Below are 119732 nucleotides of genomic sequence, written 5' to 3'. Positions count from 1 at the left end.
GATCGTATAGAGAATAATAAAGGAAGTGATGTATTGTGATGACTCTTGTTGTTGTTGTTTCCAGGTTACATCCTCTAGTAGGGAAAAGTGAGGGGAAAGATAATCTGAAACGTAACCTACTAAACTGCTAATTACATAAGGTGCTTACGTAACTATACATATTATATAATCAATATTATAGTTATAAGTTGTAATAAATAGAGTATTTTTATTTAAGGTTTTATACCTTAAATGTTATTAGTTTATTTTATATAGAATATTAAAGTAAGTTAAGCGTTATTATTATTCTTATATTATTATTATTATAAAAGAATGTTATATGTTAACAGTTTCTTTTTACTTATTAACGCTAAGAAGAGGATAATTAGTAACCTATTAAGCATAGTATTAAACCTAATCTATTTAAGTAAGAGGGATTAAACTATAAAGACTAACTATGTAAGGAGAAGCAGATTAATATAGCAAAGAGGTACTAATATATTATAGAAAGCAATAGTAAGAGGAGTTATTATCGTAAGATATTATTAGCTCTTAGTATACTCTATAAGGCTAATAATCTATAAGAATATTATTTATAGATTATAAAAGTAAAATAATCTAAATATAAATAAATAGCTAAATATTTTTCAAGAAGAGGAATCTATTATAGAAAAGCTACTAAAAATAAATAAACATATACATAAAAAAAGTATATAGCTTTAATTTTTCTAATTAATTAATAACTAAGAAAGTAAAGTAGGGTAACTATCTCCTTAATAAACCTCTAATAAAAAGCTTAGGATTAGCTAATCTTAGTTCTAAACTAAGGATAGCTCCTCAGAGGGGGACCTAGTTATTATAGAGCCCTATAAGCCCTAGTACCTTAAGCCTTCGCTAGGTTATTATTAGCTATTTTAGGGAGAGAGGCCAATTTCTAGCTACTACTTAGCTGCTAAAAGGTAGGCTAAGATTTAATCCTTATTTAATATAGACCCTAACTGCGTTATTCTCTTAATCCTAACTACTATCCTATAATAGTTCTAACCTCTAATATAATAGTAGAAGTAAATTTACCTGCTTATAGCACCTAAATAATGCTTATAGTCTTATATAATAACTTTCCCTTCTCCTAAAATAGCATAATTATAATATAAAAGGTTTATATTTATACCCCTACTAAAGATAGTTTTTTTAAAGCTTAAAGTGCCTTTCGTAAATATTATTTAGAATAGAAGTGTACTATAGACTATATTTTTAAGATATACTTTCCCTATAAGGAGAAGTTTACTAGTTTTATTATTTAGTATTATTAGAACTATAGCTTTATAGTTACTTCTTATATAGAGGGGGCTTATACGCTCCTTAAATAGTAGCTATATTATATACTAATAAGCCTTAATATCCTCTATAATTAGGTTTAAAAGATAAAATAAAGAATAATGTATATATATACTAAAAAAGCTAAAGCTAAGTTAATATAAACTATACTTAAATATAATAAGTTTATAATACTACTATTAGTTAAAAAAGTAAGCTTTAAGATATTTAACTTAATATATAAGTAATACTTACTTATAGAGGATGCTTAGCATAAAGAGAAGGATGTATTAGCTTATAATAGCTTATTTACTTAGTAGTATAGCTTACCCTACTACTATATAGTATTTAGCTAGCTTTACTAAAGTAGAACCCTTACTCTAGATAATGTAAACCCCTATTAGTACTTTCTAAATTACTTTATAAGTTTCTCTAGGGAGTATATTTATATAGGAACTAATAGCGATAGCTACTTACGCTAAACGTTATAGCTTTACTAGCTAAATAAGACCTTAATATAATACTATATTAATTTAAATTAAAACCTTAAACTAAAACAGCTAAGGCTACACTAAGTTAGCTATAATATTATATTAGCTAAGCTATAAGAGAGACTAAGTTAATATAATATAACCCCTCCTACTTTAAAGCCTTAAAGCTACCTTAGAGTTAGCTATATAGTAGAAGTAGAGGTAGAAGTAGAGTAAGAGGTAGTATAAAGGCTAGAAGTAGAGGCTAATCTGCAGTATAAGCTAAGCTATATAAGATCTATACTATTAATAAGAGGCTTAATCGCTTTAAGGATGGCTTTTACATATATATATAGCTAGGTAGGCTTTACTAGTATTAGTAGTAAGCAGTATAAATACTATTAACTTACTACTACTACTACTACTACTACTACTACTAGTAAGAGGCATATTAATAAGAGGTAGAGCGAGAGGTAAGGCTATAAAAGGTGTAGCAGAAGGTATATAGTTTATATATTAGCAGCTGCTAGTATAACTAGCGCTAGAAGAACTGGATTAATAGTTAATGTAGTTCTTATTAACCTTTTTATTAAAAATCAAAAAAACACTAGATCTTATTAAGTTATATTAATTACTGCAATAAAAATTAAAAGCCTTAAAGTTATGTAACTTTTAGGATCCCTGGCCTCTGGTTAGTTAGATCAGGTTAGACGGGCCCTACTATGGCTAATTAATTTTATCACTATGGCTAATTAACAGACCCCCAGAGGAGGACGATAAGCTTATTATGGCAGAGGGATCAAACAGGCGAGAAGAATCAAGGTGTCAGCCTGTGGGAGGCGTCCGCACCAATGAAGGGCTCTGCAGAGCACGTCGCCAATCTCAGGCGCGTGCCCTTCCATTCCGACCTCGTCATGCAATAACGGCGTTGGCCCGTTGCCCGGCCCCCCACGCACACCACAACGTTGAACTGATCAACAGTATTCCATTCACGTTTTAACGGGAGCCTCATTGCCCAGAGGGCCGCTGTTCGGAGACCTAAGCCGAGCCATGACACCCTTTTCGCATCGATATCCACAATTCTTCGAGTTTCTCGGCCGTCTTTGGTTGCGTACATAGGTCAGCGAGAGTTCGGTTCCATTCTCGCAATCAAGGCCCGTTGAGGCTCAGCCTTGCAACTCAATGGTTCGCTTTCTTTGAGAAGAATCAAGATACCGGCGGGCAGTGCCATGGACCCCATCGTGGTCCGAGCAAGCCATTATGTCGCGGCTGCGGCGTCGTCCGCTTATTTTTTATGAGGGGTTAACGACGTAAACGAACGGGCCATGGAGAGCGTCTCTTTCGATTTCGCACCAAGGAACGAGGGTCATCCAAAGCAAACACACCCCAGAATACCCCCCCACTGGCGTTTAAGGACCGACCGAGACCTGGCCGAGGAGTGCGGAAATGGCAAATGCTGAAGAATTGGCGAAGAGAAAGTATTGGCCGACTGTCAAGACCCTGCAAACACGGATGTGGGCACGCCCTGGTCGCCTTTGCCAGAGACCGGCCCGGGCACGAGGGCGTGAGCCTATCGCCCGAAGAAAGCTCAGAAGCACGCCCTCTCACAACCCCTCCAACCTTTCTCCCCACCACCACCACCACTCTAGGTATAGCAGTTGGTGGAGTATTGAGGTTGGGGTGGTCGTTCACCCATAATGACGAGGTCTTACTTGTCGCTACTCCGCGAAAGATGGCAAGATGGTGCGTGGCTGTACGCAGCGACCTCGCACAGAAGCAAGGCTAGGTCTGAGCGTACATGCTGCAGGATTGCTTGCAGCAACACCACTAGGAGGTTGACAATGTGCCCACACTCGGACTTTGGCGTTGCTCAGACGAGAAGCTTGCCCGTGTTGAGATGGCCAGATTCAAAGGGGGGGGGGGGAACAACCAAGCAGCATGTGCCCGTGTCTTCATACCTGCTTGCGGACGGCATTCTTTGAAGCAAGTAGGAAATGTCACGAGCGTTGAAGAATGTTTCTCCATCAGGTTCTTCTTCTCTGCTTGTGGCGAGGAAGCGGGCCAATGGAAACAAGGCGCTACTTGGTGGCTCGTGGTTCATGGTCGCGCGTGCTAGCGTCACATGCTGAACGGTCCCATTATCAGATATGCCCATCGTGGGATGATCTTACAAAGAGGAAGAAATTCGCGAACGACATGCCGGCTAAAGATGGCCGAAAGAGATGGTGGATTGGAGGGGTACATCGAGCCACGAGATGCCTACGATCTAACCCGTCGCTGATGACGCTGCTACATCATGACAGACGGTTGACGGGACTGATGCCTGGTTTAAGTCCGCCCGGCTCTTCACGTCGGTGTTTCCTCTTCAGTATATGAGGCCGCTGGAATGGTGAAGCCTCGCCGCTGCTTCGCCCGCCGTGTCGAGCTAAGGCAAGGTAGTGCATGCATGTCTCCGATGTGACGGCCGCGCTTATCTAGGCCAAGCGACGAAGCGAAGCGGATGGATGTGGAAGGAAAGTAACACACAGACTTTTCCTCAACCCATCTCGAACACGGTTTTGCAAGCAGATCTTATCTTTGCATTTTCCAATCGCATGTGCTATCCAACATGAGATGGAGGTTGGCAGAGTTTCGTGCCATGGGCCACGGAGACCGTCTTCTTTGGGATGGGTTGCGTTGAGTGGCTTGTCGCGCTTGTCAAAACCCCGCGGGGAAGGGGGAAATTGGCGATGGGGGCTGGAACGTGGGGTAATGGCACTGACGCAACTTTTGAGCCGCTGTCGATCATTCTTCACATGCTTTCTTTTTCCTTGCCCTTTGGCGTGGGCAGGAGAGCAATAATTTCTTCTTTTACCTCCCCTATCTCCCGGTGGATGTACCGATCGACTGGGTGCGTTCGGACTTGTACATCACGACCCCAAGTGGGGACTAGTACACCACCACCACTGCCTGTCTTAGTCGAGACCCAGGCATCGGCGTCGAACTTGAGTTAGTGTTTGAGATGGGGTCGTCGGTTTCTCTGGCTCAGCTTTTACTGTGGCTTTGTGGCTGCATTGCTGCAACCTGGCTCCGTGTCGGCGCCGATGCTGGGCCGATTACATTGGGGTCAACTCCCGAGACGCGGAAAGCATTACGCAAAATGCCTCACGGAGCTAGACATGTGAAGCAGAGAATTATCCGGGCGATTGGGCTTTGGCTTGACTTTCTCTGCCTGATTATCGCGTTAGTTTGGATCTGTCTTTTTGTTTCTCCTGTTTCTGCCTGCGGATTGGGTCTGTGGGAGGGTTGGAGGGGTTTGATGTCGATATTGCATAACGGAGCTGGGAAGTGTCGGCGTCACCACATGTCAACGGCTTTTGCCTTTGCAGATTTTGTAAGTGCCTTCCCGCCCGGTTCATTCCCGTTGGAGGCGGGAACGGCAGGCCCCCGGGATCACGGTTTCCTTAAGCGCCGCAGGCGTGTTCTCGTAGGTCTAGACCATGCGTGGATTGAGAACGTGTCTGTCGCACGACATGACGGGCCGTGGCTTGGTTGGAGGCTTAAATTTTATGTGAGGGCAGCATCGGTAGGGAGTTTGGACAACGGTAGGTTTTGTTACATCGGCAGAGTTTGATGAGCATGTGGAATCTTGGGGTGATGAGTGTGTAGGGAGAGAGCACGAGGGGTGGGTTGGTAGGTGGGTAGGTTTGATGTAGACGCGAAGCTTTTTAAGGGGTGCTCAGCTGGGCTTGTTACTTTTGTGATGTGTTTACGTGTGTGTTGGTTTTGAAGGAATATCAGTCTTTTTGAAGGATCTCAGCTTTGTGAGGGATCGTGTGTGTTGCTGGAGTTGTGTCCATCTTCTTTGGGGGTTGACTTTGAGATGGCATGATGAAGGTTTTCGTGGCGGTGACTTGATGGTTTCCTGACTGATGAAAGTCGTAATTCGTCAAGGGTCTCTGTAAGACTTTGATGCTTCAAAGACATCTAGTATCGCCTCGTGATGAACCAAACCCTCCATGGCTTCCTCGCGCTTGTCATAGGTACCTGTTTTGTGTGCGTCTGCGCGTGTAGATCTATGTTATCAGCCAGCGATAAATCTCGATCATTACTCTGAGGTTATCGTGTGCAGGGCGATGTACCCTCTAGGTGTCTAGTGGAGGATTCATGTATCAGTGTCAATGATATCGGTAGCTTCGAGAAGACGGGGTAAGGGTCGGACAGACGTGTATGATTGCGTGATGAGGCTTTTGGAATGGAAAGGATCTTGCGGATGCCATGTCCACAGTCTCCGGGCAAGATTCAATGAGTGTTTACGTGACAAGGGATTCAAAATAATTGCGAGTGCCGTGGCCACGGTCTCTTAGGCTCGACGCGCGATGCGTGGCCATGTAAAGCCGTCCCAGGTTAACCTCCTCCACTATCTATAAAATGATAGCTTTTTGCTCTTCATGATGCAAGACAGCACCACAGCGAAACAAATGATAGGAGATATTGAGTCCTACGTGCAATCTTCTGAGAACTGAAGAGCCTGCTCGTGGAAAGTTTGCAACCTGCTGGTCGTTGGTAGAACTTAGCTAGAGTCTTTTTTGCCGTCGTTATTGTCTGGTGTCTGCTGTTTATACTAGAATAAGACTGATGTGTTTTGTTACGTTCGAGATTTCGCTTCCGGCAGTCTTGCACGCTTCTCACTCGGAAGTCATGAGAAGCTTTGAAAACGCAGACCGAGGGTTAGACCATCAGCACTTCCCATGCAGTCATTATGTCTTAAGAAGAAGAGAAGAAGATGAATCCTCTGTCTTATGCTTTATACTTCCCGAAAGGAATAGTATTCTCGTATTTGCTGGACATGCGGTGCGTTGTGAATCAGAAAAGTGAGAAATTAGGCCATGCGGATAATTCTATGGCACTTCCCAAAGGACATCGCGTGTTATTTAAGCGTGGAGGGCTGATAATTTTAGACGTTAAGACAATGAGTTGCTGGCTCAGCTGGTTCTTTGTGAAGTGGCAGACCGTCAAACACAGATCAGTAGGTGTATTAAACGCCAACGTGCAGTTTATTAAGTTGATCTCATACCAATGTTCCAGCCGCTATCTCTGTCGACCTTGGTTTATTCCGGCTTATCCTGTGCGACTTGATATTTGTAATCTGTTTTCTACTTGTGATATCTGAGTGAAGTCGGCGTGATCATGACGCACGCGTGAGTGATGTTCAAAGCACCTCTACCATGACTGAGGGGACGATTTCTCTATTCAATTCCCCCGTCATCGTGAGACATTCTTGATATTTCTTTGCATACAGACAAACGTCCTTTTATAATACGGGAAGACTGACAACTTGCTAGTAAGTGGTCATGTATTCCTTGTTTTCAGAGCTCAAAGTCAGTATTCTAGGGACGGTCTGCTCCTTCCCAACTGAGGCAGCTGTTTCCTAATCTGTGACTTCGAATGGCATTCATCAAATTCTTGTCATGCCTGTTTAGTGTCCAGTATGCAAGTATCCTACTCAGACATGCTTCGAATTCTTCATTAGTACAGTAAAGGCTAGTTACATGTATTACTCGAGACGAATACTTGAGGAGCTCCAAGGCTGCAGGACTACAGCCACATATTGCAGACAGATACTGTTTTCTCGATATCGAAAACGGCACTAATAATACAAAGCTATGTAATGAAGCTCTGTCTATTACTCATGATTTCAATGAAAGAACATTCTTAATGCGGTTCGTTGGTTTACTAGTCCAGATGCTTTGTTATATAGCTGTGGTGGTACCCATATCCACATTTCGTCTGATGTGAAATAGGCATCCGTACTTCTAGAAGAGCATCTCTCTGGTAGCCAAGCGTTCGATATTACGAGTATGACATCGCCAGCCGCGCCCTCAAGAGGCGTTCCTCAGCAGCTGGCCTCCTGAACGCACTAACACTTCCCACCTCGGCTTGCCACTTCGCCAGGCTGTACGTCAGTTTATCTCGATAAACACCTTTTGGAAAGACGATTCTGATATCAGCCTCAGCGTTGTCGAAAAGCCTCGTGTAGATATCCCAATAATGAATCGCATCAATTCCCAGTGCAAGCTGGTAGGGGGTCAGCCCATCCCGGTTGCGCACGTTCACCGCTTCCCTTCCCTTTTTGTGGTTCAACAGGGTTTCCAACGGCCTTTGGTTCTTCTGAAGGCTCGTGGGATCTTGCTTAGCGACTAGAGCATGAAGCAAGGTGTTGCCGTCGTTGTCGGGTATGTCCACGCGAGCGCCGTTGTCCAGCAACATGTACGTGAGCTGACGCTCAGTCCACAGAATAGTGCGACCTTGTGTATCGCGAGCGTTCAGGTAGAAGTCGTTGGATATGAAGTCCTCAAGCAGCATCTCTCTGACTTTCCGGGAGACCGGCATTTGAAGATCGCCACGGTTGAACCCATAATCTTTGAGAAACGACCTGCCGCCTTGCTTCAGGAACCGGGCCACGCACTTCAGACTTGGTGTCTTCTGGGGGCAAAGCCATAGTTTCAAGTCCACACCGCAGCGTAGCAGCCCGTCTGGTCCGATAGAGTCGGTCTCCATCAAGTCGAGGCATGTAGACGCTCTCGGACTGCAGCCGTGATTTTGTGCCCTGGAGCTATCCACGTTGTTCACCGACAGGCTAATGAGTTCCAGTAGCTGTGTTTGATGATAATCCTTCTCATTAAAGAAATCAGCCTTCAAAAGAAACGGAAGCAATGCCTCAAATTGATGTATGTTGGAAGATCGAGCCTTCTCGATTGCCAGTATTTTGGTCATTGACGACCGTGACTGCTTATCCGTCTTGTTCAAGGTGGAAATAATGAAATTGAACCAGAAAGGAGTCTGATCTCCCCAGCTCAGCCGTGTAACCGTTGTAGCTACTGTCTGGGGGCTTTCCTGTGACGGCGTTTGTGGACTATTGTACCCAGGAACGCACCGCAGTTGCTTGAGTAACTGGTAATTTGAGAGGGCGCGGGAAGAGATGATCTTGGGTGACTTCCCAAACGGGGATTCCATGGCGCCGGAGAAGATGACCTAGCCCGTATGTCGTTTGTCACACTGAAAGCAGGAGACCTTGGAGCCACTGCCCACGCAATCTGAACAGAAGATGTGTTTGCACGGCAAAAGTCTAGCAGCTTTGAGCTTAGTGGTGCGCAATTCCCAGAGATGGTTGAACTTACGCAACATTGCACATATCCGTCTCGCACTCAGGACAACTGATGATCCGACGCTTATATCTAACGTCGTCCGAAAGTGTTATGTCAAGGGCACTAATGGACTTCAAATCACATATAGTAGCAACTTGTGTCGTAGAATCGTATGTGCTCTCCGCTACCACTGGCACCTGCAACATGCGCCCCTTCTTGCGATAATCCAGCAGAGATATGGGTGTCCAAGCCGGGATGCCCGTGACGGATTTGAAAGCTGCCGCGTTCAGTAGCTGAATGTTCACCAAACAACTGTTGTTCCAGTCCCAAGTCTGCTCTTTGCCGCGGTGTATTTCCTGAAGAAGGCGTGCTCCGGCACCGAGCGAGATCTCCCAGCCAGCTGAACTGGGTGATTGCCCATATTGGAACCTGATTTGATCATGGCGACTGTCTATGAAAGGCGGGTGATGAATATAGGGAACGCCAGCTCTGTATCTGGTACAGTAAAAACATAAATCACCAGGCAAGGCGCCTGATTCGGCAACCACTGCTTCCACGGGATGATACTTGGGCGGCCAGTCGTACATGAAGGGTTCTTTTCCCAGCAATGCGAATTACCATACTGGGGGGCTCGAAAAAACCTCGGATGTTTCGCAGCTTTCACAACGGCCGCATTTGATTCCGTGATCATGAAGGCACTTTGATGCAATAAGCCCGAAGTCGAGAAAGGGTGAGCAACTGAAACTCTTGACGGACTTGAGTTCACCTGATTGGTGCCTTTCATCTCCGATGGTGAATTTCAGTTCAATAGCCACCGAAAGGACCGGCTGGAGGCGAATGGTCGAGATCGGACCTAGGTTTTGACCACCACGTCTCTGCAGCAAATCCTGGACCCAAGTGACACGATGCAGACCAGTCTCATCCATGGGGTACAGCAGAGGGTTGGACCAGCCATGAATCTGCCACCTGCTGCGGTCTGCGAATGAGTGCTCAAACTCATTAAGAAGCTTGATGTCGGAGTCGAAGTCGGACATGGCAACGACAGAACCAGCTACCAGCCCCAACTCTGAAGCTGTGGCGGAGCATGGGAACGACCACCCCAAGTTCCATAAGTGATCCAAGGCACGGAACTCCACACAATCTCTAAGACGTGGCGCGATTTGTAGCTGGATCCCGCCTACGTCTTCCTTGTCAGTCAATTGGTGTTCAGCCGAGTACTCCCAGCCCAGAGGCATCGCCACAAATTGTCGAGTTTCGTTGTCTGCGGACTTGAAGCCGTCTAGCCTCCTCTGTCTAGAACAGATTATGTAGTCCTGCTCATGTGGCACGGAATCGATGACCTGTTGGCCAGAGACGCAGTTGATGGAGCCCGAGTATACTTTGATGGCAAATTGCTGATCGTCTTCGTCTTCCCATGCCCGCCTTCACCCTTGCTGGTGTTCTCGAAGGAAACGGCAGGTGCCTCTCGTTGAAAGATTGGGAAGAACAGTCCTCCCTTTTGTTTCATTTCCTTCGGAAGCCTATCTCTGTATGCCTCAGTGTCGAAAAGAGGAAATGGACCCAAGAACTCTGAGATACCTTGAGCCTTTTCGTACATTAGATAGTGACTCGTCGAGTTTTGCCTTGGGGTTTGACAAGAACGCTCCGGAAGACGCAACGTTCTTTGGAACGTCACGCTGGCAGCACGTTCGGGAACCGAGGTATTCCGTATCACAAGTTGGATTGCAGCTTCTCAACTACCGGCTGTCCCGTTCCGGTGATTTTCAGTCATCTACGCACACAGCCATTGTAGAAGTGAACCAAACTCTCGTTGTGGTTGATCTTGAGCCCAGACTGAACGTCGTAGCAACTTGGGCCCTCCATGACCACCACGAACGAGGTGCTCCAAGGCATGAATGGTGCAACCTTGGTTCCGTTATCCACGATCGCGAAACCGCAGATTCGGTCAGGTCCTTGAAGATTGTCAGAGCGGTCACGTTTAGGTGGTTGTAGGTACTCCTTATCGAGTTGGAACATGATATCATACAATGGTGTGTTTGCGGGTGTGGTGATCTCACTTGTCGCATTTCCTTCCTGGGCTGCTTGCGGGAGACCTTCGATGATCAACTTCACGTTCTGCAGCGGCCGGCTAGATGCAGTGCCAGATTCCGAATTTAGATGTCCTTCCTTTGGTGATTGGTCAGTTAAGGATGTAGGCTGGCCATCTTGGTCGTCTGGTGTTGCCCATGTTGAGAGCCAGTCATCAAAAGAGGGATGCACATGCACCACAGATGGAGTGCTTGCGTAGCCGAAGTCTGCTCTCATTGAATTGGCGAGCACGTCATTGTCAATTTCCTGAGGAGACGTGTCCATGGGCTTCTCTCTTTCAATGATGGCTCTGAGTTCCTCAATGGCGTTGAATATCATGTGCAGCATCTTGCTCTGACTCTCTCCGGTGCAGTTCCTATTCGCCATGATCAACCTGTGCTCGCGATGTGATAAAATGAATGCAATGGCTCGAAGAAGCCTTGTCGAAAACGTTGGGTGATACCTACTGCATTGCGATCAATAGCGTTGTCTTCTGCCCCTCCAGCGTAATCTGTAGCGTTGAGATTTCCCTCAACACCTCTGGACGAGCAATCCTCCCTCTCATACTATGCCACGAGTAGCCCTTTATTTCAAGTTTCTGGAACTGCATCTCGATGTTTCTCAGTGTTCGCGCACAGCACTCGATAGGCTGCCTCAAAATCTCCTCTCCAGGATGATCGAATGCTTGGTGCTCGAGACTCCTGTTGATTCGGATCAGCGCCGAATCAAGAGTCTCGACGTTTCCCCTCACTGAAGCAGCGGCTTTCTCGTTGTATCGATCCGACAATGTCTTGGCCAGTTTCGTAGTGGAGGCGGCAAGAGTAATGAGGCCCGCCACGCTAGCGGCGATGGAGAGAGGATCTTCCATGGCTTGTCGTCTGCGATGTCCGCTCTATGCCTGCCCATTCCCGACGATCCAGATTACAAGAGAAGTGAGGGATTCATGAGCAGTCAGGCAGACCGTAAAGCTCATGGCTGATCTGCACAGCCGGTTTGAGTGGCATGGTGTGGCACCCCTAGGCACACTTTTCGCAGAGGTCACCAGATACTGGTGCGGTGCACCAATCGTAATGGTCGCCAAATTACTGAGCTGAACTGCACTGCAGTAGTGTCAGGCTTCTTTCAGATCGGCCTATCGTAGGCGACCTGTGCCTCATGCAGCCATACACGGGGAACACTTGGGATAGACATTTCGCTGGCTAGTCTTTGTGTCTTGAGGGCCTAGCTAGAATTATGAGCAGGAGGCAGACCGTCATCATTGAAGCATACGCCTTTAACATCATCTCCATCGTGCGTTGGGTTCAAGTAAGGATTCGACAAAAACACCACTGACGCAAAATTATGTCTTGAAACAAGCAACGGCTCCACGCGTCACATACACGAGGACATTCAAGAGCCATGCGTGAGTAAGCGTTGGTATATTCCCTATGATAGCTCAGTCGTCGATGCCACCCCATTCGCCGTCATCGCTATCATCGCCCCTCCTAGACTGCTTCGCCTCCTTCTTCCTCTGCTTGCTCGCCGCAGCGGCACCCTTCTTATTATGCTCCTTCTTCCTCTCCCACTTGCTCTCTGTCGAGATCATAGCAGCACCATGGCTTCGTCTAGCCTCAACACCCTTCTCCCTCAACTTCTTCTTATCCGCCTGGCTGACATTTGGCAGAGCATCGAGGAGCCACTTCTGCACGTTGGCCTCCTCGCCCGTCTTGCCAGCCTGCTTCTCGCTCGCGGCAATGACGTTGGCGACGGTCTTGACAAAGGGGATATCGTCCGTCGTGTAGAAGGTGACGGCGACGCCGCCCTCACGACCAGCTCTGCCGGTACGGCCCGCGCGATGGACGTACGCGGCGCTGGAGCCAGGGACGTCGTAGTTCACTACGCCATTGACGCCGGCGAAATCGACGCCGCGGGCGAGGACGTCTGTAGTGATGAGGATCCATACCTCACCGGCGCGGAAGCGGCGCATGATTCCTGCGCGGGCTTTGTCGGTGAGACCGCTGTGCAGAGCGGCGATTCTGGTGGAACCGCCAGCGGCAAGGGGGATGTCGTATTTCAGCTCCTCTGCGAGGGCGGTAGCACGCTCGATGGTTTGAGTAAAGACGAGGAATGGGGGCCGGAGAGGCGGACCGGAGTCGTCGCCTGCTGTTGGGTGAAGTAGCTGGCGAAGGCCGAGGAGCTTTCCCTTCTCTGTTGCGGTGTAGACCAGCTTGTGCGTTACGTTGGGAACCGCAGTGTCCTTCAATCCGACCACAAGACGAAGCAAGGGTCTGTTTGATGCTCTCTCGGCCTGCATCTCCTTGACGAGAGTCTCGATGTTGGATCCGAAGGTTGCCGACCAGAAGGTAATCTTCAAGTCGGGGTTCGAGCAAGCAGTCCATATGGTCATGGTCTGCTTACGGAAGAGTGGGTCCAGGAGGACATCCGCCTCGTCGAGGATCAGCGACTTGACTGTTGGTAGCACAAGCTGGGTCTTTGACGATCCCGACGAGAGGAAGTTGACCAGCAGTGTGGGAGTGGTGACAAGAATGTCTGCCTTTGTGACATGCTTGGAGCTGGCAGGCTCCGTCTCACTGTCCTCGTCGTCGTCTCCGGAGCCCTCATCCTGCGATTCATCGTCCTCGCTCTCAGAGATCTCGTCCTCCTCGGAAGCTATCCGCATGCCCTTCTTCATACCCACGACCTTAATGCCAGAGCCTTGGGCAAGCTTGCGCCCCTCGTTGACGATCTGGAAAACAAGCTCTCGCGTCGGCGCAACGACGATCGCAGAGAGTTCGTGGTCATCCTGTTCTCCGCCGGCAGACGCCCTCTTCTGCATGATCGAGTTGATCGCGGGGATCAAGAAGCTGATCGTCTTTCCGCTACCCGTCGGCGCGACAGCCAAGAAGTCGACTCCGTGCGACACATCGCCCAACTCCTCCTTATTCGGGACCTTCTTCAGCGCCAGCTCAGGCTGCAGAAGTAGTGGCAGACTACCCAGCTGCACCTCCGTGGGAACCTTGTAGCCCTGGTGCGCCAGGTTGTCCGCCAGCAGAGACGAGATGTTGAAGTTCGTCCTCAGCTCGCGGAACGAGGTCAGCGGTTGCGGGTGCAGCTGGTTCGTCTCCTTCTCGACCTCAACGGCAACCTTTTTCTTTTTCTTCGTGCTCTTGGTGACCTTGGACTGGTTCTTGTGGCGCTCGGAGAGGAGGGTGAGCTTCAATCGGTGGGAGCGGAGGATCTGTCGGCACTCGTCTTCGGGGAGAAGCTTCGGCTTGACCTTAGGCGCTTCCGCCTTGTCCGTCTCCTGAGAAGAGGTCTCCTTTGCCTCGGCGGCCTGCTTCGAAGGGTCGGGCTTGGGGGCAAAGAAGTCGACCTCGGGCAGCTGCTCCTCTTCCTTCTCCTCGACCTCGTCCTTAGTGCGCTTCCTCTTGTGGCCCCGCCCGGAGGGGACTTCGTCGTGGAAAAGCTGAGGGTTCGGTCGGTTGCCAGCAGACGGCAGGTTCGCCGTCGCATTGCTCACCGGTTTGGCGCCCTTGGAAGGCTGCTTGATGCCGCGCGACAGCACTTTGAGGATATCCATGGTTGAGGGTGCAGATTAGAGACGATGGCCTGCGTCTTTGTCGCAGCTGCAATTGACTTGGAAATTTTAAAGTGGGGGCACGGACTGTGCCCGCATAGTGCATTGACTGTGCGGCGCATCGGAGCCGACTTACCTAATCCCACCTCTGCTCATGACCTTTGAGAGGACGGTTCACCTCTCAATTCTCAAGTTAAATCTAAAAGATAATGTTGATGTTGGTTTAAATCTTCGCCGCCCATACGATCTTGCAATTTCTATGGGAAACTGGTGGCTGAAACTATGAGAAAGCGATCATGTGCTTAGTCCTGCCCCTGACAAGGTAGCGGCGCAGCTTCATTGTTGTCTACTTCAACCACCAAATCCTCAATATCGCTCATTCTGCAAATCCTAATGCGAATTCAATTGCGATCGAAATGAGAGTAATTGACACGGAAACGCTCAAACTTGTTGAATTCCATGATCTACCACCAGACCCATATGTGACACTTTCACACACATGGGGCGAGGATGAAGTCACATTCCAGGAGATGACGGCGCTGAGCAATGACGAAACCAGCTTACGAAACAAAAGTACCATCGAAACTAAACATGGTTTTGAGAAGATCAAGTCAACTTGCGCGAAGGCGAAGAATGACGGATTCTCTTGGGCATGGGCCGACACGTGCTGGTAAAACTCCAATTCCTCACCAACAACTCATCGCGCTGACATAACGAGTACAGCATCGACAAAACTAGTAGCGCAGAGCTTTCCGAGTCCATCAACTCAATGTTCCGCTGGTACAGGGGGTCTGCAATATGTTATGCGTATCTGGCCGATATACCCAGAGCTGACGAAGTTGTTGACATCTGGAACGAAGACGAGTTCGACCCCTCAGGACTCTTCAGGAATTGCCGGTGGTTCACTCGAGGCTGGACGCTCCAGGAACTTCTGGCTCCTGACGTGGTCGAATTCTACGCCGCAGACTGGAGCGAGATTGGCACCAAATCGTCGCTTGCGGCGCGCATCGCGGATATCACAAAAATCGACATTGACGTGCTGGAAGGACACAAGTCTATCCACAGGCGTTGCGCAGCAGAGCGCTTATCCTGGGCCGCCTCAAGACAAACGACTCGCACGGAAGATGTGGCGTATTCCTTGCTCGGTATCATGGATGTTAACATGCCGTTGCTGTACGGAGAGGGTAAGCGCGCTTTTATTCGACTGCAAGAAACCATGTTAAAGGAGAGAGAGGACTACTCTCTCCTACTTCCAAACCTTGCGATTCAACTTACCTCGAGGCTCAAGGAATATGGTCCGCTTCGTAGCGATACTGTCGTTTCACTCGGACCAGACTCGGAACGGGCACCGCCACTGGCAGAGGACCCAAGCGATTTCTTCGTGGAGGACCCGAATATCTGGTCTTACGCGATGATCAGTAACTGGTCGGCTGCAGAATCCGCCATGGGCATCGAGAATCATCACGCGCCGTATCTCACCCCAAGAGGCCTGCAAATCTGTCTACCGCCAGCTGTGGATGGTTCTACCCGGGTCATGTCCAAGCGTTTCGATACCTACTGCAGAACGATGAACTTCTGCATCGTGATAGGACTTAGCGGCAGTCCAGTCGGGAGGAACTACGTCCGCACGCGCGCGTTTGACCTGGTTCCACGCGACGGAGTAACGAGACGGGAAAAGTTCGTCCACAGGTTTCAGAGCATTTGCATTATCCATCTGTCTAAAAGAAGTCTTACACATCGGAGCACTCGTAGCACAATCACTAGACCACAAGACGCCTCGCTCTGGTGGACGATCGACACTGCCTCTCTCTCAATGATTATGGACGTGGAGTGGTTGGAGAAGCCATACGACGCCTTGGCCATTGGACCCGAACTCTGGCACAGGGTTCTTGCTCTGGGATGGTGCACGCGGGCCCCGGGCGAGACAGAACCTTTTCTGCTCGCTGTGGGAGACCATTGGGCGGCCGTGTTGTATGAGAGCGAGTGTAGAAGAAGAGGCATCAAGATACACGCGCTTCAAAGCTCTGGCGGGTCTAGTCTGGAGGCTATGCTGGTTGCTCTGCGTGAGAAGGTGTCCCGGAAAGGTCCTGACAGAGTCTATGTTCGTCTGCGGGAAATGGCAGTTGGTGTTTCGTACAGGAAGATAGGAACAGACGAAGACTACAATACTCTCACACTGACTGCACATCCAAGAGCGGGCATGAATGAGAACAGAACGTAGAAAACATACTATACACAAAAGAAGGACGTCACACTCAGACCTTTTAAGTCGGTTTCCAGCTGGCACGTAGGCACTGCACTGCCATTCCGTATCGGAAAAGATGTTCATGCTGTGAAATCCGGCTGTCGAGATGATGACTTGGTTTGTATCAAGAAGAAAAGGGTATCTTTTTTCTTAGATTCTTGGGAGGCGACTATTTATACACATCTATATCCTTTTTAATATTCTTACAAAGTCGCCGTGACATCTTCGCAGCGACCACAAAGATCGTCCTCCTTGGGCGCAATGTACCGCCAGCAGCGGGGACACTTGTGGTCCTTGGGCGGCAGTACGGTAGCATGTACCAACGCCTGAGGCTTACCCGGCATGGCGGACTCCACGGCGTATTTCCACTCGCTGGCCTCGGGAACGGGCGTACCAACATCGACGGAGGACACGACGAACATGGCCTCGAGCTCGTGCTTGTACTTCTCCAGGACGCCGAGGATGGCGGGGTCCTCGCTGTTGAGGATAACGGAGGACTGCAGCGCCGAGCCAAGGACCTTTGCGGAGCGGCCGAGTTCCTGAGCAGCTTTGATGGCGGAGTTGGCGGTGAGGAGAGCGGGAATGTCTTTGCGGAGGGAGGTTTCGTTGATAACGGAAGAGGGAATAGTATGGACCAGGGCGTCATAGGGGGTCTGCAGGGGGTGGGCGAGGGGGAGCATCCATTCCGGGCGATGGTCCCAAGCTTCTTCGACGAGGAGGGGGGTCATGGGGGAGAGCATGCGGAGGAAGCCGTGGAAGATGGGCTCCAGGACGCCGCCGCCGTCGCCGCAGTAGAGACGGTCCTTCATGGCCTCAAGGTAGAATGCGGACAGGTCGTTGGAGACCCAGCGGTTGATGGCGCTGAAAGCTCTGTAAAATTCGTGGGATGCATAAGCCTTTTGGACTTCTTCCATCACGTCCTTCAGTTGGACGAGGGCGATATGGTCCAGGGTCGTCGTGGGGGCGGTGCGAGCGGACTCGTGCATCGAGCCGAGTAGCATTTTGATGATGGTGCGGTACTTGACCAGTTGGATGTGAACTGATTTGAGAACATTCTGGCCGATGGCGACGTCCTTGGTGTACTCGGAGCTGGCGGCCCAGAGGCGGATGCCATCAGGGCCGAGGGCCTCGTAGGTCGGACCAGCGCCGGCGACCTTGGCTTTGCCTCGGAGCTTGAGAGGCGGCAGCAGTGTGCCGTCCATGATCTCGCCAGGGGTGATGGTGTTGCCCAGGGACTTGGACATCTTCTTGCCCTTTGCATCCAGAGTGAAACCGTGAGTAATGAGAGTCTTGAAAGGCGACTTGGGCTGCGTTTCACCCTCAGCTCTTTGGGCCGCAACGTAGGACAAGAGGCTTGACTGGAACCAACCGCGATGCTGGTCAGAGCCTTCGAGGTAGACGTCAGCCTGGCCGCCACTTTCGGTCCAGCTGCTGCCGCTGTCGAACCACACGTCCATGGTGTCAGTACCGCGACGGTAACGACCTTGCAGAGAGGGGGCAACCCAGGCGGGCTCATCAGGGGCGTCGGAGAACCAGGCGTCAATGCCGCGCTTCTGGATGACTGAGATGATGTGGTCGACAGACTCCTCCGTAACCACAGCATCGCCGTTGGCATCATACAGGGCGGGGATGGGAACTCCCCAGGCACGCTGGCGAGAGATGCACCACTCGCTACGGCCCACGACGAAGCTCTCGAGTCGGTTTCTTCCAGAGGCGGGGACAAACTTGACATCCTTCAGCGCGGTGATGGCGTCGTCCTTGATACTGTCCACATCGGCGAACCATTGTGCGGTCGACCTCATGACTACGGGCTGCTTCGTCCGCCAGTCATAGGGGTACTTGTGCTTGTACTTGGCAGCTTGCAAGACGTCGTCCTCGATGAGGGCGAGAACAGCCTTGCTGCCACCCTTGAGGATCGAGGAGGATTGGGTCAACTTTTCGGGTGCATCAGGGAAGGCTTCGCTGGTGAAGTTTCCTTCGTCGTCAATGGGTGCAAAAGCGTCGATCCCGAGCGCGGCGCAAGCTTCGTAATCCTCGAAACCATGACCAGGAGCAATATGAACAAGACCGGTACCAGAATCGGCAGAGACAAAGTCTGCGTGGATGATGGGCTGGGGAGTCGACTGAACGCCCTGAAGCCTGTTGTGGTATTTCAATCCTCTCAGCTCGGAGCCCTTAATGGAAGGCACGATGACCTCTGGTTCGGCGTCTCTGAAGAGGGCCTTAACGGCCTCAAGACGAGTGACAGCAGTGAGGTATGCGCTTCCGTTGACAGCGATGACGGCATATTCCAGATCGTCGTGGATGGCGATGGCCTTGTTTGCGGGAAGTGTCCAGGGGGTGGTAGTCCAGATGATGGCGTAGAGCTGACCAGAGAAACCGGGGAGGGCAGGGCCGTCGATGATGGGGTATCTGACGTACGCAGCCGTCGAGACATGGTTCTCGTTGTACTCCAGCTCGGCCTCAGCGAGCGCGGTTCTCGAGGACGGAGACCAGTATACGGGCTTGTTCTTGCGGTAGATGAGGCCTCGGCGGACCATCTGCTGGAACAGACGCAACTGCCTAATCTCAAAGTCGGGGTCCATGGTCGTCCAGCGTGCGTCCCAGTCGCCCATGACAGCATATGATCGGAAACCCTCCATCTGTTCCAGAACTGTCTTGGAAGCGAGCTGCCTCGCAGCCTTTCGAATCTCAACGGCGGTCATGTCCTTGCCGCCAGAGGTGCCTACGGCTTTCAATTCGATCGGAAGACCATGACAATCCCAGCCTGGTCTGTATCGCACTCGGTAACCTGGGTATACAGAGTCAGCTACCGAAGCATTGGTGCTGTAGGGTCAGTGGTTCCAACCTTGCTGGACCTTGACTCTGGAGATCATGTCCTTGAGGACTTTGTTCAAGGCATGGCCAACGTGAAGGCTACCATTCGCGTACGGGGGCCCATCGTGAAGCGTAAAGCCCGGTCGAGAGTCATTGGCCGACTGCCATTTGTAGAAATCATCGGCGCATCGGCGCAGGTAGTCGGCGCGGAACTGCGGGAGCGGGCGAGGTCTAGAACGGGCCGGGTCAGCTGAGGCCGGAGCGGAGGGCGGGGGTCAGGTCCTTACGGGAAGGTGGACTTGGGCAACCTCAGCGTCGATGCCCATGACTTTGACATGGTCTGCTCGTGGGCATCACCGCGGGACGGGTGTGTGGGAGGTGGACTAGCCGCAACGACGATGCGCTCTATGGGATGCTGTCGATGTTGACCTTCATCGCCGACGAATTGACGCGATCCAATGCATCCGTCGACTGAGAAAAGATTAAGTGGGGCACACCGCCTGCATCGCACCGAGGTCGCAGCAGCTGCCAGCAATAGCGCAGGTAGCACCGCTGCAAGGCTGACAGTCCACTGTAAAGTTCCATGCTTGAGAGCCGCCAACGCTGAGTTACGTGAGGTACCTGCCGGAGCTGGGCAAGTACCACCCCCATCCACCACTGCAACTGCATGCAGGCAAACCCGGGGAAGGAACCTCCCTCGGCACGGTGGGGGCCTTTCACATCACATCAACAGCGTCACTCTCCCATTGACTTCCTTCCCTCCAAACCACGTCGCATTCAACGCTGGACCTTCCTTTCCTGCTCATCTCAAGTACCTCCTTTTGCGGTCATCTAGGTTTTCATCACCTTCTCGCTTGACACACTTTTGCATACGACGTTGCCAGCCTCATCCATCTTCTCAGCGAAGCACGTCTTCGTCCTGGACACACGCAGCTGAACCTTTGAAGATTCCCTGCGACCGCAACACCATCCAGCACGACCTACTTCGAACCTGAATAATGGCACCCCTCCGCCGATATCTCCGGATCACAAAGTACTCGGTGCTTGAATGCCGCATCTATCTCGACAACCCGGCCCTGGCACAGAGCTGGCTGCTCAACCCACGGAATCCCATCCTGCCCAAAGTAATTGAGAGTGTCCGCCCCCTGGTATTACCAAAACTCCGCGAGGAAAAGGAACGCGAAAGATCCAAAAAGAAGAGCTCCAAGAAGAAGACCATCAAAGATGTCGTCGTTCAAGGTTTGCCACCCTGTTTCGCAGCCTTGCACGCTGCCACTTCCCATCCAAGCACTTCTCCAACGTCGTTATCAGCCTGGTCTGGACCACCATATACGGTATGAAAGCATGGTTTGTCTGAACATTAGACTGACCGCTGCATTGACCAGACGAGTTTGAGGTCTCCATGTTCTTGACTGAGACCACCACCCGTCATTCGCTGCTCACTAAGCACAAGCATTTCCGCGACAAGGCACAGAGCAAGTTGAAGTCCAACTCTAATAAGCTCATAAACGAAACCAATGACACACCCATTGACCTGGACGCCGAATCCGCCGATACTACGGTGCACATTCGGCACGAAAGTGAGTCCGAAGAAGAGCCCGCCGGTCTTTCCCGTATCCCCGCGGTTGATGAAACAACACGGCCTCGGCGCTCCAAAAGACAGCGCGGGGCAGCTCGTGATCAAGACGATGATCACGACCTTGCTTCGGACGACGATATTGGCGGGGAGGCCTCGGCAATCGAGATAGACTCGGACGACGACGCTCCCCGCCCGTCCAAGCGCCTGAAGAAACAGACTACCGGGTCTGGCGACGACCAGGAAGACGACGACAAGAAGAAGATGGCCATGGATGTCTCGTATGAGGGGTTTGCCATCTACGGTCGTGTCCTGTGCCTCGTCGTCAAGAAACGCCAAGGTCTGAGGCTGGCGTCGTCGGGCACTTCTGGGAACGCCAAGCAGCCGGCTGGCCAAGCCAGCATGGAGAACTGGATCACCTCAACTCAGATGCCTAACCCTGGTGCCGAGGAAGACGCCTTGTGAGGCGTGGGTCGAAGAAGCAAACAAGGCATGTCTGCTACACACCCAACCCAACACGAGAAGCATGACGAGATGATGCCGCTTTTCCAGCCTAAGTTAGGGTCTCTGGTGGCATGAATACGCGATGGTACGATGACAGCCCGCTTCGGATCGAATTTGACACTTCTGTCATTTGTTGGGATGCAATATGGCTATAGGATGATGGTATTACTGATGGACTGTCATCCTACTGTTTCGTGTGTATGGGTACCGCCGAGCGCCCTCTCGTGATAGGACACGCGACAATCATAAGATGCACCCTCACAGTCAGATCGAGATCTCCAGTTTTTCGCAGGCCTTGCAGCAGGAATAGGCGAATATCCCAGGAACGGTTGTTTCGAGGGAGCCCCACTACATGACCATGGCGAGAGCGAGATGGTTCAAGAATCATGTCGGGGACACGTGTGCCCAGGGTTGATGTTGGCCAAGCCTTGGGGTAACGCTGGGGAAATACATGGACATCCTGGGCTCGATCACCGGACTCTGGCCAAATGGCCGCCCGTGCCGTATGAAAGAATATTCCGGCCTCCAGACGGCGCTTGGCCACGCGGACGGGCTCCGTCTTGCTCGCCAGGAAAGTCCCCGGGTTTCCAGTGCTCTGCCACGGCATGGTGCCGAGTCGTCGATCCTCGAGAGCCATGGGCAACAGTTGTTGAAAAACGAGCGCACGGTCGACGATGTTTAGCTAGACGGGCGACAAGTGAAACGAGCTCAATGACACGCCAATTGATTGGCAGACGACAGCCCAGCCTCATGGTCTGTGGCTGATGGAGCTTACGACGTTACGTCTTAGTTTGGGGCACTTATGCCAAGCCAACGCTAGATCTACGAAGTTCCCTCTCCACCGGAATCATTGAACATCAACCGGCGCCTGCGCCAACTTTAGAATTTCGTTTCTAACCCCTCTTCTTGACTGTCGCGGTGTCTTCTTGGCGTGAACTACTGAGCAGGAAACTGACTCACCTGAACTGCATCGACGATGACATCTCGATGAGCAAACGGCACATTCTGACAGCGCAAACTCGGTCCGAAGCAGGCGGCTGTACAAGTGATTACCAACAGCGTCACATTTCTGAAGTTCGCTTTCAAGCGGTCGCCGAAGCTGCCGGACCCGAAAACGACCAGGGGACACGGTGGTTCACCGCTGAATGACATAAGTCGTTAAACGCACGTCGGCTGTCTCAAGAGTCGTTGTGTCAGGTCCTTGCTGACGGGTCTACTCGCTCTCTGGAAGGTCCATCGCGAGTATGGACATCACGGACACCCGAATCGGGGACCTCCAACAAGGATGTCACACACAGCCAGGTCCAAGATGGGACGCTGACGCCAACCTTGCTGAACACGCAACAGAAGGCTAATCCCACGCACCAACTCTGTTCAAGAAAAAGATACATCCCATCAAAGTACCGGCCAACGTGTTGCCTGCGAAGCTGAACTACACCGTGGGCGTTGAGCAATGGTGTCGTGGGATCCTTGGCTGCACAGCTGCACACCACCCTTTCCAGCGATGGTGGCTTAGGATCCCGATAACGACAGCTTGACTACAGCTGCTTCGGCCGATCACATCCAGGCTATGGCTCATCGACAGGCAGAAGCGCGGCAGTCTCCCGTTAGGCCGTCCGGCAAAGGCACGGACGGAGCAGTCGGACGACTTGACGAGGGCCTCTGACGCCATGCCAGCGGGTGCGGACGGCAATGCGGCCTCAAGCATCTTGAATCCAGGCAGACCGTCCAGTCGATTACACACCGTGGTCAACCCCACCGGTACCGAGGTTTGCATAGCAACGCACGCTGACGGCCGCAGGTAATCTGATAAGGATTGCAGCCTCAACACCGCCTTTGGAAAGCCTTGCAGGTTTGCAGGGGATTTCGATAAGATGGTGATCGTTACCCGTTACCCCGCTAAGCTGACGGTTTAGAATTGATTGCAGCAATGGTGTCAGCGCGGCACAGCAGATCCTCCGTCGAACCGCAACCCAGTTTGCTGGCCGCATGACCTCCATCTGCGAGGTAGCGGAGGGTGTGGGTGATCGTCGAACAGGAATAGCATGGCAACCAACTATCGAGCCATTGACGTACTTGATAACGAAGCTGCGGAAACATGCACGTACGACTTGGCCTCGTCCCATGGGGAAGACGCCATGTTGTACGGCCGAAAGACCGTTTCCTCCCCCCACCGATCCGGTCGGCCGGTGGGTGGGTGTTCACGAAAGTCGGCCGATGTTGACCGTTTCTACACTCCGTCACCGTTCAGACGGGACGTGCGTGCAGCATCTGTTGCAGACAGACCTTCGTCTCAGAAATCCCCCACGCAAGGATACAGCAGGCGGAGTTAGGAGCACGGGGGGACATTTCTCTTCGTTTTGCCTAAAATGGCAGCGTTTTGGCTTCTCCGGATTACCTATTTTCGACAGATCGCGTACGACATCAAGCAAAGTGGGTCATGAACACCGCGATTGCGGCAAGATGGTATGGGGTAGAAGGGGTCAATTTTGTCCTCACTTACGAGATGAGCTTGTTCGTCCGCAGGTTGAGGCTGCTTCAATACGTCTAGCCCGACGTCCGCCGTGGTGTCCCTTGCTTGCTTCAAAATTGCTGCAAGAAATTGTAATCAACTTCAAGGGGCCGAGGGAAGCGTCTCGGAAGCCGAGAGGAGCGGAATACAAATTGGACAAAAACTGGAATGCGGGATATCGAATCATTGCCGTTTGCCACCGTACCTGCAGTAGTGGTTGTCTGTAGCTTGGTGTTGGCCAAGCAGTCTATTGGGCGACTAAACCACACCAGCTGATCAGCAAACGCGGCATCGCGATGCAGAAACGCAGCAAACCACAGCGCTGAGCCTGAATTACCAACCACTGAGCTGCGTGAAGGACGATACGTGATTCGAGCCCGGACGTCGCAGTCGCCCGTTGAGCCCCTGTTCAAGGTATGATCGTCAGGGGTGGTTGTTCTTGCTCGTCAGCCCGCCCCTTGTCCACCACGTGGGAATACGGTGAGTGGCCGAGCTGCTGCGGACGTGGGGCGGACTTTACTGAACGTTGTTCGCCCTCTCACACTTTGTCATTTGGGGGCTTGCGTCGCACTCGTGTCACTGCGGAGCGAGGACGAGAGAGCATTGTTTCAGATGCCTCTTTACGGCTCTGTGTCTGGGCTCTCTGATTGGCTATGCAACGAGAGTCGACCGTATTGCCTCTGTTCAGACTGGCCATGCCGAGGCTGCCGACGCCTCCCTTGGCGAACGGCCAATGGCCTGCATTCTGTCGGACTGCGGAAACCAGAGACAGCGCGCGGAAATGACAGAACACTTGGCTTGTCAGTATCGTGACGAAAAAGGCCAGTGAAACGATCATGAGGTTGCGCGGGATGAGATGGGGCTCTGAGAGCCCGTCGAACAAACGCGAATTGTTTGAGACTCTTGAGATGAGTACGACAGATGCTCAACCGATGAAGCAGCTTTCCGAGACTCTTCTGTGCGGTGAATTTTTTCCGTGAATAGTAGCATCGACTCATTCCCAGCTCATCCGACAATGTCACGATCGAAGTGCTGCGAGAGGCTGTGCAACGCGCCGCAGCCGCGGACAATCTATGACGGCATGCCTGCACTTTGTGGCACCTTTTCTGACTTGTCGCTTTACTCAATATTGCAAACACGATGCCCTTTACGGTAGCTAGCTCTCACCGAAGCTACTATTTTGCGTTCCCGAGGTCACTAAGACTCCCGCCGATGGGACACTACATACACCTAAAAACGCCATCCGTCGCACAGCCTTGCTGGAGCTGCTGGAGCTGCTGGGACCTGCAGGAATGGCGCGAAGAGGCGCTTCCATCTTCTGATCGATGCATCGATATCAAAGGTACTGTAACGTGAGCTGAGCTCAGCCAGGCAGGCAAGGCAATAGCGAGATTGGTTCCCCAGCCTTTTGGGGGCTATCGTAGGGCTGCAAGTCAGGCAAGGATGCCATCGAGGACTCCAGAGACACGGCTGGCTCCTCGCATCATGCAATTCAGCCACTCGGACCACCTGTGCTTCCGCTCTTGATACTCGTCGCCCGGGCAGCCAATGTCACGAACGAGTTCGCCTCACAATGGTTCGAGAATTGTCTTTCACGCCAGATGCACGGAGCCAAGTCGTTGAGCTGTCAGTGCTGTTAGTCTCGGCGGACGTCGCCGTCGGCAGAGACATGTTCGACAAATCTTCAGCTCAACTTGCAGCAACAGACGTTAAATCAGAGGCATTCCACTAGCGTTGAGACATGCCAATGTTTTGCCCACGCAGCAGTCAAATTCTTGTTTACGTGGTGAAGGTCTCTGACAAACCCCGTCGCTCGCTCATCAACATCGATCAACGAACGCCTGGCTCGACCGGGGGACTTCCAAAATAATCAATCGACATCAGCCTGATGTCTTGGCCACGTCTCAGCCGACCAACTTGCACGATTCCTTCAAGCGGTGAGTGCAGGCTTGGTTCTGGGGTTGGTTGGGGGCCCAGCGTAACTGGAGAAATTGCGATCTCTGACATGGTTTGACATGCCCGTCATGAGGGGGATTCCAGTCCTGGCTCATATCCCAAAACATTGGCGAAATCGCATCCCCCGGCTCACCTGCAGCTAAATGGTTGGCACGGCTGGGGATTGGGGGCCAGTGGATGGTGATCCTGTTCCGTGTCACCTTGATCACCGCAGCGGCGGTCGCTTTCTGACGGCGCATTCTCGACAAAGTGAGCGGCGTCAAGCCCAACAAAGTCAACCGAACTGCCGAGCCTCCGAAAAGAACCGCGCGAAAACAGGGTTCGTGATGGGGTTATCGATCAGATGATGGCTTTCCCAGGGCCTTGTGCGACCCTTTCGGAATCAAAGCTGCAGCCTTTTGTGTGTTGGACTTTTTCCGGGTTGATCACCAATATTTGCAAGGGTTCGTCCAAGGCAGCCGGATGTCGCAGGATTGCCGAAAGCAGCAGCCCGCGTGGAGGAGCGTCGCGGTGGGTGGTTGGTTCGTCTGAGACTCTGAGAGAGAAATGACAACAAGCTGTCGTGTTAGTGACAGCTCGTCAACGTCAATAGCCCCATCGCTATGGGCACAGAAAAGCAACCAAGTTTCTAATGTCACGATACGGAGATTTCGATTTCGGCCGAAGAAGAGGAGCTCCTTCCTCTGACTCAGGCACCGTTTGTGATGGGTTGCCGGCCAGCCGGCTAATTGAAGCAATCGAGCTACCGCGACGCTAGACATGCGAGACAGGACACACACAAGACACCAAGCGCATTTGTCTCTGTGATCGTGGAATGTAGCTTGAATCGATGGCACGGACTCTTTGTTCCTGAGCAACATGGGTAATATTCGAACGACTAGCGAATGCATGCACTTTAGCCCTTTTCTTGCTCTTCCGTCTGTGGGGGAGATGCCATTCCCGTGGGCTCTGGAAAAAGAAGCAAGCGGCGGCGGCAAGCAGACATCCCAAGGCTTGAGCGCACACCCCCCCTTCCCGCGTCGGCATCGTGAGAACGGACGGCAGAATACGGTCTGCAAATGGAACTTCACCGAGATGGGATGGAGAAAAAAAGAAGTTGGTCGGAGACATGCCGCCTGTTGTGATTCCAACTTTTTGGCTTGGTACCGGCTCATTGGAACCGTCACGGGACTCGCTGGATGCGACGCTGCATCTGCAGGACGGGGCGTGGCACACGGCTGGGACGGCTAACCCCAATGTGTTCGCTGTGCCTCTCGGTTTCCTGTGATTGCTGATGACTGGATTTTACGAGACAATGGTACCCTGACCGGGATGGCAGGGCGGTCGGTGTGCGTGCGGTGTAGCCAAAAATTGCAGAGTTGGCGGCTGACTGACAGGACGGGGGGCGGCCCACGGAGAGCCGATCACACACCTGCATCGTGGAGCATCATGACGAAGCTATTCCCAGTGTCCCACCGCTCACGCGTGGAGTAGCAGTTGGGCCTTTGGCGCGAACGGACGGGAGAGGTGGTGACCGCAAGTCCCACACCTGCAGCCTCAACAAGCGGTGCCGAACCGGCGAACCTGCTGGCTGGTAACGGAGGGGCTGGTTCTGGAGTCTCTGGAGAAGTTCACGAACCATCCAATTTCGATGGAACAGGGAAAGGCATTGTGAATTTGCTTCCCAATTTCCAAGGAGCCATATTTTCCTTCGAATGCGAGATCCATCATCCCGGCATGGAAGAAAGCGGTGGATTTGTGGTTCCTGACTAAAATTCTAGAGAATGCCCACAGCTTCTCTTTGACGATGGAGAACGTACAGGGACAGGGAAGACGGAGGTTGGGGAAAAGGAGAACCGTTACGGAAGAGCAGACGATTCGAAACGGAGGACTTTGAAGACGTGGCCTGAGGCGCAGCGCACTCTTGTCTTCATCTGCCTGCTGCAACACTGCACAGAAGGGCAGAGGCGACGCATAGCGCTCATGAAGCAAGCGAAATGGCCATTGCTCGTGTCGGAGATTTCTCACAGGCAGTCCGAGCACACACATACGGTTGCTATTCTTGAGTCTAAGTGGTGTGTGTACTCCACACGGCGCATGGTGCGTGTCGTTACCGAGGACGCGTCTCGTTCGTCAGTCGTCAGTGCATGAACACCACCCACCCCCCTTCCCTTCCCTTCCATATGCCGGCTCCCTTGACCGAGCCTATCAGACGAAGAAGCGGCGGCGTTGAACGGACGAAACGAAACAAACGCCGCCATCGTCACCGACGAGAAGCTGCCGACGACTACAAAGGGTGGTGAATCGGGGACCAAAAAAAAACTTGCAACTTGGAATCACGGCATTAACGGACCACGCTTGCTCGATCGGAGCTGCGTTGCCTTTACCCTTTCACTGCCACAATTTCAGCGGGGAGCTTTTCCCATTGTCGACGGCGTGTCTTCCCGGCATCGCGGTACGCTCGGGAAGGACGCCTCGTGGGATGGAGGCTTGCTGAAGGAAGTCAAGAGACATCAATCGCGATCCCGGGGATCCGCATTCTTGGGGCCGATACGTGCGTGTGGTTTGTTTATTGGCTCCGGCGGGCATGTGTTTGTTCCCACGCAGCGGCGGCCATGCTTCTCCCTCGTGAAAGGTGCTGCAAGTGTCTGCTTCGATCGACCTTGTCCCGTTCCGGCGAGGAGCGGATTTGTGGTTTTTACGATGCGGCCAGTAGGCAACGTCCACCGGGCATTCAATTGTCGTGAAGCAAGCCGCTAGAGAAATGCCGAGCGGGAAAATATGCTGCGTCCCACATAATCTCGAGAATTTTCTCTCTTCGTCTCTCTAGTAAATGGGCAAATATGAGACAGGAATTGGTTCCCCGGGAGCTAGCACACCAGCCCGCCTCCTAATGCCCAGCGACGCGGTTACGCGGACCGTCTGACAGAGTTCTGACAGCTCTCAGGAGCAAATTGCGCAGCGAGTCTAGTGAAGCTTATTTGGCGTTACGGCGATATGAGGTGCTGTTATTTTGAGACTTGGGCTAGAGGTCTCAAACGGAGGACACACCCCTTTTTGGTAGGTACGAGCCATCAATACGCTCATCGTCAATACGTCCATGAAACCGTCTGTTCACACGGGCCGCCAAGACACTGAGGGATTCTGCCGCCGTTTGCTGTTCGGTAGAACGTAGAAACGTTCCATGGGCGTGGGACAAAATGAACGGCGCCGCCGAAATGAGATCAGGAACGGCGCAACACGGTCCAGCGAGGCCATCCGTACGAAGCGGTATTGCAATGGTCAGATCATATTGTTCTTCGGAATGGAACAGATCGCAACACGGGCAATGCATCACAATCACAGGCTTCAGGCTTCTTTCCCCAACAATTCTGAGGCTCTAGAAGGACTGGAGAACTTCCATTTGTGGGAACCCACCGGGTTCTCGAGGGGATGACCGGCATGGCTCGAGCCCTCTCTCCCTTTCTTTTTTGGGCTGAGGGAGGCAAAATAAAATTGTCGCGCCGAGCAGACGGGTTTCGGTCTGATGTTCGTCTCAAGTATTCGCGGTGACCGAGGCAGGGGGGAGGTTCAAACGCATGGTCCATACCCTTATGACGTCCGACAGCGATATCCCGGCCGGCGTTCTGTGCTTCATAATAGAGTGTTCTCTCTAACAAGCGAAAGGGGGAGGCGAAAAGGCAAGAGAATCGGGTCATTACCGAACACCGCTGGAACTGATCCACTCCTTCTGGAAGAATTCTTGGAATCCTTCTAGACGATGGTGGAGATGGGGGGTTCAGAATTCCATGGAGCCCTTCCTCATCCACTTTTGTGGCCATCTCCACAACACAGTTTCATTCTGGGGTTTTGAGCAAAAACTCCAAGGTTTTTGTCCAAAATGACGGTGTTGGGGGAATGCGGTCTGGCAGCAGCACGAGAGCAAGACCCACGTTACACTTGAAATGGGCACACCATTTTCTCCCATCTCGCTTTGGGAGAGAAGAGAAGGGGAGGGGCGTGTTGCTTGTTCTTCGTTCTCGTGGTCAGAGAGTTTTCACCACGTTCACGTGAAGAATTTACCTGACCCTCTGGGCATTGGCATTGGCATCGGCATCGCTACGCGCTCTCTGCTCTGCCCGCTCTCTGTCTGCGTAGGAGCTAATGATGTAGGGGTACCTGACGACCAGGCGCCGTTGGACGGGGCCCATGATATCCATGTGTATGTATGCGCGCGCGCGCGTGCCCGTGCAAAAGAGCGCACATCTTTTCACGGGTCTCAGCCTTGAATTTTGTCGCAAACCGTTAAACGAAGCAGAAGAAAAATGTCCGACTGACGGGGTCATCTCCGGCGGGCCATTGGCGGTTAGGCTAGGAATGCGCCAGCTCAGTGTGAGTCACACACGATGTTCATCAACAACACCAACGGGATGGGACCCATGAACAGCTGCGTGTGTGTGTTTGCTTCCAGGTTCAGCCAGAGAGAAAACTTGACCGCCTCTGTGCTGCGATACCTGGTAATTCCTGGCTTGGCGGTGGAGGGGGGGGCACTTCTTTTTTTCGCTTGCCCTCCTTCTTTTCGGTCTTCTCGGCACGAAGCATCTGACAGGGATTGGCCTCTCCACCGTTGCGGTTCGTCAGCGTCAACAGAGCCAAGTCCCCTTTTTTCTCCATATCAAATGCAAGAGAACCCTTTTTCGATGGAGCCCTTCTTTTTTGACGTTTTCTCGGTGGGGAAGACAGAGACAGAGACGGCGAAAGTGGGAAGGGGGGGCGTTTGTTCATCAAACGGGGACGGGGCTGCGTTCACGGTGAACAACGTGGCCTTGGAATTCGCGAACCAGCATCAGCCCGATTTTCTTTGATGATTATTTGTTCTCCGAGGACTGTGACTCGTTCGTGGGTGTTGGCGTTTTCCGGGAGAAGGGAGGCAGGGAATTGGCGCGGTATGACTGGATCGGCGTGACGGCGAAAGGCCCAAGGGGCCCAGCGCAAACGCCGAAGTGACTGTTTCTGCGTCCACTCAGGCAACAGCCCAACCGCAAAAAAGCCCATATTTCAAGGGCTTCTGAGTTGGAGGATAAGGCTGCATGGGAGAGGATCAACATGCAGCTTGCCCATGTGTCATCACAGACACTCACACTTCGATGGGCGGTCAGTTGGTTGGTTTCCCCTGCCCGCCCCATCCCCATATCACTCCGTCGTCATTGATGGGAAATCAAAACGGAGGGAAGGGGTCGGGGAAGGAATGGGGACTTCCAGAACATGTAGCCTCCCGTCGGCCGTGCTCGTGCTCGTTGCCTTGGCGCCGGCCGGCCGTTATCCTGGAGGCTCCGTCTTGCTTGGTCGGAAGATACGGTGCGCGTCGCGGACGGATTTACACTACACCACCAGGCACACCATCCCATGCGGAATCCGGTGCTGCGTGCCTGGGGCCTGAGGCGTCTCCCGCTCCGCACCTCCCATCCAAGTCAGCAGAGTGCTGCGCTGTTGCTGACGGAGGGGCATGGGCTGTGTTACACAAGAGAGAGAGAGAGTGTGTGTGTGTTACACAGCATCCAAGGCAGCAATCAATCAATCAATCAGCAACGGCACAGCTGGTGAATTGAATTGGGTTTTGCTGGGGCGGGAGGTTCCAGTCAGCCCGGGCTACTACGCACACATGGATTGGTGGATGGTTTGACGGCGCGGACATGTCTTTGTTCGGGAGGTCGTTAAGCTTCTGACTGGAACATGTCCCCCCTCGCGAGGCACCCGTGGCCTCCATTACCACGACCGCGCCGGCGACGAACGGGGAGGGCTCCCGAGGGAGGTTGGCTTGATGGGGTGGGTGGGTTGTTTGAGAGCCTCGTTTTCGCACCGGTGGGATTTTACACTTTGTGTGACTTTGTGCGAGATGAGGCCAACTCTAAGCCGTCTGGACTCGGATCACCATGGCGTTTTGTTCGTGTGCCTCGTCGAAGAAGGGCGGGCATGGTCTAAAGCGATGCGAAAACTGGGAGATGGGAAATTCCGGTATGCCTGCCTGGAGAGGTGTGGGAGGATATGATGTGGCCGACTAACACGCTCGTCATTGATGACATGTCGTCGTGCGAGAAGACGACGCTCATCTCACGTTACTGTTATGCATGCATGCAAGGCCCTATCACCCAAAACCTGACGACGTGGAACGTTGCCAATGGGTCTATCTTCGATCCGCGCAATGCAATGCGTAGGGCAAGACGATCCCAAGGCATAGGACAGGAACCAACCACGGCAAGACTGGCGCTTGTTGTAGCGTCCAAGTCGGGCATCTCCAAGCTCGTGCTCCGCGTCAACGACCGCGCCGGTATCCAAGTTGCCGGGACTGAAACGACACCAGATGTGGAAATGACCCGGCAATATCAGCTACAATAACAGCGCTGCTGGCACGGCAGAAGGATTCACCACACTACCATCGCGATTGCAATTTTGGCGTCCAGTGCAGCCACCAGCGGGGACCATCTAGTGAGGGGAAACTCATTGCTATATGCCTCTCTCCCTTTGTCTGCGCGGGTTGATTTGGGTGTGGCTTGCACCTGCGCGCCTCTTCTCACTCGGAGCTTGCACGCAAGAAGAAGTTGTCGCGAGGGCGCTGTTCAACGTAACAAACTCAGTCTCCTCTGCCGCCGCGATGGCGTTGCGTTTTCCCCTCTCATAGATGCGATCTTTATGAGGAGGAATTGCACCACTGCGTGCCTCCCTTTCCCAGTACCGTTGCCTCGCCCGGCGCGGGGCTTGGAGCGGCGCCATTTCCACGGGCAGTCCCAAACAGCTGGGACACAGGCAAACACACAAGTCACGTCGCGACAAGCCATGATCCTCGCGCGAGTGACAGCCGGTGGGGATGATCCGGAGATCTGGGACCGCCGCGGGGGCGCTTTCGCTTCGCTCGGCGCTGGCACACGCCGCCGCCGCCGCCGTCGCGCCGAAGCACTGTGACTGAATGACTGTCCAAACGTGAACTGTCCAGGTGCTGCGGGTCGTCCTATGGTTAGACCGTTTTGTTTCATGATTCCGTTTGTACGGTTGGTCTTTTGTTTGTGTTATTTTACCTGCCCTTTGCTTGGAGGGGGCTATATTCAGGACCAAGCAGGGCTTATCGGGCGTCGTGGTAGCGGCTCAGCCACCACTGCCATCATCACCGTCAATCAAACAACACGATGTTGCAGTGAAGCTGCTGACTGCAGTGCTGCACTGCATGTTTCTTACACGACGGCATTTTAGACGGTGTTACGGTACCCGGCCACCGGCTTCGCGACCGGTGGTATGGTTCTTCTTCTGGCGAGGCACAGCAGCAGGAGTAACACTAACACTAACACCGCCGCCGCAGCCGGGAGTTGTTTGGTTCCGTTTCGCCCAAAAGGTCGAGATGCAGCCGTATCGGCCGGTCGTGACCGTCAGCAATAGGTAGTCAGTCAGCATCGGTACCGGATTTCTTCATCCCTCCCCTACCCTCCACCCAGCCCGGCGGCAGGCTCTGTGTGTGTGTGCGTGGTGAGCAAGAAAGAATCCGGGCAGATGGGATAACGCGGGAACGGTGCTGTGCGATTTGCTCGTCGCTTGCGGCTTCGCCCCTCACATGCAGCGACAACGTGGTCATGAGCAATTAAAGAGGGCTGGCTAGGCTGCTGCAACTCTACAGATACCTTGCTCTGCTGCGGCGCAATGCGGGATTACGGACATGGAAGGGAACTTTTTCCCCTCTCTTGATGTGTGGTTTAGTGGTCTAGTGTACTCTATTGTGCGTAATTTTTCTTCTTTTGCCTGGTTGATGTAGGGCCAGCTGACCACGACGTGCAGGCTGGGCAAAAGCCGGGGGGTGTGTGCGATTGTCGATTACGACGCTGTGGTGTTGCTGCAGGACGCGATGCGGTATGCATGGCATGGGAAAAGGTGAGTCGTCGATTTGGTGGTGGTGTTGGTGTTGGTGGTTATGATGAAAACATTACGGTGAGGCCTTACGGTGGGGGGCAGGCAACACGAAGGAGGAGGGGGAGGGGCAGTTGAGTGGATGTCAGCCCGCCAACACTCGAGACGGTGTGTCAAGTTCAAACGGTGGGCCGAATGCGGATCTAACCAATCATCTTTGTCACATCACAGGGGCTGAGAGAGATGATGTTCAAGATCAGCGTCAGTTGCTGATTATCTGCAGCCTGCCAATCTGTTGGTTTCAGCTGAGACTTGGACCGGTGAGGAGGGCAATTGACTGATCTCCCAAAGAATGACGGGAAGAAGAAAGAATGACGGGAAGAAGAAAGAATGGCGGGCAGACAGGAATAGCTCCTCGGGATGGGGGGTTCCCGATTCAGTTGCCTCCCTTCACCGAGAGAAGCTACGCATCAACAACGACCAAAAGGGACACGAAGGGAAAAAGCAATGATTACGCACGAGAGAAAGCTGAGCGACGTCGCAATCAATGCTTGTTGTTCCCTCGGTGAAGGACGAGAAAGAGAGAGACAGACAACTGCCTGCAGGCTGAGTGAGACACTGACACGGGCTGTGGCTCGCTTGTCTTCATTGGCAATAGACCCAGGAACAAGAAGTACAACATGTGAGACAGGAAACAAGGCTATTGTTCGCCCATCACATTTCTGTGTCTTGCCCCACGATCTCTCCCCCAGGGCTTACGTCGATGCGACACTCTTTGACCCGAGCCATTGGTATCTTGTGTCGTCAATGTTCCTCTTTTTTTCTTCTGCTGCTGTGTTTGCCAGCAGGGGTAGGGTAGGGCGGCTGATCAATTGCGTCCTCGATCAACAACAAGGCCCCCTTCTTTCTTTTGTTACTCATCTGCGGTGTGACTCGTGATGTGTTGTTCGGTCTCGGTGTGCCGGGCTATTGGAATTCCTTGCTGGACCCCTTGCATTCCCGAGCCTCTTTTCTTGCTTTGCTCTCTCTCCCGCCCAATTAGCCTTTTTTTAGGCTTCGCCTTTTTTTTCCTGTTCGCCGCTCAGGGTTCAGGGCTGGATGTCAGTGATGGTGATAATTTCCGTTCGGGGGCCCGTCAGGCCACGGGTTCATTGGGAATGGAGTCAGGGAGAAAGCCAGATTGACTGGTTCACGGGTCATGAGTTCAAGGTTTTCTCTGAGTCCCCCTCCCTCCCGCAGCGGTGTAGTGTAGCAGGCGGGCGGTTGAGCGGTAAGGCAGACAAGACAAGACGGGCGGGCTTTAGGCTTAAAACGCCGAGGGCATGAGATGAGCTGCAGCTTGCAGCTCTCTTGCGAAGCGCGGTGAAGAGGAGCGACGCAGGGATGTTCCCTCTGCCATGTGAATTTGTCTGAAGATGGGGCCCCCCCCCCGAGGAACCGTATTGCAACCTCCGTACGGCAGTCCGGAAAATCAAAATAACATTTTTTTTTTTCGTGCGAGGGTGACACACACACACAAGGGACAAAATTAAACATTGAGGTGGACTTTATGAGCAAGTTTTAGGGGTCCTGCGCGTTCCTGTCTCGGAGCTTCCTGTAACGGTGACAACACACACACGGGTTTTGCGACAAGGCTGAAGGAGGAGGAATCTAGACTTTTGGATGGGCTTGATTAAGCATACCAGTACACGTTAGTCATGGCAACGAAGATTTGCAACTGTAAAATTGCGATGGAGATTTGTGAAAACAGATTGGGATAGTGTACGGAAGAGGAAGAAGAAAAAAGTTTGCACAAATTTTTTCCCATGCTTAGCTCGGCTTGGAAAGTGTGAATGAAAATCCGGAAAATGAGGCATCGTGACCAGCCAGCCCAGTCAGCCCAGCACTGACACCGCTTCTTCTCGGAATCCACTGGAGCAAATGGAAAAGCAGCCACCAGATTCTCACATAGACACTTCATACAGACCCCTGGGGGGCCCTGAATTTGGGGGCTGGCTGGGGGGGGGGGGGGGGGGAGCACGATCAACCCAACAAATCCTGGGCTGGCTGGCTGGCTGGCTTCTTTTTTGGGGCTGGAGACCGCTTGAGATGTGGGAAATTAACAATGATGGAGGCCGCGCAAAAATGGAGATGGGAGGCGGTCGACGAGCTCCACGTATTCTTTTTCCATGAGAGCTTCCAAACGTTCTATGCAGGGGATTGAGGGAAGCAAAGCGGAACCACTCGCATTTGCACGCCCCCTTGCCCCCCTTGCTCCCCTTCTTCAAGGACTCCAGCCTTTTTTGTCCTCTAGCGAGATCCCAATTTCCCCTTCTCCATGTCGAGGGAGCTGCTCTTTCACGGTACTGCGGGTCCGCGCCGCGATGTTATCAATTTGCTGGTGGTTGATAATCCGAACCCTGGGCGATTTCTTCGGTTCGTTCGCTTCATTATTCCCGATTTCGATGCTGGCGATGAGAGAGTCCCCTTGTTGGCCCCCCATGAGCCCTGCCCTTTCAGCCTGGTCTGATGCAAGATACGATTTGCTCCCACTCCCAACCCCTGGACGGCGCTTGATGACAGGCAGATTTTCTAATTTGATGATGATGCTCTGCCCGCTATGCGAAGGCCCCCGGCCAGCCTGGAGTCCTGGAGTCCTGGAGCATTTCGAAGCTAGCCTGGAGAAAATCGTACGTTGCGACCCCCAGGCCTCAGCTTACTGTGTTTGCGACCCTGGGTAGGCTACCTCAACAACAGCAGCAGCCAGGGGGACAGAGGACAGGGCCGCGCAGGCTGCAGGCTACAGCAGCTATCTCGCACCCTGAGGTGAGGTAAGGTCAGCACCAGGCTGGGGGCGCAGCGGTGCAGTAGCGGCAATACGCGGGCGCTGTTGAGGTGAGAGTGAGGCCCCTGGAGAGCATATCAAATTTAGCAGCGTCGATGGTTAGGTAGCCTTCCATTCGAAGGCAACGTCGACGGCCGGTACATTGGCCTTGTGAGACGCGAAGATGCGCGGGCGCGGGCGCGCGGCCGGAAGACTGCGGCATCTCGGAGGTCAGAGGCCCGCAATGATGGGAGCCCGGGGGATCTTCTGTACAGACGGCCGTTTGCAGATATCTCTGGTGTTTTAGTTGTCGTCAAATATCATAAAGTTTCCGTAGAGCTTTGGTGAAAGGGCTACGGACGTAACGGACGGCTCGAACGGGGGGCTATGCTATGGACTATCGGCCGGGAGGACGGGATTGCGCGGGAGTGGCACACATCAACGTCGTCACAGATCGTCTGGTGTATTTCTATTTTCCTTTGACGATGAGAATTCCCAATTGGTGATTTCAGTTTGGACAGGACAATTTTTAGGTACGCTCCGGCAGCGGCAGGCGGCTCTCAGACAGAAGTTTGAATGTCAAATGGCGTACGCGTTTGGTTTGGGGGGGCCTTTTGTCTGAAGTTGCAAAGGTTGAACAGAGTCTATTCAACCTTTTGACAACTAGCCAGGCACCGCTTTGAAGTTTACGGCCGCCCTCTCCCTTTCCCTCGGGGACCTGAAAGGGAAAGAGAGCAGCGGGATGATTAAGCGGAGAGGGAGTGGAGGTTGGTTGTGGTGGTGGTTGTCAGCGCGCATACGTACGCTGTTGGCTCTTACTCTGACACGCACGGCGAGTATTCGTTGTCGTCAACTCAAAAAGTGCGGCCGTGTTGCCGGTTGATTGATGAATCGTCTGAAGATGGTCGCAGAGAAAGGGGAGCTCTGATCGGACTGTGGGCTGCGTGCTCACTGCTGCTGCTCTGCCCGCAGTGTTTGGGGGTGGTGGGTTTGAGCGGTGAAAGGCAACTAAGGTAGGAGGTACTTTACTTTACGGGTAAGGTGAGCGTCGCAATCTCCCAGACGGTTTGAGATTGAACCGTACGGAGGTGCCGAATCGGTTCTCCTTTCTGTGCCCTACGGATACGTAGGTATGCACGTCGTCGATCTGAACGGTACGGGCGGTACGGAGTACGGCGGCAGCAGCAGGGCAGCAGCAGGAGCATGACCATCTGCCGTTTTCTGGAAATATGCTGGAGATGACCGCGAGATTCTGGTGGATACGGTGGTGCCAAGGCCTGGGTTGGTGTGACAGGGGCAACACATGCTCTGGACAAGGGGGGCCCCCCTGTGCGCGTGCTTGTTTCATTTCCTTGCGTTGCTGCGGTCAAGCCCCACGGTGACTCTGCCGCTGCGTCACCGCCAGAGGGCAGACGGAGCGTACAAAATGGGACGAAACGGTGCGGCGGAGAAAAACGGTTGAGTGACAAGGCCGTGTTCGGGTTAGCGTCTGGGTTTCAGCGTTTTGGCGGAGGACAAGCCCAGCTGAGGTGGCCCCCACCGTCCCGGCGACAGTACCGTAAGGTATGGTAGGTACTCAGTCCTTCGTACAAGCAAAGATGGGAAAGTGCGGATTACGGGAGGGGCTGACGGAGGCGCCCACCCCCTCCCAAGGCTCAGACTCAGGCACAGGCACAGGCACACACTCATCACAACACCACCTGCACCTCCCTACCGTAATGCCAGGCACCGCAAACCGTAAGTTACCGGACACACCCACCGCGTCCCCGTCCCAGTCCACGTCCGCACCACACCACCCACCACCACAGCGACCACACACCAGACGGACGCTCGCCCCAGGGCAAGCTTTAAATTTGGCAGTGTCAGTGTCAGGTACAAGGGGCCAAAGTACTGACGTATTTCGTCCCCGACGGTATTTTGCACCAAGAAGCAGAATTCCTTTCTTCACCTTCACTTTAACCACACACCACACAACACCCCCCCTTTCCGACCCCTGGACACCCACCGCCCTCGCACCCCCCCTCCCCCCCGGTCCGCTCCAAGAGAGACACCAGTGCCCGATCCAAGGTCAAGCTGGGCTAACCCTTGCAAGGTTTCTGGCTGTTCCAAAATTGCAGAGTCTCGGACAGCTCGCTCTGCAAACAGGCACCGCCAGCCAAAATGTCCTCCCCATGGCCGCATCCGTAGATACATAAGGCACCCGACTCCCCCCCTAGCATCGTCTGTCGCAGAATCTCAACCAGATCACCATCGACCATCACCAATCCAGACGACTCTTCTCGCAAGCCAAACCAAACCGTTTACTTTACATATAACCTCTCAAGACCTTCCATCTACCAAACAAGACTCTTTGTCTCTCCTCAACGGCTTCTTCGCAACCACCACCACAACAACACCAAGGCTTCACTTAGACAGCCTTACCAACCACAGCCACCAACAACCATCACCACCAGCTTTATGGCTTCCTCCGCTCTCGACTTCAACATGCCTGCTCAGCGCCCCTCGCAACTTCCTCCCTGCCCCGGCCCCCCGCCTCAGCGCCCTCTTCCCCCTCTGCCCACCAGAGGTTAAAGAGTTGCCTGGGCGGCGACAGCCTCGCAACCAACCCGACAATGACGACTTCTCTTGTCTTTCGGAACACTCAACTAGCTTACTAGAGCAATGAGTACAACAAACCACCGGTGTCTTCGCAGTCGAACAGTCGGGACTTCCACCCGCACGTCAGGACATCGATTGCGAACGAACATAACCACCACCTCTTCAACAAGCCGGCCCATTCTGGCAGCCCGCATGGAAAATCAGGATTACCAAACATCTCTTCGGATATGCACGCCATCTCCATGTGCTGGCCATGCATGGTCGACCACCACCTACAACCACAAACCCACACCACCCACACCCACTCGGACGGAGGAATTCCAACTTCTCTCTCAGCGGCCTTCGATTTGAACCGCGCCGGACTAATGCAGCCGACCCCTCCCTCTCGAGGGCTGACAACCACCACTTCTGCATCACGATAACGTCCGCCGCGATCACGAGGTCGCAGCTCGTCTCCTGAGTGGGCAACGCCCTTCTCTACCTCTTCTTCCTACCCTCTTTTCGTGCCGGTCACAGAATCGCTTCTCTTCTACCTTGGCTTCGTCATTGATTGCCTCTGAGCAATATTCCAACCAACTCTCTACTACAACCATTGTACCACCACAACCACAACCAATCTTTTAATCAATGACCTACCAACGGAACGAGCGAAGCATCATCACGGGACCAGGATACAACTTGAAACGTCATCCCTCATCATCATCATCATCATCATCATCATCAACCATCATGTATTAATAGACATCAGCATTGTAACGGGGCAACTCGGGAGGGAAGGATTTCACAGAAGCCCCTTTCAGTTTTTATTTCTTTTCCACTTTGTCGTCGCCGATACCCCCCTTCCCTTTCTCAGAGAGACGGATGGATTCGACGGAAAGTAACGAGCGAAAGTTCTCTTTTTGGGTTTTGCATCAAAAAAATCTGGGGGAAAGATTCGGAGTTCTTTCACATTTCTACTACATCAAAGACCACAATCTAGATGAGAGAAAGTTTTCATAATACCACACATAATTCATCCAAACCAACATGACTACTCCGCTCCTCGTCGCCTTGTGAAGAAAAATGAGCTCTGACCTCGACAAGCAACTAGGAAACCTGTCAGCGTCTGATATGCCCATGGGGTAAACACGTGCGGCTCGCTCCTCTTGGGCGACTTGCCAGACGGGAAGCGAGCCCCCCTCGCTGTTGTGAGACAACAGATGGCGCGAGCGAACCATTCGACTCTCATGCCAGATTCCAGACAAGCAGCGTCCCCCAGCCTCCCAGCCTCCGTGCCTGCCGCAACGAACACCGGGCCCAGACGCGGGGTTCCTGAATCTCCCAGGGCCGATCAATCAAATCTCGTGTGTTTCCCCCTCTTCAATCCCTCAGCCTGCCTGAGCTAACACACACCTGCAGCATCTTTTTGGGGGTGGTGGTGCGCCTGCGGGCTACGGCTACGGCTACAGAGAGCTACATGGGGGCCATGCGCATGGTTGTTGGCAACGTCGCAGCGGCCCAATTGGCCGACCGCCATTTTTCTTTTTGCTTTGCTTTGCGGTGTTATTGTTTGATTTTCCTCTCTCCCTCGTTCTGTGAGAGCCCTATCTGCAGGTTTCTGTTGCTGACTTTTCCTTTGGGTCCCGGGGTTTGAGGGGGGGAGGGATGGAGGGCGACTGGGTTAGGTAGGCCACGCATAACCGACCCGAACCGCACGATCCAAGGTTATCACCCATCGCCCATCACGCAAGCACGACAGCACGACCGTAACCACGGACAATGACCGTTGCTGTTTATCGAACATCGGCTCTGGGGGGGGGGGGGGGCCGGCAGGCCGGGGTAGGACGCTGGCAAACTCCACACGACGGCTTGATTTCCGCGACTTACTCGTCGCAGACGCCCAACTTTCGGCATCACAATCACATTGCGGGCTGGTCATGGTTCATACATGACGATTATCACGGTGTGGTGCTGCTGCTGCTGCTGCTCCACGGACAATCTGGCGTGTTTACGGCAAAAGAAGAGCAGACTGGCAGAGTGGCAGACCGGGTAGCGTCATGCGTCATCGTCAACTTGATACCGCCGGTCTGGCGAATCGATACCGAAGGGGGGGTGCAAGTGCGTGCGTGTGCGTGTGCGGTGTGCAGTGTGTGTGGGTAAAAGGGAAGATCATCTGAGATCTTTACCCGTCCTCGGTCTTCCTCCCTCGCGACGTTGACAGAAAAAAACCTCGGGCAGGAGATGGAGACGGAGACACGAGAGTGGTTGCGCCAACGGCGTGAAAGCGCAAGCAAGCAGGCAAGCAAGGGTGGGTTGGACGGTTGGGAGAGCGGGTAGGGCGCATGACGGGCAGAGCCGTAGCGACGAGCAAAGCGGGTAGTATTGGGATGGATTTGGCATTTGCCGCGGGCCCTTTTTCCCTTTTTTTTTTTTTCCCCCTTTGGCGTACTCACTCGAATTCTCTCACAGGTTTCTTCGGCGAGGCGGCGAGGGCACATTGGCATCGTGCTCATCTCGCGTAAGCAAGGGTTTTGGCAGGGCACGCCAGACAAACACCACACATGTTCGTACACATTGGGAGAGGGGGGCCGGGCCGGGAGGGACAGGAAAAGCTTGGCGATTTACCGGGGGGTGGATGTTGTTGCTGGTGTTGTTCCCTCGGCTTTGGTCAGCATGCGGGCGGCGGCGACAAGGCCCGCGATGCGCGGCTGTTGGATTTAATGGTTTTTTCTCGGTGGGTGTATGATGTAGGTAAGGTAGGTATCGTCGGGGGCTTGATGAGTTTCCGTCGCCTCCGAGATTCCGTTTGCGATTTTTTTTCTCTTCCGGTGTTGGAACTTGGTGTGTGCCCACACTCGCTGCCCAGGCCGAGCTGAAGAGCAACACACACCGCAACCGCTCATTGTGTAGCAATTACAACATTCTCCGTTATCGTTACCTTGCCTTGCCTTGGCCGTGGCCTTGCCCACACCCCCAGCTGAAGAAAGCCCCCAAGAGACCCAAAAGGGAACAGAAAGAAGAAAAATAAGGACCCCACGATGCGCATGTAACCAGCATCACTCTCGCCAAATATTTCGGCGGCGGTTCTTCTTGCTCCCCCCTCCTCCACCTTAGCTCTCCGTTTCGATGGGTGTAGGCTTAACAACCTACTGAAGAAAAGGACCCCAATGACCCCTTGTTTCTTTTTGTTTTGCTGCACTTTACCATTTCGGTGTCCGTCGGTAAGAATTGAGGCTCAGAGGGAGCCGAAACGGACAGACGAAACGCATCTAGAGGGTAAATGGCAAAAAAGGGGAATAATCCAAGGGATGAGAGAAAGTCAAGTCTCACACACGCCCCCATCAAATTTGGACCCCTAAATTGCTAGTGTTGCTAAAGTAGTCGGTTCGTGGTACACAGACGTGTCTTGTTGACGCCGTCGTCTGTCGTTTACAGAAAGGGTCTCTCTCCCTCTTTTCCCCCGTAACGGCGCATAGGAGCTAAGACCGTAGCGAAGGCAAAGACGAATCGCATGACGGTGAAATTAAATTGCGGCTTCAGCAGAGGGAGAGTGCAGTGCAGTAGCATGCATACACGCAGCAATAGCTGCATTGGTGGGCTCCGTTTTTTTATTCTTCAACTCGCTGCGCCGCGCCGTCGCCGCCGCCCGGTACGGAGCCGCCATGGGCGGAACCCGTCAACGTGGTGCGGCAACGCGCGAGGAGTCGTGGACGTGGATTGATGGGATGGGATGGGATGGGAGGGATCCACCCGCCACGATGCGAAGGTGCAAGTAGTGTATCTGTAGTGCATTCGTAGCTGTTTAGTAGAGCTCAGCTGCTGTCGTCGTCGTCGTCCAAAACGTTATTTACCCCCTTTCTTGATTTATCCCCCTTTTTACTGCCGCACGTTGCTAGCAGTATGGCGTGTACGTCGTAATCTAAATCGGGGGGCCGCCACGAACGGCTGTGCGAGCGAGGCTTCAAAGTGCCGTCTACTCGGTTACCTATACTACGGGACGAGTTAAAGAACCATCTCTCCCTTTCGTGAGGTGGGCGCGAGAGAGAGGAGATGGGGGCAGTGGCTTGGTTAGCACAGCTAAGGACTGTCGTTTATCTGTATCCACGCCCAGAGACGGGTGAGACGAGTCCAATTGAACCTGTCCGATTGAGGTTCATCCCTCTCTCTCTCCCTTGTCCCCGAGCCATCAAAGTGACACCTTTGATCGGTGCTTCCCCAGAAAGGGTAACCAGATTGATTAAGCCGCTACCCGTGGAGAAAATTCCGCGACCAACAGCTGCTGTATCGAAGACCCCCCCCCACTTGACGAGCCGTGTGTTTGAATCTGTGTGAAACAGGGGCGGTGTTCTTCAACGTTGCCTCTGCGCGGGTGGCGTCACGTCGTCAAATCTGTTTTCCCACCCCGTTTGTTCGTTTCTAGTGCGTCTGAAATTCAGACGGAATTAGATTGCATGCCGCTGTCGTTGGTTCCTGGCGCCAGTGGCGAAAAGATGCTGGGCGTGTGCAATGCGTGTACGACCACGCATCAACAAAGTCTTTAATCTCGTGGAGACTTTCTGGGTTCTTTGAATTGGAAGCAGAGCGTTTAGGTCAAACTTCCTAAAGAGGCCGCCGTTTATGCAGGAACGGAAAATGTTGTCGGTTCGTGGAGGACGGGATGCGCGCCCGTCAGTTGCCTCAACGTGGCCCGATGATCTTGCCGTTCTGAAAGCGTCGCCACGGCCGGCGTGTTTTGGACTTCATTAGAGAGGAAGGCCTCTTTTTCCGCCCCTTCCCTTGACGTTTGAACCGGATCGTCAGGGGTGTGGTGCGGTTGCTTTAGTGTACCGAAGGTAATGTATGTTGCGTTGCAGATGGCAGCAGGTCTGTCCAAATATGGAAAGCCGTTCTTTTTTCCCCACTCTCCAGTGTCTCTTGCTGGGTTCCACCAACACCACGACCCCCGTCTGATCAACCCGACGAACCGAGAAAGCAAAGCAAGATCTACCTGTCGGCGGCAACCTTATCGCCTTATCGTCACGTGCCTCATTCCTCGTGGATCGCAACTTCACGTTTCGTTCAGAGCTCGGACAGGGGTGATCATCGGCGCCTGCTGCGTCAGCGGATGGACGAAGAAGGACCCTGTTTTTCTGTCGCGCCCATTGTAAACGTCACGATCATCACTGAAGGAAGTCCGTGTTCTGTCGACGGCGTGCCGAAACGCTGGATTCTTCGAAACAAGCGCTGATCTGCCATTCGTCTCGTCAGAGTGAGTGCCTGACTGTTGACTCATCGGGCAAGCTTTGACGCCTCCATCGTCAATTCACCGTCATTCTCGAGCCCAATCATTTCCTCCCTGGCGCTTAGGACGCTACCCATCTTGGTGATCAGGGTCTTGAGGGAGCCCCAGTCAGCGTGAATTGGATACCTGGGATTAAGCGCTCGGCCGGTGCATTCCCCTGGTAGTGGCCCCCGTCACTCATTCATTCTCACGGCTCACTCACGCACACGCGCCTCACGTCACTCACACACACCATCACGATGGAGCCTCTAGAACTCCACGTTTGGGGCCCGGCTTTCGGTCTCCCCTCCGTCGACGCCGAGTGCCTCGCCGCCATCGCATACCTTCACACCGCTCTCCCAAGCTCCGAATGGCGTCTTGTCCCGAGCAACGACCCTGCCGTCGACACATCAAGTAAGTGACAAGTGACGCTTGTATCTCACTTACACCAACACCCTCCTACCCTGACTCACATCAACATCCGCGTCACTCTTCCCTTCCACGCCCCGTTCATCCCACGCTTTTCACACTCACCCCTCTACCCTCACGAGGCCAAGTCCCCTTACCAGCGGAGCCTCACGAGGCTTACACCGTTGAACCCACGCGACCTCGTGTCCACAACAGCCCTGCAGACAAAGAACCCCAAACAACTGCCCATATCCAGACAAAGAAACCCAGGCACCACGCAAACAATGCAGAAAGGAAACAGCACGAAACGAAACGGCCAGAAGCTAACGGCCACCCTGTAGACCGCCTGCCGGCCCTCCACGCAAACGGCGTCTGGGTGACGGGCTACGCCTCCATCGTATCCCACCTGCGCACCACTCACTCCCTCAACCTCGACTCCCGCCTGACGCCGTCCGAGCGCGCTGACGCCCTCGCCCTCGCTGCGCACGTCGACGCACACCTCGCGCCCCTGCTCGACGCCTACCTCTACGCCGACCACGACAACTGGGCCGCCGTCACGCGCCCCGCCCTCAGCCAGATCCTCGGGTTCCCCCTGAGCTGGACCGTCCCGGTCTTGCTTCGTCAAGGGGCCGAGGCTCGTAGCGCTCACCTCGGGTTCGGCAGCCTCGGGGAGGACGACGATGACGCTGACGAAGACGGCGGTATCAAGGCCGGCTCATCGGGGCAGGGCACGCTGGACCGCGCAATGAAGCACCTCCCCGTGAGCGGACAGAAGAGCGTCATGGAGGAGATGAGGGCGCGCACGGCGAGGGGGATCAGGCTGCACGCCGTCACCGTCGACGCGCTCGCCCCGCTGGAGGAGCAGCGGGCAAAGGGGGAGCGCACCAAAGGCGAGAAGATGCGCTTCTTCGGCGGCGACGCCCCGACATCTCTCGACTGCCTCGTCTTCGGGCACCTCGTGCTCGTGCAAGCCGTCGCCGCCCCCGAGGCCTGGCTCCTCTCCATCTTCGCAAAGAAGTTCCCCCACATGAACGAGATGGTCCGCTGCCTGCGCGAGGAATGCCTCGCCCGCCCCGGCGCCCTCCCATGGGCTTCCGCCCCGCCCTCGGCCCTCCGCACCGCCGCGCGGCTGCTTGACACCGTCGTCCAGCACACGCCGAACCTGGGCGAGTTCTACCTCGGCGATTGGCGCCGCCGCGCGGAGACGAAGGCCGCGGGCGTCGCGGACCGGAGGACGGTTGCGCTTGCGGGCGGCGTGCTGGTCGCGGGGACGGCGATCGCGTACGGGGTGTGGACGTACCGCAGTCTGCCGCCGTGGGGCGCGCGGACGATGGTGTGGGATGCGGAGAAGGGCGGCCTGCGGCGGTTTGGGGAGCTGGGCGCTATGTTGGATTTCTCGTTTGGACTTGCGGATGCGCCGAGGGCGAGTCCGGCTACGGGATGGGGAGGCGGGGATGAGCACAGGGTGGTTGAGCAGGAGCTGAGTGTCGATTAAGGCATGGGTGGTGTGGCTATGGATGGGTTTCGGTTCGGTTAGGCCATAAGGCCCGGTAAAAGGGCATAAAACGCAACTCAAAAGTATGATAGAGGATACGATAGAGGCATCAATGAGTCTCATGACATAAAACTGTATAATGCTGTCCCGATTACGTAGACAGGTCGTCGTTTTCCGTCCGTAAACCGGCCTTTTAATGCTACCAATGCAGTCCCAGAAAACAATCGTACACATACATGTATCTCATACATGTATCTCTAACAGGAGGACATCAAAGGAAGTCCACTCTTACAGCCTAGATCTGTCGGATCTCCTTGCCCACCATGTCGGGCCGCTCCACCTCCCACTCGTCGCGCAGCACCGCAAACGTCAGGTCGCTGACGAGCAGACTCTGGCCCAGACTCCAAACAAGCGTGATGGCGTAGAAGAAATTCGCGTTGCCGCTGCCGGCGTAGATCCACAGGTGGTAGAACGCCGGGCCGAGGAAGGAGGCGTACATGATTGTCGCGGCACCGACGAAGGTGTAGCGCATGAGGGGGAAGATGTGGCGGAAGAGCGGCAGCATCGCGAGGAAGAGGCTCGTGTCGGCGATGGAGGGGTAGGGCTTGAAGATGGCGAAGATGCCCAGCAGGAGGGTGAGGACGACGAGGGGCTGGGAGCGGATGCGGATGGTCAGGGGCAGGACGTAGCTCGAGAGGTGGAGCCAGAAGACGGCGAGGAAGAAGGAGCGGAAGGAGTCGAACATCTCGATGAAGAAGTACCACCACAGGCCGACGTTGGGGGTCAGGTCGTTGAGGGTGAGCTGGGCGCCGTAGGTGCTGGAGAGTAACTCCCAGGAGGCGCCGGTGAGGAGGAAGGACATGAGGAAGAGGGCGCCGAGGACGGCGGCGACGACGCCTGTGTTTGCGAGGGCGAAGTGCGAGGTCGAGGCGATCCGGCGAGCGGGGTCCTGGCGGTCGTAGGCGAGGAGGAGCAGCGGCGGGAGGAGGAGGAGGGGGTACATTGAGAGGTAGGTCGCGAAGGAGAGGGCGACCATTGCGCCGAGGGGGGCGCCGGAGATGGCTTTCGCGATGGCGTGGAGGATTGCGCAGGTTGAGAAGATGGAGGTGGAGCGGCCGATGCAGGTTGCTATCGTGAAGGGGTTGAAGAGGTAGCTGGAGGGAGAATGGTCAGCGGGGAGGGCTGGTGAGAGGGGATAGGGGGGGAGGTTGGCTTACAGTGATGCGACGACGAGGCCGCTCCAACGCTTGCCGCGGCGCGGGGAGGTGAAGAGACGCGAGGTCCCGGCCTCGCCTGAGTCTGCGATCTTGGAGAGAGCATCGGCGCTCAGGATGTCGAAGAGGATGTAGAGGATGTAGGTGAAGATGGGGAAGGACTTCGGGTCCGGGAGGAGGGAGAAGACGGGGAGGAAGAGGGGCGCTTGGTGGTAGACGCCGCCGTCGTACGGGGAGACGTTGTGGTTGTAGAGGAAGAGGCCTTCTTGAACTGTACACGGGGCAGGGTCAGCAAGTGAAGTATAGACGCAAATAGAGGGGGACCTACGTCTCTTGAAGCTCGTGACGGGAGTCGAGATCTCGACACGGCCGGTAAGCAGGTCAGGCAGACCGGGGAACGCAACGAAGAGCAGCAGACGCAGCGCAGCTGCTGCGGCGTAGACGCCCGTCTTGTTGCCTCCCTGATTCATTGTGCCGGCAGTCATTGTTCAGTCCATGACCCGGAGGGAGGCGGAAGGGCGGTGGAAGAGAGGGGCCGAGGGGGTGTTGCGCGTGGTGACGATGCGGCGGCGCGCGGAGCTTGAGGTTCGCGGATGACAAGCCGAACGGGAGCTGTGAGTCGGGATGGACAATTGGATGGGACGGGGATGACACCTGGCTGGTCCGGGGCGCTGGTCCGCTGCGCGCTCAGCGAATGACGGCCTCGGTTTCAGCGCGGTCGCCCTGGTATTAGTGGGTTGAACCCCTGGAGCTGGGGCCGTTCCACCGATTAGATAGCAGCGCCCAATGAGCATCCTTCTGGATCTGCGCTAGTCCCTCCCTAGATCTTATCAAGGCGGTGAACTCCCGGCAGAAAAAAATCAATGGAAAAAAAGTTCAGAGAGTCGAGAACTGGTGCCCCGCTGCGACAGGAAGTTTTGATAGCTTCTGAACCGTCCAACCACCACCACCACCCTTTTTCTTTTCCCACCCAACTTTGACGACCACCAACCGCCAAGATGCCCAGGATCAAGAAGAAGGGACAGGCCGGAGCGGCCAAGAACTACGTTACCAGAAACCAGGCCATCCGCAAGCTGCAGATCAGCCTGCCTGATTTCCGCAAGCTCTGCATCTGGAAGGGAATCTACCCTCGCGAGCCGCGCAGCAAGAAGAAGGTCTCCAAGTCCTCCACCGCCTCCACCACCTTCTACTACGCCAAGGACATCCAGTACCTCCTGCACGAGCCGCTGCTCCAGAAGTTCCGCGACCAGAAGGCCCTCGAGAAGAAGATCTCGCGCGCCCTCGGCCGTGGCGATGTCGGCGATGCGAAGAGGCTCGAGAAGAACGCCGCCCGCCCCGAGGAGACGGGCAAGCCGAGATACACCCTCGACCACGTCATCCGCGAGCGCTACCCTACCTTTGTCGACGCCATTCGCGATCTCGACGACTGCCTTTCCATGCTCTTTCTGTTCGCCAACCTGCCTTCGTCCTCGTCTGTCCCGGCCAAGATGATTGCGCGCTGCGAGCGCCTGACGCTCGAGTTCCAGCACTACCTGATCGTTTCGCAGGCCGTCACCAAGTCTTTCCTGTCGATCAAGGGCATCTACTACCAGGCGAACATTCAGGGCGAGGATGTCTTGTGGCTGGTCCCTTACAAGTTTAACCAGAGGGTTGTTGGCGATGTCGATTTCCGCATCATGGGCACCTTCGTCGAGTTCTACATGACCCTCCTGGGGTTCATCAACTTCCGCCTGTACACCTCAATCGGCCTCAAGTACCCTCCCAAGTTCGACAAAAACATGGACGACAAGTCTGCGGAGCTCGGCGCCTTCACTATCGAGGGCCAGAATCGCGCTGTCGCCGAGCAGAAGCAGATCGCCAACGGAGAGGAGCACCACGTCGACCCCAAGACGCAGGCTGCCGTGAACAAGGTTATCAAGAAGCTCAAGGACACCGACGTCGACGACGAGAAGACGGAGGAGAAGGCCGAGTCTACCGAGGAGTCCACCGACGCCATCGACAAGTTCGAGCCCGCTGCCCCCGGTGGCGACGTCCTCCCCCAGCCCGAGTACTCCAGCTCCGACCGTGGCAAGCTCTTCGCCAACTGCACCTTCTTCCTCTCCCGTGAGACCCCGAGACAACCTCTCGAGTTCCTCCTGCGCTCCTTCGGCTGCAAGCGCATCGGCTGGGACGCCGTCCTCGGCGAGGGCGCCTTCACGACCAACGAGCGCGACCCCACCATCACCCACCAGATTGTCGACCGTCCCCAGATCTACGCTGCGCAAAACGAGGGAGGCGATGGAGAAGACAACCAGACAGCCCAGAAGCTCGCGCCCAACCAGCGCATCCCCGGCAGGATATACGTCCAGCCTCAATGGGTCTGGGACAGCGTCAACGACGAGGAGCTGAAGCCCGCGGACCAGTATGCCCCCGGCGCGCAGCTGCCTCCCCATCTCAGCCCTTTTGTCAGACAGGTCCAGGGCGCCTACGACCCCACCATCCCTCTCGAAGAGCAGGAGCCCGAAGGCGAGGCCCTTGCCGAGAGCGAGGACGACGGCGAGATGGACGTCGACGAGGAGGATGCCGACAACGACATGGACGTTGCCGGATCCGAGGACGAGGAAGAGGAGAGTGACGATGACGACGAGGCCGCCTCTGCGGACGAGGACGAGGAGCTGTCCGACGACGAGGAGGTGCAGCGCCAGATCGAGCTCGAGGCCGAGCTCGCCGGCGGCAGCGTCAAGCGCAGGGAGACGAAGCCCAAGACCAAGAAGGAGGCGGCGCGCAAGGCGCACGCCAAGAAGGTGGCCGAGGAGGCCGAGGACATTGAGCGCGCCAAGGGCATGCTCAGCAAGAAGAAGAGGAAGCTGTTTGAGCAGATGCAGTACACTAATAACAAGAAGAGCGCCGAGGACGAGAAGCTGAGGTCCAAGAGGAGAAAGCTGGAGAAGCAGCTCAACAAGAAGGCGAAGGCGTAAAAAAAAGAATCAGTTTCTTGTTTTTTTCCTGATGTAGACTGTATGTAGTTGGCGTTCGTTATACCATAATTGTGGTGTTGGGAAAAGAATTGAAATTGCTTGATATACATTTGACTGCTCTTGCATTTGTGACTCTGACATGAAATAAAGCGCTTCTGATGATGCCTAGTTGTATGGTGCGAGTTGTTGCCTTGCTGTGAGAGAACTTTGCTTGATTTTCGGTGAGCTTCGGTGTGATGTGGGCGGGCCCAACTTTTTCCCTTCTTCACCTCACTTTTATACACTTGCGATTAACGGTCCTGCCTGCAAAACACACTTTCCTGTCATCGCCAAAGATAAAACCTATACCTAAATGGCATCTGATTAAAAGTTCTTGCTTTGTCCTATGACATGCCATCATGACGGCCAACGAGGAACAGTGGGACCTCGACACCGATGAGATCCGCTCAATCGATTCGGAAGAACTGTACGAGACCAGACCCAACCGCTGGAAGGGCAGCAAAGCGACTTGGCACGTCTACACGCAGGAGGAGCGCCTCACTTACAAATCGCTCGAAGAAGTCCGCAACCGCGACCTGTCGGTTCACTTGTACAATGCGTTTGCGCTGAAAAACCGTGAGACCCGGGGGGGTGCAGCAGAGCCTGACGCAGAGGTGAGTGGCAGTACACCGACGGCGCCTTCCAAGCTACCAACCAGCTGCTGATTCAAATTTCACAGGACGCGGATAGACCGCTTGAGGAGATTGTGGATGCTAGCGACTGGCGCCCGCCAAACCCGTGGACTGCCTGGCCTATGAACACGCAGACGGTACCCGGCGACGACTTCCTGAAGCAGACGCATGACGAGGACGATGAGTTCACGATCCGGTCCAATGCGCCTCAGATGCCCAGCACCGCCCTGGAGGACGAGCTCACGGCCACGATTCTAAGGCAGGCCAAAGAACGCTTCTACCAACGGCAGGAAAAGTACAAGCGGAAAGAGGCCGCTGCACAGCATGCCGCCGCCGCAACGTCGCAATCGGCGGCAACGATGTCCGGCGTCACCTCAGACGACGAGGACGACTTCAAACCACCCGCGGAAGATGAGCCACAACCTGAACCTGCTGAGAAACAGCCGCAGAATCAACGAACAAAGACGTACGAAGCAGTCGTCTCCGCCAACGACGACCTCTCGGCAAACCTCCTCCGCCCGTCCGTCAGACACATCCTGACCGTGATGGACAACACCCTGACGACCCTGCACAACGCCCGTCTGGCGGGCCTGAGCTACATGACCGACTCCTCCGCCTCGGCGACAGATCTCTCCGACGCGGAGGGCTCCGACAGCGCCGTCTCCCGGCGGTCTCGATCGCGCACGCCGTCGAGGAAGGGTGGGAAGCGAAGCCGGTCGCGGAGTCAGGCGCCGCGCACACCGGAACCGCGCACGCCGGAGCCGGAGCGCAGCGCCTCTGGCAAGAGGGGAAAGGGACGCCCGAGGAAGGTCCAGACGCCGTTGCCGGGGGAGACGGAGAGGGAGATGGTGATTCGGATTGCGAGGGCGCAGAAGAAGAAGATTCCAGCCGCGTCTGATGCGGAGGATAATAACGCCAACATGGATAATATTGCGGCCATACATGAAAACGACGCCGACGACGAAGACATGAGCCCTGAAAAGCGCCGTCCAACACCGAAATCCCCCGCCAGATCTCCCCGCAAAAAGCGCGACCTGCCCCCCGAAGCACGCATGGAAGCTCGCACTAAAGCGCGCGAGGCGATGCTCGGCAACTGGGGCCTGCGCGACTGGAGCGACGTCCTCGGCGCGGCGTCCATCTCGGGCTTCAAACCGGAGGTCGTCGCGCGCGCGGCGCAGCGGTGCGCGGATCTGTTCGGGCAGGGGATGGACATGCAGACTCTCGTCGAAGGGCCGGCGTCTAAGAGATCGAAGCCGCAGAGGACGCGCTATCTCCCCGGGATGCGGCGCCACCGCGCGGTTTCGTTGTCGAGCTCGGAAGACGAGGGGGATCGTGTGGATGCCCGGGGCCGAAAGAGGCGGGCGCGCAGCCGTGGGAGGGAGAGTATTGCGCCTAGCGATTCCGAGGCGAGGGCGGGGAGTAGGAGGCGGAGTGCGTCGCGGTCGTCGTCGGTGGGACTGTTCTTTTGTCCTGTTGCGGGGTGTGAGAGGGCGGCGGAGGGGTTCGGGAGGAAGGCGAACTTGCAGAGGCATGTGGCGAGGGTACATCCTGGCCAGGCGGTTGATGTGGATGATGTCGAGAGTGAGAATGAGATGTTTGGGGCGGTGCATGTTGATGGGTTCTTGAAGCCTATCCGGGCTAGGAAGGGATGGAGGGCGGAAGACACGGGGATGAGGAAGCGTAAGAGGCATTATCGGGGCAGGAGGCTGCAGAGCGGTGACGAGGGTAGTGCTGGAGGTGAGGAGTCGTTTTGGGATTCTTCCTGAGGGGGTGCGTGAGAGACATGAGAGACATGGTATACCCAAAGTAATGAAGGCAACTGATTATTACTGACACGCTCTTGGGAAATGCTTCGTTGAACTACGCCTGTTCTACATGGCGGGATCATAAGATCACCCAGACTTCTCCCGAAACTGCCTGTCCACTTCTTTGGCAAAGTCACCGATCGTGTCAAACCGCCACTCAAACCCAACATCCCCCTTCAACCTCTCATAATCCCCGCCAACACCCTCTCCCTCCTTCGTTTCCCCGCCTCTCGAGATCCACACGCTCCTCAAGCCCAGCTCCTTCGACGGCACATGATCAGCCGTCAGACTCCTCGCGACATGAAGCAGGTCCCCCTTCTCCCGATCAACGCCCAACTCCTCCTTGGCGTGCTTGAACAGATACTCAAAGTTGCGGTGCGACGGCTTGTAACTCCCAATCTCCTGCGCGATGTACACGCCATCGAACTCCACCGGGCTGAACTGCTTCACGGACCCAGCGATGTTGTCCGCGTCAATGTTGGAGAGGATGATGAGCTTGTAGTGCTTCTTCAGTATCTCCAGCCCCGCGTTGGTGTCGGGGAAGGGCGGCCACGTCCCCGGCAAGGTTCCGAATTTCTCGACCTCTTCGTCGGAGACGGAGACTTTGAGCTCGGAGGCAAGGGTGACGAAGGAGCGGGAGAGGTTGATGTTGTAACGCAGCTCTGGTTCGGCAACTTGGAGCTTTGCGGAGAGGGTGTCAAAGCGCTGCAGGAGGAGGACTGGGTTCTCAGCCTCGGGGGTGTTGAAGGGAAGGCGAGAGGAGATTGGGGTGAGGGCTGAGTGGAGGCCTTGCTCCCATTGTATGAGGGTGCCGTAGCAGTCGAAGGAGAGAGCTTTGAAGGATGTCAGGTCGGGATATGTCATTTTGAGAGGCAGCAATGATGGGTATAGTTGTGGTATTTTTTCAAAATGAAACCTGACGTGGTTGTAAAAACGAAAATGATCTCAAGAGGAAAGTGGGTAAGAGATATAGTACTGGATGCTTTTATACGATTAACGTCGACGGACTGACGTAGACTTGGAGGCGACTCCTCAAGGGCGTGGATGACGAGCGGGGAGGCGATGGCCCGTCAGATGTCACCACCCTCTGGTGACAGCGGATCTCTACGAGGACATGTTTCCTTCTGCATCCGGTTTACCTCAAATTCGGTCTCTGTGAAGTCTATGGCTACGTTGGCACTGTTCTTGACCAGGTCGGGATTCAATCCGCTCATTTTGGCATTTGTCTTTTAAGTGCGGACGGGACGTATGACAACACCACATCGCGGAGCTTCGTTGAATCACACAACGCTGCTGTTGTTAATGGAGCTCATCGGATTAGGTTCTTTTTTACCACGCCAGTCACTTGGATCCTTTCTCAGGTGCTAAGGATAGTTCTTCATCAACGAGGCTGTCGAGTATCACAACTTTTCTAGTTCTGTCTATATTGCGTTCAACTACGGCAGCCATTCTTGTAATCGCCGTCGTTTGCAGCAGACTACTCAAGATTGCTGCGAAACGACTGAGCTGCTACTCTGTTTTGAGTGAACACTGTTCTATAAATTGATCGCATTTGCCGCAAAAAAAATCAGTTTGTCAACAATATATTAGCTGCCCATCCCCTCTCAACATGTTTGTGTTTTCTGAGACGTATAAGCGCCGCTACCAATGATCTTGTTCCACAATCTAGATCAACGCTTCTTTTTTCCATGTCATTGCTGGCTACTTATCCATGAAAATACACAGAAGACAGAGAAGATAAAGAATGAAACGTAGATGTCATCGACTTCGATAGACTCAGTGACCACACTGGTCCATGAGCGACACAGATGTGAGGACACATGTGAGATCAGTGCGAAAAGAGGACAGAAACGACACTGATTCTGGCCTCAAATAAGGTGCTGAAGCCCTTCCCTTTTAAACAACCGAAGCCATCCGCAGCCTGATCATCATTCAAGATACTCAGCCACCGTTCGAGTCATCCTAGGTCAACGCAGCATCAACCACATAGTATTCAAATACACAATAAATCACAGACGACGACCAGGAATCAAATGAACGTCTTCCCCATCGCTGTTAATGAATCATGCTTCACTAAAATCAGGTTGTCTCCGTGTTCAACGCTCATCATCAGATGAGACCGTCAGTTACGAACCATTACCATCGAATCTCAGAACTTGGGTAAATGATCAGAACAGACTTCAATTGTCAACAAGCATAGACGTTCATGGAGAGGCAAACAATCCATTGCAGTAACAGAAACGTTGTTTTCAAATGTAACATCCTCAAAAGAAGTCAAGGGTATCAAGAATACCAATAAGCCTACACCCAAAAACACAAAAAGCCCAATCCGCCATCCAAACACCCGCGATTGTTATCTGTACAGTTCAACCAGTGACAAACCCTGCCATACCAAAAACACCAATTTCCCCAAAACAGCCAGTTGCCTTATCCATAGTATCATCCGCTCAGTTCAAACGGGGGCTCTTCCTGCGAGGTCCCAGGCTCTGAGAGAACGATGACGGAGGCACGTTCTCCCGTCCTTCGATGGGGAGCAAGCTAGTCTGCTTGCGCGGGCCCTTGCCCTGGAACCTGGTCGAGGTACGCTTGTTGAAGAGGAGCGGGGCCGTGTTCTCGTTGATGGACATTATGCTCGCCGAGGGGTCGAAGGTAAGGTTGCTAGTCGTGTTAGGGTTGACTTCCCGCAGACTCATTGTAAAAGGGGGCATCTCCGAAATCATGCTGAGGGTCGACATACGGGTCGACTGGCGCGCCGGCGGCGAGCGGTGGGGGTCCGGGTTGTCAATGTCCGAAAAGACCATCGACTCGCTGACTGGCTTGGTCGGGGTGGATTCGTCCTTCATGTTGGCCAGGAGGGCTTCGTGCGCTTCGGTCCGGGGGAGGTTGGTTGGGTACTGGTACTGCATCTTCATGGGGGTCGCGCCGGTGGGCTGGTACTCCTTGATGTTGGTCGACTCGATGTCCTTGCGGAGGTTGCTCAACGGCTTGCACAGCTCCTGAGTGAGCGGCTCCAGGCCGTCTTGCATCTCATCAGTCTCGGTCTCCATCTCCTCACCGAGGTCCTTGACGCGGTCGAAGGTGACCTTGAAGTGGTTGGAGATGTTGCCAAAGGACTGCTCGACGGTTGATGACAAGCCCTCCATAGACTCGCCGTGCTTCTCGTGGTGCGACGCGTTCTCGGAGCGGGCGCGGGTGACGAACGCATCCAAAGACTCCATCTGGACGTCCAGGTCCTTGAGCTGTTCGTCGACAACACGGACGGTCTCGGCGTGGACCGACTTCGTGGTCTCCTGGATAGCGGTGCTGTGATCGTTTGCGGTCTACGTTTGTCAGTTTGTGATGTGCTGTTGAGGGGACAAGGCTACTCACATTCCAGTCATCCTTCAACTTGTTCTTCATCGTGTCACGGGACTTGGCAACATCCTCCAGAAGTTGGCCCTCCTTGGAGTCCCAGATGTCCATGTCCTCAGAGTACTGGGTGACGCTATCCAGTAGAACCACATTCGAGTCCAGGACACTACGCTGCAGCTGAGAAGTCCTCTCAGCCAGGCGAGTCTCCTGAGTCTCGGCCTGTGCGTTGATGAGAGTAGTGATCTGAGCGAGCAGGTTCTGGCGGTCTTGCGCAGCTTGCTTCCTCTCGTCTTCCAACACCTGTTGCATCTGATCAGAGATGTTGGCATTCTGCTCAACAACGGTGTTGGTGGCGGCTTGGAGCTGCTGTCTGAGTCTATCAGATTCACTTCGCTGCTCGGTAATGTGCTTCATGAGGTCCTCAAAAATGCCCTTGAACTCCTTGCCCAGAGAGCTGTATGAAGAGTGGAGCTGCAAAGATGTTAGCAAATTGTTCCGAATGGTGACTGCATGTTTTATTTACCTGGCTGTGGAAGGTGTCCAGCTCACTGAGAACGTCCGCAGCGATGCGCTCGGCAGCACCGGCAATCGCCTGCAGGCTGTCGCCTACTCGCTCCTTGACGTGGTCACGAACAACCTTGATCTCCTCAAGGACGTCGTCCATCTCATCCTTGGACTTCTCCTTCTGCTCCAGGAGCTCCCTCCTTGACTCGGTGAACGACTCCAGCTGCTCATCCAAGAACTTCTGAGTATCGGACAGCTTCTTCAACTCCTCGCTGACGAAGGCGTTCATGCGCTCAGAAACCCCCGAGATGTTCTCCCGCTGCTTCTTCTGGAAGCTCTGGACTCTCTGCTCAACAATGCTGGTCACCTCAGAGACCTCGGCTTGCGCAGTGCCCCAGGCGCTGCGGTTGATGAACTGAAGGTCAGACTTGCGCTTGTTCTTGGCTCGGAGTCCGTCAACGTCGCTGACAGTCTTTTGCAGAGTGGCAATCAACTCGCCACCGACCTCGGCCAGCTTCTCTTCGGTCTCTTGGTGGGCCTTGCGAATGTGCGTCTCCTCAGAGAGGCTCTTGCGCGTAGCCGCCAGAACAAGCTCCGTCTGGTCGAGAACGCCCTGTGTCTCATCAAGCTCGGCCTTGGTGCCCTCATGATCCTTTTTCAGGCCCATGAAGCTCGACGTAAGAGCAAAGAGTTCTTGGACCTTGTTCTTCAAGTTGTTTTCGAGAGTCTCCATCTTGGCCGCCTGCTCCTCCACAACAATGCGTCGCGACTCGCTTTGCGCAGTCATCTCCTCGTAGGACTCGTTGGAGAGGTAGACACCGTTGCGCTGCCGAGTAGTAATCAGCTCGCTCTTCAGCCTCTCGATCTCCGTTGCGAAGTCCCTAAGCAGCATCTTCTTGTTGATCATGGCGTTAAGCTGCGGCTTGTTGCGAATGTTTTTGGCGCGGAAAGCATAGTCGAGTGTGGAAATCGTTTCTTCGAGGTTGCTCTTTGCAGGCGAAATCGTTGCAATGATGCACGTCTTTGTGCGTCCACCAAGAGAGTCTTGAAGAAGTCGAGTGAGCTTGGACTCTCTGTAGGGGATGTGCTGGCTTCGGTCGACGAGAGCGTTGATGACTCGGCCGAGGGTCAAAAGACTCTTGTTAATCAAGCCTGCCTCAGCGGCGCGCTTGTTCTCGGCACCAGATCGCTGAATGTTTTCGCTACCGGCCAGATCGACCAAGTTCAGCTTGCCGGCACTGACGTAGTCCTCCTCTCCATCTTCGCCCTTCTTGCGGACGTAGGCGGTAATGGTGAATACAGTGTGACTTCGACTACTGAGATCGTTGCAGTTGGTGGCTGCGACCTCACGCCTCAAGCTTCCACCCTGAAGAACCTTGATACCCTCGGACGCGGTCTTGATGTGCCTCTCCTCCATGCCCTGGACGACTGTGGTTGCATGACCCCTCCTTGATGTGTCGTCGTAGATCTTAAGCTTGTGGCGGTCCTCTTCGACGGAGATCAGATCGCGGAGCTCTTCATTGTACAGCTCAATGAAAGAGCACTTGACGCAGCTCTCTGTATCGTCGACCTCGAGTTTGTTGAAGAGGGCGTGAAGGACTCTTGGGATAATGCCGGCGTTGTCGTTCAAGAGGCCCAGAGTCTCGGTCATGTCACCTGACATGGTATAGGTCTTGCCAGTGCCCGTCTGGCCGTAGGCGAAAATAGTGCAGTTGAAGCCGGCAAGCATCTCCAATGATGTCAGTATGGTAATGAAAGCATGGAACTTCACTACGTACCTCCTCTAGGATAGGCTTGACGACATCATCGAAGACCATAGTCTGGTCCGCCGCGGCGGAGAAGACGCGGTCAAAGTTGTATGTCTTGTTGCTGAGGGCGTTGGCGCCGAGGGACAATTCAATGTTCTCGCCCTTCGCGCCGTCTGCGCGGACGACCTGGGCGCTGTTCTCGCGAACCTCGCGCTCATTGCGGCCTCTGCATCTCACGACGACGCTGATGTTGGTCCCACCGCCGGGTGCCTCGTACTCGTAGTCGCGCTCCTTGCGCTTCGTCGCGGTCGTGGCTGTGGACGCGACAGACTCTGCAGGCGAGGTCGCGCGGCTCCTGTCGATTTTTGAAGGGCCACTCTGGTAGCGCAGGTTGGAGGTTCTGGTCGTCGTCGGGCGCACGCTCGTGCGACTGGCGGCGGCGGTGCGGAGGTTCGACGAGGCCGTCCTCGTCAGCTCCCGTCTGGAGCTCATGGTGTGATGAGTTGTGTGGTGAAGTTAATGTTGGCTGTTGGTAGAAAACGAAGAAATCAACGCGGCATGTGTGTGTACTGAAACTTGCAAGACTTCTGGGAACTTGCTGGAAGAGAGAAGGATTGCGGCGTGTGGATGATGTATTGAATGTCGGAGGTTGTGTGTGGGTGGTGTTGACAGGTGCCAGGGTAAAGTAAATACAACATGCGCGCTAAGTGTGGGGAAGCTCTGCAATTGGTCGCCGGAAGGTCCCGTCACCCGGGCAACACCTCGACCCGCTCCCGCCTGTCTTGTTATTCTCCTCTTTTTCCTCTTTGGACGGCTCACCGAGGCCGGGGGCGTTCACCGAGGAAGGCCATGACCACCAGTTCGTGCTGACTTGCGCGCCTGATCAATGTTGTCCCTCCATGTCTCCATGTCTCGGTTGTACGAACACCACTGTCTGCCCACAGAGTCACAATCGCACTATTTTGAGCGAGGCGGATTCCTCTTGATTGCACGTATCTTAGTACATGTGCCCTAGCACGTCGCGTGAAGATGGAGCCAATCGCCGGTTTCCTCATCGTCGCAAATGCGCCTCATGTGGTACAGATGCAAGGCGCAGCTCCCAAAGTGATGCCCGGTAATCATATCAAAGTGGTTGCCAAGCACAAATGCTCCCATATCCTTAACGCCCGAGACATGCTCCTTTTAGCGTCTCCATATACCTTCACTCGCCAGACTTTTGCAGACGAAAGCAGCCATTTGAGTAGAATAGAATACTTCTAACCTCATACTTTGACTGGCTGGTTTCGAGCGGGAACTACAAAGAGCATGTCTCGGACGTTAAGGGGATAGAAATTTGCCTCATATACTCGATCACGTTTCCGTCCAGTTTGCTGGCTGCAGTTGACGCCCAGCAAGGGATGAATGGGCTGTCCGACAGCATCTCCCCTGCTTACCTAGATTAAATCAGGCTGTCGCGCTCTTCATTTATTCCACGTTCCCATATCAATCGTTGTCTCTATCATCTTTTGTCTGAAGGCCTTTAAACATTTGTGAGTCATCATTGATGGCATCACACCGAGTATCACGATGGCCCGATACCAGTACAAGCCTCTGGGCCATAGCCAATTTCGAATACTCAAGCTCCTCCCTGGAAAGTTCGACGACCCATTATGGGGGCGGCTCGAGCATTGCGAGTTCGATCCGCCGCACGCTCTGCCGACATACGAGGCGATTTCATATGCATGGGGAAACCAAGATGATCCAGAAACGCTGACATTGGTTGGCAGCTCTCTTCTTGCGCAAGCAAACCTTGGGCTGAGATCCAGATCATGGAGGCGCACCATAGGTACCACGAGGAAACATTTGCTACACATCGGACAAAACTTGGCCTCAGCTCTCCGTGACCTTCGCAGCACGTCTGAATCTCGAATCATCTGGTGCGATGCCGTCTGCATCAACCAGCATGACCTGGCCGAACGAGCTGCTCAAGTCCAGCGCATGGCGGATATATATCGCCACGCGGATAGGGTTGTTGTCTGGCTTGCTCCAGATAACGGACAAGTTGCACGTGCATTGCATATACTTGACGAGTTCGGGTCCCACGTTGGCTACGATGTCGACAGGGCTATTTGTTATATCCACGAGGGAATGGACAAAACCTACTTGCAACCAGACTTTCTTGTGCCATTGGATAGGCACGATTGGCAATGTGTCGGTAATCTACTGAGCCTGCCATGGTTCACGAGACTCTGGGTCAGACAGGAAATAACCCTGGCGAATGATTCGGCTTTGCTTACGAGCGGAAGGCACCGGTTGCTTTGGTCAAGATTCTGCTCTGCCATTGCATATCTCAAACTCAAGTTGGAGTGGGACGCGACTGTCGTAAAGGCAACTCAAAAGCCTGGAATGACTACGACTTTCTTAAACACGATGAACTTAATATATTGCAAAGGTTGGGCGAGAAAGTCTTTGGATAATCTTGTTTTATCAGCTGTGGATAATTGCCAGTGCGCAGATCCACGCGATAAAATCTATGGTGTTCTTGGTCTTCAGACTGGCTTTGATATACCCATCGACTATACGAAAACTGCGAAAGAAGTGTACACCGACTGGGCATTGGGATATTACAGACGTCACCCAAGGCTGGACTTTCTCCTTCGGTGTGAGATGGCTGACACCCCAAGCTGGGTCCCGGACTTGTCTAAGCCGATGAGCCTGGAACTAAGACACGTAATTGCACGCAGTGGTTCAAAGACGAAGGTGGTCTTGGATTTCTTGCCAAACCAGATGGTCAAGATGATGGCGACTCATTGTGGGACCGTTACTGAGTTGACCACGTCAATGCCAAACAAGCCCGACCAGGAAGTGATCCGAGAAAGGTTCAAGTCCTGGACATGTCAGCTTTTCCCTCGGGACATTCAATCGCATGACATCCCGAAGTTGGACGAGCTAGCGACTTCAGTAAGTGGCGGGCGCGCGGTGGAGAATTACGACAACGGCAGGTTTACCACGATGGACGTGAAAGAGTTGCTGCGAGACAGCGAGCAGTCTTTTCCATCAAGCCCCATGCGTGGCCCAATAGATCCGAAATTGTTCACGCAAATCAGCAATTTGCTTTCCAGTGCAGCGGTGTTGGCTACCAAAGATGGTCATTTTGGTCTAGGAACTGGTGCAGCCAATATCGGCGATGAGATCTTTGTGGTGTTGGGCTGCCAGTATTCCATTATCATGAGGTCTGTCGAGGACTCGAAGTATAGGGTTATCGCAGCTTGCTACTTTTCTCACCTGTCTCATGGTGAAGCAATTCTCGGGCACCTCCCAGATGGATGGAAAGGGATGTTCGACAAATACGGTGATCTCTATTTTGTTGCACCAGATGGCAGCCGCACCTTGGAGGATCCTCGTCTAGAGGAAGAACTACCTCCTGGTTGGGAGCAAAAAGAAAGTCGCGACCGTCGCCGTTTACTTTGGAAAAGGACGGAGACGAAACATGGCGGGAGTTCGACCCTCGTCAGACACTGGAGAAGCTTGAAGCTCGAGGAGTCAAGTTAGAGATGATTACGGTTGTATGAAGCTGTAGCAGACTCCTAGTTTTCGCAGAGAACCAGCCTACTTCGCTACCATTACACGATGGATTCATCCCTATCAACGCAACTCATCTTCATAAGCGCCCCAGGCCAAATTGAGTCATCACATCTCTTCATCTCAAACTCTGCAACAAATCTGAATTCATTCTTCTCGTAGAATCTGTCTGCTATTAGCAACGAATCTCGCCATGACATCCAACTCCAAACTCACCTCACCAATCCTCCACCATTACCAGCCCACGCATCAAGATACACCTCCTTCAACCCTTTCTCAACAGCATGCTTCCCAGTCCACCCAAGCAGCGCCTCGCCAGCACCCTTCCTCAACCCCCCCGTCCTGAAATCAGAGATCAAAACATCAACATAAACAAAATCCTTCCGCCCCTCCAACTCCTCCCGGATCTTCTCCACATGAAACTGATTCTTCATATGACCGGGAACCCATCCCTCCCTCACCATCGCCATCCCGACAGGAAGATACCGCCTCCCGTCCCCAGCCTCCCGGCACCGGAGCCCCGCCCCCGCCTCCGTCCCATCCTCAAGCTCAGCCTCCGCCACGAAAATCCTCAGCGCCTCCTCGCCCTCCCCCGTGGCCTGATACCTCTCCGACGTCCGCACATCCTTGATTGTTTCTTCCACGAAGCCGTCCTTCTGCGAGAAGGGCGTGGTGCCCCACATCGCGCCGCTGCCGAGCGCCGTGAGGGGCGCGAGGGTCGAGTCGAAGGCTGCGACGATGAAGGCGACGTCATCTTCGGCGGTGGACGCGTCGCGGATGGTTATTTTGGTCATGTTTTGGCGGGGTGACTTGTTACTTGATGATTTGGAGGACAGAGTGAGGTTGGTGAGGAGGGGAAGGTGTGACGTTGGTTTGAGGCGCGGGTGATCCTTTTGGGAGGATGGGAGATAAGCGAGCCGGTTGGTTGCATGGATTCGTAGCTATCAACGTTTGTCAACTATGTTTGCACTGTCAACCAGAAAAGGAAGGTATATTGATGAAATCAAGATGGGAAAAGCTGTTGGTATATGCCATATCATCTGAATCTTTGGAAAATGTGAGTTGTTATGGGGTCCAGCTTCCGTTGATGAACCGAAGTGAGCCATTACCTTCACGAGGCATTTCCCTCCGTCGCGTGAAAGCTTCCCAAATTCAGCTAGAAAGTCATTCAGGATTAATGAATTCGAGTTGACATTGAAAAATAAGAGGTCCGCGATATCTAGCGCGAAGCTCTCAACGTCGTATTTGTCCTATATCATACATCAGATGAGTCTCTCCATCGCAACCCAAGAACAAGTCCCCGAATGCTACTTCATGAGTCGCGCTGTACTTCGGGTAGTAACAGTCTCAGTAGTATTCATGCGGCACAGTCCCGATTGTCATCCGCCATCCATCTCATCGGGCCCCAATGAGACAGAAGCATGTTTCGACGTCGGCTGCGACGCTGTGAGTTGCCTCACGTTCACGACTCACGTTCGACGCACCAGCTCACTCACTGAGCGAAGACGGGGAAAGCCCGTGGGAGATGGTTACTAGGCTGCAAAGTGAAGTTTGAAAAGCAAGAACCAAGAGTCATCGGGGTAAGGTTTGACAGTGGTTGAGTGAGAGAAGCTCAGTCATCGTGCAGTAGAACCAAGACGAGAACAATATCGCGGCTTACATAACTCATTAATCCTCAATTAACAGTCCAACACGTCGTAATACAAGATCGGGAATAAGGGAGGCACTGGCTGATCATGTGGGATGAAGATGACCGTTACCACATCAGGGAGAGCGTTGCAAGAGAGGAACGAGCGACCCATCCTGCTAGGGCTAGCTCAAAAGCTCTCAGTTGGCAATCCGTCTTACCGTAACACTCGGATGGTATTGTCCACCGAAGTTCATCAGTGCTGCCTTGTGTCCGTATTACGACTCGTTACCCTGGACGAGCTGATTCGGTGAGACGGGCGGAACCGATATTAACAATATCGACTACCCGCGTGTCAATCTCGATGATTTGGTGGGTAGTTCACCAGCGACTCGCCGAATCCGAGCCTTGCCTTTCATGAGAGAGTGAATTATTCGGACTTGACAACGGTCTTCATGAGCATGAATGTGGAGCCTCAAGGTCAAAGCCTCCCATGCTTAGATTATCAGGGGCTCACCCTCATCGCACTCATAGGTAACGGCTTATGCCAAGGAGGCAGTTCTCCGTAGAAATAGAGCGGCCTGATATTGTACCAGTCGCTCGACAGGTCAATCCTGTCAGCAGAGCGGCCGAAATACCATGCCATTCCTCAGTACGTGGGCGATTCCCTAGCGCTGTAACAACGTGGGTCTGCCGTTGTCTCGAGCATGCTCCTACAGAGTCAGGGCATATCGTGACACGGGACAGCCTGATGTCCATCACGTGTCGGTGCCGTATGTACGGCAGTCATACATGAACTGCGATGGTCCGGGCATTGGAGCCCAATCGGACTGCTACCAGGTCTAGGTCTGCCTTTGTCCGCCGCCCCGGATATGTCTGCGATCTCCCTTAGTGCCGGGCTCTGCGAGACAGATCACCATGACTGATGCTGTCGTTCATGCATGAAATGCTGCCACATCCAAGCAACCCAGGAGCCCAGCAGCGTTGTACTTGAGGCTGGGATTGGGCTGCGTCGCGAAGGCGGTCGTTCAAGCCGTCACATTAGCTGACCCACGCAGCCAAGGCTTGCCGTCGTTGGGCTCAACTCGCAGCCCAATCAAGTTCTTTAGAAATAAGAGTTGAGTTCGCCGGGCAGAGTCGGATTCCAGCAAAGTGGGTTGAAGCCATCTCTGTGCGCTGCCGCACGGCCTAGATCCTGAGGCCATGAAACCGCTCATCGATGCCGGCACTAGCCACCGTCGTTTTCGAGCCGAACAGGGTGAATGTTCATTTTGGGGCCGAATATGCTCATTGACGTCAAAAAGTGTAGCGGAAACGATGCCAGTGGGGTTGGCAAAGAATCATTTGACATGAGCGTTCTGGAAGTTCTTGCTGTAATATCCAGCTATAGAGATCAGCATCGAAAGACCATCTCTTCGAAACAGGATGAAGCTCGAGCGCGCGGAAGGAGGAGCTTCCAATTCATGTTGCACAAGAAGAACGGGCCCTCATATGGATGCAGCGTCTTTCGAGTCGCCTCTGATTGACGAAGATGCCTCGACGTTGGCAATGCGCCAGGTACCGAGTGAGATCGCCTGATCCAGCAGCTGCAAGGGAAGACTCAAAATCGCCCTATCTTTGACCAAAGAGAGGCGCCGGAGACATGCGGCTCGTTTCTCGATAGTGGTATGCTTCGGCGAAGGCACTGTCTCCCGTCCGCCAACGTCGCAAGGGCTGAATACAATCCCACAGCTGCGAGTACTTTCCGTTAGCCGCGATGTCTGTGAGATGAGCCAAGATGAGATTCAGGGTCAACGCGATTGTAGTGGTGGCCGTTGGGAAAACGTGGTTGAGAAACATCAGAAGAATCCTTCCTAATTGTAATCTCGGTGTAATCGAGCCAGCACCATCTCTCGCAGTTACCAGGAAACCCGCAGCTCAAGTGACTCGGATTACATGTTCCAAATCCACGCCCAGTTGAAATCGACGAGGCAGGAGATCCGGCGATGGAGCGGTATGGTATCGCTGAGAAGTAAATCGATCCGTATGTACGCAAGCTGCCGGGGCTTTGTTTAGTCTCGGCAACGAGGTTGCTCCGAATTCACGAGGCTCGCAGTTCGTAGGATCGGAAAAGTCAATTGAGGACGTAGTGGTATTTTCCTGAGTTCACTTGCAGAAAGCGAAGACGAGATACGAATCGTAGGGGAAAAACGAAGTGCGCCATGTCCGGGCTACTCGGCCAAGCTTAACAAACAGGGCGCTGGTACCTTGGAGCGCCTTGATGCTGGGTTAACATAATGCCCGCATTCGCGGGTCATTGACGAGAAGGCGATTGTAGTGGCCAAGACCTGGTGGAGACGGCAACAGCAACGGCAGGACAAGGAAGACGACGTTGATGGCTTCACCATGATGATAGGCTGAAGTTTTCCGTCGTGGTGTGGTCCGGGCCAAAGGTCGCATACTTGAAGGAAATGCGGGACTTTGAATTGAAATTCGATGTTCCTCCGGGCAAGCCGTAAAGGAGGGCGGGCAGAATAAATGGCGTGAGAATGCTTTTGGTGTTGAAGAGATATCCCTGAAGATGGAGCAATCGAACCTACAGGAATAGGTGAAACGGAGCGAGAGTTCATCGAATGAAGGTCCGTGTGCCTCAAGCGTTGGATTTCCTCTGTGCTTTTCTTCAGGCGAGAGGACGAAAGTGGCAGTTGGAGCATGCCGTTGGCCAGTTGAAGCAGACATGATGCAGATAGCAGTGGAAGTTTCCATGCGGAGACGGGAGAGAAGTCAATGGTGGATGTAATGGTCTGGAAGCTGTGTGTGCCAAGAGGGGGGCGGCTGGAGATATTGCTCCATGTGCTGGGATGCTTTGAGATGTCTTTTTTCGATGTTCTTGCGTGTGGTGGGTGAGCTTGAACGTGGCAGTGTGTCGCTGCGTTGGAGAGCATGCGGGGAGAGATGGTGTCGAGGGAAGTCTGTTGGGTATTCCAGATGCGCCTACGATGCTGTACCTTCCGTCGATAACATGGCCCGATGTTCCAGGCCAGCGTTGATCTGAAGACTGAGGCATCTGAGGGTTTGGTGTGGTGCAAGATGAGGTGCCTGCCCTTGCAGATCGTCTTTCATCAGAGGCAGGTACATGTGGTGGGTGATGCGTGTGGCAGGAACTGGGAGGCAGTACGTATCGAACCTGCCCAAGCGGAAGAAAGTGTCTGGGGAGAAACCGTTGGAGGCAGCTGCCACACTACACAGCGAGGCTCCTTCACATTTCGATGCCCCTTCAGCCAGTGTCAGTCGGAGTTTGCGATGGGAATCTGGGAAGGCGTGAGTTTCCCCCCGCTGTCCCGGCGCAGGCCCACCTTCCTCAGTGACACACACCTCCAGAGGGTGACTGATAAGATAAGAGCCACACCCCTGCTGGCAATCTGCGCAAGTGGGGCGGCTGCACCTCAAGCGATGGCGCTAATTCGCCGGTGCTGTCAGCTTCTCCTCCTGACTGGTTCAATGCTGGGAAAGTACCCGCCATATGTACCTCCGCTAACCGAATGACGTCCCCTTTCGACCCCACGCCCCGCTAAGTCGTTGTCACTGCTGAAGCATCACATGAACCCCTTCTCCAAGACCCGTGGCCATCCGTCTCTGTCTGACTGCGCTGTTCGTCGTTATCGCGGAACTGCCTCCTACACACTTCCATGGCCCCTTTTACGCCTTACACAAGCACCTGATAGACACATCTTGCGGCCTCTATTCTACCCTAAACAACATCAGTCCCACGAACTTCAACACCATCCGCCCTGAGCACCCCGCGGACCCCACGCTGAGCTCCGATCGCCTTCGCTGATCATGTCGCTCTTCACCGCGCAGCTCCATCCAGGGCGGGCTCTGGGCTTTCTCGGTTTGCATGAACTCTGCCCTTGAGAGAGGCACTCTCAGACACTAACTCTATCGTTGTCGCCTAGTTCTCGGAGCATCCTTGCATGATGTCTTGACGCGACTGAAAGCCGAACCCCAGCGTTTTCCACAGCTCGACCTCGCCTATTCTCGCGACCAACCCGTCCAGGAACCCATTACCCTGACGCTTCCTGCCAACGGCATCCGCCTACGCTTCGATGGCCCCGAACAGCGCTTGCGCTTGATAGAGATTATCGACTTTACAAAGAATCATGTAACCTTCAAGGATCGTGATCTGGTCAAGCCTGCAAACTCGCAAGGGCCGCCATCGTCTCCCGTCCCCGGAGAATCCAGCTCCGGCCCAACCTTCCGACACATCTACCACAGGCTGCTCGGGCCAACCTACGGCGGAGAGTATATTCCACCTACACCAGACGCCCCCGACAACCTGGGTAACTACATACTTTCTTATCCCGGCGTCGCCTTTACCTTCCGACTCGCCGAATCTGCATATTCTCCCACCAAGGACGTTGTGTCCTTGCTGTCTTCCGCTACCAGCCAAGTGGCCACATCCATGGCCGTGTTCAGTGGAGATTCATGGGCGCAAGCGCGAGAGGCACTCTGGACGGAGATCCTGCCCAGTGTCAAGACAGTTCCCGTGCTCCCGAGGGGCAAGGACGTTGTCCCCGACGAGATCTCTCTGGTCAAGATTCATGGGGGCGGCAAGCTCCAGCTGTTCCGCAAGTGGTCCAACTCGTCAATCTGGATCATCCTGGGAGAGACTAGTCCTCAGGAACTGATCGCAGAGCTTGGCCCACCCAACGCCACATATCGGAAGAACGACCAGAGAATGACAATACACAAGCTTCGGACGGCAAGCCATAGCCGCGCTCGGTCGAACGGTGCTGACCTGAGCCGTCCAGACGACTTGACGGATACCGACCAGTCGTCTGCGAACACAGGCTCAGATGATGATAACGACGAGGCTGTCGAGGAAGACATTGCTGGCAATGTTTCTGGAGAATGTTTCTACAATTACTTTTATTTGGGCTTTGACGTTCTGGTCTCAACGCCGTCTCCGCCGTCACGACCACCGCCTGCCCAAAATGAGTCTCAGGTGCCGCCTAGCAAGCCCATCAAGTCAGAGTCTCCTGATCGGCTGGTTGCGACCAAGTTGGTTCTTCACGGCAATGTACCTGGCTCATACGAGTTCAACCGACACCGTAGATGCCGCTGGGAAGTTAGCTACCTAGATGATGGTTCGCCGGGTGCATCGGCAAACTCAGAGACCAAGTTCATCGAGATCAAAAACAGACTGAACGAACGGTGGAGCAGCGCATATCCTGACGGAGACTCAAAGGCTCCCCAAAGAGGTATGGTTCTCAATAGGGGATGGGGGGATAGTCCCGGCAGCAGTTGCGAGTTTCTTGGGGGATGGGAGGACAGCGGCGCCAAGAGACTGGATGATACAGACGATTCAACCACTACTCTATTTGGATTCCCAGGCCTCGTGTTTGAGGTGCTGAAGAACGATCATGTTAATACGGTCACAGTGTTTTAGGGTTTGAATTGGGCATTAAACCTGGGGTCAGGTGTTATGGTGGTTGTGTGGTTGTACTGCTGCTTCCATTGAGTCAAGCTGTTGGCCAGGGAGACGAGGCTTTGTATTGGCTACGATATCCCTACATGCAAGATGGGGTTATGCTCAAATCCAGATGCCTCTTTAGACACCACCTCCGTTTAGCCTCGTTCTTTGGAGTGCCCGCCAACTCAACATGGAACAGCCATGACGTGGCGGCCAACAGATATCCCATTGGCAAGGCTTCTTCCCCATCCACTTGCAATATTCCATCTGATTTTGCATTTCATGCAAGACAGACATGGGATATTTCAGCTTTGTCCTCGCTTTACTTGTTGGTCTGACTCGGCCTACGTTTCGGGAGTCAAGGGCATTGCCACAAGCACCTACCATGTTGTAAAGCTCCAGCAGCTCCGAACAGGCCGTCCATATTCAACAGCTAACAGCTTCCAGACCCGGCGCCAAAAACAATAAATAATACAGGTCGAAGCCTGTCAATCACAATCGTTTCTCATCACAGCAGCATAGAACAGTACATCCTTTCGAAAAATACCCAGAGATACCCCCAAGAGATACCCATCCGTACCCCCCAAAACCACAGACAAAATGAAGGCACCTCCAGCAGCTCAGAACGCCAAGCAGAACGCGCTGGCGCTTAAGAGATACCTGCCCCGCAAGCTCCGAGAGGCGGCCGAGGACGAAGCCGAGGTGGAGAAGGGCATCGGGCATGACCTGATCATCTACAGCTTCGACCGCCCCAACGGGCAGTACGGCTACACGCCCTTCACGATCCAGCTGCGCATGCGCCTGCGCCACGGCGGTGTCCAGCACAAGGACCGCGCCGCCAACTTCTTCCAGGCCCCAAAGCAGCGCGTCCCGTACGTCAAGCTCGCTGACTCCGACGAGCTCGTCGGCGAGGCCCAGTTCGTCATCCAGCGCCTGGTGCAGACTGGCAGGCTTCCGGACCTCAACAAGGACCTCTCCGCGGCTGATAAGGCTAAGGATGTTTGCATCCGCGCCATGTTGGAGGATCGCGCCTACTTCCTTGTTGTAAGTGGCTTCGTGGACGAGAGACTATACATGTGAAGAGTGAATGCTCATGAGGACTGCAGCTCTACGAGAGATGGCGCGGCCAGTATGAGCAGATGTGGCACGACGGCCCCTTTGCCCACTTCGTCTGGGGCGCGAGACACATCTCGCACCAGATGGCGCGCGGCTACGTCAACTCCCAGCTGTACCTGCAGGGCGTCGGCCGCTACACCGACGACGAGGTCAAGACCTTCGCCACGGACGTCGTCACCTCTCTCAACGGCTTCTGCGAGACGGCGCTCTCCAAGCTGTCGCTCGACTCCCGCGAGTCCCGCGAGCCCTTCTGGATCCTGGGCGGTCAGAGACCTACCGAGGCTGACTTTGTTGCTTACGGCAACCTGGCGACGGTTCTGGGAACCTCTGTGTAAGTTTTCAAATGCGTCTGCACAGGGACATCAGATGGCATAAGAATCAGAAGTAGCTAACACGCCTGGCGCAGCAACCCGGTCCACGCGGCTCTGATCCGCGAGAAGCCCGCCTTGGTCGAGTACATTGGACGGATCCACGAGCGTTACTTCTCCGAGTACAAGTCCCCTGTTCACTCTTGAAGTAAAGGTAGTTTGGTTAGGGTGAGATACCCCGATACCCCCCCAGGACACCCCTAGGACAAGAGGAAAGGTCCGCCGTGTCGCGCGCGCGCCTGCTATTTGGTCGAATTTTCCATATCATATCAAAGTCCTTCGTTGAGAGAGAGAGAGAAGTAGGGGGTCCCGAGGAACACGGTTATGGGCTCTTGGATGGTTTTCTTTGTGTATTTGGTGTGCTTTCAAACCGTGCTCTCACACAGGAAAAAGAAAAGGGAAGACGGGATTGTGCTTTGTATTCCGGGAAACCGATATTTGGAAAATGTGGAAACGGTTTTCCCCGGCCGTTAGGAGCAGGATACTGATGCCTAACTGTAGTCTTTCTGGTCTTCCTAGAGCTTAATTACCCGGTTCGCCAATACTATTGCTGTTTTTTTTCATAATTTGCGTGTCTGAGATGAAATGTGCACTATGCAAAGCTGTTCGGTGGAACATTGGTGGTGGTATATTCGATGACTTGCATGAACGAGGCTGCTAGCTCTTCGCAGCAATAGCGGGGGAGCAGCAATGTCTGAACGAACACCCAATGAGGGGTTCGCCAGGCGGTCATGGCAGATGTCGCAACAAACCGGGGAGACCCTTCGAGATGGGATGCGATGGGCGGTCTGATCCGTCCTCCTCCGTTTAGCGCGGATCGGGTGCCCCGCCATTTTTATTCTTGCTGCGTTAGCGCGGTCGAGTAAAACCGGTTAGAAGTTGGTTGGAACTGGACCCCTCAAAGGAAGAGCACGAGGATGCAGTTGTGATGGGGAACAAAGGAGCAGGGAAAATGGGCTGCTGCTGCACAACATGCTTTTCCGCAGCTCGCTTGCGCTTGATGGTCGGGGTGCCAGTGGCTCCAGCTGGCAGCTGCCGTCTGTAGTTTGGCGCCCCTGTATGTAGGTAAGGTACCTACCTACCTTGGGTCGATGTCTGGAACAATGATATTCCTTTCCGGTAGAATACCGAAAACCTGGAAACACAGCGGAGAACACGCGGTGTACCTAAGCATCGTGACCTTCCTCGTCGAAGTTAGAGCTGCATCTGAAGCGAGGCGCGGGCATAGACATGCTCTCCCCATAATTTCATAGTAAATTCTTTGGCAATCGCTTGGATCGACATGACCTTCGACAAGGGTTTCTAGACGCACAGGAGCGAAAGGGGGCATCAAATGTCTGGCCCTGGCATTACTTCTCATAGCCTGTCTCAGCCACCATCATGAGTGACAATGCTGTATCACTGGAAGGGTGCAGACATGTGTGATGTGTTCTATAATCTCGGATCAATTTCACCGCGTGAAAAGGACATTCATGCTGATGAGAGGCCTGTGAACAGCTGAGGTGCCATAGGTCGGGTCTGTCCAGTGTTTCCTCCGGAGTATGAGGATGATCCGCGCCGGCGATTGCCGACAAAACGGTGGACACGCAGTTGCAGCGGGTGGGGAAGAAGCGGCAGGCGAGAAGGCAATTTTAGCGCGACCTGGGTGGGTGGGTGCTCTGTTGCTTGGTGCTTGGTTCTCTGGTGCTACGCCACGGCAGAGCTAGCTGCCAAGTAGCAACTGGAGAAGGACAAGAGGGAGCTTCTCTGGAGTCTGGTTTGCGGCTTGCCTGTCACTATCCCTGCCCTTGCTGTTCCGGTCGCGCTGCATGGCTTGTGTACCTACCTCACTGGCCAGGTCTTTTCCCGTTGCGCTGCTACTCCAACAACCTAAAGTCTTCTTGGTCACTGGTCTGGCGCTGCTGCCGTTGCCCAACGATTTCTAGTCAACGATTCCTAGTCAACCGATTCCCCAAGATCGACACCAACCTATGCTCAGCTGGCACATGTCAATGCCCTGTTTCGGCTCGGACGAATCAGCGCCTCTCTTTGCCAAAAACTTCGTCACCTTCGTCCCTTCACATGGGATACCTGCCTTTCTAGACTCGTCTTTGCACCTGCGCACCGTCGCCTGTGCCCCCCCTTGCGTCGACGTCAACCGGACTGCAATGGCCGCTGCGGCCTGTTAACGTCCTCTTTTTCGTAACCACCGACGCTCGTTGGCGACACGACACCGACACCAGAAACACCACACGAGCAGCGCACCGACGACGACGATATCAAAAACCACGAGACCGATTTGAGAAACTCCACCAATAACACCCTTTTCCCCAACGACGGCGGCCATGCGAGCAACCTCGCCGCAATGACGGAGAAGGATGCCGCCCAGCAGCGTGCCGTCTTCACGAGGAAGCTGAGCCCGCACTCGATGCCTGGGGATAGGGGAAGCAGCAGGGGTAGCTACGAGACGGGCGAGTCGAGCGCGACGGGGAGCCTCCTCAACGACACCACGCTCCTGCCTTCACCCGACGAGTCGAGCGGTCGCCGCCCAACATCCAACTCGTCGGCACCGAGAGACGCTGAATTTACGACCGGATATGCTGCGAGGGACGTGAAGAAGCAGAGGGCGCCTAGGCATCGCTCCAACGGCGGGTTCCTGCTGCAGGATGCCATTCGCAACGATGACGACTCCGATGGGGACCAAGGGGTCCGCCGGCGACATTCACGCAACCCACCGACCAGCCGCAGAGCAAAAGAGTCTGGGAGAGCGTCCGACAGATCAGGTTCTGGCGCTGGCCGCGACGCCGGCCTGACGTTTACCGAGATGGACACCTCGCCGCGACGGAACGGCGATATTTCACCCACGCAACCGACACATAACTTGACCGTCAGGAAACGGGATGCGGTGAACGGCAGACCGCTCAGCGGATCGAGCTACACCCCGCCCTCGACCAGCCACTCGCTCGATATCGACTCCACGCAGATCGTGAACATGGCTCTTAACTTGAGCGAGTCGCGGCGGCAGGCGTCGCGAAGGATCGCATCCCAGGCGGTGCCCACTCTGGCGCAGCTCCCGGACGCTACCGGTCCGAACCTGAAGAACCACTACCAACAACAACGAAGAATATCGCGGACGAGGTCGCCGGGCCCGGATAAGGCTTTAACGCCCAGGTTGCCGTCGGCCGGCGTGCTTCACAGCCCTCTCCAGGCCTCTTTTGACATGAGCCGCGAGGGCACTTTCCGAAACCACTTTACTCCGTCGACTCTTGCTAGGGCGCAGAAGGCGAAGGAACATCTCGAACTTATGGCGCAGTATAGGCGCTTGTTGGAGCTGGTACCGCCGATCCAGCCACAAACCTCGAGCCGTCCGACGACGGCTAGCCCGCCAACATCTTCAGGGGGTATCGCCAAGACTCCGACATATGGTAGCTCCGATGGGAGCGTACGGCTAGGCCGACAATATAACCCCTTACAATACATTCGAAATAGAAAGGTTCGGGCGCGGGAACGCAAGGCCATTGACGGAGAGGTCCAGGGATTTGGGGATACCATCAAAGTCGACAACTGGATCGATGACGTGGCCAAGTGGGCTGCCACGGGCCAGACGAACGCGGACGGTTGCACGCTGCCCCCTTTCCCCGATGCTGATGCGCGAGAGAATGCCTTGCAACTTGCTGCAAATGCCAACAAACCGAGGCGACCAAGGCTGGACTGGTTCGTTGACCCGGCAGATCTCCTTGCTGACGCATACTGGCTGGAGCAAGATCACCACAAGCAACTGATTGAAGACCGGCAATGGCGCAAGATCTTTCCCCAGATGCCCGATCTCCACAGACCATTGCCAAGGCAGAATGCAGAGTATGGCAGTGAGTCGGGTCACACGTCGGGTCGGAAGGAGCACGAGGATGCGGACCCTGCGATAGACCCCAAGACCGGTCATCCAAGGCTGGCCAAATCTGATACCGACCATTCACACGCCAGCAGCACCCGAGACCGTGCTCGCCAGAAGCTTCACGATCTCACAGGCCATCACCATCACCGCCACAGCCAGTCGACGCATAGCCATCATGACTACTTGCGTCTCGGCAAGTCATCCTTCTCGGACGGATCTGACAGCGAGAGCGAAAAGATCAAGAAGATTGAGAGGAGAAACCGGACCGGCACATTGACGAGTAGTCACCAAGATATCCTTGAGAAACAGATGCTGGAGATGATTGCTAGGGAAGCCCGAGAGAACGATCCTAAGAGGACGGACGGTTCTGGGTGGATGACCCCGGAGCGGGATGCGGGAGCGCTGTCTCAGCCGCAGTCACGCCAACACAGCCGAAAGCCTTCCATTGTGGAGGTTAGCGAGTCCGACGAGAGGAAGAGCAAGGATAAGCCTCGAAAGACACCGAGCTACCTTCAGCAACCTGGAAGACCCAGTCTGGAGATTCCTCACCCGGCACGCAGGAGCTCTTTCGATGTCGATTCTTCCCAACCCAACTCTCCTGATGGTGCAGTCCGCGGGGATCCTTTCATTCCCGCACTTGGAGGCGATTTATCCCCGGGATCCAGTCGCGCCAACTCACCGACTAGGAACCCCTTTTCAAAGGTCAAGCAAGCAATCTTCCGCGATCGAAGTAAAGAGAGAGGAAGCGAACGGATTTCAGAAGAGCGTTCTAGCGCTGAGTATCTGGCAAGCGCACCGAAGACGCCATTTGAAGCGTCGCCAGAGTCATCCGGAGAGCGGAGGTCAATTGATAGGCGGGGATCGTCAAGGAGTCCTTCCCGTAAGATCGCCCAACGAACGACCGGCGACAGCCACAAGTCGCACCGCAGCGTTACTAGCATCAAGCTGCGCAGCGATGACCCGGGCGTCAGAGGAATCTTCAAAGCAGCCCGCATCGACAAGGTTATTAGCGGTGGAGTATCGAAGCTGGGCGACCTCATCTGGCGTAAGGAGTCGGATACGGGCGATGGCCCATCGGAGGCAGAGGGCACGACGACGGACGAATCGGATACAGAGCCCAGAGGCAGGCGAAGAGGCGAGACGCCGTTGTCAAGGACTGCATCCATTCGCCAACAGAACAACAAGAACTTCCTAGACGTGATGCCGACGTTCCAATCGGACAAGTTGAGAGCCACCGAAAGCGAACCTGCTATTCCCCTGGACCCGACGTCTCGCCCGCCGAGCCGTAGGTCACCTCGGTTTGATAGACTTAAGCCGCCACGCATCGACATTTTGAGCGCCTCGCCCAGCTCATCACCCAGCTCGGCCAAGCGACTATCTGATCTGTCCGAGGGTGAGCCGAGATCAGGTGCCAGTGAAGGAGTCAAGGAGGCAGACAAGCGGCTCAATTCCATTCTCACGATGCCCCAGGCCCTATCGCCTGACGCTCAGCCGCCTTCGCAGCGTAGTCGCCACTGGTCAATTTCCGATCACAGCCCGGCGCCAGATCGCGCCCCCATGTCGAAGCGAGAGATCGCCCGCCTACGCGCTCTGGTCCTCAGTTCCGGCATCAAGGCGATGGAAATCACTCGCCGCGCGAATGAACCGCGCCCTATATTTGCTAATGAAAGGCGCCCGTCACAGCATGATCTGCAGGTCGCCAACGTCTTCTGGCCGGAAGTCGCCAAACTCAGCACCGACCCCTCCATCCGGAATAAAGCCGTTCCCCAGACAGAACTGTACCAGTTCGCGGCCAAGACTCTGGGCACATCGATCCAATGCTCTGGCCAGGAATGGCAAAAGTCAGCAGATACCTTTGTCTCGGAGACAGTCCCCGCGCTGCATCGTCGTGTGGAGGACGTCCGCCGCCGTGTGGCCACCGACCTGTCAGCCATGACGCGCGCAGCGGCCGACGAAGCCGACGAGACCAGCCGTGATCTGACGCTCGGCCAGCGGCTGAAGATCAAGCACACCCTCGACGTAATCGAGAAGATGCTCCGCCGGCGCAGACGTAGGTTCCGCTGGGTCCGTCGGGCCATGTGGCTCGCTGTCGAGTGGGTGCTGGTCGGGTTCATGTGGTACGTGTGGTTCGTCGTGATGATCCTGAGGGTCTTTTGGGGCATTGGGCAGGGCGCTGTCGGGGCTGTGAGGTGGCTGTTGTGGTTGTGAGGTCCCCCTGGCGTGGCGGACCTTTGCATTTCCTATTACTACACTTTACCTACTGTCATTACATGCATAGCGAGACTGCATCATCATCATCAGCAAGCTACGGAGTCGAGATTTCTACTTTTTTTTTTTTTTTTTTGGATGTTTGCTGGATACAGACGAACGGCGGGAGGAAGGGGGAGAGCTACACAAAAAAAAAAAGAGAAGAGGCGAGAGAGTGAGAAAGATAAGGGGAGGGAGAGTGATGATACCCGATGGGAATGGGGGATTACCGGAAGACACTCCCTGTTGCGTTTTTGTTTCTGTAATCGCTCGGGCTTTGTGCGTAAACACATTATCTTCTTTTTTGGTAGGTTTGGGAAAACGGCTCTCCGTCGGGCTCCTTTGGATAGCCGGATGTAACTACGGCTGAGCCGGGACGGATAGGTTGGGGATATATAATAATGATACATAACTTATCTTCTTCAAAGTGGTGTTGATGTGCTTGAGTGATTGGACTGATGGGTTTCTGTTTCGTGTGTTGCTGGCGTGGAACCTCGTCAAGGCATACGATGCTGGGTTATGGTGGTTCGGATGGAGATACCTCGTCTGCCATCATGTACTTACTATATATTGTCGAGCCGGGAGTGGTCTTCTGCAAAAGCTCAGACGCGCAATCAACGGCCTTTGGGTGATTGTTTGCAGTTGACGCACCACTTCACGTTTCGAGGTATATTCGCTGGACGCATGATGTGTTGCTGCAGACGGGTGATGCCAGCTTCGTGTGGCCGACCGAAGGTGTGTATGGGACACCGAATACTTCACTGAAGGAGAGAATGACGGAGAACGGTGTCTAAAAAGCTAGCCTGATGGCGTGAGCGGCAGTAACTGGGTGGTGCTTTAGACGCCTATATCAGCGCGCCGGCGGAACGTAGTGATCAATCAGGACTGGCCAGGAAGCAGCCATTGTCCTTGTAGACTCTCAGAATCCAGACCGGAGGAAGCCCCCTTTTATCTTGCTCGCTGCCGCCAGCGGACTTGCGTTGATGACTTGGGTCGATTTGCGTGCCTTAGCTAGAGCTCTTAAAGCAGGCATTAGGTGGCGTTCATGTATATAAAAGCGTGATGGGAGCATGAACTTTGGAACGTAGACAGATTTTCTTTTGTGCGATGTCGAGGTGACTGGTCTAATGCTTACGCTACTGCTAGGCTGGGGAAATCAGATGCGAGAGATGGGGAGGAATAGAGTAGTTAAGCAGTGTGCAGATCTCATTTCTATATGTGGTCTGGCGTTATTAGGAGCTGTCGTCTAGAGGTGATTTGATCCGGCTGGCAGGGTATTCGGGTTGTCCTCAGAATTGTGGTCGTTAGAGGTAGTGTGGTGGATAGGAAGGAGCAGGGAGCAACGCCCTGGTCCGTCTTGTCTTACCAGAGGCGAAAAGCATTCGAAAAGCCATAGTATCAGCAGACTATTACGTCTCTCTGTGGGTATCTTGATTTCCGAGCATCGTAGTGGGTTTTATACTGGACGTCTTCGAGTTCAAGCCTGCGGCAGCTTTTATATGGGATGAAAGGTGGGTATAAAACTAGAAACATCGACGCAGGAATGTCGAAAGCAGGCAACACAATATCGAAATGGTTTCTGACATGTCGAGTTTCCCGCAATGAAGCTGCGGTCCCAGGACATCCGAGTTAAAGAGGACTTGATGGGAAGGTCAATGAGTTGGTCTGGACTCTGACGAGTGGCCTTTGCCGGAGCCGTCGTCTGTCGCATATCGATGAGAGAAGATTGGTGTATTTGGTGTGTGCATGACTACCTCACTAGTCACGAAGAGTAGTTGAGTTGCTGGACTTCGGCGACTGCAGCGATTGCCGGGTCGTTCTCTCCGACCACGTTGAAGACTACGCCCGGCTTAACACATATGACGGTTGACGATCTCATTCGTCGTTAAGAACTTTATCTCGATTGGGCAGGACGCATTTATTGACATAAGAGAGCATGCCTGTGGTGATTATCGATGAACAACTGTAGGGATTCCAGAGGTGGATGTCCGTAGGGGAGATGAAAGAGCTAGAGTAAAACTAGTAGTCGTATTTAAGCATAAATTATCTCTAAAGGTTATCTGGGACAATATGCCTTGCTTACACATGGGTGCCATTCGAGAGATGCGGCGAGGGTGTTTTGCTTATAGTCTATGTATTATGAGCACCGTGTGCAGCATCTCCTGCATGCACGTGATTCAACGATCTCGACATTCAAAGCGCTTTCCTTGTATGTTCCTCGCGTATTAGGTAGTTTTGGGGAATATAGTCCGCTGAACATTTCAGTGGGAGGTTTGGTGAGAACACGCGCCGACGGGGTGATCTGTGGGCACAGATACCGAATTGTTCCGAGCTGACCACTGCTGGTGTTGTTATTACGATTTGGCCATGGACAAGACGCTCGCTTCGCATTGCTGGGGCTCTAGAGATGCAACACGTTTGGGGAACTTAATTGTGTCTAACATGTGACAGCAACCCTTCCTTTGAACCTAGACATCAGTCATAGCGAAAGCTCTATAGCTGGCGTAGTATTTAAAGTCTGAGCTAGTGGAATATCGTGGACCTCAACCAAATGAATTGCCGTTCACAATCTTCAGGTCTGATTGAACAACCGTCGCGGAAGTGGCATCCCGGCAAATAAGACAGCAACCTGACTTTGAGATGCTAATGCTGCATCACTATCACCACGTCTTCTAGGCTTCATCTTCTACATTGTATTCAGTAATTATTCCCGGAGGTATTCTGCAGATCACGTTAAAGCGACCTTTCATCGACGGATCTATGGCTCCTTCAAGAATTGTTAGTTACACACAACCTCCTGTCTGCATTGCGACCCTGTGTCCATGAAGATCTTATTGATACAGATCTAACGGCCGGAACATTCTATGCGTAACTCTCTCTGTGCTGAGAAAGGGCTCACCGATTTATAGATCTCGGAGCCTCAGGTCTGTCGGCCACACCCCCGGGCAGGCGACTTCCCAACTGCCTTTAGATGGTGCTTACTACCTGCTTATAAAAGCACGCGCCTGGTCTATCTGACCTGCGGGACCAGACGGGCCATTAAGGCTCTCGTGGCTTGGAAACGCCACCACACCAGAGATGACTCCTCAACCAAAATGGCCTTCCCAAGAGGTTCTCACGGCCACAAGCACGAAAAGTTCTGCTGCTACCCTGTGCCCATCCCTCTTCCTCTTCCTACAACCCAAAAAAATTCAGAAAATATTTAATACGTCTAGGCCAACAGGTATCGCTACCTCTTGTCAATTTCAGCACCCATAATTCGACGATCCAGTCTCACTTTGGACGACCCTGCTGAAAAATGGAGCTCCGTTCAAGAATCATATACGCGCCCAAGGACATCAATCATCTGCGATGGGCGGCCTTGCCTGCGGAGATTCGACTGATGATTCTGGAGCAAGTTGAGATCGGAAATATTAAAGCGCATGATTTGTCGAACTGGGCAAGGGTCTCAAGGGAATGGCAAACATTCTTCGAACCACAGATTTTCCAACACCTGAAGCTTCAATTTCCTGGTTCCGATATCGACGAGCTGAATTCTTCTGTTCACGGCTATCGAAGAGATCTCGTCAAGAAGATCTCACTTCACGTAAGAACTGAAGAGTACGATAATGTGGACAGGTTCGACGAAGAAGAGAGCCAAGACACGATCAAGGCGAACAATAAGCTGTTCAGTCAGGCCCTGAAAAAGTTATTTGTCTCTCTTTCGGCATGGTCTAGTGGCTCGCCTACAGGTGGTATCAAATTAAGCTTGAGCGCCGACTCTCCGAGCGATTTAGGCCACCCTTGGAAGCATCGCACAGACACTGAGAGGAGTCAACATGATAGGAGACGTATTTACTCCTTGAAGTCCAGGCAGCCTCTTCTTGGCAACTTACTAGACGCCAGCTCTGGCGCTCTCAAGCTTCCTCAGGTCTCCGTCGTCAACAGGTTTGCCGTAAATCAATATCGCTACAGAAGCCTGTCGAGGGCATTACTTGCGAAAGTTCTTCATAGCCTTCCCCGTCTCAGAATTATCAGATACGAGCCATGGCACGCGATTACTCGAGACGAACAGTTCCCCCGCGATGAGGCAATGATTATACTGCTTGAATGCGCGAGCGAACTTGCCACGATGAAATCAGTGCACATTTGGGAAGCGCAGTCTTCACTACATGAAAACCCACGTTTTTTTAGGCTTTGCAACGACTACCTCGTCTCTACAGCGGTGAATGCAAGCTATCGTCTCCGATATTTTTCTCTATGTCACGGTGTTGATGCCAGAGACTTTTTCCAGCATGCGTCGAGAGATATGCCGGCGAATTCTTCTGAGTCATCAGATGGTCTTCGAATCTGGCCAATCCTCGAATACCTGGCCCTGACGACACATATTGGAGACCTGGTATCCAGCCGATCAGCGCTGGAACGCCTGCTTCTTCAAGCAAGCCGGGCTGCTGTGCGCATGCCTTTACTGAGGGTGATGGAAATCTGGGCCCCAGGCGCCGGTAAAGGATTTATCTTCAGATATCACGTTCGAAAAGGCTCGCCGTTGCTTACCGTGATAGCGACATGGCAGATCGCATTGAGCAAGGAGGCTTTAATGTCATGGAAACAGGTGGCAGCTGGCTGCACAAAACGCGAATTCACCTGTGACATGAAGCTGGTGGGGTCGGGAACTACGATGTCGGACTCACCCTATGCGCTTTATCATCTGTTAGAATTAGGTCCACAACTGAGGGAGTAGGCACGATTTTCGAATTTGTAGAGGTAGGTTCACATAAATATCGCTAGCTTATGTATATGGATCAACTCCAGGGACGCACATCGAACTTCTCTCATTTTGGATGACTATGTGCATTGTAGAAGATGATCATGAGAATAACGACGACGACGACGACGATGACGATGGACGATGATGACGAACGGCGCCGAAGATTAGGGCAATAATGACAATAATAACGGCAATGACGCTTGTGAGTAACGTTTAATATAGCTTATAGTTAGGTACCCGCCCGGATAGCCAGAAGTATCTGCCCGGATAGCAAAACTATATGTATTTCCTGGAGAAGATGGCTAAGTAATTGAGTATGATATCTTTCAAGAACTTATCACCGCTGTATGCTTTTCTTGATCTTGTTTTCAATGCATTCGTCATTTAATGACCAACACCTTGAGCAAGCAGAGTTATCGTGGAGGCACACTAGATCATCGATGAACATGCCGTATCGTTCAACGCGAGATGCATCCTTAAAACCAACTGATGACTCTTTTGACATAGCTAATTTGGTAAGGGCTCCTTTTCACTTTCAATTGAAAATGCTGCTCCCAGCTGAGCAGCTTTAGACTCGAGCTTGTCAATCATAGGGCACTTCACGTGTCAATGTGGGTGTCCTCGAACGTTTTCAGTCTACGTCCCAAGATGGTGTGTTCTCCGACGAAGAATCGCGAAATCAAATGCTCAGCTTTGTAAACTCACATGCATTTCTTCGGGCTCGATCACATTCCATATCGTGTTTTTTCATTGCCGGTCAGGACTCAGCTACTCGGCGAGCTGTGTCTTACCACAGCTCCGCCTTTACCGTTTGCAACGGATTGCAAAGAAGCCTTGGCAACCCACTATAAAACATTTTGTCTTGAATGTCAAGACATTATCCGAACTCTATTTACGAGTTGTCATTCAAAGTTCAGCTCGCCTTCTTGACGCCTCACATTTTCCATCACGTTCAGGGATGCCTGAACAGAATTTTGATGGAGATGGAAAAAAGCATGGTGAGGGGATCTGCCAGCACTGAAAGCTGGATAACAACTCTTTGAAGATGTTTAGGCTTCTATATTCACCCTGTCGTGAGGATGTAGTTTGAGAGGTGTCAAGTGCTGAATGCTGACATGGTCCAGAAGCTTCTGTTAGCTAACCCGCTGCCGTTAGTATGCGGCCTGATAGCGTAGACTGCGAGCTGTTTTGCGTCTTAGATATGGCATGGAAGCTGCAAAATCTTCTCTGCTATCTTCAGGTTCACATGTTAGGTGATAAGGCCGACAACGTCGATCTCATGAGTTCCTTCAATTTTGCCCATGAAAAGTTGCTTTCAGAGTCCCTACCCTAGCGTTATGACAGACATTTGAATAGCTTCCTAACATGTCTCAGCCTAAACCTGTCGTTCCTCGCGCTGTCCGAGCCTCCGAGACTTCACATGCTGACATGGCAAACAGACATGCAATAGCAGCTTCCATCTTATCACGACACAGAAATTTCTCATTCCTTCATTGCCAAAGTATCAGAGGCTGGCGCATTCACATGCTTTAAGACAGCTTTGCGACCCATCTCAGCCGCACCTGAATTGAGAATTTGTTCTGTAGCAGACTGGAACTTAGCAATGAGACAACAACAAACCCCCGCAGCGGAGACTCCCGACGGCCCGTCCCCGAAGAGGATATCGAGGAGTGAACTTCTATATAAAACCTATTGAGGTTTCTCGGTCAGGATTGGGGACTATTGGCACACAGCATCATTTCTGAATTCAAGGATTTCCTGGTTACTCTCACATTTGTTTGAACATGAGTCCTACGCTTCTCACGTCGGTTGTGGGACATCTCAGTCGGAGATTCCTGCCATCGGATCTCACATTTGGCCAGCCTCCGCAACATTTGGACGAGAAGCAGGTCGAAAAGGACCCTGCTGACGCCGCACAGCGTGAGGGGCTTCGTCGCAAGCGAATCATCATCTGCTGCGACGGCACCTGGCAGTCTTCTGCCACGGGTCGGAAGAATGTCCCCTCCAACGTCACACGCCTCGCACGATCCATTGCCCGAACCGGGAAGATGAAGGCCAAAGATGGTAACGAGGTTGACTGCGAGCAGGTGGTGTACTACAGCCCAGGTATCGGCACCGGCGACGGTGTCAACATTGTCGAGAGGGCCCGCCAGGCCACCTTTGGCGACGGGCTTGTATCCGATGTCATCAAGGCTTACTCATTTGTCGTCATGAACTATTCCAAGTACGATGAGATCTCTTGCTTCGGCTTCTCTCGAGGAGCCTATACCGCCCGCGCGGTGGCTGGCCTCATCACGGATATCGGCATCATCGAGCCCCGGGAATTGGACGACTTCCCTGAGCTCTATGCTTTGTACCGCAAGTGCGGCAGCAATGATAGCTTCGGTTTTCGCCAGTCTCCGGAGTACCGAGAGTGGATCATGGGCGTCAGGAAGAAGGGATACAAGTATAAAGACACGGACGGCAAGAAACTAGACAACCACTGGGAGCAGGTACCTCACACCTTGCCTGCCGAGTTCACCAGAGTTGTTCACGTGGTCGGCGTTTTCGATACAGTGGGTGCTTTGGGAATTCCGTACATGGCCTGGACTCGAGAGATAAGCAACTTCTTTGCCAGGACCATCCCATTCTTTGGCGTTGATGAATATGGATTTCACAATCCTTCGTTGAGCAGGTGTAAGTCAGGCGTACCGCTTCTATCTCGGTTATTTCACTGAGGCTGATTTTGAAATACGCAGACATCAACCACGCATTCCATGCTCTGGCACTGGACGATAAGAAGACAGCCTTTACTCCGACTCTATGGCGTCTTCCTAAGGATCACCAACAAGCCCCTGAATTTCATCATGAGACGAGGGTAGAGCTCGTAGAGAAACTCAGGAGACTTCTCAATGTCAAGCATCCCAATGAAAAGACAAAGGAGGCTATCAACAAAGCGTGGGCTGCCATGGTAGAACGCGAGATGTGGGATCAGTTGAAGGATGAGACGTCGACAGATAACAGGCCGAAGTTTCACAAGCCGAAGCTTCAGCAAGTTTGGTTCCCCGGTAGCCACCAGAACATCGGAGGTGGCAATCCTGGCATTCTACTGGGAGCGCCATACGACTGTGAACGTAAGTACCTCTTCTCTCTGAACGCTGATAGTTCGCTGACCACATCAGAACTCGCGCTTGTCTCCTTCACCTGGATGTGCGATCAAGTGCGCCCCTTCCTCCATTTCGATGACGAGAAGAGAGACGAAGCAAATGACGACGGCCCGGAAACCTTGTCAACCCTTGCAGACCGTGAGATTGAGTCACGCAAGAAACTCATCGAGTTTTCGCAGCAGTCTCAAGACATCCAAAGCAAAGTCGTCAAATTCGGCCGCTACTTCCTGGGCCTTTTCAACTTGGTGAAGACTGGCGAGGACAACCAGGACTGGGCCTTGGGACCCATTATTGGGGATACGACCTTCATCGAGGGCAGGTTGCTCTTGGTTTCGATCTTCCGCTTGGTCCTGCGCTTCCTCTTTGACTTGTTCTTTGGCAGGGTCTTTCACTTCCTCTTCAACGACAGGACACCTGGCGAGTACACACTTGACGATCATCAGAACGAAGCTGGAATCACCAACGAGAAAGTCCATCCTGCTGTTAGATATCGCATGGAAAAGGATTCCCGGTATCGACCAGGTGCTCTGAAGTCCTTCGAGTCGGAGAAGAAATTCGCCAAAGTTTCTGGAGGAAATGAGTATGTGTACAAGTGGGCGAAGGGGAATCTGACCCTTCCGGAATATGTCATCAAGCCTGATGATCATATCTCGCGCCAGCTGATCAGTCAATCTAAGAAGGGAAACCAATGGATAAAAAACCTTTGAGAGGTTGCTACGTTGGGAAATTGAACTCACGGAACAATTCTCGCTGTCGAGAAGCAATGTCCTAAAGGACATGGCATAATCTCTTTTGTACTAGGATGTCCTTCGGTTGCAGTTTCAATAGCTTGTTTTCAATCAGAATGAACCTAGACTGAGTTATCCAAGAACAGGCCTCCGTCGTCCTACCCTTTGCCGCTCTCATTATCTTTACTTACTTCCCAGAGTTTATTGGATTGCCTCTTTAGCACTTGCCCTAACCTTACTGTAAGTGCGTGGCTATATTTCCCCGTGTAGTCAGTTGTGCCTATTAAAGACGACAGTAGAAATAATAATAATAATAATAACGACAGTAACGACGACAGCGACGATAAGGGCGACGACGACAGTAAGGTAGAGTATATTGCCTCAAGAAAAGTAGTCATGGGCACAGGAAAAATAGGCGGTCTCTTGCAACTGCAGAGGCTATATAGAGATGACAGCGACGAGTTCTGTCTTCAAGAGATTATATTTCTATATCAAAATTCAGGGATATCTATCGCGGCGCTGAGAAATGCGTTTCTACATCTAATTCTATTATGCTAATCCCTATCACGACTTCGGCGCCTCGGCCTTCTCCTCGCTCGCAACCTTCCCAGCCTTCCGGTGCCTCCATTCCCTCGCCAAGAAGGTCAACGAAACACACAGTCCGAGGCCAGCCAGGCCGATGCCCATGTACATCGCGCCCCTGAAGCCGACAAACTTGTCCTCTGTCGTCTGCGCCCCGCGGTTGACGTGGACCTCCACGGTGCCCGCGAAGCCCACTCCCAACGCGATACCGTAGTTGACGACGGTGTTGACCAAACTGGCACCAATACCCTGGTGCTCCCGCTTCACAGCGTTGGACAAGATGAGCGTCGCAGCGGGAAAACTCATGTCCATGCCGAACGGCATGATGAGCATGGACACGAAGATCTGCGCCCAGTAGATCTGGTTCTCGGGCGCCGTGGCCGTTAGGATGACACCGGTGGTGAACGCAACCAGGGCCATCGTCATGACTACCGCAGGACGGACCTTGAGAGGGCCGAGGAGCTTGCCGGTGATCACAGCCGCGATACCACCGGTGACCACAACGGGCGAGAACCACGCGCACGTCAACAGCGGCGACAGAGTCCGGATCTCCTGCAGGATCTGCACCAGGTACAGCGTCCACACGCCAAAGGTCGCCCATCCACACACGACAGCCGCCAGCACGAACGCGACGTCGGCGTTGACCGCGTCGAACGGCAGCAGCGGCTTTTCGGCGTACTTGAACTCGATCGCCGCGAAGACGCCGAACAGGATGAGGCCGAGGATCAGCGGGACCAGGACCTCGGGCGTCTTCCAACCGACGATGGGCGCCTGGTTCCACGCAAAGTTGAAGAGCACCAGCGCGACGATGCCGGTGACGGCGCCGGGGATGTCGAGCTCGACCATCATCTCCTGCAGGCCCCGCGGCGGGCCCATCTTGCGCTGCGGCTCGGGGATGATGAAGAAACCGGCGACGGCCAGGATGGCGAGCCAGATGGAGAGCGCCCACAGCGCCCACGGCCACCATTCGAGCTCGAGCACGGAGGCGATGGCGGCGCCGCAGACGCCGCCCATGGGGGCGACGGCGCCGAAGAAGGAGAAGACCATGGCCTTGCGGTGGCCAGGCGGGTAGGCGGCGCCGAAGAGGGCGAGGGCGTTGGGCAGGCAGATGGCCGGGCCGATGCCCTGCAGCACGCGGGAGAAGACGGCGAGGGTGAAGTTGGAGTAGACGCTGAGGCCGGCGATGAGGGACCAGACGGAGAACCAGGAGAAGCCGATGATGAGCATGCGCTTGTAGCCGAAGGCGTCGCCGAGGCGGCCGGAGAAGAGGATGAAGGTGCCGACGGTGAGGGAGTAGCCGGCGACGAGCCACGCGAGACGGGCCGGGTTGTCGACGTGGAAGGAGCCGCCGATTACGTGCAGGAGGACGAGAGTCTCCATGTATGCGGCCTCTGGATGTTTGTCTCAGTCAATCATATTCATCTTACATGATGTAGAAGAGCCATTGATAGCTAGCTATGAGAGATACTCACGGGTGCAGAACTGCGCCATGCAGCAGATAGCTACAAAGAGCGCTTCACGGGGGAACGACATCGTCGTCACGGGCCAAACCTCGGAGGCATTGGTCTGCGTCGGCGCGAGGCCGTCGCCGTTGTCGTCGGATTCATCGCGGTTCGATTGGTCTGGCGAAGCGCTTGAGTCGTCCGGGATCGGCTTGTCTTCTTTCGTCATGTTGACATCAGGGGTCGCTGTTGCGGTCCTGTCTCCGGAGAACGAGTCGGCGCTCCTGCGCGGTTGCTGGTGCTTCTCAGACGCCGAAGGAGAAGACATCTTGTCGTTGTTGTCTGGTTCAAAGCTTCCGAGTCCTCAGAGAGAGGAAACCAGGCGGCACCAGCTCCGAAGGGGGGTGGGAAGAGGGTGAGTTGAAGTAAAGAATGATCTACCCGTAGTGAAGGCGGCGACGGCAGATACGAGCGGGACCTTTCAAATTCGCCATACCGAAGCAGAGACGCTAACTCGTTCAAGAGCTAGGCAAAGATGGGGACTCAAAGAGAAAGAAGAGCAAAAAGGGAATCGCCCCTAAAACCGGCGAGACCCAGAGTCACCCGGGGCCTGGTCTCCCTCGTCCGGAATTACACGTGGGATTGGTCCGTTTTTTCTCGAAAATTTGTAAGGGTCGAATCGATTTTGCATGGCGCAGGGGGTCCCGGGATGGATCCGTTTTGATGTGAGGGTGGGGGGTTCGTCCAGGAAGACCTTGATGAAAAACTGCCTCCATCTTCAATGTCTCTCTGCTGTTTGAACATTCAAAGCTGCCAACGCCGATGGGCCAAGACTAAGAACGACTAAACTCCTAAACGCCGTCCGTCCAAACGGTGTGCGACCCGCGAGTTGGACGGCACATCATTTGGGACCACGGAAGACTCACGTTCTGCATTCCAGCCCGTGCTTGCTTACTGAGTGACAGCGTCTTCACTTTTTTATGGATCCCCCTGTCTGGATATTTTTTCTCCTTTGGGAATACCGCCTGCAAGATCTAATCTGATGTGGCTCTTCCATTGACTCGGTGTCGAACGAGATCGAACACGATGATGCCAATGGCTCCAGATTTCAAGGCCTCGCCGATGCCATGAGACTCGCCGACTTTTCACCTCTTCCAGAACACCCGAGAACCCTGATGATTCACATTGAGCATGGAGGAATCAGGGCTTCTCGGATGTCTACGAGGGGGAGACATCAAGAAACAGAGCGACAGAGAGCCTGAGAACCAGCCCCTCCGCCGACAGCCCGGAAGCAGCCATGGATCAACTTGACACCTGCAAAGAACACCCTTTCCTCAGAAACATGGAGACCATCAACTTCCTATTACAGAGCAAGGTCACGCGGATGTTCGAGACCACTCAGCTGCAGCCGGCTCTATCTCAGCTTCCCCTCTTCAAGCATGCGCAGGGCTGAATTGCTACAAGTCCCAGCGGTAGGGAACGCCAAACAGACGGGCTGGGCTGTTCTAGTTCCGAGCACTAAGAGGCTCTGGAAAAGCCACCAAAGAGCTGCGCAGTAAGAACCCCGCGCGCGCTTGGGGGGGAAAGGCTAAGAAGACGCCATCCCATCTAGGTCGGAAGCGGCCAAGCTGGGACCTGAGTCAAGACAAGACACTGACAAGCTGACACTGGCTCCACGTTGATGGCACCTGGTGTCGGTGATTGTGGTCTGCTCAGCACTGAACGTGCCAGTGGCTTGCTTATCGCCTATCGCCCATCCTCTGCTGTTCGGGTCCGAGGTCGGTGGGTGGGGGGATGAAAGATTGCCTCCGGATTACGAACCGGGACGGGTTCGGATGCTGAAAGAGCTCAGTGGCGATCGGCCCGGAGGGTTTGGCTTGCAACGGCGCGCGCGGCTACCGTCATCATCCAGACTTAAGAAACCCGCGGCTTTAGGTGGTCTGTCAGGGTAAGCTTGAGCTGATTTATGATGATTGGCGTTTCCGAGCTCTTCGGCCTACGTTCCGGTGGGTGTAATTGACCCCGGTCGCTCGCTGGGCTCTGATTGCTCGGAACTACGGAACGGGAATACGGAAATACGGAACGCTCATTGATCGCGAATCCTCAACCAACAGGATTTGTTGGCCGGGGATTTTGGCCATTCTCGAATCTCACGGTGACGTTTCTACTTGAGGCACAGGGATAACGATCGCTATCAGAAGTAAAGTGTTGTTCAAAGAAAGGAACTCAGTCGAGTTGGATAGGTACCCAATTGAGTTTAAGATGTTGCTTGGCCAGTTCGTCTGATTTCAGCAGCCAAGCATCAAGAGACGTTGAAAGGTAAAGTATGTACAAAACTCTCTTCAACCACATCAGTCACCCTTCACAAGCGCTATGGCCATACATCTACCTCACAAGCATTGAGAATACCAATCATTGGCCTTAGTGCAAGTGTACGGGGAAGCGCAGACAGTGCACCCGCTGAACCCGCTCCCGCCGCACTGATCCCACCGGTTCGCCGTGCAGCCTCCGCCCCCGCTCGGCGGTGCCGCCGTTGTTGTGGCCGCAGGTGGCGCCGCTGCGGTCGTCGTCGTCCCGGAGCCGCCCTGTCAAGACGGTCAGTACATCAACAAGCACAACCCGAGAGAACACTCACAGTAATCCCAAACCACTTGAGATCCTCCGCGCCCATGACAGGCACACTGTGCCCGACCCCAGCCCCGTAGATGCCCTGCAAATTCGGCCCGTAGATGTACTTGGTGTACTGCCCGCTCGGCGTCCCGGGCAGCGTCTGCTGCGGCGTCAGGCTGTACCCGAACACCCCGGTCCACTGCTTGATCGTCTCGTTCCAGTTCTGCGGGTACAGCGTGGTGTCGGCGCTGCCGTGGTAGATCTGCATGCGGGGCCGCGCGCCCGAGTAGCCCGGGTACATGTTGAGCGCCGTCTGCGCCCACACGGCCTGCGTAGAGATGGACTGGCCCTGGCTGCAGGTCGAGTTCCAGCCGTTGACGGTGCCGGTGTAGAAGCACCCGGCGGGCACGCCCGAGTAGGCGATGCCTGCGGCGAAGAGCTCGGGGTAGGTTGCTGCCATGACGTTCTTCGTTATTGTTAGCGAGGCTTCTTCCGGGCAAAAGACGGGTGTGTGAGAGAGCGATTCTTTTCGTCTTCTAGGAGGGTCTCGTACCGTCATCATAGCTCCAGAGGAGGTGCCCGTCACAAACACCTTGCTCTTGTCGCCGTTGTATTGGTTCAGAGTATACGTCACCATATTAGCGATCGCATTGCTGTTTCCACCACCGTTGTGTGTCAACGAAGCCGTCGAGCTCACGTCCCAGCAGGTGCCGCTGTACGGCGACTCAGGGTAAATAACTATCAAACCGTACTGATCCGCGTATGACTTGTACGGCGTGTTGGAGTAGTATGCGCTCGCAGTCCCGGAACAGTAATGGATCGCGACGATGATGGGCGGGCTCGCAGCCACCTTATCGGGCACGTAGATGTACATCTTTGCCCCCGACGGGTTGGCGCCGAAGCTGATCACCTGTTGGAGGGATGCAGCGGCGGCGATGCTGCCGCTAAGGGCGGCGGTCAGGAGGCTGAGGAGACGCATTTTGGTTATGTTTAGTCTGGCCTGGTGTTGGGTTGAGCTGCCTGCAAACACCGGTTTTCCATCATGTTGGGTTTGAGAAGAAGGCGTCCGTCTTATACCATGTTGCCTCCGTCAAGATCGCGAATGAGGCAGCGGATGTGATGGCTCCGGTGGATGTCCAGCTAGTGACTGCGACCCCTCCTCCATGCGAGGTTCCGGGGCCTCTCCGGGTCACGATGCGACCTTCTGCTCGGAGCTACGGGCGTGGCTTTGGGTCATCCCTCTCAGGTCTGAGAGGTGGGTGACGGCCTTTCAACCCCAATGATGCGTTTTGATAAATTGACATTAGGAGTTCAATAAGAACATCAGTTTTAGACCAATTTATGTCACTGTGAGAACTGTTTCTCATCAAAAGGAGAGATCACGGACGGTATGCTTAGACATCCGTCCCTGAACCGGAAGTATTCTCCGTGAGTGGGGCCGTGCGATTCCGCCAATAAAGGCTTCGGTCGGTCGCAATACCATCGCTGCTGTCTCTCATGTTGAACGAGCGCAAATATAAGATGAAATTGTTCCCGAAGGACTCGCTGTGCAAACCTTCTTTGCATGCCAAACAGGCTTTCGACAACCCAGAAGGGCCTCAGTACCAAAGAACTGGCCTAGTCTAGGCCATATTGGTTCCCATCTCGGACGTCACGACCGGCCTACTACCGGATTCTGCTACACTCTCACTTCTCAATGCGACCTTCCCCGTCTTCCGGGTGAGCGGATAGCAGTTGAGAATCAATAGTATCTTTCCTCATTGTGCGTCTAAACATAATGTTACCCATTGAATATGTCCCACGTGGAGGAGACATCAACCGCCATTTAGCCTGAATCCCGCGCGGTTGAGCCTCTCTGAATATCTCATATACCCGGTCAGGTCACATGTGCAACATACGAAAAGCGCCACTGTCTGAGAGAGCTCAAGTTGAATTGAGAAAGAGATAATGAATCCAAAGTTTTGGTATCCGCTCCATGCCCGTTGAACGCCTTGCCATGATGCACCATGCATGTATGTATGTACACCACCCTACTTCCCCGTCCGGCTCCTCAGCGTCTTCAAGCCCGTCCGGTGCTCCGTGTGCTTCTTGCTCAGCTGCTTCTGCCGTATGAACAGACTCATCACCAGCCCCAGCCCCGCGAACGCGACATAGACAATATACATCGTCCGCAAACTATTCAAATACGCGCCCCGCGCAATCTGCCCCTGCTCGCCCTGCAACCCCGCCACCACCCCCACGCTCGACGCCGCGCTCGAACCAGACAGTAAGCCGGCCAGCTCCGGGCCCAGCTCCGCCAGCAGCCGCGGGTGCTGCTTCTGCATCTCGTTGTTGAACACCACGCCGCCGATGACGACGGAGATGGACGTCGCCATCTGCCGGATGAACCCGAACGTCGACGTCGCGGCGGCGATGTCGCGCGGCTCAACGGACGTCTGCACTGCGATCAGCGGCGACTGGAAGTTCGGCCCGATGCCGAGCCCCGCGACGATCTGGTACAGCACGATCTTGGTGAAGTCGCGCTGCAGCGGGAGGTCGTGGAAGAGCCCGAACCCGAGCGTCGCGACGGCCATGCCCGCGATGATGAGGTAGAGGTAGTTCCCCGTCTTGCGGATGACGTAGCCCGCGAGCGCGGACATGAGGGACAGCGAGAGGACGTAGGGGAGCAGGTAGACACCAGAGAGCAGGGACGAGACGCCCTGGACGCCCTGGAAGTAGAGCGGCAGCCAGTAGGAGCCGGAGATGAAGGCGAAGGCGTGGCAGAAGGCGGTGGCGAAGGCGGCGAGGTTGGACCAGTCGCTGAAGAGGTGCATGGGGATGACGGGGTAGCGGGCGTACTTCCACTCGTTGACGGTGAAGAGGCCGATGGTGAGGATGCCGAAGACGATGAGGCAGATGACGGTGGGGGAGCTCCAGGGGTAGGTGACGCCGCCGAACTCGAGGCCGAAGAGGAACATGATGGTGCCGCCGATGATTGTGACCGTGCCGATCCAGTCGATTGCCTTGAGCCCCTTGACGACGGGCGTGCGCGGGTTGTGCAGCTTGAGCACGAAGAAGAGGATGATAATGCCGACGCCGGAGATGGGGAGGTTGATGTAGAAGCCTGTGTTCATAGTCAGCATCACGTCTCATTACAACAAGTGAGAAAGAAAGATAGAACTTACACCACCGCCATGTAACCTGGCTCGTGAACACACCCCCAATAACAGGTCCCACGGCCGACGCAACAGCCCAAACCATGCCCATGACGCCAAAATACACCCCACGCTGCCTCATGGAGAACAAGTCGCTAATGCAGATGTTTACCAGCACAATAATCCCCCCGCCCCCAATCCCCTGGATCGCGCGCGCGGCAATCAGCATCGCCATGTCCACCGCCAGCCCGCAGAGCAGCGAGCCGACCCAGAACACGCCGACGGCGGACAGCAGCACGGGCTTGCGGCCCCAGATGTCCGAGATCTTGCCCCAGGTCGGCACGAAGGCGGCGTTGGCGAGGAGGTACGCCGAGCCGATCCAGATGTAGCCGATGTTGCTGTTGAACTCCTGCGCGATGGTCGGCACGGCCGTGGTGATGATGGTCACGTCCAGCGCGGCAAGGAAGAGCGCCGCGCACAGAGACAGCACGATGAGCGTCGTCTCGAGCTTGGTGCGTCCGGCTTCCGGGGCGTCGGCGTCGGCGTCAGCTGCGGTGGTGGCGGCGGCTTCCGGAGCGTCTTGCTTTGTCTCGCCGGCGGTGGGACCCGCCTCCGGTGTTGAGGCCTCGGCCTTGGCGGCGGAGGCGGGTGGGTTTGCGGTCACCTCATTGTTGCTGCTGATGGAGTCGGAGCTGCTTGTCGTTGTGCCTGCAGCGCGCTCGACGTCGTCGACTTTCTCGTCGTCGTGGAGGTGGTTCGCTGTCATCTGTGGGTTGTGTGGTGATGGCTCGGGTTACGATTTCCGGCGTTGTTTGCGCTTTGGGTGTCAAGCGTTGTTAATTTGATGTGCGAGCGAAGACGTTCTCAGTCTGGTGAATCATCAAGTCGCTTTCCAGATCCTGAGCGGTAACAGTAGATGAGACCCCGTAGATCTTGCCGCGAGACCCTTTTCCCTGCTTTAAAGAGCGAACTGCGATGAATAAGTCACGGCAGCGAGTGTGATAAAAATCAATGAACGCAAGCGCGTAGGTATGAAAAGGAATAGTCACGAGTTCGACCCGTCACCGTCGCGAAGAGAAAGAAGAAAAAAAACCGAAGGCGAAACCGGCAAATTTCATTACCTAGTCGATGACCAGCACCTCCACATCCGCTCCAACGTGAACCACTCCAACCCCCCGGTCACCCATATGGCCGCGAAGCGAGAAGCGAGGAAATCGGGGAAAGTGGGATGGAGCAACATCTTCCTCGAACCGGCTAAGACCACCGGGGAGTCTGGGCCGGTGGTGGACGTTGAGATTGGCGTCGCTTGCCGCACTGCCGCGCTGCCGAATCGGCGAAAATTAAACAGAGAATGCTTGACTGGGAGTTTGCTTATGTTTCCGACGAATTTTGCAGCACAGCAGCTGTTGAATGACACATACGCAGGACTCAAGCTAATCGGAACGAATGTTCATCGGAGTTAGCAGGACATCTTCGGGCGTGCAAAGCCGCACCTCCTTGAGCTTGCTTGTCAGCAGCCGCCTGTTCTTCTACATTAGTCTCGACCGGACGGAACTTCATATGACCTGCCTAATTCGTTCGATGCAGTAATTAGCACGGCGACTAGAAAGCTCGCTGTCCGATTTGACAAGTCGGTGAAGCTCTCGCTCTTGTCACTTCAGGGCGCGTTAACCAGGCACTAGCCAGACTCCGGCGACGGCTTGGTAATCACAGCAGCATTCCCTCAGAAGGCGTGCTCATTGCCGTCGTATTTACGACACTGATGCGACGGGACTAATACATGATACATGCACAGGAGAGAAGCAGCATACCATACATCGGACGGCTGACGCAGCGAGCCAGGGAGGCACCGGACGCTTTGCAGCGGGAAGCAAGGGGCTTCCCCGCGCGTCCACGTTGCCCCCCGCATTCGATGCCTCATCCTTGACGCCGTGATTGTCCAGTCGGGATCGGATCGGATCTGCCGCTTTGCCATTTACAGCTCGCGGCTCTCCGTTGTCGCTGCTGCCACTTCATCGAAGCTCAAGGATAACAGAACGTTGTTTGGTTGGTCGGTTGAATAGTTGAATGGTTGAATGGTAGGGTATTAACTCATAATTCATTACTCTTTAATTATAAGTCTAAATTCTAAATGGCATCGTACTGCTTTTGCTGTGCTCAACTGATTATTACGCGGTCGTTCTTGATATTCTTTGCAACGTCGAACGGCTTCGGCTTCTGCCCCAGCTGCGTCAGGCTCTTGTGCAACGTGTGTCCGCCGCCACCGGGACCTCCGGGACCAGCACCGGGGCCGCCCGTCCCGTCCTGCCTCTCCTGGTCCCACCCCGCCGGCGCCGGCTGCATCCCCCGGACGGCGCACACCGCCGCAAAGTCGAGCGTCGGGTACCCGCACCGCTCCGGCCTCTTCTCGCACACTCTTGACGTCGCCACGATAATCGCCGCCGACAGGCACAGAATCGTGCTGCTGACGAGCACAAACAGCACCCTGCTGACCTTTCCCGCGACGACCTGGTGGCTGAGCACGGAGATGGACAGGTCGGTGTACATGTCCGCCGGCAGGCCCTCGCGCGGGCCGGTCAGCTCCCAGATGGACGGGCCATTGGAGAAGTAGTTTGCGTGGAAGTAGTGGAAGGGCACAGACATGGCCTTGCGGATGGCCTTGAGGGACTGCTTCTTGGCAACCTCGGAGTCGTTGATAGGCAGCGCGGTGACGGCGTAGATGGCGAGGGCCGAGTTGTCGCCCTTGGTGGCGTCCTGGCTGCTCGTCGTGTTGAAGCCGGGCACAACGGCGGAGAGGGAGAGCATGTAGTCGTCGAGGGTGATGATGTCCTGCTTCGCGGGCGTCATGTCGGTCACGGCGAGGATGGAGAAGTTGCCGCGGTCGTAGGTGATGGTGGCGAGGCGCGAGTAGACGAAGAGGGAGGAGGAGATTTCGAGCTTGCTGGTCCAAGTTGTGTCGTTGATGCAGGAGCTCGTGGCCTGCATGGAGATTGGGCAGTATGCGGAGCCTGGTATGAGATGTTAGCATCCCCGCGATGTGCAAGTGGGATGGCAGTCTTACCGAAAAGGAGTGCGTTGTTGTCGCCGGTCTTGGCACACCAGTAAGACGCGGCGCTGGCGGCTCCGAGAAGGAAGCACTTTCCGGTCTTGCGCAGGTTCTCGAGATCCGGCACCTTTCCGTACTCGAGCTGAACGACTCTTGTCTTGGGGACCACGTAGGAGGCCGACCCCGGGAGCTGCTTCAGGTCGTCTGTTTGCGGAGCAATGGCGACGACACCGCCAGTGAGGAGATGCGACTCATCACACGGAGCCCAGTTGCCGTCCGGCCCTGTGCACTTTCCGACGCCCTTGGTCAGGGGGTCCAGGGAGAAGGAGTCTCGGTCGGACCACGCGGGACTGCCCATCTGCACCAGCAAAGCGGTCGCCGTGGAGTTTCGGACATGATAGACATTAGAAGCATTAAAGGGACCGATGCCGGCAGATACTGGATACGTCTTCTCGGGGAAGGTGACCATTTCGATGGAGATGGCGCCTGGACACAATATCAGCACGAGCTCATGGTATTAGCCTGAGGATCTGACTTACCCATGAGAATGATACCAGGCAGGGGAATCGAACAAATAACCAACAACCTGTCCGATATCAGCACACCATCTCTTCAGTCAAGCACCATCACCACTCACCGAAATAAACTCGAATACTTTTCCTTCCAATCCGCCGTAGCCAAGAGCCTCAACAGCCCCCACACCCCTGTCCCGGAGTCCAATCCGACAAAGTGCAACAAGCTCACACCCCCAGGCCTCGAGGCCAGAGCCCACTGCAGATCCTCCACCACGACAACCACCAGCGCCGCCAACACAACGGCGCAGAGTTCCGTCAACACGCGCAGCAGTAGAATCGAGTTCTGCGGCGACGCAACGAAAAAGCTCTGCTTCATCAGCGCCTTGGCCGACCCCGTCGAGTACAGCCCCGTCAGCGTCACCATCAGCGCGCCCAGCAGCCACAGCGCCCACGTCCACCACAGGAAGCTGCTGCCGCCCGCCTTGCCCCCCTCGGCCCCCGGCGGCGCGTTCGACGTCAGGTGTATCGTGTCGTTGAACTCGTCGCGCTTGCGGTCGAACGAGGCCGCGCTGGCGCTGCTGTCCATGGCGTCCGGCGTTGGCGGGTGTAGGAAGTTCGTCTGCGAGACGCTCGTCCCCAGCGGCGACGGGAACGCGGACCCGGCCTTCTCCATCTTGGCGTACCGCGGCCAGTCCCTGATGTCGTCCGTCCTCGCGCTGTCGATGCTATGCCGTGCGCCGTAGAAATCCGTCGTCCCGTCCGTCCTCCGCGACCACGGCCGTGTCGGAGCGGCGGCACCCCCGTGCGAGGCCCGGATGTGTGCGCTTATATCCTCGAGGTCGATCGTCTCCCGCCGCGCTGCCTCTGTCGAGTTCCTCCCCATCGCGGTTGGCGAGTCCCCATACGGTGAGGACGTGGCGCTGTGTCGCCAGATCGTTCGAGCCATTTGGTGGGTGGTTCGGTCCCGAGTTGTGTTAGTGTACGGCGCCTTAATGCAAGACGCTCTGCGCCTGCCCTTGTCGAAGAGAAGTTGAATGAATGGTCCGTGATAGGCGTGAGTGGTAGAAACGAGCGTGGGCAGTTGATAATATGTCTATGTTATGGCGTTGAAAACAAAAGAGAGCATTTCTTGGTTTGACAGAGAGAGTCAAGAGAAGAGACAGCACGCCATTGAGTTTCCCATTTTCCATGCAGTCTGCCCCCAACAGAAACAGCGCCGTCGCATTCTTGACTGTTTGGTCTTGGCGAGACCGAGCCCATTTGGCGGGTTTCCAGATCACCAGAAAAAAACAGGCCGGCGAGTCAGTCGCCCAGGCAAGCGAGTCGTGACACCCCGGACAGGCTCTCTGCTGCCAGATGAACCGCCATCTATGTGAGACTGGAGAATGCGCGACGACTGGTCGAGATGATCAAACCCGTGGAGGGTCCTCCCATGTTCCGGAAAGCAAATTGGGGGTCGCGCAGCGGTGACGAATTCGACGGCGAGGCCGCCGCCGCCGCTGCTGCTGCCAACGTGGAGAGCTTTGTTTACAACGCTTGTTGTTCGTCTGTCCGTCTCCCCGCGAGTTCCGCCCGCCGGCAGCCCGGGCGGTTTGATTGATTAACGGGGGAATTGTCGCTAGGATAATCTTCTCTGGCAATTGCCAATTGACGAGGGAAACGGTCCACAGTTGATTTGTGCCAGTTTCTGGGGATTTCCGTGCGTCTGGGGCAAGCTTTGAGGAGACGCCGAGAGCTTGGGTCCACGGCATCGTGAACTTTCACATATGGTGTTTTCATGCCGTGGGATTGACGGCTGCTGTTATTCGTTGCATTATTTCTGCCCATAAAAGTTGAGATGAAAGAAGGAAAAAGAGAGATGTGTGGAAACGTGCCTTACAGGGCTTAGGTCCGTTCACCGTCCCAGATCCTTGGACGGCGTGTGCGTGGGATGAGGGATCAGCCTTGGACGCCTCAAACCAGGGGTGACAGCGCTTGCTGTAAATAGCAGCAAGGGAAAGGCGGCATTGAAGGAAATCCCGTCTTAAGGGGGACGGCAGCCCTACCCGACCTCTTGCTAATGATGATCTCTCTCCCTTTCGTCTTCACCGGATCTGAAGCCGATACCGCCTAGATGTTGGGCGAGAATGCCTATCGCTCGATATGAAGAGGTGGATTCGACAAACTTCGCCGGGGGAAAGGAGAAGGTGATTTGCCACGTATATACTCCAAACAGGGCAAGATTGACTCCCTTGCCGACGGGCCTTGCAGAGGCCGCGCGGAAGAGCCTGGATCCGGACTCTGAATAGCCTCAACGACAGGGCGGCGGAGGCGCCGTTGCTCGCACAACGCTGCTTCCTGTCGGTGGTCATTCCGTGAGATGTGCAGACTGCAGGACACAGAACACGGGGTCATTAGGGATTGGGGTCTTCTTCATAATGTTGCATTGGGCTACCACCCCTGCATCACGGAGTTGCGGGGTCCCTTGGTCCTTGGTCCTTGGTTCTGGAAGTGAACTCCTCCCGATGCAACGGCGGTGGTGCGCCGCCCTGGCCGGAGATTTCGAGATGTTCCGACCGACTTTACCGGTCGGCGGTCGGGTTGAATCGTGATCAAAAGGATCCGGTTGCCACCTCCAGACGGCAGAGGCCCAGACGCAACATGTGGAGGGCTTCAATGGAGAAAATCTGCCAAAGTTGTTAGTAACTTTCCGATGCCATTCTCCACGGATTTTCGTCAATGTCAGGGAGATGCTCCAGTGAATATACTATGTTCATGAGTCGTCGCTCAACCACGAGGATAGTTGAATCAATCCATGAGGCCGTTCAGCAAGTCTGCGAGATTGATGTCTTGAAGTTGGATGTTGCAAGTGATCAAAGGGAGACAGACGCAGGAGCGCGTGGGGAAACGCGCCAAAGGGCGCTAAAATGCCGTAACGTCGTCCCAAATGTTATACACCATTTTACCCCTCCAAAGCTTCACTTCACCCCTCCAACCTAATTTGAGCCTCAATCGTCCCAACTCAACCACTAATCCAACTCACACCCCATGCAACCCTGGGACCGGTGACATCTTCTAGTGAACACCCGATGAGCCGTCTCATACGCCTACTCACATCGCCGCTCATCTCCTCCTCACCCGTCAAACCCCTCACCCGCCGCTCGCTCACCACCATGGCGGCCTCACGAACGTATCAAGACGCCCTCGACCGCCTCAACACCCTCATCCCGAACCTCAAAGTCCACGCCCTCTTCAACGCCCCCAAAGACAAAGATGCCTCCTCGCCCTCAAAACCGCCCGCCGACCCCAACGCCCTCGCAATCCCCGAGATGCGCGCCTGGCTCCTCCGCGCCAACCTCCCGCCGTCAACCCTCTCCCGCCTCTCCTACATCCACATCGCCGGCACAAAGGGCAAAGGCACCGTGACAACCCTCACCTCCTACGCCCTCCTCGCCTCTTCTCCCCCATCCACAAAGATCGGCACCTACACCTCCCCGCACCTCCTCCACCCCCGCGAGCGCATCTCCATCAACGGCCTCCCCGTCCCCCAGCCCCTCTTCGCGCACCACTTCTTCGCCCTATGGGACATCCTCTCCGCCGCCCCCGCCGACCCATCCTTGAACATCGACGCCGGCGCCAAGCCCTTCTACTTCCGCTACCTCACCCTCCTCGCCCTGCGCATCTTCCTCGCCGAGGGCGTCTCCACCGCCGTCGTCGAGTGCGGCATCGGCGGCGAATACGACGCCACCAACATCCTGCCCCCCGAAGCCGTCACGGCGTCTGTGATCACGCAGCTCGGCATCGACCACGTCGCCATGCTCGGGTCGACCGCGGAGCAGATCGCATGGCACAAGGCCGGCATCATGAAACCCGGCGTCGCCACCTTCACCCGCGCCCTCGACGCCCAGCCGGGCGTCATGGCCGTCCTCCGCGACCGCGCGGCCTCCATCGGCGCAACGCTGGTCGAGCTCCCCGACGCGGAGGTGTATTCCTGGTCTGGTGTGCCTGACGCAAAGATCCCCGGCGGCGAGTTCCAGAAGAGGAACCAGGCCCTCGCGGCTCTAGCAGCATGGCACCACCTCCGCGTCCTCGAGTCCAAGAACACCGCCATACCCCCATACACCTCCCTCACAAACCTCCCCGAGGGCGTCACCACAGGCCTGCGGAACGCAACCCTCCGCGGGCGCCACGAAATCATCCCCAAAGAGCGCGTCTCATACCACCTCGACGGCGCGCACAACGCCGACTCCCTCGCGCAAGTAGCCGCCTGGATCGCCCCGCTCATCACACCCCCGAACACGCCCTTCGTCCTCGTCTTCAACCAGCAGGAGCGCGACGCCGCGGAGCTGCTGCTGGGCCTGCTGGCGGAGATGAAGGCGTGCGGCGTGGACTTGGAGACGAAGCTCACGCACGCGATCTTCACGCGGAACGACAAGGTCAGGCTCGAGGACGCGGATGTGGGTGTGCAGCAGAAGTGTGCCGAGGCGCTGCGGGCGGCGTATCCAAACGCGAAAACGACGGTATGCGCGGATCTGGGCGAGATGACGGCCGCCGTGGACGAGATCGCATCCGCTCATGAGGAGGCGACGAAGGTCCTCGTGACGGGGAGCATGTACCTCGTCGGCAACTTGATAGGCTTCTTGGAACCAGAGAGCCAGTTTTGATTAACCTACACCTCCTAAAAAAAAGTATTCTAGAGTTGAATCCGCGAGGAATGATATGTAGATCCCCTCCCTCCCTTTTCTTAGCCCGATTATCCCATCTAAAATTCGCTGTAATGTTGAACCCCAAAACCTTCCACGTAAAACGCCTGTTCATACGGACATGATGTATGATGTACTCAAAGAGCATCCGCCCCTTCGAGAATCTGCAGAGCGCCGCCGACGAGGTGCAGACTGCCCGTGACGAAGGCCTGCACGCTCTCTCCCTCCCCGTTGCTCTCCGCCAAGCCGCGGACGTAGTCCAGGGCCTCCTCGATGGTCGGGATGACGCGCACGTCAGCCTGCGGATCCAGCTCCCTCCACCGCTCCGCGAACTGCTTCTGCACCGTCATGGCCTCGATAGCCTTATTATCGTACTGGTGATTCACGAAATCTGTCCAGCGTCAGCAAAGCTTCCCATCCGACAGAACGTCAAACTCACCTCGCTTGTACCCCGTCTCCTTGTACGTCACATTCGTACAGAACACAACCCCATCAAACCCCCTCCCATCCCTCTTCACAGCCTCATAAAGCCCATCCAGAAAGTCGATCGCCTCCGTCCGGCCCTGCTGGTTAAACACCAACACCCGCCTCCTCCTCCGCGCCTCCGTCTCCCCGGCGAACCACCGCCCCGCCATCTTCAGACTGTCCGTCGTATGCGCTCCGTCAACAAACCACACCACGCTCCCCTCATCCTTCACCTCGCACCGGCCCCTCCACACAACCTCCTCCAAGCCCTTCACAAACGACTCCGGCAACTTCGCGGGATCGGGCTTAAACCCCTCCTCCAGCCTCTCCAGCACGCTCTCCGCAAGCCGCACCGCCAAACTCGCATTCCTCCGCTGAAACTCCTTATCCGGCCGTATCCTCACATCCTTCATCCTCTCATCCACCTTCACAACCTCCAACTTCACCCTCTTCTCCGCCGCTCGCTCCTCCAGCACACCCTGCGCCTCGCCCAGCTGCTCAACCGTAAACGCCCTACTCCCCGTCTTCATAATCCCCGCCTTATGCCACGCAATCTTGCCCACCGTGTCCCCCAGCGCAAACACATGATCGATCCCCAACGTCGTAATCCCCGTCGCCACGGGCCGTCCCACCAAATTCGTCGCGTCATACTCCCCGCCAATTCCCGTCTCCAGAATCGCGCAGTCCACCCCCTCCTCAATAAACGCGTGGAAGCTCACCAGCGTCAGGTAGCGCGAGTAAATCGGCCGCGTGCCCAGCGCCACGCCCTCCGCGTCCGCCGTGCTGCTGCCCAGCCGGTCCCACACCTCGAAGAAGTACTTGGCGAAGAGGGCCTCCGAGATGGGCACGCCGTTGATCCGGATGCGCTCGCGCACGGCGATGAGGTGCGGCGAGATGAGCAGGCCGACCTTGCGCGGGACGGAGGACGGGGAGAGGGCGCGGTGCGAGGCGAGGATGGAGTCGGTGAAGGCGCAGGTGCTGCCTTTGCCTTTTGTGCCGGCGACGTGGATTACGTTTAGCTTGTCGAGGTCTGCGGTCTATGATGGGGACGTATCAGCTGGCGGTTCGCAGTGTAGAGAGAAAGAGGGAAGGGGGGTAACGCACCGTGTACCCGATACGCGCGAGGTACGCCCTCATCTCCTTGACGGAAGCTTCATCAGGTCGCACGCCCGCCTTGCGCCGCGCCTCGATGACGGCGAAGGGCGTCTGCAGCGTGTTCAATGCGTCGACAGCATCCTGGACATCCCCAATCAGCTCAGTCTGTCCCAAACATCCTCATCACCCCTTCAAATATCCTCTCTCCATCGCGGGGTACTCCCCCCTCCCCGACCTCGGAGCCTAACCGCGCAAAAACTCACATTATACGTCCGTCCCGCCATATTCCTAACAGCACCCCTCGTGCTCGCGAAAAGTCCAGTTATAGGTTTCCTGTTCCCGCTGGTGAACGTCGTCGTTGTCCAGGCGAGGCGCACGATGCGACGAGGGACATGATGCATGTTCGGCTCCCGTCTGGAGGGGCAGCAACACTAGGTAAGCTCTCAAATGCCGTTGGTGGGGGTTTTGGACCTGTTGCCCCACTTCCCGCGCTCCCTTGGAGCTGGGACTGGAAGCTTGCCAGGGAAAAAGGTACTTATATACAAACTTGTGAAAAAAGTCAATGCTCGGCGTTACTTCCGATCACCGGCTGCTGGACCGAGTTATCGATAGACTCGGTTTTTTCATGATTCAAATAATGCAGTTCCGTCAAGTGGGCGTGTTAGCATCTTATGAATGACTCTGTGATGCTTTCTCTTGTAATCAAATAGGCTCAAGGCTAGGATGAGATACTCGTACATCACAATACTACAGAGTACAGCTGATAGAATACACTGCCTTCATTCAAGTCTATGGCTATGTCTTACACAGACCAGAGGTCTAGGCTCTCTAAGTCTCCTCACGAGCCAACCGCGTCACAAAAGAAAAAGTGTTTGTGTGTCCCGTCCATTATTCTACCTTGAGGCTCTGCAGACGCGCCTCTGTCGCAATGACCTGTCGAATTGTTAGTTGGTGTCAATGTCATAGCTGAAAAGTAAAAACTCACATCAAGTGCCTGCTGGACCTCCAGCGTCTTCCTCACCTCGCCAAGCCAGTCTCTGCTCAGCGTCTTCGCCCAGCCCTGCAGGCCGTTCATCTCACGGGCCGCGGCGTCCAGGTTACCCTCCTCCAACAGAGTCTGCGTGCGCGTCAGGATGCTCTCGACGTCGTTGCCGTCGGCCAGACCCTGCTTCTTGAACATGACCTTGCTGAGGAGGTAGCTCGACGCGTGGCTGGCAACACCAGCCTCGTCGGGCAGCAGAGAGGCCTTGCGGACCTCGCTGGCGACTATGCGGAATCTGTCAATCAGCTGGGCGGCGTTGGCGAGGCCGCGCTGGTAGGCGGAGGGGTTGATGGAGGCGATGGCGGCGTTGACAACCGGGTCGTCGGCCGCAATCTCCTTCAGGGCGACGAGCTCGCGGGTGAAGGGACGGGGCGAGATGGCGTTCTCCAGGGTGGCGCGGACGGCGTCGACGGCGACGTGCAGCTGCTGGGTGCGCAGGTTGGTGTCGACCACCTCGTTCCATCCGGTGGTGAGCTTCTCGAGGTCGGCGACGGCGTCGGACAGCTTCTCGAGCTTGCCCAGGCGACCCTCGCGCTCCGACTCGACGTGCTTCTCGACCTCAGTGACGAACTCCTTCTTCAGGGCCAGAGCCTGCTCGAGGAGCTGGTTGTTGAGGCGCTCCTCGTTGAGCTGCTTCTCGCGCTCCAACAGAAGCTTGGCGCGCGCGTCGTAGCTCTCCTTGACCTTCTTCATCTCATGCTCAAACTCCTTCCTCCACGCGCCCTCTTGGGCGACCATGGCGCCCTCGACGCGGGTAATCAGGTCGTTGGCGGCCTTGTCAAAATCGGCAACCTTGGCCTGGACCTCGGCAGCAGCCTTCTCCTCGACGGAGCTCTTGATAGCCTTGATCTTGCTTCCGACCTTGCTCAGCTCGTTCTTGGCCTTGGTGATGGTGGGGGAGTAGCGGCCGTGGGCCTTGTCGGCGTTGATGACGGTGATGATGTCGTTGAGCATGCGGACAAGGTCCTGAACAACCGGCTCAGTCGCGTCCTCAATCTTGATAGCGTCGATGGGGGGGATCGGGGGGAAGCGGGAAGGCTCGTTGACCTCGGGGGGCTTGAAGTCGTTCTCCTCCTGCTTAGGCGCGACAACCTTGGCCTCGACAGGCGCAGGCTTGGGTTCGGGGGCCTTCCTCTTCTTCTCGACGGGCTTGGGCTTCTCCTTGACAGCGGCGACCTTGGCAGCCTGGGCCTTGTCAACAGCACTAGACTGACGGCCAGCAGGCTCACCGTTGTCGGCTACCCTCCAGGATGCGCCGCTCTGAGCGGGAACCGCGACCTGGCTACCGGTATCTCTCGACTTGATCTTGTTGGAGATGTTGGGGAATCGCTTGCGGAAGTCCATCTCCTCAAAGTAGAGGACCGCCTGCTCTCCGAAGGGAACATACTCGGTGAAGAAGTCGTGGAAGCTGTCGTTGACGCGGGAGTACCAGACACCACCACCAAAACCGATAGCACCGAGCACAGCGAGGGTGAGTACGAGGTTCCTCAGTCTGCGGAAGAAACCCTTCTTCTTCGGAGCAGCGGCGGCGGGTGTCCGGGGGGGAGGCGCGACGGCCTCGGTGGCAGGGGTCGGGGGCGTGAGAGGGACCTCAGTCTTGGGGATCGTGGCCTCGGCGGCGGCGAGCTCGGGAGCGGCGCTCTTCTCAGCGGTGATGGTCTCTGATGCGGGCAGGACTGCAGGCTTGGTCGGGTCGGGCTTCTTGTCGTCGGCAAAATGCCTCCGGCGGGCGGCGGCGGCCTGCCATTGGCGGCCAATGACGGCCGCGGCAGGCCTGTGGCCGAGCACCCTCACGGATCGAATCGACGTTCGCAACATGAGGGGATGCAATGGGCCGACGAGGCGGGTTTGGGAGGGGGATGATGTCGAGGGAGTTGTGGTGGAGGATGTGATGGAATCCAGGCACAAAAAAGCTCAGGGAAAAGTTCGGCTAAAACTGGGAGCTGCCAGCCGCGCTGTGCTATCCGCTGCCCGACGGCAGGAACCGGGATGAACAGTGGCTCACGTCACTGCACTGCACACGCGAGCGAGCGACGAGCTCCAGACTTTCGAGACAAAAAAAATCAGATAAACATTGATTTTGGTCTGTATGCGCTCTGGATTGGGTTTTGCAGCTTCGTGTGCATCTCATGGCACTATCATCACCTTTGAGAAATCCAGAAATACCTTACGACGTCACCCGATCCTCGCCCAGCACAAAAGTCACACCTGCCATCCAATCTGTTCTATTTGACGTGGCAGCACGCCTCACAAACATCATTCACAAAGCGCACACCCATGAAGTGAACCATCCGTAAACAGTTGCCTCTATTGCATACTGTACATCAGAAAAATGCTGCAGGATGCTTCCCCCCATAGTAAAAAGTGAATCCGTTCCCGTACACCGTCTTAATCCAGGTCTGTCCCTACACCCGAGTTGCCACAACCGAATGACCAGCGCAATGAAGACACGAAATGTAAATCACACTCTCGAAAAACGTACTGTTGATATTAAAAAGCTGGGCCTGGCATACCCTATCTCGGCGTAGGGTGCAAGACAACGCTGTCCGACCTCATCCAGCCAAAACGCCGTCATATACGTGCATGTTTGTGGGTGGTGTTTGGCCGCTGGGTCGCCTGGGGCAGTCTGTCGGCAGGAATCTGCCTGAAACCGAAAAAAATACCCTTCTCTCTCCGGTCCTCTGGCTCGTCTGGTATGTGATATCCTTTGCGTCGTCTTCATCTAGCAGCTGCAGGGCCCGCTGACGTTGCTGCCGGGGGTCTCGGGCTGGAGGCTGACGCCTTGTCGCTGTCCTGGCCGAGCATGCCTAGGGCCGGCCTGGTCGAGCGGCAACTTCTTGGCAATGGCCGTGAAAAGATCCTTGACGTTCTCGGCCGTCTTCGCGGACGTCTCGAAGAAGAGGAGTCCGGCCTCGCGCGCGTAGGCCTCGGCGTCTGCTGTGGAAACTGCTCGCTTATCGGGCTGCTCGTTGACCAAATCCAGCTTGTTTCCGGCGAGGGCGATGATGATGTTCTCGTTCGCTTGTCTCTGCAGCTCCTTGACCCACGCCTTTGCCTTGTCCAACGAAGCCTGCATCTGTTAGCCTCCGGTTTCCGGCTGTTGCATGCCATTTGACGTACAGATTGAGTGATATCGTAAACAACAACGGCGCAGTTGGCGTTGCGGTAGTACATAGGGGCGAGGGACTTGTAGCGCTCTTGGCCGGCGGTATCCCAGATCTCGAACTTGACCGTGGTGTTTTCGTCGAGGGAGATGGTCTGCGTCAAGAAAGCAGCACCAATAGTAGATTCGCGGTAAGAGTCAAATTGGTCCTATGGAGGCGGACGTTAGCGGGATGCTTTCTGAAGATATCGACGTCGGGTATCAACAACATACCTTGACGAATCGCAGGACGATGGAACTCTGGGGGGACACGTTAGCATGATGGGCAGCAATTCCTTGGGTTCCGAAGAGGTACCTTTCCAACAGCGGACTCGCCTGCATCATCACAGTTAGCCCAGCGATTCAAAAGAAGGTATCGACGGAGATAGAATACCTAGCAAGACCAGCTTGAACTGCGCAAAGCGCGTGTTCATGCCGCGAGCGCCGGGAGCACCAGGACCTCGGGCAGACATTTTGAGCGATGTGAAGGTTTGGATGGGAGAGGTGGGCGGCTGCAGAAAGCTTCAAGGTGGATGGACCTCGCAGACGGATAGGATGCACTGGGGGCCGATCTCTGGAATGTCGCCGGACTGGGTCGCTGGCGGAGCGGACGTTTGTCGAAACGGAAATGGGGGAAATGGGTGGTGTCGGTCGGGGGGCACGATCGATCAAAGCAGCGTCGGTCGCAAAGCAACGGTGGTATCGTGGATCGAAATGGTGATTGCGCGGCGTGGGGTGGTGGATGAGGCGAGAGGTGGGAGACAGAGAGGTAGGTTGGCGTAGTAGGTAAGGCAGGCAGTCAGAAGGAGTCGATGGCAAGTAAATCGGGTCCTGGAATAATGTGACTGCCTTGGGGGTGGTGAAGCTCGATGATGAATGGGTGGGCGGGCACGTTGCACACGTCAGGCTCTTGGGACACTGGGACACTGGCTGCACTGCAAATGAAATGGGGGTCCCTCTCTGTCTGAAGGCAATGGATGGAACTGGCACTGACGCCGACACTGGCTGGACTGGGCACCGGGCACCGGGCACCTCCAGCAGAGCAGAGGAAGCGACGGCGCAGTGCTGTCAGGTGCAGCTCTCAAGACGGACGGGGCCTCCAGTGACCCCGATAGCCCAAATCCCCTGCTTGTCCGGTCCGTTATGATGACCTTACTGCCGCAGGTATCTTGCTGCAGCAGATTGGTTGAGGGTACTTCGGTTGGAAGCTCAGAGCACCTCTTGCAGCACGTTTTACCTCAGGCAGCTTAGCGTCCTGCTGGTGGCAGACGGCGTTGATTTATTACCTCAGCTGTCCGCGGCCTCCTTGCTGAGCTCCAGTCTTCCGGTGTACCGTCCTGGAGCTATGCTGGTGAGGTGAACGTGGTGAGCGTCCAATGCCCCTTCACTGTCCACGCCGCCCACATCATCGTCCATCAGGTACCAATCTTCAGGTACGTACCACGTGTAATTGCAGAGCCGACCCAGTGACATGAAGAGATGCGTTATGTAAGCCATGTGATGCCGAGTCTATTGTGTGTTTTTATTGGCTCAGAGCTTCGTTTCTGTGATCTGTGCCCCTCTTTCACAAGCCGGACATCCAGGAGGTACGTACCCTGTCGACCAGCGGTGCACTGTATCGAAGGCAGTCCACTGTCAGTGCAGCAGCACCCTTGAAGCTGGAACTCGACTGAGGTGCAGCAGCAGCAGCAGTCCACTGTCCCTCCCCGGCTGCCCCTTCCACCCGCCAAGGGAGCTCTCTCGCCTCCTAGCCGTGGAGGGTCCTGCTTGGTATGAGGTAAGGAGGTAGGGACCTGCCTGCGAAAGGGAACTGCGCCTGCAAAGTGACGACAGCCACTCCTCGCCAGCCAACCAAAGCCTCAAGCTCCAGCTGTCCTCAAGGCTCACGGCTCTGGGTTCTTGCTCTCTTTTTTTGCGATCGCCGACAACGCCAACGCCCACCTTCGTTGACCGATCCTACGGGCATCAAGACTCCCAACTTTCTAATCCTTTCGCTCGCTCCTTTCTCTCCCTCTTGCTTCACCACCCTCTTCTACTCTCCTCTTCTTCTCGAGTCTACCCGTTGCCGTCGACACCATGGCACCCACTCTCCCCTACCGCGACATCAACGTCAAAGTCGCCCCCGATTCCTACATCTTCACTTCGCCCTCCTCCCCCGATGCCCCGGCTTTGGTCATCGACCGTCCCACCGGCGACCTGCGCCTCGGCGATGCAGGCCTGGGCAAGAGAGTCTCCCGAGTTTCGAGTATCGCTGGTATTCTGGGCATCATCCAGCTTAGACTCGGTATGCCTGTAGCCACCCAAGCTTCCCAACGAACACTGCACTGACTCGACGATTGCGACAGACAAGTATGTCATTGTAATCACAAAGGCCCAGCCCATGGGCCGCCTCAAGGGCCACATGGTCTACAAGGTCATCACCACCGAGATCCTGCCCATGCGCGAGCGCCAGATCCGCGACCCCGACGAGGACACCTTCATCGGCCTGCTTGACACCTTCATGAAGAACGGCCCCATGTACTTCTCCTACTCCATCGACCTCACAAACTCCTTCCAGCGCCAGGCCTCCGCCGACACCTCCCTCCCCCTGTGGCAGCGCGCCGACGACCGCTTCTTCTTCAACCGCTTCCTCCAGTCCGACCTGATCGACTTCCGCACCCGCGGCGCCAGAGGTCAAGCAGGGCCCCAGGCCGGCGCCGACCCCTTCATCCTCCCCGTCATTTTCGGCATGCTCGAGATCAAGCCTACGACCTTCAAGGGAACGCCAGTCACTGTCACCCTCATCTCGCGCAGATCGAGACACCGCGGCGGAACCAGATACTTCACCCGAGGTGTCGACGACGAGGGCCATGCAGCCAACTACAACGAGACCGAACAGATCACCATCTTCAATGATTCGGGCAGTGGTATGGGAGGTTTTGCTGGCAGCGCCGATATGCAGAGTGGCAAGTACGGCGCCAGCGGCCAGGATACGCAGATAATGTCCTACGTCCAGACTCGTGGCAGTGTCCCCACCTACTGGGCCGAGATCAACAGCTTGCGCTACGTCCCGAAGCTGCAGGTCCGCGGCATCGACAGCGCCCTCCCTGCGGCCAAGGCGCATTTTGAGGAGCAGATCCGCCTGTACGGCGACAACTACCTAATCAACCTGGTCAACCAGAAGGGCCGCGAGCAGCGTGTGAAGAACTCATACGAACAGATGGTCGAGAAGCTCATCTCAACCCCCAAGGAGCGCACTGAAGGCGACAGCCACACTAACGAAAAGTTTACGACGATCCAGCCTGAGAAGCGCGCCGTCGAGTTCGATCGTCTTCACTACATCTACTTCGACTACCACCACGAGACCAAGGGCATGAAGATGCACCGTGCCTATGCTCTCATTGAGAAGCTCAAGGAGGCACTTGATGCCCAGGGCTACTTCCGCGCTGTCGACATGCCCGGTGCCAACGATGGCCGTCTCGAGCCCCGCAGCTACCAGACCAGCGTCATGCGCACCAACTGCATGGACTGCCTCGACCGCACCAACGTCGTTCAGTCCATGTTCGCCCGCCACATGCTTGACCGCATCTTTGAGGAGATGGGCCTCATGAGCCGTGGCTCCTCATTCCGCGATGAGGACCCGGCTTTCGAGCACATGTTCCGCAACCTCTGGGCCGACAACGCCGATGTCGTTTCGAACTCCTACTCTGGCACTGGTGCCATGAAGACAGACGTCACTCGTACTGGCGTCCGCACAAAGATGGGTGCTCTTCAGGATGCCCGTATCGGTGTCACCCGCTACTTCAAGAACAACTTCCTCGACGGCCCCCGTCAAGATTCGTTTGATCTCTTCCTCGGGGTCTACTTGCCAGGCACCGCCAACATCGGCAGCTCCCTCATCTTCGCTGACCGCCGCCCCATTCTCATCCAATCCGTACCCTACCTCCTCGCCTTCAGTCTCTTCCTCATCTTCGTCGGTCTCTTCACCAAGACCGAAGCTACCGTCACCATGCGCATCTTCATCTTCTTTTGGCTGGCTGTTGCTGCTTGGTGTTCAAGCTTCATCTTTGGTCACGGCATGCTCTATGTAAGTCCCCTCCTTTCGAAGACTTTGGCCAATAACTAACACTGCCTAGGTAAACTGGCCCAAGCTGAACCCCAGGCCCTGGGCCTTTGAGGGCTACAACGAGCACATGTCCAAGGCCCGCAAGGACTCAGTCCTGGGTTCCTTTGTTGCCCGTCATGAGCGTGGCCTCAGCACGGCAAGATACTCTAACGCTGAAGAGGGTAAGAAGAGGATTGAGTAGACTCTTCTGCATAATCGTCTTATTAGCTTCACGTGCAAAAGTCGCTTCACACGCCTTTTTTAATTTGCTCATTGTGCTGGATCATAACCAGCACAGATATACCGCCTAGGCCATTTTGGGAGGACAGGCCTGATATCCCCTTTGTCATGGGTTCTTGAGGAATACTTTAGCAGGGAGTTTAGAGGCATTGGCATAGACTAGATGTCTTTGTGAAAGAATGTGCCCTGCTAGAACTGAATAATACAACTACTTTCTTGTTCTGGTATCTGGTTCGTTTGTGTGACGCAACAGTTATGAGAGGGGTGGCCTCTCTGAACCAATCTTGGCGTTCATAGTGCGCTTCATTCTGGGTCGATGCACATAAAGAGCAGTGTGAGAGTCATTGAAACGGAACATGTGAGGTGCCTGTGGCTACTAGATTACGTTTGTTCGAATACACCAAAAAAAACCGAGGTATGATGTTGGATGACAGCGGAAATGAGCGGTGGTACAATTGGGATGGTTGAAAACCTTCTGCTGACCTCAAGGGCCAGGTATGCTGTGCTTTTTACTTGACTCCCCGACGACGTTTTCTGACGTCATTGTCTGTCCATGCGCGGGGGAGACGATGCAGGTACCACATTATATGCTATGACAACCGAACTTTTTTCAATGGAGGAAAGTTTAGTTTGGATATCGTTTTGGTATATATTGTGGTTTAGCGGAATGGCGATGGGGAAGGTAGGCCAACATCGGGGGTGTGCGATGTTGGGATCTTGTCGAGTCTGGCGGGGCAAATTTGCATACTGTTAAGGGTCGACGTGAGTGTACACAATTTCCTAATCTCATCTGCATCTGGGAGGCTGGTGTTGTGGCTTAATGGGTTGAATACGTTGGGAACGAGGACGGGTGATGGTGATGGGGAAGGGAAATGGGGTTCTGGGTTGGAGATGCTAGTCGCGGATATGAGTTTTCTGAGTACCTACGAATACATTTAAATGCCCTGTGTCTTCAAAGTTTCAAAACGCTATCTAGTGGCAGAATGCGATTGCCGTAGAACCTCTCTCGCTGCTCCAGATGCGCTTTTTTAAATAGAAAATGATGGCGTGTGCCTTGTTCTGGGGAATTCATGGAGGAGGACTCGATCGGGGCCACGTAGTCTGGCTTAGAGAGACGGCAACGATTCACGATTTCTTCGGGCTCAGTTCATATATGGACGCTCAACTATTAAAAGGCATCTTACTATGGAGTTTTGTGGGCGAGTAATCGCACTCTGTTGACGTTAGGTGACACTACATCTCCGGGGCTTGAATGTCGGAGTCACTGAGCTCACCGGGCCTCAACACCGGAGAGGTGCTAGATACGAGCAGAATGTTGATATCAAGGGCGCATGACATCTGGCTGAATACGAATTTCTCACTCGTACGACGGAGAAGCCGGACGACGGAAAGCTTGCGAGGGAGAGAAACGCTACGCGCATTCAAAGTGTACACGTGAGGTTTAGCATGACTGGGGCTACGTATATTATGGAATTATTGCCGGTGTCAAGTCACAAAGAAATAATGCTTTCGATCATAACTGGTTGCTTTAGCTCTTATTTTCTTCTCTTTTGGTATGAATTAATAGGCTTGTACTGTTTGGAGAGCCGTTACTGAGCACTTGTAAACGTTAAGTTACGAGGCGCGTTGTTGAGGCAGTCTTTCTGCACGAAGATGCAATTGAACTGCCTTTGAGGCTACTTATTTGGACGTACACGTATTAAAGGTCTCTTCTCTGATCAAACAGATGTTCCCTGCGTGGAGACTTGCCATGACATCTACGGTGCCAGTGTTCTGGGAGCCCTCTCCCTACGAGCCGTCAGTGTTAGTGAGACTGTGTCACTCGCCCGAGGCAATTTTGTACTTCAGGCAGTCTCGGCGTCGGCGTCATCCGCTGCATTCTCCCGTCCGAGTCTCCCAAGTGTTTCATCTCAGTTCGCGGGAGCATTTTTGATGTTTGTCGCTTTGTCTGTTGAGGTACGACATCGATGACGAGACTTTCGACAGCGGCCCTCGTGAATTCAGACTTAACGACAACAAGTAAAAGCCAGACTTCTTATCTTGGTCTGAGAAGCTTTTGTTGGGTCACCATACCATGTTTGTATAGCGTGAATCGGGATAAGCTGTGAGATAAGAGGTAGAAGGCACGTACAAACTAGCTGGTCGGGGCACGAGGCATTGCGGCCACTGTTGCGACAACGAAATTGCTCGTCCGTCCTGGAAGAGTCCAGGTTCCGTGTCATATAAAGTGGTAAGTGACGAGTCACTTCGGGTCTTTTAGATACAGGCGAATCTGCCAGACGTTACTGGGCATGAGTAGTGGGTGTTGACAAAAAGACAGAGAGAAGCCCTAAGCTATCAGTGACTTGAGGTTGAGTCCAGTCTTCACCCATCCCCGAGTGCAATGTTGCGGAAATCCAATATAGATCCGTGCTGAAAGCTTGCCATTCAACTGAATACACCAATGCAAACAGAGATTAGGAGAGAAGGACGGTAGATATACCGAAATGAAGACTGCTGTTGCAAGATTTGAGCGGAGGGCCTGGGTGTTGCAAAGCCTGCGGCAAGCCGATGTTCATCTTGAGCACAATTGTGAAACGAGCTTCTATTTCTCGTCGCTCAATTGAGGCAATCAAGGAGGAACACTGTCTTATTTCAAGGTTTTTTCCGGTGCAATAACCCCTTCTGAAGGAGAATGACCTGGTGTCGATCCAAATATAAGTAAGTCATTTACCTGGACATACGAGTCTTCAAACAAACGGTCACTCAATACTTTGTCTACTTTAGGAACACACATTTATGGCGAGTTCAACAAGCCATACAACATTTCCTAGGGATAGCCGGAGGAACTCGAGGCTTGGGAAAGTTTGCACCTGCTATGATTTAGGCGTACTTCAGGCACTCTGTTGAACATCTTACCGTGATCTTCGGGGTCTAATGTCTAAGACATGAGCCATATCTTAAGCAGTGATTCGTCTCCGCTCAGCCCTGCAATTGATACCCATTCCTCAGCTTTCTTCAGCCTTGGAAAGTGCCGGTAGATTGGAGATATCAGCAGATCTGGACCCTACCTTGGCGATTAAAACTGTACGCCAAGCATACCAAGTCGAGACATCAACAGCAACATCAGATAGCGTGTTCAGCCCCCGCCTGTGCCTTTATCATGTGTGACTACCCGTGATCCTTTTCAAAAGTGCCAAGTCGTGCTTGTATTGAAGCGGACTTTGATGCATCGTTCACTTGCGCCATTCATTCGGTCAGAGCTCTTGACATCGCCAACCTTGAGTAATCGCATCACCCAAAGATCCCCAACTCTTTCCCAAACATGCGCGTATCAACACTCCTCTCCCTTGCGGCGCTTCCCACCGGCATAATTGCCATCACCAGCACAACCGTCCTCACGCCAGTGGAACAATCACCATACTACTATCTGGGATGCTATCCTTACACTGCCGAAACCGCCATCGGGGCATACGACATACCGAACATCGCCACGGGCTACAATAATGGCAACCCAGTCGACTGCCAAATCGGCTGTGATCAGCAATTTCATGCGCCTTACGTCTTCATGTATGGCACATACTGCTACTGCCAGGTCCGCGAGTTCGAGTTCGACATCCACCAGCCGGGTGGCGCTCCGGTCGACAATTCCTTCTGCACCACGCCGTGCTTCGTGGACCCCAACGCCCCGTGTGGCACATTGTCCAATACGGATGCTGGGAGGTATGTCACGGTGTACGGGAAGTACGGTCCCAGAGCATCCTTCAGCCCGCGCGTGTCGTCGACTAGCAGCACACGACCCTCGGTGACCACGTTGTCGAGCATCAGCACGTTGGCCTCATCGTCAACATCACCGATACCTCAAAGCAGGTCTCTGGTCCCGGTACCTCGGCCTCCATACTCATACCTCGGGTGCTACTCCTTTGTGAGCGTCCAGTCGGGTGCAATTTGGCAGTTTCAAAGCACTGCAGTCGGTGATCCGGTAGCGTGCCAGGCTGCGTGCGATGCTGCCGGGTCGCCGTTCCTGATGATGCTATTTGACTCGTGTTATTGCCAGCCTGCGAGTGCTGGCATCAACGCACCACCAGGTCTTCCTGCAGCTGATTCAGAGTGCAGCATTGCCTGCCGCAATAGCCCTGGCTCTCCCTGCGGTGGCTCAGCCTCGGGGCTGTTCTACACCGTGTACGGTGGTAGACAGCCAGGTGTCTCATCGTCAAATACACTGCCCTCCACGGCATCGCGACTCACCTCTACCAGGACTTCAATGTCATCTGCGTCGCCTTCGGCATCTTTGTTCCCAGACCCCTTGCCTCCATACAACTACGTCGGATGCTATTACATGCTAAGTATTTATAACACGGACGTGTTCACGTTGCAAGGCGACATCCTCGGCAACCCAGCTGCGTGTCAAGCAAGATGCTTGGATCGTTTGCGATCTCACTTTGTCACTTTGGTGGGAACAGTATGTTACTGTGGAAATCCCCAATATCTCCGCATAAACAACCCTCCGGTCGACGACTCTTTCTGCGCTGGGCCCTGCCTGAACAACCCCGCTTCCCCTTGCGGCCGAAGAAACTTCGAGGATAATACTTTCTATTCTGTTTTGTACGGAGATTATCTTCCGGAAGGGTCTTTGGCAAGTACATCAGCATCGGCGCTATCCTCGGCTGGGGCCTCTACGCGAGGACCTATCATGTTCACCCCAGGCCCAGTCCCGACATCATTGATAGCACCTGGGAGCTTGAGCATCTCTACAATATCGAGGTCTTCGGCAGCCTCTTCATCTGTCCAAAGCCCGGCCATTTCTAGAACCTCGATCTCTTCTACGAGCCCAAACAGCATGGTTCTGGCTTCGAGGTCCTCAACGTCTACATCCACCACAACAGTGAGGTCCGCAACGTCCTCATCCACAAGAACAACCGCCAACACCTTACCGTCTCCTGCGAGCCCGTACTCTTACCTCGGCTGCTATGACAACGACCTTCAGTATCAAGGCCGTTACGTAGGAGTCAACTCTGCTGGTGGCGATCCAGCTGCATGTCAAGCCGCCTGCGCCCGGCTAGCAGCGCCATTCTTGCTGATGTTTTCGATTTCCTGTCTCTGCCAGACGGGTGGCGTTATGGCCCCGCCACGATCCCTCCTTGTCGATGAAAGCCTCTGCACGATCGTGTGCGAAGGGAATCGCACCGCCCGTTGCGGCGGGCGCAATGCTGGTACAAAGTTCTCAGTTTATGGATACCCAGTTGTACAGGTTTTGCCAGGGTCATCCATCTCAAGCACTTCAACTGCTCGGTTGGCTACGTCTTTGACCACTCGGTTGACTGCGTCTTCGACAAGTATTGCAGGCCTCTCGGTGCCCCGAACCACAACGACACCCAGTAACATACCTGCTGGGTCCTCTTCGTTGCGATTCACAAATTCGTCGTCTACAGTCTCAACCCCGAGAGCAGCACCGATCGTCATGCCGGGCTTCAATGACCAGAGCACTTCTCGAAGCCTACCGCCGAACCTAGCTACCCCAGCAACGTCAGCCATACCAAGTTCTTCGCTCAGGTCGTCAACCACGTCAACTTCTTCAACCAAGCCATCAACGATACCAGCCGCGAGCTCCAGCAGTCCCTCGAGGACGACACCTACGACGACACGATCCACGACAAGCGTGTCGTCTTCATCCAGGCCAACTCTTGCGTCGACGGGGGGGCTGGTCGGGATTCCGGTCGTTCTTTCGATCTTACCGCCTGTTCCTGTACCTCCCAATCCGACTCGGGCGATGAGCGCCTGATTCTAGTGGCCTTTGGAAGTTGAGAATCTTGTAATGCGAAACGTCCTCAATTACCACATAATGGTTCTGCAAAGGAAAATGCGAAAACCTTGCTGAAATCTGGTTCACGTAAGATAAAGGGCTCAACTGTAATGCAGAAGGAGAGGGACTCTGTTTGCTATTTGAGACGATCCCCAGTCAGTGAAGCCTGCAAGCGGTCAGTGGATCTTTCCGCCCCTGGGAAGGCAATATTTTGGAATGGAATGTTCGTAGATTACCGTGTACCGGATTCGGCCCACGAACCAAACCCTCGGGCCGCGGCGAATGCAGGCTGCAACTACTGGAGTGGAGGGAGGCATTTGGAACAACCGGTATAAGACTGCCACGGCTCACGTATGATGATGATAATCTAACAGTTTTGGTTCAGCTGGTCTTGAACTCGTGGCGCTGTTGGTTTTTGGTGTTTCTTGTCGATTCTCGATTCCCAACCTGGCGAATTCGGAATGCGACGTGGAGATTATGTCGTGAGAAGAAGCTCGTTCATCTAGAGCTAGAACTTGAGATCCTCAAGGAGAAGTAGGGGACGCAGCCCCCCCAACTTATTTTAATTGTGCCTTCATCTATAACTGTTTCCCACACAACCTCTTCCACAGGCCCTTGTATCTCGACAGATGAACCTCCCAGACACCATACAACGATTCTTTAGACCATCTTTGAGTCCTTGATAGTGTGCTTGTTCTCGAATCACATCCTTATGTCAAATCTTTTCTGATCACTTACCATCATGGGCTTGTGGTGGGGTCCCCTCTTGGCAGCCCTGTGCTGTTTAGTCCGACCTACAGTCGGTCTGAGAGTCGCGACGCAAAGTTTGATACCATCTATTAGCACGACATCATCTTCGGTCTCATCTTCAGCCTCACTGCAAAGGACTGGCATATCACCGAATCCTGTATCACCGTACTCATATCTTGGATGCTACACAGACGAGGGCCTCGCGGGATCAACATACATATACCAAGTTGGCATTATTGGGGATCCAGTGAGATGTCAAGCTCGTTGCGCTGACCTCAATGCTCTCTTCGTGTATCTGGTTGGCACGGCCTGCTATTGTGCTCCTTTACGCAATATGGTCGTTCCGCGTGGACCAGCTACCAACGATGAGAATTGCAACAGATATCCCTGCAGATCAGACTCAACATCACCTTGCGGCTGCGATTTTAGTCTTAGTTGCCAGGCGCAATACGTCGTGGTTTACGGTGTTAGATCACCCGCAGTCATGTCTCCCAGTACCTCGACGTCTCCCGCATTTGGTTCATCAGTCACCATAAGCCTATCATCCTCCGCATCGTCTCCTCTACCCAGCTCCAGCATAACGGGTTCGTCGGCATCGCTATCACAGATGTTTTCCGGTACATCTGCCGGTGCTCAAAATCCGATGTTGTCCGGCACTACGTTGGTCTTGTCTTCAAGCGGTTCCATCTCACGGTCAACCACTTCCCAGCTGACCAATTCTTCCTCGACTTCAACGACGACACCGATGACGGGCAATACTTCATTCAGTAGTACAAAGCACGCCGACAAGTGATGGAGGCTTCCAGAGCACAGCCTCATCGAGTGCGATGTCTCCGCCCGCACTCACCCTACCGTCCAGCCCGAGCTCGGTAACGCCTAGCAGCTCCGCCATCAGTCCTGTGGGATCTTCTGTTGGTTCTGGTCCTGGTACTGTGTTTAGTTCTACACCAAGTTCTACCACAGAGTTTTCAACAACTTCCCCCGGCGGTTCACCATCAACATCTCGAGTTACCACCGCCAGCACCATCTTCGACATCAGCATTGGAGGGATTTCCGTGTCATCGACTACGGGACCAGATTCATCACCGTCTCCGTCACCCGGCAGTAGCTCATCCCTCGGCACCATCGATAGCTCACAAGCTTTACTTAGTGTTACACTGGTCTTGACAATCAGCCCACTTCAAGCACCTGGTGCCACCCAGACGGGCTTGTAGGCTGTAGTGTGGTGAAGTTTAAAATATCTTTCTTCCCTTCTAACTTTTTTCTTTATAGTTTACTACTTAGAGGCGTACCTTATTAATTACTATATAACTCTTATAAAGAAATATTTAAAAGTTAAGATAGTTTATAGAGTGTTACGACCCGTTATGCATGGATAACAGTTAACCGACCCACTTGGGCGTCGGGCGGCTAGGACAGGACATTTGTACTGCAGGATCACGGGAACAACAGGGACTCACTCGGAACGGAAGAACTATAGTACAGGTCACG

At 54.5% G+C, this 119732-nt stretch overlaps 25 protein-coding genes across 25 annotated transcripts; 11 read left to right on the top strand and 14 right to left on the bottom strand.

Annotated features, from left to right (window-relative positions):
* Nucleotides 1-7598: 7598 nt before the first annotated feature.
* Nucleotides 7599-8306, bottom strand: COL26b_011617 (uncharacterized protein; the record flags this gene model as incomplete). The annotated part of the gene is made up of 2 exons (XM_053184281.1): nt 7599-8213; nt 8262-8306. 2 exons carry the CDS (start codon nt 8304-8306, stop codon nt 7599-7601), a joined length of 660 nt encoding a protein of 219 aa, XP_053031798.1.
* Nucleotides 8307-10660: 2354 nt separating this feature from the next.
* Nucleotides 10661-11828, bottom strand: COL26b_011616 (uncharacterized protein; the record flags this gene model as incomplete). Its single annotated transcript, XM_053184280.1, has 2 exons — nt 10661-11336; nt 11428-11828. 2 exons carry the CDS (start codon nt 11826-11828, stop codon nt 10661-10663), a joined length of 1077 nt encoding a protein of 358 aa, XP_053031797.1.
* A 567-nt stretch (nt 11829-12395) lies between these two features.
* ROK1 (RNA-dependent ATPase rok1) lies at nt 12396-14519 on the bottom strand (the record flags this gene model as incomplete). Its single annotated transcript, XM_053184279.1, has 1 exon — nt 12396-14519. The coding sequence occupies one exon, from the start codon at nt 14517-14519 to the stop codon at nt 12396-12398; it is 2124 nt and encodes a 707-aa protein (XP_053031796.1).
* A 2445-nt stretch (nt 14520-16964) lies between these two features.
* COL26b_011614 (uncharacterized protein) lies at nt 16965-19915 on the bottom strand (the record flags this gene model as incomplete). Its single annotated transcript, XM_053184278.1, has 3 exons — nt 16965-19552; nt 19610-19809; nt 19866-19915. 3 exons carry the CDS (start codon nt 19913-19915, stop codon nt 16965-16967), a joined length of 2838 nt encoding a protein of 945 aa, XP_053031795.1.
* A 661-nt stretch (nt 19916-20576) lies between these two features.
* Nucleotides 20577-21619, top strand: COL26b_011613 (uncharacterized protein; the record flags this gene model as incomplete). Its single annotated transcript, XM_053184277.1, has 2 exons — nt 20577-20817; nt 20964-21619. 2 exons carry the CDS (start codon nt 20577-20579, stop codon nt 21617-21619), a joined length of 897 nt encoding a protein of 298 aa, XP_053031794.1.
* Nucleotides 21620-44874: 23255 nt separating this feature from the next.
* Nucleotides 44875-46517, top strand: COL26b_011612 (uncharacterized protein; the record flags this gene model as incomplete). The annotated part of the gene is made up of 2 exons (XM_053184276.1): nt 44875-45028; nt 45364-46517. The coding sequence occupies 2 exons, from the start codon at nt 44875-44877 to the stop codon at nt 46515-46517; spliced, it is 1308 nt and encodes a 435-aa protein (XP_053031793.1).
* A 295-nt stretch (nt 46518-46812) lies between these two features.
* COL26b_011611 (uncharacterized protein) lies at nt 46813-48201 on the bottom strand (the record flags this gene model as incomplete). Its single annotated transcript, XM_053184275.1, has 3 exons — nt 46813-47671; nt 47735-48002; nt 48060-48201. The coding sequence occupies 3 exons, from the start codon at nt 48199-48201 to the stop codon at nt 46813-46815; spliced, it is 1269 nt and encodes a 422-aa protein (XP_053031792.1).
* A 528-nt stretch (nt 48202-48729) lies between these two features.
* On the top strand, nt 48730-50688 carry NOP7 (mRNA-binding ribosome synthesis protein nop7; the record flags this gene model as incomplete). The annotated part of the gene is made up of 1 exon (XM_053184274.1): nt 48730-50688. The coding sequence occupies one exon, from the start codon at nt 48730-48732 to the stop codon at nt 50686-50688; it is 1959 nt and encodes a 652-aa protein (XP_053031791.1).
* Nucleotides 50689-51086: 398 nt separating this feature from the next.
* COL26b_011609 (uncharacterized protein) lies at nt 51087-52782 on the top strand (the record flags this gene model as incomplete). Its single annotated transcript, XM_053184273.1, has 3 exons — nt 51087-51341; nt 51407-52693; nt 52756-52782. The coding sequence occupies 3 exons, from the start codon at nt 51087-51089 to the stop codon at nt 52780-52782; spliced, it is 1569 nt and encodes a 522-aa protein (XP_053031790.1).
* Nucleotides 52783-53251: 469 nt separating this feature from the next.
* On the bottom strand, nt 53252-54028 carry COL26b_011608 (uncharacterized protein; the record flags this gene model as incomplete). The annotated part of the gene is made up of 1 exon (XM_053184272.1): nt 53252-54028. One exon carries the CDS (start codon nt 54026-54028, stop codon nt 53252-53254), a length of 777 nt encoding a protein of 258 aa, XP_053031789.1.
* A 1583-nt stretch (nt 54029-55611) lies between these two features.
* Nucleotides 55612-59259, bottom strand: COL26b_011607 (uncharacterized protein; the record flags this gene model as incomplete). Its single annotated transcript, XM_053184271.1, has 4 exons — nt 55612-56484; nt 56534-56986; nt 57039-58748; nt 58798-59259. 4 exons carry the CDS (start codon nt 59257-59259, stop codon nt 55612-55614), a joined length of 3498 nt encoding a protein of 1165 aa, XP_053031788.1.
* A 3110-nt stretch (nt 59260-62369) lies between these two features.
* Nucleotides 62370-63122, bottom strand: COL26b_011606 (uncharacterized protein; the record flags this gene model as incomplete). The annotated part of the gene is made up of 2 exons (XM_053184270.1): nt 62370-62493; nt 62545-63122. 2 exons carry the CDS (start codon nt 63120-63122, stop codon nt 62370-62372), a joined length of 702 nt encoding a protein of 233 aa, XP_053031787.1.
* A 4652-nt stretch (nt 63123-67774) lies between these two features.
* COL26b_011605 (uncharacterized protein) lies at nt 67775-69383 on the top strand (the record flags this gene model as incomplete). The annotated part of the gene is made up of 2 exons (XM_053184269.1): nt 67775-67826; nt 67891-69383. 2 exons carry the CDS (start codon nt 67775-67777, stop codon nt 69381-69383), a joined length of 1545 nt encoding a protein of 514 aa, XP_053031786.1.
* Nucleotides 69384-70007: 624 nt separating this feature from the next.
* COL26b_011604 (uncharacterized protein) lies at nt 70008-71038 on the top strand (the record flags this gene model as incomplete). The annotated part of the gene is made up of 3 exons (XM_053184268.1): nt 70008-70451; nt 70514-70854; nt 70930-71038. The coding sequence occupies 3 exons, from the start codon at nt 70008-70010 to the stop codon at nt 71036-71038; spliced, it is 894 nt and encodes a 297-aa protein (XP_053031785.1).
* A 2197-nt stretch (nt 71039-73235) lies between these two features.
* COL26b_011603 (uncharacterized protein) lies at nt 73236-76970 on the top strand (the record flags this gene model as incomplete). The annotated part of the gene is made up of 1 exon (XM_053184267.1): nt 73236-76970. One exon carries the CDS (start codon nt 73236-73238, stop codon nt 76968-76970), a length of 3735 nt encoding a protein of 1244 aa, XP_053031784.1.
* Nucleotides 76971-83540: 6570 nt separating this feature from the next.
* Nucleotides 83541-85609, top strand: COL26b_011602 (uncharacterized protein; the record flags this gene model as incomplete). Its single annotated transcript, XM_053184266.1, has 3 exons — nt 83541-84432; nt 84495-84869; nt 84918-85609. 3 exons carry the CDS (start codon nt 83541-83543, stop codon nt 85607-85609), a joined length of 1959 nt encoding a protein of 652 aa, XP_053031783.1.
* A 585-nt stretch (nt 85610-86194) lies between these two features.
* COL26b_011601 (uncharacterized protein) lies at nt 86195-87982 on the bottom strand (the record flags this gene model as incomplete). Its single annotated transcript, XM_053184265.1, has 2 exons — nt 86195-87603; nt 87685-87982. 2 exons carry the CDS (start codon nt 87980-87982, stop codon nt 86195-86197), a joined length of 1707 nt encoding a protein of 568 aa, XP_053031782.1.
* Nucleotides 87983-90044: 2062 nt separating this feature from the next.
* Nucleotides 90045-91243, bottom strand: COL26b_011600 (uncharacterized protein; the record flags this gene model as incomplete). The annotated part of the gene is made up of 3 exons (XM_053184264.1): nt 90045-90239; nt 90290-90730; nt 90818-91243. 3 exons carry the CDS (start codon nt 91241-91243, stop codon nt 90045-90047), a joined length of 1062 nt encoding a protein of 353 aa, XP_053031781.1.
* Nucleotides 91244-92294: 1051 nt separating this feature from the next.
* COL26b_011599 (uncharacterized protein) lies at nt 92295-94164 on the bottom strand (the record flags this gene model as incomplete). Its single annotated transcript, XM_053184263.1, has 2 exons — nt 92295-93367; nt 93429-94164. The coding sequence occupies 2 exons, from the start codon at nt 94162-94164 to the stop codon at nt 92295-92297; spliced, it is 1809 nt and encodes a 602-aa protein (XP_053031780.1).
* A 1391-nt stretch (nt 94165-95555) lies between these two features.
* On the bottom strand, nt 95556-97842 carry COL26b_011598 (uncharacterized protein; the record flags this gene model as incomplete). Its single annotated transcript, XM_053184262.1, has 3 exons — nt 95556-96406; nt 96460-96930; nt 97191-97842. The coding sequence occupies 3 exons, from the start codon at nt 97840-97842 to the stop codon at nt 95556-95558; spliced, it is 1974 nt and encodes a 657-aa protein (XP_053031779.1).
* Nucleotides 97843-100111: 2269 nt separating this feature from the next.
* On the top strand, nt 100112-101602 carry COL26b_011597 (uncharacterized protein; the record flags this gene model as incomplete). The annotated part of the gene is made up of 1 exon (XM_053184261.1): nt 100112-101602. The coding sequence occupies one exon, from the start codon at nt 100112-100114 to the stop codon at nt 101600-101602; it is 1491 nt and encodes a 496-aa protein (XP_053031778.1).
* Nucleotides 101603-101778: 176 nt separating this feature from the next.
* Nucleotides 101779-106061, bottom strand: MIC60 (MICOS complex subunit mic60; the record flags this gene model as incomplete). Its single annotated transcript, XM_053184260.1, has 5 exons — nt 101779-102032; nt 102081-103143; nt 103211-103342; nt 104099-104134; nt 104187-106061. 5 exons carry the CDS (start codon nt 106059-106061, stop codon nt 101779-101781), a joined length of 3360 nt encoding a protein of 1119 aa, XP_053031777.1.
* A 904-nt stretch (nt 106062-106965) lies between these two features.
* Nucleotides 106966-107858, bottom strand: YPT5 (GTPase Ypt5; the record flags this gene model as incomplete). The annotated part of the gene is made up of 5 exons (XM_053184259.1): nt 106966-107313; nt 107364-107555; nt 107620-107646; nt 107702-107721; nt 107780-107858. 5 exons carry the CDS (start codon nt 107856-107858, stop codon nt 106966-106968), a joined length of 666 nt encoding a protein of 221 aa, XP_053031776.1.
* A 1603-nt stretch (nt 107859-109461) lies between these two features.
* Nucleotides 109462-111671, top strand: COL26b_011594 (uncharacterized protein; the record flags this gene model as incomplete). The annotated part of the gene is made up of 3 exons (XM_053184258.1): nt 109462-109669; nt 109731-111451; nt 111501-111671. The coding sequence occupies 3 exons, from the start codon at nt 109462-109464 to the stop codon at nt 111669-111671; spliced, it is 2100 nt and encodes a 699-aa protein (XP_053031775.1).
* Nucleotides 111672-115013: 3342 nt separating this feature from the next.
* COL26b_011593 (uncharacterized protein) lies at nt 115014-116474 on the top strand (the record flags this gene model as incomplete). The annotated part of the gene is made up of 2 exons (XM_053184257.1): nt 115014-115870; nt 116302-116474. Coding segments are annotated over 2 exons (1030 nt in total), but the record flags the coding sequence as incomplete, so codon positions are not given.
* Nucleotides 116475-119732: the final 3258 nt, after the last annotated feature.

The sequence above is a fragment of the Colletotrichum chrysophilum genome (assembly GCF_026319265.1).
Source record: "Colletotrichum chrysophilum strain AFK26 chromosome Unknown scaffold_145, whole genome shotgun sequence".
Taxonomy (NCBI): Eukaryota; Fungi; Ascomycota; class Sordariomycetes; order Glomerellales; family Glomerellaceae; genus Colletotrichum; species Colletotrichum chrysophilum.
This window is presented reverse-complemented; position numbering and strand designations above follow the sequence as displayed.